At 46.1% G+C, this 144,179-nt stretch overlaps 4 protein-coding genes across 8 annotated transcripts; 2 read left to right on the top strand and 2 right to left on the bottom strand.

The window, feature by feature from the left end:
- Window positions 1–15,608: 15,608 nt before the first annotated feature.
- NLRC3 (NLR family CARD domain containing 3) lies at window positions 15,609–33,600 on the top strand (the record flags this gene model as incomplete). Its single annotated transcript, XM_079720013.1, has 17 exons — window positions 15,609–15,786; window positions 15,877–17,626; window positions 18,679–18,765; window positions 22,077–22,160; window positions 22,611–22,694; window positions 24,083–24,166; window positions 25,508–25,591; window positions 26,183–26,266; window positions 26,892–26,975; window positions 27,505–27,588; window positions 28,216–28,299; window positions 28,791–28,874; window positions 31,399–31,482; window positions 31,904–31,987; window positions 32,630–32,713; window positions 33,109–33,192; window positions 33,510–33,600. The coding sequence occupies 17 exons, from the start codon at window positions 15,609–15,611 to the stop codon at window positions 33,598–33,600; spliced, it is 3,198 nt and encodes a 1,065-aa protein (XP_079576139.1).
- A 6,456-nt stretch (window positions 33,601–40,056) lies between these two features.
- On the bottom strand, window positions 40,057–90,241 carry CLUAP1 (clusterin associated protein 1; the record flags this gene model as incomplete). 4 transcript variants are annotated; one of them, XM_079718446.1, is made up of 13 exons in its annotated part: window positions 40,057–40,203; window positions 43,178–43,234; window positions 43,518–43,573; window positions 46,265–46,372; window positions 58,005–58,077; window positions 60,126–60,267; window positions 74,914–75,047; window positions 78,998–79,081; window positions 81,259–81,354; window positions 83,970–84,149; window positions 86,776–86,860; window positions 87,756–87,867; window positions 90,220–90,241. In XM_079718446.1, 13 exons carry the CDS (start codon window positions 90,239–90,241, stop codon window positions 40,057–40,059), a joined length of 1,296 nt encoding a protein of 431 aa, XP_079574572.1. The 4 variants fall into 4 exon arrangements, with proteins under 4 accessions (XP_079574572.1, XP_079574574.1, XP_079574571.1 ...); XM_079718448.1 differs by lacking the exon at window positions 90,220–90,241 and adding an exon at window positions 89,255–89,306; XM_079718445.1 differs by lacking the exon at window positions 43,178–43,234 and having other exon boundaries at window positions 46,184–46,372.
- Window positions 90,242–90,310: 69 nt separating this feature from the next.
- Window positions 90,311–101,534, top strand: LOC307063023 (uncharacterized protein C16orf90 homolog; the record flags this gene model as incomplete). The annotated part of the gene is given in 7 exon segments (XM_079718989.1): window positions 90,311–90,375; window positions 90,840–90,948; window positions 100,183–100,225; window positions 100,620–100,911; window positions 100,913–100,939; window positions 100,941–100,960; window positions 101,356–101,534. Coding segments are annotated over 7 exon segments (735 nt in total).
- Window positions 101,535–105,809: 4,275 nt separating this feature from the next.
- On the bottom strand, window positions 105,810–111,866 carry NAA60 (N-alpha-acetyltransferase 60, NatF catalytic subunit; the record flags this gene model as incomplete). Of its 2 annotated transcripts, XM_079719691.1 has the most annotated exons (5): window positions 105,810–105,965; window positions 107,079–107,314; window positions 108,560–108,656; window positions 109,728–109,857; window positions 111,757–111,866. In XM_079719691.1, the coding sequence occupies 5 exons, from the start codon at window positions 111,864–111,866 to the stop codon at window positions 105,810–105,812; spliced, it is 729 nt and encodes a 242-aa protein (XP_079575817.1). The 2 variants fall into 2 exon arrangements, with proteins under 2 accessions (XP_079575817.1, XP_079575818.1); XM_079719692.1 differs by lacking the exons at window positions 107,079–107,314; window positions 108,560–108,656 and having other exon boundaries at window positions 105,810–105,974.
- Window positions 111,867–144,179: the final 32,313 nt, after the last annotated feature.

Here is a 144,179-nt window from a genome sequence, read left to right as displayed (position 1 = left end):
TCAACTCTGGCTGCTCATTAGAATCACCTGGGTAGCTTTAAAATGCAACTATGTAGGGGCTCTACCCCAGACCAGTGAAATCTCTGCACAGTTGGGCTAAGCAGTGGCTTTTTAAAAATAGTGCTCCAGGGCTTCCCTGGTGGCACAGTGGTTGAGAGCCTGCCTGCTGATGCAGGGGACACGGGTTCGTGCCCCGGTCCGGGAGGATCCCACATGCCGCGGAGCGGCTGGGCCCATGAGCCATGGCTGCTGGGCCTGCGCGTCCGGAGCCTGTGCTCCACAACGGGAGAGGCCACAAGAGTGAGAGGCCCACGTACTGCAAAAAAAATAAAAATTTAAAAAATTAAAAAATAAAAATAGTGCTCCATAGAATGACCATAAAATCCAGCAGTTCCACTTCTGGGTATATACCCAAAAGAGTTGAAAGCAGGGCCTTGAACTGCTATTTGTACTCCCACGTTCACAGCAGCATTATTCACAAGAGCCAAAAGGTGGAAACAACCTAAGTACAATATCTATTGAAGAATGGATGAATAAACAAAATGTGGTCCATCCATAAACTGGAATATGATTTAGCCTTAAAAAGGAATGAAATTCTAATACCTGTTACAACTTGGATGAGCCTGGAAAACATTATGCTCAAAGAGGCCAGATGCAAAGGGACAAATACTGTGTGATCCCACTTACATGAGGTACCTAGAGTTGTCAGATTCATATAAACAGAAAGTGGTTACCAGGGGCTGGGGAGTCAGTGCTTAATGAGTACAGTTTCCATTTGGGAGGATGAAAAAGTTCTAGAGGTGGATGGTGGTGATGGTTGCACAACACTATAAATGTACTTAATGTCACTGAATTGAATGCTTAAAAATAGTTAAAATAGTAAATTTTATGTTATGTATACTTTACCACAATAAAAATTTTAAATTAAAAAAATATATAGTGCTCCAGACAATGTCCTGCCAGAGCTGAGAGGCACTGAGCCTGGCCCTTCTTCAACATGGTCCTGTGTACTCCTGGCCACCACCCCACCCCCACCAAAGCATAGTCTATTACCTGGTGGGTGTACCTGGACATCCAATGCAGGAGGCTGTGTCCAGCCCTGGGCCACACCCTGACATCGCCCTGAGAGCAGGACAGAGGCCTGAGTGTCCCAGCTCATGCACTAAGAGGCTGCAGTAACAGTGCTTCATTTTGGTTTACATACATTTGAACTTTTAGATAGCTGCTAGCATAACGTTCTCTAAATTGAGGTGTAACTTAGACAGTAAAGTGAGCTCAATGGATTTTTATATATGTGTACGCCTGTGTGTACACCATCCAGATTAGTAGATAGAAGTTTACAGCACCCTAGAAGGCTCCCTCATGCCCCGTCCAGTCAGAACCGCCTCCAAGTGTAACCACTACTTTGCCTTCTATCTTTTCAGATTGGTTTGGCCTGACTTTAAACTCCCTACAAATGGAATCACAAGAGTGTGTCTCTTTTGCGTCAGACTTCTTTCACTCACAATGTCTGCGAGAGTCAGCCATAGTGTTGAGGATATTAGTAGCTTATTCTGTTTCTTTATGATGTAGGATTTGATTGTATGAACATTCCCCAAAAAATCTCAATCTTTTGTTGATGGACACTGGTTGTTTCCACTCTTCTGGAGTTTATGAATAAAGCTGCTATAAATATTCTGATCTGGGCTTTGGTGGACATTAACACTCGTTTCTGTCGGGTATATACCCAGGAGGGAAATTACTGGGTCACAGAAATATGCATATTTAGTCTTATCATTACCAAACATTTTTCCAGAGTGATCTTAATTTTCATTTTCTGATTATTAATGATATTCTCTGCAGTGACATTCTTTCAATTTTTGGCTCAGTTTATCATCAGGTGTCTGTTTCTTACTGATTGATTAATGTGTTGGGGATGTTGTCTCCTAGTCAATGGTTTGCTTTTTCACCTTTTAATGCTGTCTTCTAATGAACAGATATTCCTAATTTTAATGAATCTCAATATATTGTTCTTTTCTTTAATGGTTAGTGCTTTTTGTGTTCTGTTTAATCTTTACCTAGACCAAGTTCAAAAAGATTTTTTTTTTTGTGGTATGCGGGCCTCTCACTGTTGTGGCTTCTCCCGTTGCAGAGCACAGGCTCCAGACGCGCAGGCTCAGCGGTCATGGCTCACGGGCCCAGCCGCTCCGCGGCATGTGGGATCTTCCCAGACTGGGGCACGAACCCATGTCCCCTGTATCGGCAGGCGGACTCTCAACCACTGCGCCACCAGGGAAGCCCTAAAAAGATATTTTGATCCTGTATTTTTTCTAAGGCTTGACTGTGTTAGCATTCACATTTAGATCTATGACCCAGCTTGAATTAATGTTTTGTGTACGGTGTGAGGTAGAAGTCAAGGTTCACTTTTCCCATATGAATATCCCATTAGCCAGAACAATTTAATGCCCATTGAATTGCAGTGGAGGCCTTGTTATAAATCAGGTGCCCATATATGTGTGGGTCTGTTTCTGGACCCTCTATTCTAGTGCACTGGTCTATTTGTCTGCCCTTTGACCAATACCTATAGCTCTATACTAAGTCTTGATATTGTGTAGTGTAAGTCCTCAGGCTTTGTTCTTCTTCTTCAAGATTATTTTGTCTATTTCAGGGTCTTTTGTTTATGTTTTAGAATCAGCTTACCAATTTCCACCCACTCCACCCCCCTCCAAAAAGCCTGCTGGGATTTTGATTGGTATGTCAATCTATAGATCATCTTAATAATACTGAGTCTTTCAATCCATGAATATGGCAAATCCCTACTTTAGGTCTTCTTTAATTTCTCTTAGTATTGTTTTATAGTTTTCAATGTGGAGGTCATGCAAATTTTTTTGCTAGATTTATTCTTTTTTTAATATTTATTTATTTATTTGGCTATGCTGGGTCTTAGGTGCAGCACGCAGGATATTTGTTGCAGCATGTGGGATCTTTATTTGTGGCATGTGAACTCTTAGTTGCAGCATGTGGGATCTAGTTCCCTGACCAGGGATCAAACCCAGGCCCCCTGCATTGGGAGCGTGGAGTCTTAGCCACTGGACCACCAGGGAAGTCCCTAGATTTATTCTTATATATTTGATTTTTAAAATGGTATTTAAAATTTTTACTTTTGACTTGAGTGTTGCTATTAAGTAGAAATATAACTGATCTTTTTGTGTATTGATCTTGTGTCCAGAAACCTTGTTAAGTTCATGTATTAGTTCTAATAGTTCTATTGTAGATTCTTTTGGATTTTCAAAGTATACAGTCATGTCAACTGTGAATAGTGACAGTTTTATTCTTTCCTTTTCCAATATTGATGTCTTTTATTTCTTTCATTTGCCCTATTGCACTAGCACCTACTTAAAAAAAAAAATCATCAACTAGAAGAGGTCACCCCTGGGGAGTGGAAGTGAGGTATATACTTTACTTACTTTTGTATTATTTAAATGATTTTAATGTTTTACTTTTATAATTCTATAAGCAATCTATTTAAATGAGGGGAAGCAACACACATTAGTTAGCAAAATCTAAGCAATCAAAATTCACAAAATAAGAAACAATTCCTTAGTCCCACTGTCAAATATTTCCAGCTAATCTCTAGCCAGACAAAAGCAGTATCCTATTTTCTTTTTAAAACATAAAGGTATCCCATCATAATTCTCCTCTGCACATTGAGTTTTTCCCACATAAAAATACATCGTAGGGCTTCCCTGGTGGTGTAGTGGTTAAGAATCCGCCTGCCAATGCAGGGGACACGGGTTCGAGCCCTGGTCTGGGAAGATCCCACATGCCGCGGAGCAACTAAGCCCGTGCACCACAACTACTGAGCCTGCGCTCTAGAACCCACGAGACACAACTACTGAGCCTGCATGCTGCAACTACTGAGCCCACGTGCCACAACTACTGAAGCCTGCATGCCTAGAGCCCAGGCTCTGCAACAAGAGAAGCCACCACAATAAGAAGCCCGTGCACCGCAATGAAGAGTAGCCCCCGCTCACTGCAACTAGAGAAAGCCAACTCGCAGCAATGAAGACCCAATGCAGCCAAAAATAAATAAAATTAATTAATTTAAAAAAAAATTAAAAAAAAATACATTGTAAACCATACAGGAAGTTCAACAAACTCCAAGTAAGATTAGTTCAAAAAGACCCACACCAAGACACATTATAATCAAACCTTCAAAAAACAAAGACAATCTTGAAATCAGCAAGAGAGAAGAAAATCATCACACACAAGGGATCCTCAATAAGATTATCAACAGACTTCTCATCAGAAACTTTGGAGGCCAGAAAAGAGTAGGCTGACATATTCAAATTGCTCAAAGAAAAAAACCTATCAACCAAGAGTCTTATATCCAGCAAAACTGCCCTTCAAAATTAAGGGAGGGGCTTCCCTGGTAGCGCAGTGGTTGAGAATCTGCCTGCCAGTGCAGGGGACATGGGTTTGATCCCTGGTCCAGGAAGATCCCACATGCCGTGAAGCAGCTAGGCCCGTGAGCCACAACTACTGAGCCTGCACTCTAGAGACCACGAGCCACAACTACTGAGCCCATGGGCCACAACTACTGAAGCCCGTGTGCCTAGAGCCTGTGCTCCTCAACAAGAGAAGCCACCACAATGAGAAGCCTGCGAACCGCAAAGAGTAGGCCCCACTCGCCGCAAAAAGAGAAAAGCCCACGCACAGCAACAAAGACCCAATGCAGCCAGAAACAATAAATAAATAAAATAAAATAATAAAAATAAATAAATGTATTAAAAAAAATTAAGGGAGAAATTAAGACATTCCCAGATAAACAAAAGCTGAGGGAGTTCATGACCATGACCTTCCCTGCAAGAAATGCTCAGGGGAGTCCTGAGCACTAGACAGTAGTAACTCAAAGTCATATGAAGAAATAAAGATCTCAACAAAAGTCAACACATGGGCAATTATAAACGCTAGTAACAATGGTTTATAACTGCACTTTTTGTTTTATACATGATTTAAGATACTAATATATTTAAAGAAAAAACCAATTATTAGTGTACAAGCTAATATTACTATATCTTTGGTTTGTAACTTCAAATTTTGTTTTCTACATAATATAAGAGACTAAAGAATTTTTTTAAATTATTAGTTTATGTTTGGGGGCACACAATGTATAAAGGTGTAATACTGTGACATCAACAAACAAAAGGGGTGGGGACAGAGCTGTAAAGGAGCAAAGTTTTTGTTTGTTATTAAAGTTAAGCTGGTATAAATTTAAATTAGAGTATTATAACTTTAGGATATTAAATGTAACCCATGGTAGCCACAAAGAAAATAACTAAAATATATACACAAAAGGAATTTTAACATTTCAGTACAAAAAATCAACTAAATACAAAAGAAGATGGTAATGCAAGAAATGAGGGGGGCAAGTAATAAGGCAGAATAAAAACAAATAGCACAATGACAGAAGTAAGGCCCTTCTTATCAGCAATTACTTTAAACGTAAATGGGTTAAACTCTCTAATCAAAAGACAGAGATTGGCAGAATGGAGAAAACCATGTGATCCAACTACATGATGTCTATGAGAGACTAACTTTAGATCCAAAGACAAAAATAGGTTGAAAATGAAAGAACAAAAAAAGATATTCCATGGGGAGTTCCCCGGTGGCCTAGTGGTTAGGATTCCGGGCTTTCACTGCTGTGGCTCGGGTTCAATCCCTAGTTGGGGAACTGAGATCCCACAAGCCGTGCAGCATGGCTCCACCCAAAAAAACTAAAAACTACATTTCATGACAATAGTAACGAAAAGAGAGCAGGGGAAGCTATATTGATATCAGACAAAAAAGGCTTTAAATCAAAAAAGGTTACAGGAGACAAAGCAGGACATTTTATATTAATAAAAGATTCGAAACAGCAAGAAGATATAACAATTATAAACATTATATACCTAATGAAAGACCATTAAAACATATGAAGCAAAAACTGACGGGACTGAAGGGAGAAATAGTTCCACAATAATAGTTGGATACTTTAATAACCCACTCACAATAATGCATAGAACAACCAGACAGAAGACAAATAACGAAATAGAAGCCTTAACACAATTAGATCTAACAGAAACATACAGAATACTCTACCCAACAAGAGAATATTCTTTTCAACTGCACATAGGATTTTAACAGAACTGACCATACGTTAGGCTACAAATTAGGTCTTTAGAGATTTTAAAAGATAGACACTATACAAAGTATCTTCTCTAACCACAGTGGGATGAAGTTAGAAATAAATAACAGAAGGAAAACTGGAAAATTCATGAAATTGCAGAAATTAAATAACACACTATTTAAAAACTTTTCTTTTAGTTTTTATTTATTTTTGGCTGTGTTGGGTCCTCACTGCGGAGCACGGGCTCCCTCCAGTTCCAGCAAGTGGGGGCCACTCTTCACTGAAGTGCATGGGCCTCTCACGGCAGTGGCCTCTCCCCTCACAGAGCACAGGCTCCAGGCACTCGGGCTTCGGTAATTGCGGCGTGCGGGCTCAGCAGCCATGGCTCACAGGCCCCAGAGCACAGGCTCAGCAGCTGTGGCGCACAGGTCCAGTCGCTCCACAGCATGTGGGATCCTCCCGGACCAGGGCCCAAACCCATGTCCCCCGCATTGGCAGGTGGACTCCCAACCACTGTGCCACCAGGGAAGCCCAAACAACACACTTTTAAATCACTAATGTATTAAGGAAGAATTCACAAGGAGAATTTAAAAATACTCAGAGATGAATAAAAATGAAAACACAACATGCCAAACTTATGGGACACAGTGAAAGTGGTGCTAAGGGAAGAAACTGATAGCTATAAATATTTATATTAAAAAATGGGAAAGATCTCAAATCAACAACCTAACTTTACAACTTAAGAAACTAGAAAAAAAAAGAACAAACTAAATGCAAACCTAGCATAAGGAAGGAAATAATAAAAATAAAACAGAGAATAGAAAAACGATAGAGAAAAATCAATGACACCAAAAATCTTCAAAAAGATTAATAAAATTGACAAATCTTTTGCTAGATAGACTAAGGAAAAAGAGAGACAACTCAAATTACTAAAATTAGAAAAGAGGGACTTCTCTGGCAGTCCAGTGGTTAAGACTCTGTGCTTCCAATGCAGGGGGCGTGGGTTCAATCCCTGGTCAAGGACCTAAGATTCCACATGCCATGTGGTGCAGCCAAAAAAAAAAATATATATATATATATATATATATATTCACTAGTGAATTCTACCAAACATTTAAAGAAGTAATACCAATCCTCAAAATTTTCTAGAGTTGAAAAGGAGAGAACATTTCCCAACCCATTCTATGAGGCCAGCATTACCCTGATACCAGAGCCAAACAAAGACACTATAAGAAAAGAAAAATATAGATATCCCTTATGAACACTGATGCAAAAATCTTCAACAAAAACTAAATGGAATTTATTCACGGAATACAAGGATGGTTCGACATAGGAAAATCAACCAATGTAATATGCCACATAAACAAAAGGAAGGAAAAAACCCACATGAACATCTCAACTGACACAGAAAAAGCATTTGACAAAATTGAACATCCCTTCATTATAAAAACACTCAGTAAGCTAGGAATAGAAGGAATCTATCTCCACATAATAAAAACCTGCAGCAAACATCATACTCAATGATGAAAGACTGACAGTGATTCCTCTAACATTGGGAACAAGATAAGGATGCCTGCTTTCACCACTTCTATTCAACATAGTGCTGGAAGTTCTAGCCAGAGCAATTAGGTAAGAAAAAGAAACTGAAGGGGAAAAAACAAAATTTCTATCCAAAGAAGATTGGTAAAATTATTATGGCCAAGTTATACAGTGGGAAATTATGTGGCCATAAAAGGCCACACAGAAAAGTCATCCAAATTGGATGGGAGAAGTAAAATCATCTGTTTGTAGATATGATTTTTTATGCAGAAAATCCTAAAGATTCCACAAAACAACTGTTAGAACCAATAAGTGAATTCATCAAAGTAGCAGGATACAAAGTCAACACACAAAATTCACCTTCATTTCTATACATGAACAATGAACAACCTGAAAAGGACATCACAGAAACGATTCCATTCACAATAACATCAAAAAGAATAAAATGCTTAGGAATTAACTTAACCAAGGAGGTAAAAGACCTGTACAATGAAAACTACAAAACACTGCTGAATTAAAGAAGACATAAATTAATGGAAACACATCCCATGTTCATGAACTTGAAGACTTAATATTGTTAAAATGTCAATACTACTGAAAGCTAGCTACAGATTCAGTGCAATCCCTATCAAAATCTCAATGACATTTTTTTTCGCAGAAATATAAAAACCCAACTTAAAATTCACATGGAATTTCAAGGCACCCCAAATAGCCAAAACAATCTTGAAAAATAACAAAACTAAATAAGAACCTGCTGTATTAAAAAAAAAAAGAAAGAAAAGAAAAGAAAGAACAAAACTAGAGGACCCACACTTCTTTTTTTTTTTTTGCGGTACATGGGCCTCTCACTGTTGTGGCCTCTCCCGTTGCGGAGCACAGGCCCCGGACACGCAGGCTCAGCGGCCATGGCTCACGGGCCTAGCCGCTCCGCGGCATGTGGGATCTTCCCGGACCGGGGCACGAACCCGTGTCCCCTGCATCAGCAGGCGGACTCTCAACCACTGCGCCACCAGGGAAGCCCCGAGGACCCACACTTCTTAAGTTCAAAATTTACCACAAAGTGGCAGTAATCAAAAGAGTATGGTATTAGCATAAAGACAGACATGTAGACCAATGGAACAGAATAGAGAGCCCAGAAATAAACCCGCATGTATATGGTCAAATGATTTTTGACAAGAGTGCCATGACCATTCAATGAGAAAAGGACAGTCTTTTCAACAAGTGGTGCTATGAAAACTGGATATCCACATACAAAAGAATAAAGTTGGATCCTTACCTAATACCATACACAAAAATTAACTCACAATGGATAAATGTAAGACCTAAACCAATAAAACTCTTAGAAGAAAACAGAGGACAAAGCTTCACAACATTGGATTTGTCAATTATTTCTTTGATATGACACCAAAAGCACAGGTAACAAAAGAAAAATTAGACAAATTGGACTTCATGAAAATTAAACAATTTTGTACATCACAAGACAGTATCCATAGAGTACAAAAACAACCCACAGGATGGGAGAAAATATTTGCAAATCATGTATCTGATAAGGATTTAATATCCAGAATATATAGAGAACTCCTAAAACTCAACAACAACAAAAAACCCAAACAACCTGATTGAAAAATGGGCAAAGGATTTGAATAGATATTTCTCCGAAGAAGACATATAAATGGCCAATAAGCACACGAAAAGATGCTCAACATTACTAATCATTGGGGAAACACACATCAAAACTACAATGAAATACAACCTCACACCCATTAGGATGGCTGCTATCAAAAAACCAGAAAACAACAAGTACTGGTGAGAATGTGGAGAAATTGGAACCCTGTGCACTGTTGGTGGGAAAGTAAGAAGCTAAAGCTGCTTTGAAAACAGTGTGGCAGCTCCTCAAAAAATTAAAAATAGAGTTACCATATGATCCAGCAATTCCACTTCTGGGTATAAACCTTAAAGAATTGCAAGCAGGGTCTTAAAGGGTTCACCTTTGTACACCCATGTTTGTAGCAGCATTATTTACCGAAGCTAAAACGTAAAAGCAGCCCAAGTATTCACTGACAGGTGAATGGATAAGCAAAATATGGTACCTACATACAATGGAATATTATTCAATCATAAAAGGGAACAACATTCTGATATATGTTGCAATATGGATGAACCTGGAAAACATTATGCTCAGTGAAAGAGGCCAGATGCAAAAAGACCAATATTGTATGATTCTACTTATATGAGGTACTTAGAGTCATCAAAATCATAAAGACAGAAAGTACAGTGGTGGTTGCCTGGGGCTAGGGAGGAGGGGAGCATAGGGAGTTGTTGTTTAATGGGTATAGAGTTTCAGTTTTACAAGATAAAGAGAGTTAAGGGGATGATGGTGGTGATGGTTGCACAACAGTGTGAATACACTTAATACCATTGACCTGTACACTTAAAAATGGTTAAGATAGTAATTATGTTATATGAATTTTACCACAATTTTTAAAAAGTGGAAAAAAAACATTGAAATTCTAGAAAAGGTAAAACTATAGTGAAAAAAGCAGATGGATGGCTCAGGGCCAGAGGGGTGTGGTTGGGGTAGACAGCAAAGGGGCATGAGGGATCACTTTTTGGGAGAAAGAAATGTTCAGTGACTTGATTGTGTTAGACGTTACACAGGTGTATACATTTGTCAGAACTCATATAACTCTATTTGAAATGCGTGCATTTTATTTTATATAAGTTATACTTCAGGACTTCCCTGGTGGCACAGTGGTTAAGACTCCATGCTCCCAATGCAGGGAGCCCAGATTCGATCCCTGGTCAGGGAACTAGATCCCACGTGCATGCCACAACTAAAAGTTCGCATGCCACAACTAAGGAACCTGCTGGCCGTAACTAAGACCTGGGGCAACCAAATAAATGATAAAATAAATAAATAATTTAAAAAATATATATATAGGATTCTCATTTTTTAAAAAATTATACCTCAGAAAAGTGATTAAAACCTTTATAACAGGGCTTCCCTGGTGGCGCAGTGGTTAAGAATCCACCTGCCAATGCAGGAGACACAGGTTCGAGCCCTGGTCCAGGAAGATCCCATATGCTGTGGAGTAACTAAGCCCGTGCGCCACAATTACTGAGCCCGTGCGCCACAACTACTGAAGCCCGCGCGCCTAGAGCCCGTGCTCCACAACACGAGAAGCCACCGCAGTGAGAAGCCCATGCACTGCAATGAAGAGTAGCCCTCGCTCGCCACAACTAGAGAAAGCCCATGTGCAGCAACAAAGACCCAATGCAGCCAAAAATAAATAAATAATAAATAAATGAATAATTAAAAAAAAACCTTTATAACGTTAGACAAAAAAATACACTGTGGACATTTCCAGTTTGACCTTATTATTTTGTATGGCCACATAGTTTTCCACTGTTTAACTGCGCCAAAATAATTTTACCAATCCTCTTTGGATAGAAATTTAGTTTTTTTCCCCTTCAATTTCTTGTTGTTGTAAACAATGTTTCAGGATCATCCTTATAGTCACATCTCTGTGGACTTGCCCAATTATTTCTTTAGCATATATTCCCAGAAGTGGAACTTCTGGATCAAAGATATTTAATGACAATAGATAATGACACATTATGATCCAGAATCATACTAATTTACCCTCTCACCAGCTATGCACTAAGATTCCTACTAATCCCACGTTCTCACCAATGCATCCTGTTATGTCATTATAATTGCTCCTTGTTTTGTTTTTTCTTGATCATTAGTGGGATTGAGCATCTTTTCAATATCATGGTCACTTATACTTCTATGAATTATCTATGTCCTTTTTTCTATTTCTGTCTGGGTCCACAATTACCTGTCTGTGTCCATCATTCTATTTCTATTTCTATTCATTTCTATTTCTTTCTTATTGATTTTAAGAGTTCCTTATACATTAAAGATATTAATGCTCTTTCATATATTTGCAAATGTTGACTCTTGGCTTGAGGTTTTCCTCCAATTTTATTTGTGCCATCTATTATTATTTAGAAATATTCAATTAAGGCAAATCTGTTAGTCTTCCCCGTTATGACTCCTGGATTTTATGTCTTGCTTAAAAAAAAAGCCTCCTTTACCGAAAGAATATTTTAAAATATTCTCTCATATTTTCTTATTGTGCTTTTATGGTTTTGTATTTAATCCAAGCTGAAGTTAAATTTTGCATTCAATGTAAAGTAAAGTTCAAAAAATTTTTTTTCATAGGCTGGCCAATACCACTGACTTGAAATGTTATTTTGGCCATATTACCAAATTCCTTCATATGTAAATAATATAAATATATATTTGTTCCTGGACCCTTTATTATGTTCTATTGACTTATGTTTCTATTTTTGTGCTATCCCACCCTGTTATACATAGCTTAATACTAATGGAAGATTATATTCAAGAATGCAAGTTTGTTTTGATGTTAGAAAATCTATTAGCATAGCTCACAGTTTTGTTTTGTTTTGTTTTTTTGTTTTTGGCTGTGCCACGCAGCATAAAATTCCTTGACCAGGGATCAGGACCATGCTCCTTGCAGTGGAAGCACAGAGTCTTAACCACTGGACTGCGAGGGAAGTGCCAGTGTAGTTCATGGTTTAAAGGAGAGATCTGAGGGACTTCCCTGGTGGTCCAGTGGGTAGGACTCCGCGCTCCCAGTGCAGGGGGCCTGGGTTCGATCTCTGGCTGGGGAACTAGATCCTGCATGCATGCCTCAACTAAGACCTGGCGCAGCCAAAATAAATTAATTAATAAAAACAGAGTAAAATAAAATAAAATAAAGGAGAGATCTGATATACATCAGTCCCATTGCTCCCTCCAGTGGCTTCGCACCACACTCAAACGCATCCAAACTCCTTACAGGAGTGACCAGGTCTCAAGCCCCTCTGAGCTTGCCTCCCAACCCCCTTTGTGAGCCCACGTGCTCATTCACTGCATTCCAGCAACTCTGGCCTTTTCCTGCTGCTCTAACACGCAGGGTATTTACACTTGCTCTTCCCCTGGCTCTTTGCATGACTCTCTCCTTCTCACCTTTCAGATCTCTGCTCGTATGTAGCTTTCTCACAGAGTCCTTCCCTGGACACTGAGACTAAAGCACCCCTCCCCCTGGACCCTGACCCTCTCCATCACTCACATGGTTTATTTTATTCAGGCACTAATCACCATCAGAACTGCCTTGCTTATTCACTTGTTTTCTTCTTTACTATCATTATCCTCCACCCCCACCACACTCACAAGGTAAGGACTTTGTCTAATTGTTCACCTTTACATTACCAGTGCCTGGAACACACAGCAGCCCCCTATAAATATCTGCCAGCTGGATGAATGATTGGAAGTAAATCATGCGATTATATCAATATTGCTAAAAAGTCATTTGCTCATTTAACAGACATGCTTAAAACTTTTATAAAATGTGTCAACATACCTTAAGAGGCAGGTAGATTATACAGCACAAGTGTTGCTGTCAGTGAAGCCTTGGTTTCTATTCCAACACAACTGCTTCCCACTCGTGTATCCTTGAGAAAGTCATTTAAACTCTCTGAGCCTCAGTGTCCTCATCTATAAAATGCAGGAAGTAATGGTAATGAGAGTTGTTACAAGGCGTAAATGAAATGATGTAAGTACAGTGCTTAACAGAATGTCTGAAACACAGTAAGCCTTCAACAAGGATTATATAATGTTACTTGAATGGCAATAAGAAAGGAAGAATTGACGGAATCTTTTCCAAGAGGAGAAGAGAACTAATTAGAAACCGCTCACAAACATCAGGTCTAATGGTTTGGGCTAGAACCACTCCTGGGAGAGTCAGGAGTAAGAAAACGATGCCTGTTACAACCACTGTCCTTCAACATTGCTGGGGGCAGCGATGGGGCTAGACCATGCAGAGAAATTGTTCAAAATAAGAGATGAAATTATTTGCATTGCAGTAATTCAAAAGCCTGAAGAGAGTTAACTGAAAAATGAGAACTACTGTGACTACTTAACATGTTGGTGGGATACAAGATAAAATACACAAAAATTGCCTTCTTTGACACCAACAAAATTCATAATAACAACAAGAACTATTTAAAAATACTTAGACACAAAGAAGAAATTGGCAAGATCTAGATAAGGAAAAATATAGTTTTAGCAAAGGATCTAAAGAAAAACCTCAATAATACCTCCATTAATCTGTGCACATTAACATGACTTAAACCAACACCCCATCCAGTTTTTTTCCCCCTTGGTTTTGACATTTAGAAAAATAAAACAGCCAGAAGGGTCCTGAAAAAGTGTAAGGAGCATGGCCTCACCCTGGCCTATTTCTGAAGTTCCCAGAATAGTTGAGTCAGCTCGGTTGGGCACCACCTACCTCAAATACATTGCACTAACTCTTCAATATCACCGTGAACTGAATGGTTAGAAAATGCTATTTTACTTGTTGCCAAGCTTCTTTTAGCATTTTCCAGGTAGAAAGGTTCATCTCAAGTTAAAATGCCTGGGAAGCCCAATTCAAATCCAAGGTCAGCGAGTGTGTTGGATCCTGGGGGCTGTAGTCAGTGGCCCCCTCGTAAGTGAATCACATTGGGACCCAGAGAGCTATAGGGCTGGAGGGTGCGGGTCGACCTGTTTCAATGAGCTGCTGCCATCTGAAGCAGCAGGTATGACCTCTGCCGAGCCCCACGTCCTGTTTTCTCCTAGACCCGTGGACAAAGGATGGCCGACCCCCGCCCCCTGAGTTCCTGGGGCCCTGCTGGAGGGGCTGCCGAGGGCTGGACATCCTGCCTGCTGCAGGTGAGGAGCGGCTGGGGGTGGGCTCAGGGTCCTCGAGTGTCCACCTTAGCTAACGGAGGGACACACGGGAGCAGCCAGCCTTGGCAACAGGATCCACTCCAGTCCCCGGGGAGGGAAAAGAACGTGAGCAGGTGGGGCTCTGCCTCTCAGCGCCTCGGCATCACTGTTCCCAGCAGAAAACAGTGCTGCCTGCGGGTCAGGAGCCTCTGCGCTTCCCAGAGGCCCCAGGAACACAAAAGAAAAGTAGCTGAGTAGCTGAACCAGCTCTCTCTTCCCTTTTGGCTCCTTTCTTTCTTTTCTTTCTTCTTAAGTTAATAGACGTTAGTTTTTAGAGTTTTAGGTTCACAGAAAAATCAAGTGGGAAATACAGAGATTTCCCTCTACCCCCAGCACACCTACACGCACCCTTCCCCGACCAGAGGGGCACATTGGTTACAATCGGTTGACTTACACTGACACGTCACTATCACCCAGAGTCCAGAGCTGACATTAGTGTCACTCGTGGTGCCATACATTCTATGGGTTTGGACAAATGTACAATGACATGAATCTTCCACTGCAGTATCATACAGAGTAGTTTCAGTGCCCTAAAAATCCTCTGTGCTCTGCCAATTCATCCTCCCTCCTCACCCCAAACCCCTGCCGAACACTGATCCTTTTACTGTCTCCATAGCTTTGCCTTTTCCAGGAGGCCATAGGACTGGAATCATACCACAGGCAGCTTTTCCAGATTGGTCTCTTTCATCCTTCCCCTCTCGTGAGTGGAACTGTTCACAATCTCATCCCCATTTCCAGGTTACAAATGAGGATACCACGGCACAGAGCACTCAGGTGGCCTGTCCAGTGTCGCAGAGCCAGTAAGTGACACAGAGCTCAGATTCGAGCCCAGGGCCCCTGCACCTGAGCAATGCTCCTGGCAGCAGGGACTACTGTCACCATCCAGGAACAAACAGCCCTTCCAACCCTGTCCCGGAGGCCAGATCAAGAGCCACCCGTAGTTCAGGGCAGGAGAAAGGGTGGGTCCCCATCCTGCCCATCCCTTGAGGCTTGCTTAACCTGTCCCCAGGCCACTGATGGGGAGACAGAAGAAAGCAGATTCAGGCCCTCTCTCCACAGCTCCTGGCAGCAATCCCAGACTCCATGAGGAAGCAGGAGGTGCACACGGGCAGGGAGGCTGGCCAGGGCCATGGTGCTGCCTCCCCAGCCGAGCAGGTAAAAGCCCTAGTGGACCTGCTGGCCGGGAAGGGCAGTCAGGGCTCCCAGGCCCCGCAGCCCCCTGACAGGACGCCAGAGTCCCCGCTGAGGCCCCATGGCAATGGTAAGCAGACAGACAGGGATCCCTGGGCCCTCTTCCCCTCCCTCTTCCCCTCCCCCCCCCAATCCCTCGCCTCTGGCTTTTGTCCAGCAGACTTGAGGATACAGAGGCACCGAGAGGCCCTTCTGAACAGGATGGGAGGCAGCCCTGAGCTGGGAAGCCCCTCCCCCAGGTTGACCAGCCTCCTGCTGGTGGAGGGCCTGATGGACCTGCAGCTGAGGGAACACGACTTCACGCAGGTGGAGGCCACGCGTGGGGGCTGGTGCTCCGACAGGACCATCGCCCTGGACAGGCTCTTCCTGCCTCTGTCGCGGGTGTCCATCCCGCCCCGCATCTCCATCACCATTGGGGTGGCTGGCGTGGGCAAGACCACCCTGGTGAGGAACTTTGTCCACCTCTGGGCCCAGGGACAGATGGGCAAGGACTTCTCGCTGGTGCTGCCTTTGACCTTCCGTGATCTCAACACCCATGAGAAGCTGTCTGCAGACAGACTTGTCCGCTCTGTCTTCCCACACGCGGGGGAGACTGGCCTGGCGTCAGCAGCCCTAACCAAAGTCCTCCTCGTCCTGGACGGCCTGGATGAGTGTAAGATGCCCCTCGACTTCTCCAACACCGTGGCCTGCAGAGACCCCAAGAAGGAGATTCAAGTGGACCATCTGATCACCAACATCATCCGGGGCAACCTCTTCCCAGGTGTTTCTGTCTGGGTCACCTCCCGCCCCAGCGCAGCTGGCCAGATCCCGGGGGGCCTGGTAGACCGGATGACCGAGATCCGGGGCTTCAACGAGGAAGAGATCAAGATGTGTCTGGGGCAGATGTTCCCTGAGGACCAGGTCCTCTCGGGCTGGGTCCTGAGCCAGATGCAGGCTGACAGGCCCCTGTATCTGATGTGCGCTGTCCCAGCCTTCTGCCAGCTGGTAGGGTCGGTGCTGGGCCACCTGTACTGCAACAGGCCAGGGCCCCAGGATGCAGAGCTGTGGCCTCCGAGAACCCTGTGTGAACTCTACTCATGGTACTTCAAAATGGCCCTCAGCAGGGAGGGGCAGGAGAAGGGCAAGGCAAGCGCCCGCATTGAGCAGCTGGCCCACGGCTGCCGCAAGATGGTGGGGACACTGGGTCGGCTGGCCTTCCACGGGCTGGTCAGGAAGAAGTACGTGTTCTACGAGCCAGACCTCAAGGTGTTCGGCGTGGACCTTGCTCTGCTGCAGACTGCCCTGTGCAGCTGCTTCCTGCAGCGGGAGGAGACCCTGGCCTCCTCGGCAGCCTACTACTTCACCCACCTGTCCCTGCAGGAGTTTGTGGCAGCTGCCTACTACTACAGCGCGTCCAAGAGGGCCATCTTCGACCTCTTCACCGAGGGTGGCATGTCCTGGCCCCGGCTTGGCTTCCTCACGCACTTCAGGAGTGCGGCCCAGAGGGCCATGCAGGCCGAGGATGGGCGGCTCGACGTCTTCCTGCGCTTCCTCTCAGGCCTCTTGTCTCCGAGGGTCAACGCACTGCTGGCTGGCTCCCTGCTGACCCAGGGCGAGCACCAGGGCTACCGGGCCCAGGTGGCCGAGCTCCTGAAGGGCTGCCTGCGCCCCAACATGGTGGTCTGCGCCCGGGCCATCAATGTCCTGCACTGCCTGTGCGAGCTGCAGCACACAGAGCTGGCCCACAGCGTGGAGGAGGCCATGGCAAGCGGGGGACTGGCTGGGCTGACCAGCCCCCAACACCGCGCTGCCCTGGCCTACCTCCTGCAGGTGTCCGATGTCTGCGCCCAGGAGGCCAACCTGCCCCTGTACCTCAGCCAGGGGGTCCTCCAGAGCCTGCTGCCCCAGCTGCTGTACTGCCGGAGTCTGAGGTGGGCGCCAGGGTGGGGCTGTGTGGGGCATGTGGGCAGAGGAGAGAGCGGGGACCTGGAGGGCTCCTCCCCTCCACCACGCCCCTCTGTGTCCATGTCCTAGGGCTGCTGTTAACAAAGGACCACAGCCTGGGTGGCTTAAAATGACATGTTATTCTCTCCCAGTTCTGGAGGCTAGAGTCTAAGATCAAGGTGTCAGCAGGGCTGTAAGGTGTCAGCAGGGCTGTGCTCCCTCTGAAACCTGTAGGGGAGGATCCTTGGATCATTCCTGGCCTCTTCAGCCTTCAGTGTTTGCTGGCAATACTTGGCTTGTAGATGCATCACCACAGTCTCTGCCCTGCGAGGTCACACAGCCACCTTCTCCATGTCTGTCTTCATGTAGAGCTCTCCTCTCTTGTGAGGACACCAGTCACACTGGGTTACAGGCTACCCCACTCCACCTCATCTTAACTCATTACCCTGCAATGACCCTATTTCCAAATAAGGTCACATTCTTGAGGCACTGGGGGGGTTATGACACCAACATATCTTATAGGGGGACACAATTCAACCACAATTCAACACCCTGTAAACCATCCCAGTGCTGGCAGCCCACACCCATTCACTCCACTCTCAGACCATCACCCTCTGTCCACTCTCTGGACCTTGGTGGGGGGAGGGGAAGGCTTAGGACAAGGGTCATTCAGGACCTCAGAGTAGCTTCTACATCCTCAGAAGGAGAAGAGCTAGCAACTGGTGTCCTGCACACACATACAGACTGCGGGGCTGCTGGGAAGACATCCTTGTGGGTAGGAAGCCCAGGGTTTACACCACTGAGCCTCCCAAGTCACTCTTGTAGGAAAACTCTGAGCATGTGGGTGTGCTGGCACAGATCTCTGAGCCTCACAGTGGGCGCTGCACTGGGATGGAGAGGAGGGGGAGGGAAAGGATCTCAGCCTGGGTGTCTGTGTAGCGCTCCCTCCGCTGCCTTGATGCCAGCCCTCTGCCAGGGGCCTCATCCCACCTGCCCATGGGCGGTGGGACTATTCATTATTGCTGTTCCTCCTGACCAGGCTGGACACCAACCAGTTCCAGGACCCCATGATGGAACTGCTGGGCAGTGTGCTGAGCGGGAAGGACTGTCGCATTCAGAGGATCAGGTAATGCCAACCCAGGAGACCCTGCTCAGGCTGCCCACCTGCCTCGGTGTCCAGGGCTCTTTTCACATCCTCCTCTCTGCTCAAATGGCCAGGGGTGCTTTCAAAGTGAAGTGTCTTTGAGGCGTGTGGCTCAGGATGCAGACTGCTTGTTTCTGCTCATTCCAGAAAGTTCCAGAGGCTCAGGTACCTCATCTGTAGGAAGAGGGAAAGGATACGATATGGGTCAGATACTATCGTGGATACAGAACCACTTCTCCAGATGCTGTCTGTGCGGACATACCGCCAAGCCTGATTTACTCTAAATGCCTCACAAAGTTTGCCCTCAAATGGTATTTTGAGCACAGGATTGCATCTTTAAATAACACACAAATTTTTAAATTAAAAAAATTAATATTAATTAAAACAATTTTAAATTTAAACATTGCACCTTTAATGACATAATTAGATGAGAGTTTATATGCTGATTGCAGAACTGATCTATGTGCTAATGAAATCACTCCTACATCGGGTTGGCCAAAAATTTCGTTTGAGTTTTTCTACATCATCTTATGAAAAACCCGAACAAACTTTTTGGCCAACCCAATAACATCCAAGTGTGAGTTAACACCCTGATTTGTAGTTGAATCGATGTGATGACCTGAGGGTGGCTTTAGGAGAACTAGGGAGGTGAGTTTAGAGAACAGGACCCAGAGAGTAATTTTTCATCGTCACACAAGCCTCCAGCTTTTCAAATAATCTTTATCTGAGGAGACAAGAATATACAATGAGTCCGGAGCAAAAGTAAGTCTTTGAGGATAGTGGTTAGAGTAGTGGTGAGCCCCATGTGACCTTGGACAGACACCTCTGTGCCTAAGAAAGGTAAACGGTATGGGTTCAGGGGTCCCCATGACCACTCTCAGGTTCAGTAAACTCACAGAACTTAGAAAACCAACTATACCCACAATTACGGTTCATTACACTGAACGGATACACATTAAAATCTTCAAAGGGAACGGCCCTTGGGGCAGGGTCCCAGAGACCAGGCCAAGCTTCCAGCCGCCCTCTCCCAGCGGAGCTGAACAGAGAGCGCTTCCTACTCCCAGAGACCATGTGTGACAACACACATGGAGCATTCCAACCAGGGAAGCTCACCCAAGCCTTGGTGTCCAGGGTTGTTACTGGGGGTTGGTCGTGAAGACACACCTGCCCACCGCATGCTGACCTTAGTCTCCAGCCCCTCCAGAGGTCAAGCTGACACTGCATGACCATAAATCCCATTGTGAGATAGACTATCCATCAAGGCCCAAGGCCCCCAGGTAAACAGAGACATTCCTACCAGGCAGGACATTCCAAGGGCTTAGAGGTCACCTCTCAGGAGCAGGGGCCAAGGTTAATCCTTTACTGCACACTGCCTCTTAGGGTTGCCACGAGGCTACATGAGTTAATTCACGGAAAGTGCTCAGGACAGGACAGCCACAGAGGAAGCACCGTGTAAGAGCCAGCTGTTAACTAGCAGGATCCTCTTGTTAGCCAGAAATTTAAATGCAATCTCTTTGAAAGAAACAAAATAATGACAATTTCTCATTATGCATATAGTTTCTTTCATGAGAACCTTCAGCAAAATAGCCAACTTTCAGTGTTTTGCTTAAAGGAATCTAGATGGTACTCAGAGATTTTTCTGAACAAAGCCAAAAACTCCTTCTCTGGCCACACTCTCTCCTTCACCTCTCTATAGTCGGTCCTCAGTGCCACAGCCCTGTTCGAAACCTCCAAGGCATCCTTCATGAAATATTGTTTATAAAATGTTACAAAAGTCCTGGGGGTAGGGGATGGGGACAGAGGCTCTCTAGAAGCTGAGAACAGTTATATAGAAGGTGGTGGTCTGGATGAACAGTCTTCAAACGTTTTTTAAGCGATAGAACGCTTTTTTAAAGTGGCATATGAGGGACTTCCCTGGTGGCACAGTGGTTAAGAATCCACCTGCCAATGCAGGGGACACGGGTTCGAGCCCTGGTCTGGGAAGATCCCACAGGCCGCGGAGCAGCTAAGCCCGGGCACCACAACTACTGGGCCTGTGCTCTAGGGCCCACAAGCCACAACTACTGAGCCCACGTGCCACAACTACTGAAGCCTGCGTGCCTAGAGCCCGTGCTCCGCAATGAGAAGCCACTGCTGTGAGGAGCCCATGCACTGCAACGAAGAGTAGTCCCCACTTGCTTCAACTAGAGAAAGCCCACGCGCAGCAACGAAGACCCAACGCCACCAAATATAAATAAATTAATTAATTTTAAAAAAGTGGCATATGAGGCAGAATCCCAATTAGACAGGCAGACAAAAGCGGGGCTGCTGGGATTGAAAGAAGTGGGAGGCAGAGCCTAGGCACTTGGTTTCCCCTCAGCCTCCTGGAGCTTTTCTGAAGAAACTTAGGGTCCGTTGAAACATAGCTTGAAAAGCACTGGGGAATTCCAATTGTATCCCATGGGGCTGCCTCACATTTAAAAATGTCTAAGAAACTGTAAAGAACCTCAACAGATATCATTTCTGAAACTGGGTGTATGAAGCAACATTAAGTGGATCCCCAGCATGTTCCTGGAATGCCTTTTTTTGGCCACATCACGTGTCTTGTGGGATCTTAGTTCCTTGACCAGGGATCAAACCCATGCCCTCGGCAAGGAAAACACAGAATCTTAACCACTGGACAACCGGGGAATTCCCTGGAATGCCCTTTCAAGGCAGATACAGACGTACATTTTGTTACTTCAAAGTTAATTTTATAATAACTCTACCATTTTCCTTTCTTGGATTAGAGAAAGGGCTGGGGTCAGGGGTGTGCTGGAACCGACTTCAGCCACCAGTTCATGAGAGCTGATTGTTACATTTTCAGAATTTTTACAAGCTGAGAGTGCTTGAAATTGGCCATGATGGGGGTATTTACACCATGGAAATTAGCCAACCCAACAAATCATGATTTTTGTATTTTGTTTTTTCCTGACAGCTGGTTTTCCAGCACACCCCTGGCTGGGAATCCCATGGTAGTCTTCAGTAATTGCCCGTACCCTCTGCTGCGCTGTTGGGGTAGAAGCTGTTGTGCTGGATTCTGGTCATACTTCCCACTGGGACCCTCTGCTGGTGTGAGGGTCTGTCCGCCCACTCTGGCCCTACCTTGCCCATCTCAGAGGTTTCCTGGGCCTGGCTTACCCGACCTCCACCTGAGTCCAGGCCCTGATGATGCTATGGTGGATGACAGGTTTGGATCCCAGGCCTCGTGTTGCAGGATAGGTGGCAAGATTTACAGATCTTCATTAACTACTCCTCTCCCTCTCTTTGGGCAGCTTGGCTGAGAACCAGATCAGTAACAAAGGGGCAAAAGCTCTGGCCAGATCCCTCCTCGTCAACAGAAGTCTGACCACTCTGGAGTAAGTAGGACCCTTCACCCCTGGGACAGGGAGAGAGTGTGAGCCATCTTGTGAAGTCCCCTAGACCACACTCTTCCCAGGATGGGTTGGAAGGACAGCTGAGCAAGCAAAGTCTTGACTCCTGCTCAGCTGCTGGGACTCACCCAGTGAAGTGCCAGAATTTTGGCCTTGAACCTGGTGTTACCATCTCCTCTTCACACTTGGCCCAAGCCCACTAGTCCAACAGATCCTGCTTTCTTCTCCCCATCACATGGGGCCATCTTGGGGAACTCCTTCCTTGATCGCCGAAATAAGGATCTCTGCCCCAGTTCTACCGAACGTGAAATCCTAAACCCTGATGCATTACTTTCAAGGATCATGGATTTAAAGGTCTATGTAACTTCTGTTCCTCCTTCCCTCTCTGGGAATTGGCTAAAAGAGAATGGTTCTTCCTCTCTCTTCCTCTGCCAGCCTCCGCAGTAACTCCATTGGACCTCAAGGTGCCAAGGCACTGGCAGATGCTCTGAAGATCAACCGCACTCTGGCCTCTCTGAGGTACGTGTCACCCGCTCCCTGTCTCTCTGCCCCCAGGAGGTGGCCCAGAGAACCCTCTCATCAGGTGCCACCCATGGAGTGGGAGGTAATTCAAAATGGTGACCATGAGATACTAGCTCCCACCCAGTGGATGCCAGGGGATCTTGTATCCTAAGCAAGTTTCTAAGTTCAGCTCTTCCCTAGTCATTGTGCCTGTGTTTATGGCCTGAACAGGGGATGGAGGAGAAGAGGGGTGGAGGTACATGGAGGTTTGAAGGACAAAGTAATCTATGAGGAAAAGTTCTTGTCCTCCATTGAGTAGGAGATCCCCAAGGCCATGGCATCAGAATGATCCCCTGTGGTGTTTTCCAAGACACTGAAATTCCATCTTCCAGATGGTTCCTATGGTTTGGTGTGGTTTGCTGGGCTCCTTTTAGGGGCCAGTGGTTGTATCCATCCTTAGCGGAGTGTGTCCTGTCATTTTGTTTTGTCTTGTTCATTTATGTATTTATTTTTATTGAGGCGAAATTCACATAAAATTCACCATTTTAAAGTGTACAATTCAATGGCATTTAGTATATTCACAGTTGTGCAACCAACACCTCTATCTAGTTCCAAAATATTTGCATCACCCTAAAGGGAGACACTATACCCATTAGCAATCACTTCCCATTCTCCCCTCTCCTCCCCCCAGCCCCTGGCAACCACCAATCTGCTTTCTGCCTGTATGTTTACCTATTCTGGATATTTCATATAAATGGAATCAAACAATAAGACTTTTTGAGTCTATCTTCTTTCACTTAGAATAATGTTTTCAAGGTTCATCCACGTTGTAGCATGTGCCAGTATTTCATTCCATTTCATGGCTGAATAATATTCCATTACATGGACAGACCACAATTTGTTTAACCATTCATCAGCTGATGGACACTTGGGTTGTTTCCACCTAGTGGCTATTGTGCTGTACACATCTCTGTACAAGTATTTGAGGACTTTTTTTCAATCCTTTTGGGTAGATACAGGTAGGAGTGGAATTTGCTGGGTCACATGGTATCCCTATGTTTAACCTTTTGAATAACTGTCAGACTGCTTTCCTCAAAGACCATACCTTTTGACATTCCCACCAGCAGCAGATGAGGGTTCCAATTTCTCCACATCCTCACAAACACCTGGGTGCTGTGGCTTTTAGCTGTAATTGGGACTATCAATGACCTTGTCATTGTGATCCAGATACCATGGGCACATTGTTCCCAGTCAGCAGGCAAGTGCTTAGAGACCCAGAGGAAAACCTAAGGCCAAAGCAGCAGTGGGAAGGGCCACTTGTTTTCCCACTTCCTGGGTAGTGGAGGTGAAGGCATGCCAGGCACCCTCCTATGCTCCATCAGTGATGCACCTCTTTGCTTCCACAGCCTCCAGAGCAACAGGATCAGGGATGATGGTGCCAGGTCCATGGCTGAGGCCTTGGCTGCCAACCGGACCCTCTCCGTGCTGCAGTGAGTGGCCATGCTGGAGGGCAGAGAACGTTTTCTCTTCTCTCTTCTCCTTCAAGGGCCTGTTTTCTGCATGGAGGGATGGATGGGACAAAGCCCTAAGGCTTTCTGATCCATCTGGATGGCCCCTGGAAAACCTGAAGTCCACTGCTTTTCCAGAGAACAGGTGTGGGGGAAATAATTAAAAATAAAGCCTCCTGCCAACCCAGAAAATCCTCTTCACAAATGTAGAAAAGTACGAAACAGCTTAATTACTGGAATAAGCATTCAGCTAGCCTGCAATGAGCATCAAAGGCAATCCACCAATGGGATGGCAAAGACAGAAAAGAATCTCACCCTTTCCTACAGTCGAGCAGATACAACCCATTACATAAGTGTTTTCAAGAAAAACCACAACTTGCCCTCAAATAAGAGGACTGGACAGAACCATTTGTCACACTTAACCTATACTAAATTTGCCTGTTATTTGGGGATAGCCATCTGTGTTTGCTACCTGCCTTTATCCCAAGGAAAATGAAAACTTCTCACATCTTTATGACCAGCAGGTACTTACAGCTTGGAGCAGGTGCTCTCTTACTTGATGTGCACAGTTCAAAGAGATGGCTCCAAGGCCCTTACAAAAGATATTCCTAGGCTATAAACTTGCCAAGAGGTTTACTTCTAGGTCTTAAAAAGATTTACATACTCTCAAAGGGACAGGGAAAGGATTTACAATCCCAAGTTTTCTCAAGGAAATACTCTAAGGGAGGGGAGGGTAGGGTTTTTTTTCCCTTTGTAACCAGGGAAAATTCCATTTTGTTTAGAGTGTATTTAGCCTCACACAGAAGAGGTCCTGCCCTGCCTGTCCTTCTAGGATGAGCACAGGAGTTCTCCTGTAACATCTCCCTCCTCCACATTTAGTATAAGAGGAAGAAGCTTTTGAAGACAAGGCGCCTAAGCGAGGGTCTGCCCTTGGGAGGACTGTAGGGTTGCAGGGCAGGCTGCTGGCTGGTCTGAATGGAGGCAGACTGCTGAGTGTTGAGAAGGCTGGTCAGGTGAGGGGCCACTGGGACTTCTATGTGGAAATCTCAGTTTGAAGGTTGCTGGATATTAACAGTGTCCGCTGGTCACTGCTTTCTGGCCCCTGAAGGGAAGGCCCAACGGTCCTTGCCTCTTAACTCTTCACATCAGTCTGTTAGCAACACTTTGGCAACAAACCACAGACCTTTCCTGGAGACCCCTCCCCCCATGCTGCGATAAACAGAGATGGCACTTGAGTAGTCTCTGACCTCTCACCTTGAACCAGACTGTCCTTGGCCTGGGAATGGCTGTGACCAGCTTTGCTGAAGGATCCCTCTCCTACAGCCTGCAGAAGAACAGCATCGGGCCAGTGGGAACCCAGCAGATGGCAGATGCCCTGAAGCAGAACAGGAGTCTGAAGGAGCTCATGTGAGAAATGCAGAAGGGCCAAACTGGTATCCTCCATGCCTGGCACAATGCCCAGCCCATCACAAATATTTGTGAACAAGGGGTTGGATGGATGGGTGGATGGATGGATGAGTGGGCAGATGAGTGGGTGGGTGAGTGCATGGATGGATGAATGGATGAGTGAGTGAGTGGGTGAGTGGATGGATGAATGAATGTGTGGGCACAAGATAGCTGGCTTTGGACTCCAAAGCCCTGGAGCAGGAGAATGGAGATCCAGATTCCCAGGAATGAGTGAGCCCCAACTGTCTCAGACTCACATTTACTGCCTTCCCAGCTGGTAGAAGAAAACACCATCCCAGCCACCTTCACATAAAGTATCACAAATACCCCTCACTAAAGAGTTGGCCCTGCCAACCCTGTCAAGGAGTCAAGAAAGACTTTGCTACCTTGATCTCTTACGGAGGCTACCCACCAACCAGCCTCAGGCAGAAGAAACTGTGCCCCAGGCACCCTTGAGACAACAGAGACAGCCCTTCCCTGGAGGGCTTCCTGGACTCTGATCCCCCAGCTTCGCCCTACCAGGCTGCTCCACCCATGTCCCATCTCTTGCAGGTTCTCCAGTAACAGCATTGGCGATGGAGGTGCCAAGGCCCTGGCGGAGGCCCTGAAGGTGAACCAGGGCCTGAAGAGCCTGGAGTGAGTCTCCAGGGGTGGCTGTGGGCAGAGGGTGACTCCCCACCTGGGTTCCCCATCCAGCAGGTGGGTGGGTCCTGGAGGAGGGCTGTCAGTCAGGACCACTTCCCTGTCAGAACCCAACCAACCACCGACCCTGGGCATACTGTGATCTTAGTGTCTCTCCCTCCAGCCCACTCCAGTGGACAGTCAGGGTCGGCGCTGGTTCTGGAATTTTCAGTGACAAGCACTGAGTGCACTTTAGAAGCTGGCACAGGTGGCTGCAGAGGGGGCTGGCTCCAAGGGCCTTGGTGGGGAGTGGGGAGCTCAGTGCTGTCCCCATAATGGGGAAACTCAGCTTCACCACTTTCTCTGGGGGCTGCAGACACATGTCCCCCCCACCCCCACCCAGAAGCCGTGTGGAGCCACTCAAATCAAGGCAGTGTGTAAACTTCGGCACTGGTTGTGCTAGACCCACCTGCCCTGACCTAGCAGGAGCCGGAATGTGGGGAACGGTATGAGAAGGGCCGTGGGGGCAGCACAGGGTTCCCCCAACTCCCTGCTGAACTCAGTGCCTGCAGCCCCAGGCTGGACTCCCTCTGCGTCCTGAGACAGCCACGCCAAAGTGTGCCCTGTCCTCTGTCTGCAGCCTGCAAAGCAATTCCATCAGTGACCTGGGAGTGGCAGCGCTGATGGAAGCCCTCTGCACCAACCAGACGCTCCTCAGCCTCAAGTAAGTCCCTGCCTCCCTCTCCATCTGAGGGCGGCCCTTTGGCCAGGGGGTCTGAAGGGACTTTGGGACGTGGAAGGAAAGGCTGGTGCTGAGAAGCCCACCCCCCCACCCCCAGGGGCCTGTGACGGGGAATATCTATGGTTGGGCAGCTTGGCTCTGGAGCCTGGCATCCTGCGTTCCCCCTGCTCACTGGGGAGGCAGGGGCAGCTCTGGCCCGCAGCTGGCCGTATCTGCAGCTCCCTTCCTACGGGCAAGCCTGTAGGCCCCCAAGCATGCTGGCCTGCCCCTCCCTTCACACCTCTGAGGTCCCGTCATCTTATCCTCTTCCTCCTGGACTGTCTGTCCTACTGCTGACAGTCCTGGAGGTGTGTGGGGACAGCTGGCTGGTGAGCCGTCGGAGGGGGACTTCCTAGAGCAGGCTCTTCCCACCTTGGCCCAGGTCCCACCTGGGGCTCTCAGCTTCTCACAGCCTGAGCGCCTGGCAGGCCTCCCCTGTCAGTCAGCAGTTCAGGGTCCTCTCTTTCCTCAGCCTGCGAGAAAACTCCATCAGCCCGGAGGGAGCCCAGGATCTGGCTCGCGCTCTCCGCACCAACAGCACCCTGAAGAGCCTGGAGTACGTGAGGGGGGCAGGTTGTGCTTCCTAAGGCTCTTTATGCCACCCAGGGCCTCACTCACCCAGAGCTGGGAGTTGACAGCAGACCCTCGGCACCCCCGCCATTGTGTGAGAAGGACCTGGTTGGTGGGGGGACTGGGAGACCTGCTGCCCGGTGGCGACCCTGACACAAGTCCCCCTCTCTATGCCATAAATTACAGGAGGATGAAGTGAGTGGCATCACTCTCCCTGCCCTGACCCCCCGACCCCCACTCCCTGGCAACAATATATGGGCAAGTGGGAGGGGCTCCCAGCACAGGGATCAGGAATGAGTGAGTCCCCGGGTGGCTCCGCCACCTCCTGGCAGGTGACCTGTCATGGAAGCTCACTGAGCAAAGCCTGCCCCCTGCCCCCCACCCCCCGTGGGGTTGCCAGGATGCAGTTCAATGGTCCAGGACACGTGCTGGGCACAGCACCTGGCACATTCAAGTACCCCAAGAGCGTGAGCCAGGCAATCCTAGGAGACGCGATGAAGTCCTAGGGTGGGGGGTCAGGGACAACACGGCAGAGGTCTGGATCCCCCAGTGAGCAAGAATGGGGGCTGCACTGCCAGCTTCCGCTCACTTGCCCCTGTTCGCCTCCTCCCAGCCTGACAGCCAACCTGCTCCACGACCAGGGCGCCCAGGCCATCGCCGCGGCAGTGAGAGAAAACCGCGCCCTCACATCCCTTCAGTGAGTCTTCGACGCACCCTCCCTGCTCTGTCCATTTGTCCGCTCACAGAGCTGCAGGACCACCACTCAAACCAGGGGAGGCAGAAGGTCAAGTCCGGCTTAGGGCCCTGCCCCGCCCCCCTCCTCCCCACGCCGGCCAGCAACATGGCCTCAGGGCCTCTAGGCTGTGCCCTGCCCCCTGCTCTGCTTCCTGGGGCCGATCCACGGAGAGAGGCCAATGGTGGGAGGTGTGTGCCCACGCTGTGCTTGTCACATGCTTCATGCAGGGCCACCTGGAGTCTATTTGAGCCTGTCCCTGTGCCCTCCACTAACCAGAGTGCACGTAGGCCCCTTGGGACTAGCCTGAGGGGGGCTGCAGGCATTCTGCCCACCTTGGTCAGGACCCCATTCCCTGTGGCCACTCTCCCAGGAGAAGCCCCTTCTTTCTGGAGCCCCTAGGACCTCCTGGGCTCTGCCCTGGGCCACGCAGTCATGTGTGTGTGTCTGCCCAGCCTGCAGTGGAACTTTATCCAGGCCGGCGCCGCCAGGGCCCTGGGACAAGCACTACAGCTCAACACGAGCCTGACCAGCCTTGAGTAAGTGGGGCCTCTGCAGGGGGGGAGAGGGGGCAGGGAAATCTGCAACCTCGGTGCCCACCAGGTGCAGGGCTCACACCCTCAGCACACAGCCTCCTCTGCTCTAAGGCCAGCGGGCAGGTTTCGATCTCATCTGCTATTTTAAAAAAAAACAGCTTTGTTAAGGGTTTTCCTGGTGGCGCAGTGGTTGAGAGTCCGCCTGCCCAGGCAGGGGACACGGGTTCGTGCCCGGGTCCAGGAGGATCCCACATGCTGCGGAGCGGCTGGGCCCGTGAACCACGGCCGCTGAGGCTGCGGGTCCGGAGCCTGTGCTCTACAGCGGGAGGGGCCACAACAGTGAGAGGCCCGCATACCGAAAAAAAACAAAACAGCTTTGTTGAGATATAATACACCCATTTAAGGTGTACACGTCGCTGGTTTCTAGTATATTCACAGAGTTGTGCAATATCAATTTTAGGACCTTTCAATCACCCCAAAAGAAACTTCATACTCATTAGCAGTCATTCCCCATTCCCCAGCCCCCAACCAAGTCCCCCAGTTTCCTAATCTACTGTCTCTATGGATTAACCTGTTTCGGACATTTCATGTAAATGAAGTCTTTCGTGACTCACGTCTTTCATCTAGTATAATGTTTTCAAGGTTCATCTGCATTGCAGCATGTATCAGTACTTCATTCCTTTTTATGAGTAAATAATATTCCACTGCATGGATAGACATGTTTATCCACTCACCCACTGACGGACACTTGGGTTGTTTCCACTTTTTGGCTATTATGAATAATGCTGCTGTGAGCATTCATGCAGAAGTTTCCGTGTGGACACATGCTTTTAATTCTCTTGTGTGTACACCTGGGAGCAGAACTGCTGGGTCAGATGGTCACTCGGTGTTTAACCTTTGAGCCTCATCTGCTTTTCATGCCGAATACTTCTCCCTCAACTTCCAAGATATCCCTTGTCTGGCTGGTCCTTCTGTTTGACTCTGAATATGGTACTCCTCAAGGTTCTGTCCTGGGTCATCTTCCCTTGAATGATGTCTCTTTCTAGAAGCTCCTCCTCACCCAGGGCTCCAATTCCCTTCAAAGTCCTGGTGACCCCCACATCTATAGCTCAGACCTCTCTCCTGAGCTCCAGACCCACGTGTCCACTGACCACTCCACTTCCCACTGGGTGGACCTGACTTATCTCCCCCACAAGTCTGCTTCTTGGTTCCTCACCTTGTGAGGGGATCCAGCAACCAACTGTGCAAGCTAGAAACATCACCTTCTCACTTCCCACCTGCACCCCATCTCCAAATCCTGTCAATTCTTCTCCCAGTGTTCCACCCACCCACCCTCTACCCTCACGGCCGCTGTCCAGGCCGCCAGCAGCACTCACCTGCATCACTGCCACAGCCTCCACATCCGTCCATCCTCATACTGCTGGCCAAAGATCTTTCCCAACGTAAATCTGTTCCCATCCTAGATAAGATGTTTAAACGGCTGCCTGGTGCCTGCAGAGTGAAGTCCAACCCTTAGCGTGGCTTCCAATGCCCCTAGATCTGCTTCCTTTGCACCCCCTCAGCCTCATTACACACTCCAGCAACTCAACTCAGTTTCTTTGGGTTCCTTAGATGTGCCAGGCCCTCCCCCCTCTCTCACCTGCAGGTTTGGTTTAGACCTATTTCTGCTGGGCAGCCTCTGTGACCACACTGGGGAAGGAGACTCCACAGGGCCCTCCCAGCACCCTGCAGTTGGTAACTCTCATCTCATAGGTCTCCCCACCTGAGTCCCAAGAAGCTGGAACTGGGCTTGCTGGCACCCAACATACTCAAATGTCTGTTAAAATTATCACTGCAAACTGCCCCCTCAAACATACCAACATCCACTTGAACTAAACTCTTTTTTTTTTTTTTTTTTTTTTTTTTGCTGTACACGGGCCTCTCACTGTTGTGGCCTCTCCCGTTGCGGAGCACAGGCTCCGGACGCGCAGGCCCAGCGGCCATGGCTCACGGGCCCAGCCGCTCCGCGGCATGTGGGATCCTCCCAGACCGGGGCACGAACCCGTGTCCCCTGCATCGGCAGGCGGACTCTCAACCACTGTGCCACCAGGGAAGCCCCTGAACTAAACTCTTAATCATTTATTGCTCCAGGGCCTGCCACTTTCCTCCAACATGGAAGTAAAGGTGGGGGGGAAAGATGTAAAACACTGAACAGCAAGAACAGCCCGAGGATTGAGCGCTTTGATTTTCTGGATGGCTTTGCAAAGCACACCAAGCTCTTATTGACAGTATGTCCACGTGTCCCTTTTCTGGTTTGGCTCTGACGGTCCAGACTCATGCAGATCCCAGACCCCTGAGCACGTGCATTAGGTGGCCACGGGGCTGCAGTGGCCACACAGGAGGCACAGTGATCCCCAGGGTGACCCCGGGAAGATGGTCTGCTATGGTGTATGTGGTTTCATTTAAATCTAGAAGGTCCACGCTCAGCATGTCCTGCCACAGTGTTGGCCCCTGTTCCGTGCACCCAGAGTTCAGGCTCTATGTTCAGTTTACAGGAAAACGCCATCGGGGACGAAGGCGCTTCTGCAGTGGCCAGTGCGCTAAAGGCGAACACAGCCCTCACTGCTCTCTAGTAAGTCCTGACATGCACAGCAGCCCAGGAAGCTGGCCCTTAACCATCCTTTCACATTAACCGTCGTTTTTGTTTCCTAGTCAAGGAAGGTGGGTTTGATTTTCCTAATATTAGCAACTGGGTCACCGGATATCTAGAAAGAACTAGGGGTGCAGGGAGTATTACCCCCCAAACTCTCCAGGAGACCACCTCTACTTCCTATATCCATAGCATCCAGATCTCTGTCTAGCATCAGTGCAGACAGGAGATGCAGCGTTCTTTGGATAGACCAGGGCCAACAACTTCCAGTGCTATTTCACCACTTTCAGCCCTAAGTCAAGGGGTAGTGGAAATGAAGGGTGAGTATGGATGCAGTTGGACCCGCGTGGGTGTGAAGGCCAGAGAGGCTGCCTCTCTGTGTTGACTGCATCTCCTTTTACAGTCTCCAGGTGGCCTCCATTGGTGCCCCTGGGGCCCAGGCACTCGGGGAGGCCCTGGCTGTGAACAGAACCTTGGAGATTCTTGAGTAAGTATTCCAGTCTCTGGCTACAGCCTCTTGCCCAAAGAAACCAAGCTGTTAACTCAAAATGAATAGATATGGAAGGGGGAAACGTACATGGAAAGTCCCAAATCATTTAAATATCTTCACGTACATCGGGCAAGCCCCAGCTTCCCCAACCCCATGTCACCCCTTTTCCTGGGAGCCACTCGTTGGTCCTCTCCTTGGCCTTGCCCAGGCTGAACATGTCCCCAGGCCTGGGGTGGCCAGTGGCCACTGACCCGGTCTGTGAGAAGATCAAACCTGGGGCCCCAATCTCTGTGGGGCTCTCAGGATGTCTGGGTCATCCCTGCTCCTGCAGTTCTGTGGGTCCGAGCACACGGGCACCTCTGGATGCAGGGTTGGCACTCCGGTCTCGGCCCAGCTCTTTCTTTGGAATGAAAATGGAGGATAAGAGTTCCAACAAACCACCAGGTTGGGCCGGCCTCACCCCTCCCTGCATCCTGCTCCCCAGAGCCAATTTCCGTTCTGTGCCCGGGAGTGAGGAAGGAGCAACCTCACTGTACCGCCACCCCCCGTGGTTACTAAGTAACTCATGCTCACCTGAAGAGGTACCGTGTTCACCTCTCAACTGTCACTGTGCCTTAGGGTTCCCGTCTTTCCCAACAGCTTAAGAGGAAATGCCATTGGGGTGGCCGGAGCCAAAGCCCTGGCGAATGCTCTGAAGGTCAACTCAAGTCTCCGAAGACTCAAGTGAGTGGTTGTATAGACCTACCTGCGCCTTAGAACAGCAGACTTCTTCTCTTCTGGAACCTCCCCCATGGCATAAGACGTGCTTGATTTCCTCTGTAGCTGCTTCCTTCCGAGTACGAATAGCTGACACTATCCTGATTACTATAGTCCATATGGTGGATGGGTTTGTTCACTTCTGAATTTTTGGTCTTATGTCCTCCATGGCACCTGGACGAGACAACCTGGCAGCCTGCAGACACAGGTCTCAGGGTTAAATGCCACTTTGCTGTTGCTATGGCGCCTGTGGACAAAGCAGTCTCAGACTATCCCCCCAAGATAGTGCAGTGCTGCTTCCTGGGGAGTGTTCTTCTGTCCTGAATGGCTCACTGTGGTGTCTCCATCTTTTCTCTGCCTAGTCTCCAAGAGAATTCCTTGGGAATGGATGGGGCGATATGTGTTGCCACCGCACTGTCTGGAAACCACGGGCTACAGCACATCAAGTGAGTGGGGCTCGGCAGCATCTGCCCGTTCCTACCATCCTTGCTCACCCTTAGAACTGCTCCCAGGGCAGACCCTGCCTTCCACCTGAGTCTCGGAGTCAGATGACTTCCAGACCCCTTAGCAGCTCTGCAAGGGAACTCAGTATAAGAGGGAGCCATGCTGAGCCTTGTCCACGGGAGGAATCCTGGAAGCACAAAGGTTTCACACCGGGTTCTGCATTTTATGTAGTGACCATCTGTGCTTTACTAATGAGAATCTTCAGGCCTCCAGCCCTTCAGTCAATTTCTCAAGCCCTGTCCTAATCCTTCTCTTCTAGTCTCCAGGGAAATCACATTGGAGAATCTGGTGCCAGGATGATCTCAGAGGCTATCAAGACAAATGCCTCCTCGTGCACTGTTGAAATGTGAGCAAAACAAGTTCCTGGTGGACCAGGCAGAAGAACGGCAGAGACACAGCTGGAAGCTTTCCAACAAAAAGACCACTTTCCAGGGTGCCTTCCTGTGTTCTGGGAATGATGCTGACCTGCAGGAGAGCTGGTCTCCTGCAAGGAGACAGGAGTGGTGCTGCCAAAGGAGGACACAAGCACCTCTCCTGGTCCAGGGTCAGTCCAGGCAGGGGAGCGATGAACACTGTGCTACAGCACAAGGAAAGGAGGGTCTTCCTCCAAGGGGATCAGGGACAGGCCTCAGAACTCAGCAAGTAAGAAGCCAGTCGGAGCCATTTATATCCTGAGGTCTTCATGTGCCCCTACTTTTTCTTATCATTACTGCCCTTTTCCACTGACCTGGCTAAAATCATCCCCCTCACTCTGAAATGAGTTGCCATCTTCAAGCCCATGAAGAGAATCAATTTGGCATCTGTGACAGAGGGGACCTCTCTTTCTTTTCTCAAGACAAAAAAACAGGTTTTAGGAGTATGATCCTTAGAGTCATATGGAAAAATTATGAAAAAATTTTAAAGAGAAATGAAGGCTTTAATTATAGGATTCTGGAGACAGAGACAAAAAAAGTTCCCAAGGTTTTTGCCATCTTTTATCCATTACAAAATCTCTGATTTTGTCTGCTATATGTCATTTGGAATCTGGTATAGTGGTTATCAATAGCACATTAAATGTCAATGCCATAATATATATTAGGCTTCCCAAAGCACTACTGTGGCTACAGCTTCCCTGTAAGGGCAAGAAACCCGAGCTTCCATGTGGCATAAATTCCCTCAGATGTCTGTCCGTGTTGAAAGGAAAAATATTCCAAATGGACATCACAGCTCTCATCAACTAAATAACCAAGGAAAATGCTTATGAAAATTATAAAGTAATTATCACTTTTAAATTTGAATAGGAACTATGTTCCAAATGTTCCTTTAAAAATGAGTATTTGGGCAAGAATCATCATTGGATGATAAAACCATGGATGAAAGCCTATTAAGGAAGAAAATCACACAGTCTCAAAGTATCACCCCACAGAGGGGTATTTACAAAGGTTCCTTAAAAATGGAGACATTTTGGTACTTCCCTGGTGGCACAGTGGTTAAGAATCTGCCTGCAAATGCAAGGGACACAGGTTCCCCTGTGTCCCTTCCCCTGGCCGGGGAAGATCCCACATGCCACGGAGTAACTAAGCCCGTGTGCCACAACTACCGAGCCTGAGCTCTAGAGCCTGCGAGCCACAACTACTGAGCCCACATGCCACAACTACTGAAGCCCACATGCCTAGAGCCTGTGCTCCGCAACAAGAGAAGCCACTGCAATGAGAAGCCCGTGCACCGCAACGAAGAGTAGCCCCTGCTTGCTATAACTAGAGAAAGCCTGCGTGCAGCAATGAAGACACAACACAGCCAAAAATAAATAAATTTATAAAAAAAAAGGAGACATTTTGCAAATGCTGCCTTAGCAAAGTGATTGAACTTAACATCATTGATAATGGGACAAATGGACATCATGTGCCCCCATTGTGATGCGCTGAGAAGGACACATCACTGATGTATTTTATTCTTGCCAAAAATGTCTACTTGAATCTAATCATGAATGAACAGTCAGACAAAATCCAAATGGAGGGGCATTCTGGGGAAAAAAAAAGGAAAAACTAGCCGCACCTCTTAAAAAAACGTCAACATCATGAAAAATATAAAAGGCTGGGGACTATTTTAAATGAAAGGATATTATTAAAGAGTCATAACAACTTAAGATCTTTGACTGGATCCTAGACTAGAGGGAAAAAATCAGCTATAAAGAACATTATTTGGAGGTTGGGGACATTTGAACATAGGTCTAGTTATAGTCTTCACTGGATTACTGGCTTTGAAAGATATTTTTGCTGGGTATAGAATTCCAGGGTGACAGTTTTTTCTTTCAGCACTTTCAAGATGTTGCTATACTGTCTCCTGGTTTGCGCTGTTTCTGGCTAAGTTGAGAATGTGACAGACAGTAGTTGCAGTAGCCAAATGCTAGAGAAAGCTGTGCCTTTGCAGGAACCTAGCACTGGAGAAAACTCAGGGGCCAAAGCAGTGGAGAAAAAAGTGTGCTCTCCAGGAACTTCGAAAGCCAGCCACACTGGGAATTGGAAGTAAAGGCCCCTCTTCTCTCCTTCAAAGTCTCTCTAGCACCCTACTGACGAGGTTTAACATCTTGCTGACTAGCAAAGGAGAGATATTTACAACGAATAGCTCCACTATCACAGAGCAGGCCAAAAGGTGAATTTGGAGCTGAGGCAATAAACTGATAATCAACACAATGGGATTTTGGGGGTCTTTTTTGTATTCCATTTTGGACAAACATGCCCTGTGTCTTCAGGATCAGTAATGTTTTCTTCTGCAGTGTCTAATCTGATCTTAATCTCAGCTTGCACAGTGGTCCTCTCATTTTTTAAAATCTCTAGCAGTACAGTGTGAGACTTTCTTTCCATCTTCCATATCTCACAATCTGCTCATGCTTTTCTCTACCGTCTGAATATATGGAATACAGTTATAACTGTTTGAATGTCCCTTTCTACTAATTCTATCAACTGTCATTTTTGCGTCATTTCTTGGTCTGTTTCTTGACTTTTCTTATTATACCTGGTAATTTTTGATTTGATCCCAGACACTGAAAATTTTATCTTGTTGGGTATTGACTATTTTCATATTCCTTAAAATATTCTTGAGCTTTATTCTGGGACACAATTACCTAGAAACAGTGGATCCTTTCAAAACTTGCTTTGAAGATTTCCTAGTCAGGATCAGCCATCCTTTAGTCTAGGGCTACTTTGACTCAACTTCTAAGGCAATGTCTCAGTATTCTGGGTACTCTACCTGATGCCCAAGTCAAGAGAACTGTTTTGGGCCATATCTACAATAGACACTATAGAAATCCAGGTGTAAAAGACCATGAAATCAGCCTTAGCCTTCTTACCCCAAATAGCAGCACCAACCCAAATGGTTATCTGGTGTATATGTTTTCAATATACAATACATATTTAAGCAGAATGGCTCCTAATGCAAACTTTGCTTCATCATTACACACACAGTCACTCCCTCCCTCTCTCTCTCCCATAGACTCAACCCTTCTCATTCCACAAGCTAGCTCCCTTCAGTTAAAAAGCCATGTTCATTTTCCTCTCTGCCCCTCCAAAATGTTCAAAATGTCTTTGATCCCACTTTTCCCTGGCTCTGCCTTCTCTTTTCACTTATGACCACCCACTTTCTAAATAGTCATCAATACTCACTTCGAATCCCAACCTCTCTTCAACCCTCACCTGCTATCTTGCTTTTCCTTGTTGAGGTCACCAGAGATTTCCTAACTGTCCATTTCAGAAACTTCTCTGACTCAAGCTCACTTACAGCAAGGACCTCACATTGTTCACCTCTCCCTTCTTGGGAAATTCTCCCCTGCCCTGGATTCCATAACATTACCATCTTCCAATCCGTCCACCTTCTCATTACCACTCTTTGAAAAACTAAACATATTTCTCCTGATTATTAAAGGAAAAATACATTCACTTTAGAAAATCTAGAAAATACTTTCCCAGTCTCTCCTGGCTCCTTGTGGACTCTCCCCCTAGACACAGGCGTTTCTCAGGCTTCCACCCTTAGCTCTCTTCTCATCCCACATGTTCTCCCCTGAGGAATCTTATACACAAATGATTCTCAAACCTGAATCTCTAGCCCTCACCCCTTTCCTGCCTGTACATTTATCTTTTTAAAAAATTCATTTTCATCAGGACAAAATGTGTAGTAATACACAGTTTAAAAAGTCGGAGTACTAGGCTTATTATGGGAAAGAACAATCTCCTGTCCTATTCCTCCCCTTCTTGAATACCTCTCCACCCAAAGCTAAATGTCATACATACACTAGTTCTTGTTTTATCATTTTAGAGATTATCTACTAACTTTCTATTATGGGAAATGGCACTTGTACGTATATCACCACACTCTGTTTCTCCATCCTTCCAATACAGTTACAGCATGATTCTTGGGTAAATCATTATTTAGTGTTTATTTTACGATTTCATTAGTACTGATGATCACTGCTGAGCCATTTTCTTCCTATATAATTTATTGTTCTTTCTAGAATTAAAAGTTGCATCATTTTAAACTTTCTATGTCACTACTGCTTAATTTTTCCAAACTATCTAATAGAAAAGTAAAATCTGAATACTGTTTCCTACAGACATATCGGTTATCCTGTCAGTTCCATTTTCCCCTAATGACATTACTTCTTGAGCCCTTTGTCTTCCTGCTCCAGTCGCATCCTTATAGAAAGGACTTCTGTTCTGGGTAGGAGACAGAAGCTTTTAGTTCACTTCCAATTCAGCCAGTCCTGTGTTCTAGCACACATGAGTCCCCTGGGCCAATCTAATAGTTGTGATATTTACGCAGTATGCTGCTAACCTAAAGGGACACACCTTCCTTTCAGACATTTGACACTGATGTTACAGTTTAAAATACTAGTGAAAGAGATCTTGTATTTCTTCTTGCTGCCCCAGATAAAAGGGAAACAGTTCTTCAGAATTCCCAACGGACATCCTTGATGGTTATCACCACCAATAAAAACTGAGGATTTAAAAAGTTCCTTTACATTTTCTGCCAATGCATGTTTTTTAAAGCATTTTAAGAGGTCCTTTGATTACAGAGCAAAACAAAAACAAAAACAAAAACAAAAACAGCTGTCAGAAATGATCTAAAAGCTAGTTTTTCATTGACCTAATCACACAATCTTCTCTGGGGCCTGAGTGTGCTCTGTTGCTTGACCAAAACCAAATGACACCAAATCATAAGGCACCTGCACACATCTGACTCCCGGATCTGTCAGAGCAACAGAAGTACATTAATAATTACGATCCATACTTGAAGCTCCTTTGTTGAAAGACGCTGCTCAAGTAAGGAAACATCAGACCACGCAAGACTCTGCACAAAGTCAGTTAATCAAGGGATGAGGGATGACAAGAAGCAGGTGAGACGACGACTGGCCGCTGCAGCTCTTGCCTCCACCTGTGGACGTGGTTTGGGTTGGGCTCCCATGTTAATGCCCATTAGAAGAAAGCATCACATAAGGGAAACAGAAATACAGTTTTTGTTTTTTAAAATAAAAGTCAGGTCAGACTCAGGTAAACCAAAGCTATGTCATCCAAGGAGATGCAATGACTCTCTTGTGCCTTAAAAGCCACGGCATCTGAGGGGGTAACGTGGCTCCTGATACACCTCTTCCCTGTTAGCTTATAGTTTCAAAGATGGCACATCTCAAATTACTGGTGAATTAACTGAATGCTGAATGCTTTTTTTAAAAAAGGGGGTAATCTCTTATGTAAAATTGAGGGAAAGACAGAGAAAAAAGCAAAGATATAAATAACTGTCACATAGTCTCCTGAAATTCACATGTAATATAATAACCCATTAACTCTTCTTAAATAAGTATTTATATGTTATGGTACAAATACATAATTATACTTTCAAATAAAACAATAATATAAAAATATGGTATTAAATAAGTTTATTGAGAGAACTTCACAAGTCTTCTGACTTTATAATTGAAAATAAATGAAAACTCCTCTGTGCTTTCCATATTAACAAGACAAAACCAAACTCCACCTATCTGTCACTTCTCCTTTCACAGAAGGGAAATTCTTCTAGTGCTATTCTATCAAATTCAATTCTGGTTTATTTTTGTAGGTCAGAAACATGAATCTGTACCAAAACTTTTTCCTTAATTTGCTCCTTCCTAAGGAGGAATGTCAGCCTTCTGAGAGAAAATGGAGTATATATGATCTGGAGCATCTCTCTGTTGCCTGATTTTCAAGGAAAGCTAGTTTTCATCCGAGTTAGCTGATTTTCCTTCAGAAAAGTTTAGTTAGTAAAATACATTTAAAGCTTGGTATTGTGAGCATGCAGAAGAAAGAAAATAAAGGCTAGAATCAAAAGTTGATCTAAAATAAACATTCTGAACTGTATGTGATGAATAGTCAGACACTCCCCCACAACTCCTGAAATGAGTCCTGTGCCCAGTTCTAGCCCCAGGTCTGGACTCGAAGGTCCGGCTGACTTTTAGAGGAAAAGTGTGACAAAAATAACAGGCAAGACTTACACAGCATTGGCTGTTATTTCTCAAGGTTTTGTCCTGTGGATGTGAATCACTAAGAACACATGCATTTCCCAAGTTTTAGGAGATAGATAAGGGGAAAAAAATCATCTTTGGGGTTTGCTCCGGTTCTTGTTTAAGCTTTGGAGTGTGTAGAGTAACACACGGGAGGCTAAAGCGGAAACAGGTTTTGCTTCATTAACAATGAGTCCTGCTGGCTTATCCAACAAAATGCCTATTTCCTTCTGACCCTTTAATTTCCCCTTTACCTACAAATCTGAGGGTTTTAATCTGCCTGGATCCCTTGGCAAGAAGGTCAGAAGTCATTGTCACTCTCATCCAGGGGCTCAGGTTTCCGGACTCTTTGACTGGGCTTAGCTGGTGAGAGAGCAATGCTCTCGTCCTCCAAATCGTCGTCGTCTTCATCATCCTCCATGTCAATCTCACTGTCCTCTGAGTCTTCCTACAGAAAAAGACAGCAAATACAGCTGAGGGTCCCGCCCTGCTACTGACATCATGTCAGCAGAGACCCTACCTTGCTTTTTTACTAGTAGCTCAATAACCAGCAACACCCACATGAAGGAAGAGCTGGCCAGAGCAGCAGTCAGGCTGTGGGGGCATAAGAACGGGGCCAGTGTCTATATATTGCTGGCTGAAATACATATATAAATGTGTCTTCCAACCAGTAACCCTCAAACACCAACGGGCAAGCCAAGGCTGGAGCTGCAAGGTGGCTTTCCCGCCGACGTCTCAGGAGCACCACTGGATGTGCACGGAGGCTCACTGGAGGCCCAGAGACCCACCAGTAGACAGCAAGAAGGGCAGGGGCTTGGTGGGGGTTGCTTATTTGGGCTTTTGGATGGAAAGCCACTCAGGAACTGGGTGTAAGGAGCAAAATAAAAGACATTCTCTCTTTCATCATCTAGATCAGGGTGACCAACTCAACCAGCTTTTTCATACTGCAAGTCCTGTATCCCCAGTAAACCAGGATGGTCAGTCACTCTATATAGACCATTCCCACCGGCACACATACATGCTGCAACCTCCTTCTTCTTAAAAACACAAAATAAAAAACCCTAAAATGTAACCCCACCTTCCTCTGCAGCTACTCTGCCCTGTTCTCCTGTGGCCTCACAGCAACCCCCCTGAACGAGCTTGCACTCACGCTATCCCTGCTGGCTCCCCTCTCGCTGCCCTCTAAGCACCCACTAGCCAGGCTCTCACTCCCCCCCCAAGTCCCCCAAGACTGAAACATTCAATGGATTCAGATCCTATGGGTAATTCTCCGTTCTCCTGTTTGACCCATGGCTGCATCTGACACAGGACTGCTCCTCCTCCCCCGGAACCCCCTTCCTGTGCTCCAGGCCCCCTCCTCTCAGGTGCTCGCCCCACCTCACTTTCTTGTCTTCTCGGTAGAGCTTGCCTGACCTGCTTCCTCGCCCTGACCTCTGCAATACAGGGTCGGCCTTGGGCCTCCTCTCTTCCCTTTCTACTCTCTCTCCCCGAGCAATCACATCTATCCTCGTGGTGGTCTTTGGGTGGCTCCCCCAAATTCAATCTCCAGCTGAGACCTGACCCTTGAAGTCCTCAACACCAGCATGTGGACATCTAGCAGGCAGCTCACGCTGAGAATGTCCAAAACCAGACTCTTGATCTGCTCTCAAGTCCCTTCCTCAGGTCTGCCCCCCTCAGGAAATGAAAACTATGCTTTCAGCCAATTAAGCCACAACCAGGGCATTTCTCTTTCTCTAACATCTCATGTCCAATTAACAAAACCTAATGGTTCTCACCTTAGAAACATCCAGAATCTGACCACATCTCACCAGTCTGCTGCTACCGCCACCCTTGCTTCTGAACTAGACCCCTGCAAATGCCCCCCACCTGGTTCCTCTGAAACTCAGGTCAGCTCTCCTGGGTCTCCAGCACCTCCCCGCTGCACTCAGAGAGCGCAAGCCCTCGTCACATCCTGCAAAGCTGTGCGTGGCCCCTGCTGCCTCTCCTGCTGCTCCTGCCCCAGTTCACTCACTCCCAGTCACGCTGCCGCCTCCGGCCCTTGAATTCAGGAACCACGTTTCCTAGGCCTCACTGCCCCACCGCAGCATCACCTTCCTCCTACCACTCAGCCCCCTGCCCAATGTCACCTCATCAGAGACCTTCCCCGACCAATCAGAAGACATCGACCTCCTCCCTCATCCCTGTTACTCTGTCCCCTGAACCTGCTTTATTTTTCTTATCACCATGACCCCTGATGTATCTGCTTGATGACCGTTGGAATGTAAGCCTCAAGAAGGCAGGGGCTTTGTTCTGTTCACTGCTGTATTCCCCTAACCCCTAACGGTGCCTGGTACGTAACAGGCACTCAACAAGGACCTGGCAAGTGAATGAGTGAACAGGTGAAGGACAAGCCCCTATGCCCAGGGGGATGTGTGGAAACAGCCTCCTTGAGATAAATAAGTAGCAACAGGTACAGAAGAGATTTTAAGCTACAAATAAGGCATTTACTCAGAAAAGTAGAAAGCTATACAAATAATCAAGCAAATCGTAAGAAAAGAGGCCAGTGTCATGAGTTTCCACACCAGACTTTCCCTAATTCTGTCTCAGATGGGTAAGATGGATGGATAGAAGCTATTTAGCCATCCATCCCCTAATTTGTTAAAAAAAATTTTGGAGGTAGTCTCTCTGCTTCTCTACAGACTGTCTTCTATGAATTAAAGGCCCTATCTTCTCTGTGCATCTTGCCCAGAAAATCTGAGTGACCTCTCCCCTCCTGTGAATTTCTCTAAAAGTATTCACCATTGGTACCTAATAAACAGAACTGTTGTACAAGAATATCAGCCCATGCTATGTGCATGCACTAGTGCCGTGCTCCAGACACGCATGGCATTCAGCCTGATGGGAGGTCTGCGATCTCCATCAGTCCAGTCACCTTTGCCTCTTGGGCCTCACAGCCCTTCCAGGGACTCAACAAAGAAGGTACACCCAGAGCGATGGACGGTGTGGCCCCAATAACCGGACCCCAGCAAGGATGCCTTGGTTCCCCATTCCATTGGTTTCCCAGTCAGTTATCCACTCAACAGTGCTCAAGGCATCAGCAACCTGATGTCACACTCTGGGCCCTGGTCTCGAGAGAGCCTGACTTTCAGGTTCCCTCCCCAGAATGGAGCTGAAGAAAAGCCTGGTCTTGACCCCGGCCCTCAGCAGAATCCTTTCTCTTCTAGGTTACAGTTCAGGGGCCTGATAACCTTCCTTGTCTCTTGGCTCAGTGTTCACCCCGCCTCCTCATGAGCACAGGGACCTCTAGGTAACTTCACCACTCACTGTGGAACCCATCTGAGTGGCTTCTTGCCCCAGACACAAGGCATCACTCTTGGGGAAGGCTCTCTGCTGACCGTAAGTGGCTCACACACACACAAATGGAGGTGAAAAAGAAAACCAACCTGTTTCCTGGAGCTGGAAGTCTTGCATTTACCTAAGAGAGCTGGTGCTGCTTCCATCTTTGGAAAGCGAGAATGGAAAGAACAATGAGAAGAAAAAAAAAAAAAGTAGGGCAAGCACGTTCATTTGAAAAGAAAAGAAATGAGCCAACAACTAGCAAAGAAGAGAGTCTAGCTCCTTGGGAGGTTGAACTCCGCCACAAACCCAGCGAAGGGCTGGGCTGAGAAGCAGCACATTGCGCTAAACTGGTCAGATACACTTAGCTTCTCGGCCAAACGAGCCTACGAGGCTGGCCCAAGACAGCCAAGACCAGGATAGCTCAGGGAGCTGGTCGGGACTCACATCGTCGTCCGAGTCTCCACCTTGCATTGTGCCCACGACACGTTTGCTGGGTCGTCCTGAGGAGAACAAAAGCATGAAGAGAGTATGAAAACCTTGTAGGATACAGGACAGGAAATGGCCTTCAAGATTTGCTTTCCTTTAGAAAACTGGGAAAAAGAAGAATCACATTAAAAAACTGACTTAAGGAAAAAAAAAACTAACTTAAGTAGGTACTTTCCTGGTGGGCCAGTGGTTAAGGCTCCACACTCCCAATGCAGGGGGCCTGGGTTCGATCCCTGGTCAGGGAACTAGATCCCACATGCATGCCAAAACTAAAGATCCTGGGCTTCCCTGGTGGCTCAGTGGTTGAGAATCTACCTGCCGAGGCAGGGGACACGGGTTCGTGCCCCGGTCCGGGAAGATCCCGCATGCCGCGGACCGGCTGGGCCCGTGAGCCATGGCCGCTGAGCCTGTGCGTCCGGAGCCTGTGCTCCGCAACGGGAGAGGCCACAACAGTGAGAGGCCCGCGTACCACACACACACACACAAAACTAAAGATCCTGCATGCCACAAATAAAGATCCCACACGAGGCAACGATGATGCCACATGTTACAACTAAGACCCGGCACAGCCAAATACATAAAATAAGTAAATAAATACTTTAAAAAAATAAAAATAAAAAACTGACTTAAGTAGCATCCAGCTAATCAGAACCGTGGTAGTAATAGATTTTCTGCATTTCCACTTTTAAAAAGAGGAAAAGGGCATTAAAATATAAGCACAAATCATAAATCAGAAAAATAAATATGCATCCTGTAAATATTTTAGGGAAAAATCACTGAATCCCATTATTAGTATACATGCAATAGAACAGATGTGCTCTCTGTTGAAAAAAGAAATATATTCTCCTTTTATGGGCCAGTGTCACTTGTACTTGGATCTATGTCTGAGCTCCAAAGAGTAAAAAAATTTAAGTATCACATTAATTTATCCTTCAAAACACCATCATTATCTAAGTGATTCTCCCCTCCTCCTCTGGAAGTCAATGTTGTCTAGATGTGACTTCTGCAAAAACTCAGGAGCCATCCTTGCTGGGTGAAGGCAGAGAGCTGCACATACCCGAAGGCTGAAAAACGGCCACCGGTGATGCCAGGGCCAGGCCTCAGAAGAAAGGCAGTGAAGGCAGCTCAGAGGAGCTCACTCAGGGCAGGCCTGGAGATGGCCATCAAGAGCTGTTTATGGACACACTCCCTTGGTCAGATAAAATGCAACTCTTGTGTTGTTTGAAGAACTTATTTATAGTTTTTGGAAATGAACCCTGTGATTTTACTTCTGCAGGCTGAGTGGTCAGCAGGAGAATTTAGGAAACCAGTGCCCTTACTATGTTTTATTGAGCCAATTCCATACCTTTTTAGAGCCTTGGCCCCCATCTGCAGAATGGGAGTCATAACCTCTAACCTCTATTTATATCATGAAGCTCTTAAAAAATAAAAGGAAGAGAAAGGAATCAGAGCATCTAATTATCCTATAAAAAAATGAAATATAATAAATAAAAATAGCTAAGCCTATAAGAGAAAGCAGTTAATATAGAAGTTAATATAAAACAATAAAGATGATTTACAACTTAGAAGTATTATATACATAAAAATGCAATTTTGTTCCAAAAATTAACAGAAATGCTTTATAGGCAAATATAGGGCAAATATAGATACTAAATGTATCTACCAAAATAACAATTTATATAACCTTTGACCTAAGAATTCCATTTTTAATGATGCAACCTAAAAAAACACTTGCATATATGCGGAAAGATGTACATACAAAGGAAAGAGTGGAAATACTTAAATATCTATCAATATGGAATGCCCAAATAAATTATGGGTACAGCCACAGGATGGAATACTATGCAGCTGTCAGAAAGAATGAAGCAGATTTATATTTTACTGACATGGAAAAGGTTCCAGTATATTTAATAATAATTTTAAAAAGCAAGTACAGAACCACACACAATCTGGTCCCATTTAGGTTAAAAAATGTTTCAGGTGATCTTTATGTCCACATCTGAGTGTGTGTGTGTGCGCTCATGAGTGGACATGTGTAAATGTGTGGAAAGGTAATTTGGAAGGACACACCCCAAGCCACGGGCCATGACCCCTGCAGGTGAGGGAGTGGGACATGAGGAAGACCCCAGGGGAGCACCCACATTTGCTCCACATATGTTATTGCTTGAATCTTTTGCAGTAAGAAGGTAGAAACTAGAACTTTTTTTTTTTTTTTTTTGGCCACACCTCACAGCATGGGGGATCTTAGTTCCTTGGCCAGGGATCAAACCTGTGCCCCCTGCAGTGGGAGCATAGAGTCCTAACTACTGGACCGCCAGGGAATTCCCAGAAGAACTTTTTTTTAACAGCACAGATGCTCACATAAGTCTCTTATTTGTGCATTAATTCTCTGACCATAAGGGATGTAACTGCACTGAGAGCAGTTTGGACCCAAAAAGGGCAGAATTCAGCTGATCAGCAGAGGCAGTGTGTTATGTGGCCTCTGTGAGAAGTACCAAACCATAAATAAGACTAGCTATTCTTGGGGCCAAATGTAAGAGTATTAGCAGCAAAGATGACCACTGACCAGTTTAAGAGCCAAATCCTGATAAACAACAGGGCAGTGTGCTTATGGGCCTTGAAACCAAGCAGCCTTGACCCAATCCCGGCCGTCATTTCCTGTGACAGGGCGTGGGGCGGAAGCCAAGCAAGAGCCACTGTGGTACCTTGCAAGAGCGCCTCCATGGCTGTCCGTGGCTTGGACAGCCGTCTCTCTTCTAGTTCACTGTCGGATTCATCGTCCTCCTGGATGTCAATGTCGGAGTCATCATTACCTGGCAGTGACACAAGTAGGCAAAACAAAAGGGCAGCTCCGTCATTGCCTCTAAAACAGCTTCTGTCCAGTAAGGCTCTTGTCAAAAGCCATCTGTGCTTCTGAGCCTTTCTTTTGATGCATTTGATTTTACAAGGTTCTTGGGAGTTGCCTGTAGATACTTAGTGAAGAGTTAATGCAAACAACCATAGGCTAGTTTTTTTTATAAACAATTTTCCAAAGCAAGAAAAAAGTGGGTCAGTTATATCAGTTAGAAACATTATTCCAGTATGTAAAACTAAAAAACTGAGTAGCCAGCTGTCAAGGTAGCTGGGAGTTCTTCGTTAGTTGGGGGGGAAAAAACATCTCTGTTCAGTCTTAGGCCATGTTACCAGAACTCAAACTCCTTGAGGATAACACGAGGGCAGTGGAGCCCACTGAAATGTTCAACAACTGCACCAGAACAAGCCTGGAGCAAGAGGGAGATGGGCCAGGAAGGGCCTGATTGGGCTGCCTGGGAAAGATGGCTACCTGGTGACTGGCAATGAAAATTGGTGCTCGTGATATTCCTTACTGGAGAAAATTCATTATAAAGGTAAACAAAGGTCATTCTCAATGCAACGGCCTTTTACATTAATTTCTTAAATACTCCTCTGGAGTTTTCTGCAGGTTGAACATTTCCTAATGTAAACCTACAGAAGGAGAGTTTCCACAGTGGGGAGAAAAAACTTTCACTGCCCAGCTCAACTGCTCTGTGCCCAGAAAGTGACAGAGGTTTTAGAAGGATGGAACTGGAAGAATGCAGTTGCTGTTCTGTTCACTGACTCTTAAGACAGTTTGCAAGTAGAGTAACTGTTCATCTACAGAAATGCTTTGCGTAACTCCTGCTGTAAGAGAGTAATGAAATGGAAGCTGCATCTAGCTGGGCACTGAGGGAAAGTGTCCTTTAGCCCTGGAGAGAAGAACTGTACTCTACAGCATGAAGGGGCAAAGCTGGGAGCTGGAGAAAGTGTCAATAACGGCATCCCGTAAGGACTTCAGTACAATCGATCCGACAGCTACCACCTTATAAAAGCTGTTACAGAGAATGTGATTAGATATTAACTAGATATTAACACAAATTAATGACCACAAAGTGAAATCACTCTTCAGATTAGTTCACTTTTTACTTCCTCCAGGAAAATTATGACATTAAATCCTCACCCCATGCAATATAAAGCAAATGATATCATGAATTTTAAACCAACATTAATACAGGTAACTTGGGCTCAGTACGATTTCTTCTGACAAGTCACAGCAATAGATTGAGGACCAAGCACGTAAACTAAAGTTAATACATGCTGACACTGAAATCACCGAGTTGTCAGTGACACGTTAAAATGAGTATGGCCAACTAGGGTGCCGGGATGATTCAACAGGAAAATAATAGACTTTCCAAAAAGTAGTGCTGGGACAAATAGACAGCCACACACAAAAGAATGAGGTTGGCCCCCTACCTCACACCATATACAAGAATTAACTAAAAATGGGTCAGAGACCTAAATGTAAGAGTTAAAACTATAAAACTCTTAGAAGGAAACAGAGGGGTAAACCTTGGTGACCTTGAATTCAGCAGTTTCTTAAATATGACACTAAAAGCACAAGCAACAAAGAAAAAAATTGATAAACTGTACTTCCTTAAAACTTTGTAAAGCAAAGGACAGCATCAAGAAAGTGAAAAGACAGTCCAGAGAATGACAGAAAATATTTGCAAATCAGAAATCACATAAGGGTCTAGTATCTAGAATATATAAGTCAACAATAAAAGGAAAACCCAATTTAAAAATCTGCAAAGGGCTTGAATAGATCTCTCCAAAGAAGATATACAGACAGCCAATAAGCAGGTGAAAAGATGCTCCATTTCATCGGCTATCAGAGAAATTCAAATCAAAACCACAATGAAATATACTTCATACACACTTAAACTGTACGCAGCTCCTTTGTAAGTTTCTCCTTTTAGATCAACACTGTCCAATAGAAATATGCCAGCCCCAGATGCAATCTAAAATTTTCCAGTAACTACATTAAAGCAAAAAGAAACAGGTGAATTAATTTTAATAATGTTTTATTTAACCCAATATATGTAAAATGTCATTTTAATAAGTAACCAATAGGAGACTGCTTCAAGATGGCAGAGTAGAAGGATGTGCTCTCACTCCCTCCTGCAAGAGCACCGGAATCACAACTAAATGCTGAACAATCATTGACAGGAAGACACTGGAACTCACCAAAAAAGATCCCCCCCATCCAAAGACAAAGCAGAAGCCACAGTGAAATGGTAGGAGGGACGCAATCAAAATAAAATCAGGGTGGGCTTCCCTGGTGGCGCAGTTGTTGAGAGTCCACCTGCGGATGCAGGGGACACGGGTTCGTGCCCCGGTCCGGGAGGATCCCACATGCCGCGGAGCGGCTGGGCCCGTGAGCCATGGCCACTGGGCCTGCGCGTCCGGAGCCTGTGCTCTGCAGCGGGAGAGGCCACAGCAGTGAGAGGCCAGTGTACCGCAAAAAAAATAATAATAATAAAATAAAATAAAATAAAATCAGGGGCTTCCCTGGCGGCACAGTGGTTAGGAACCCACCTGCCAAGGCAGGGGACATGGGTTCGAGCCCTGGTCCGGGAAGATCCCACATGCCACAGAGCAACTAAGCCCGTGCGCCACAACTACTGAGCCTGCGCTGTAGAGCCCACGAGCCACAACTGCTGAGCCCATGCACCTAGAGCCCGTGCTCCGCGACAAGAGAGGCCACTGCAATGAGAAGCCTGCGCACCGCAATGAAGAGTAGCCCCCTGCTCATCGCAACTAGAGAAAGCCCGTGCGCAGCAACAAAGACCCAATGGAGCCAAAAATAAAAATAAATAAATTTACAAAATAAAATCAAATCCCATAATTGCTGGGTGGCTGACTCACAAACTGGAGAACACGGATACCACAGAAGTCCACCCACTGGAGTGAAGGTTCTGAGCCCCACGTCAGGCTTCCCAACCTGTGGGTACAGCAATGGGAGGATGAATTCCCAGAGAATCAGACTTTGAAGGCAAGCAGGATTTGATTGCAGGACTTCGACAGGACTGGGGGAAACAAAGACTCCACTCTTGGAGGGCACACACAAAGTAGTGTGCACATCGGGACTCACGGGAAGGAGCAGTGACCCCATAGGAGACTGAACCAGACCTACCTGCTAGTGTTGGAGGGTCTCCTGCAGAGGTGGGGGGTGGCTGTATCTCTCCGTGAGGACAAGGACACTGGCAGCAGAAGTTCTGGGAAGTACTCCTTGGTATGAGCCCTCCCAGAGTCTGACATTAGCCCCACCAAAGAGCCAAGGTAGGCTCCAGGGTCGGGGTGTCTCAGGCCAAACAACCAACAGGGAGGGAACCCAGCCCCACCCATCAGCAGACAAGCGGATTAAAGTTTTACTGAGCTCTGCCCACCAGAGCAACAGCCAGCTCTACCCACCACCAGTCCCTCCCATCAAGCCTCTTACATAGCCTCATCCACCAGAGGGCAGACAGCAGAAGCAAGAAGAACTACAATCCTGCAGCCTCTGGAACAAAAACCACATTCACAGAAGACAGACAAGATGAAAAGACAGAGGGCTATGTACCAGATCAAGGAACAAGACAAAACCCTAGAAAAACAACTAAATGAAGTGGAGATAGGCAACCTTCCAGAAAAAGAATTCAGAATAATGACAGTAGGATCCAGGACCTTGGAAACAGAATGGAGGCAAAGACTGAGAAGATGCAAGAAATGTTTAACAAAGACCTAGAAGAATTAAAGAACAAACAAACAGAGATGAAAAATACAATAACTGAAATGAAAACTACACTAGAAGGAATCAATAGCAGAATAACTGAGGCAGAAGAACGGATAAGTGACCTGAAGACAGAATGGTGGAATTCACTGCTGCGGAACAGAATAAAGAAAAAAGAAGGAAAAGAAATGAAGACAACCTAAGAGACCTCTGTGACAACATTAAACACAACAACATTCGCATTATAGGGGTCCCAGAAGGAGAAGAGAGAGAGAGAGGACCAGAGGAAATATTTAAAAAGATTATAGTCGAAAACTTCCCTAACATGGGAAAGGAAATAGACATGCAAGTCCAGGAAGCACAGCGAGTCCCAAACAGGATAAACCTAAGGAGAAACATGCTGAGACACACAGTAATCAAATTGGCAAAAATTAAAGACACAGAAAAATTACTGAAAGCAGCAAGGGAAAAATGACAAATAACATACAAGGGAACTCCCATAAGGTTAACAGCTGATTTCTCAGCAGAAACTCTACAAGCCAGAAGGGAGTGGCATGATATACTCAAAGTGATGAAAGGGAAGAACCTACAACCAAGATTACTCTACCCAGCGAGGATCTCATTCAGATTCGATGGAGAAATCAAAAGCTTTACAGACAACCAAAAGCTAAGAGAATTCAGCACCACCAAACCAGCTCTACAACAAACGCTAAAGAAACTTCTCTAAGTGGGAAACACAAGAGAAGAAAAGGACCTACAAAAACAAACGCAAAACAATTAAGAAAATGGTCATAGGAACATACATATCGATAATTACCTTAAACGTGAATGGATTAAATGCTCCAACCAAAAGACACAGGCTTGCTGAATGGATACAAAAACAAGACCCATATATATGCTGTCTACAAGAGACCCACTTCAGACCTAGGGACACATACACACTGAAAGTGAGGGGATGGAAAAAGATACTCCATGCAAATGGAAATCAAAAGAAAGCTGGAGGGCTTCCCCGGTGGCGCAGTCATTGAGAGTCCGCCTGCCGATGCAGGCGACACAGGTTAGTGCCCTGGTCCGGGAAGATCCCACATGCCGCGGAGCGGCTAGGCCCGTGAGCCATGGCCGCTGAGCCTGCGCGTCCGGAGCCTGTGCTCCGCAACGGGAGAGACCACAACAGTGAGAGGCCCGTGTACCGCAAAAAAAAAGAAAGCTGGAGTAGCAATACTCATATCAGGTAAAATAAACTTTAAAATAAAGAATGTTACAAGAGACAAGGAAGGACACTACGTAATGATCAAGACATCAATCCAAGAAGAAGATATAACAATTATAAATATATATGCACATGACATAGGAGCACCTCAATATATAAGGAAACTGCTAACAGCTATAAAAGACGAAATCGACAGTAACACAATAATAGTGGGGGACTTTTAACACCTCACTTACACCAATGGACAGATCATCCAAACAGAAAATATTTAAGGAAACACAAGCTTTAAATGACACAACACACCAGATAGATTTAATTGATATTTATAGGACAGTCCATCCAAAAACAGCAGATTATACTTTCTTTTCAAGGGTGCGTGGAACATTCTCCAGGATAGATCACATCTTGGGTCACACACCAAGCCTTAGTAAATTTAAGAAAACTGAAATCATATCAAGCATCTTTTCTGACCACAACTCTATGAGATTAGAAATGAATTACACGGAAAAAAATGTAAAAAACACAACACATGGAGGCTAAACAATATGTTACTAAATAACCAAGAGATCACTGAAGAAATCAAAGAGGAAATCAAAAAATACCTAGAGACAAAGGACAAGGAAAACACAACAATCCAAAACGTATGGTATGCAGCAAAAGCAGTTCTAAGAGGGAAGTTTATAGCAATACAATCCTACCTCAAGAAACAGCAAACATCTCAAATAAACAATCTAACCTTACACCTAAAGGAACTAGAGAAAGAAGAACAAACAAAACCCAAACTTAATAGAAGGAAAGAAATCATAAAGATCAGAGCAGAAATAAATGATATAGAAACAAAGAAAACTATAGTGAAGATCAATAAAACTAAAAGCTGGCTCTTTGAGAAGATAAACAAAATTGATAAACCATTAGCCAGACTCATCCAGAAAAAGAGGGAGAGGACTCAAATCAATAAAATTAGAAATGAAAAAGGAGAAGTTACAACAGACACTGCAGAAATACAAAGCATCCTAAGAGACTACTACAAGCAACTCTACACCAATAAAATGGACAACCTGGAAGAAATGGACAAATCCTTAGAAAGGTATAACTTTCCAAGACTGAACCAGGAAGAAATAGAAAATATGAACAGACCAATCACAAGTAATGAAATTGAAACTGTGATTAAAAATCTTCCAACAAACAAAAGCCCTGGACCAGATGGCTTCATAGGTGAATTCTATCAAACATTTAGAGAAGAGCTAATACCCATCCTTCTCAAACTCTTCCAAAAAATTGCGTAGGAAGGAACACTCCCAAACTCATTCTATGAGGCCACCATCACCCTGATACCAAAACTGGACAAAGATACTACAAAAAAAGAAAATTGCAGACCAATATCACTCATGAATATAGATGCAAAAATCCTCAACAAAATACCAGCAAGCAGAATCCAACAACACATTAAAAGGATCATACACCATGATCAAGTGGGATTTATCCCAGGGATGCAAGGATTCTTCAATATACGCAAATCAATCAATGTGATACACCATATTAACAAACTGAAGAAGAAAAACCATATGATCATCTCAATAGATGCAGAAAAAGCTTTTGATAAAATTCAACACCCATTTATGATAAAAACTCTCAAGAAAGTGGGCATAGAGGGAACCTACCTCAACATAATAAAGGCCATATACAACAAACCCATAGCAAACATCATTCTCAATGGTGAAAAACTGAAAGCATTTACTCTAAGATCAGAAACAAGACAAGGATGTACACTCTCACCACTATTATTCAACATAGTTTTGAAAGTCCTAGCCACAGCAATCAGAGAAGAAAAAGAAATAAAAGGAATACAAATTGGAGAACAAGAAGTAAAACTGTCACTGTTTGCAGATGACATGATACTATACATAGAGAATCCTAAAGATGCCACCAGAAAACTACTAGAGGTAATCAATGAATTTGGTAAAGTTGCAGGATACAAAATTAATGCACAGAAATCTCTTGCATTCCTATACACTAATGATGAAATATCTGAAAGAGAAATTAAGGAAACACTCCCATTACCATTGCAACAAAAAGAATAAAATACCTAGGAATAAACCTACCTAGGGAGACAAAACACCTGTATGCAGAAAACTGTAAGATGCTGATTAAAGGAATTAAAGATGATACCAACAGCTGGAGAGATATACCATGTTCTTGTATTGGAAGAATCAATATTGTGAAAATTACTCTACTACCCAAAGTAATCTACAGATTCAATACAATCCCTATCAAATTACCAATGGCATTTTTTTACAGAACCAGAACAAAATATGTTAAAATTTGTATGGAGACACAAAAGACCCCAAATAGCCAAAGCAGTCTTGAAGGAAAAAAACGGAGCTGGAGGAATCAGACTCCCTGACTTCAGACTATACTACAAAGCTACAGTAATCAAGACAATATGGTACTGGCACAAAAACAGAAATATAGATCAATGGAACAGGACAGAAAGCCCAGAGATAAACCCACACACCTATGGTCAACTAATCTATGACAAAGGAGGCAAGGATATACAATGGAGAAAAGACACTCTCTTCAATAAGTGGTGCTGGGAAAACTGGACAGCTACATGTAAAAGAATGAAATTAGAACACTCCCTAACACCATACATAAAAATAAACTCAAAAAGGATTAGAGACCTAAATGTAAGACCGGAGACTATAAAACTCTTAGAGGAAAACATAGGAAGAACACTCTTTGACATAAAACACGGCAAGATCTTTTTTGATCCACCTCCTAGAGTGATGGAAATAAAAACAAAAATAAACAAATGGGACCTAATGAAACTTAAAAACTTTTGCACAGGAAAGGAAACTACAAACGAGATGAAAAGACAACCCTCAGAATGGGAGAAAATATTTGCAAACGAATCAATGGACAAAGGATTAATCTCCAAAATATATAAACAGTTCATGCAGCTCAGTATTAAAAAAAAACAAACAACCCAATCCAAAAATGGGCAGAAGACCTAAATAGACGTTTCTCCAAAGAAGACATACAGATGGCCAAGAAGCACATGAAAAGCTGCTCAACATCACTAATTATTAGAGATATGCAAATCAAAACTACAATGAGGTATCACCTCACACCAGTTAGATTGGGCATCATCAGAAAATCTACAAACAACAAATGCTGGAGAGGGTGTGGAGAATAGGGAACTCTCTTGCACTGTTGGTGGGAATGTAAATTGATACAGCCACTATGGAGAACAGTATGGAGGTTCTTTAAAAAACTAAAAATAGAATTACCATATAACCCAGCAATCCCACTACTGGGCATATACCCAGAGAAAACCATAATTCAAAAGGACACATGCACCCCAATGTTCACTGCAGCACTATTTACAATAGCCAGGACATGGAAGCAACGTAAATGCCTATCGACAGATGAAGGGATAAAGAAGATGTGGTACATATATACAATGGAATATTACTCAGCCATAAAAAGGAACGAAATTGAGTCATTTGTAGAGACGTGGATGGATCTAGAGACTGTCATACAGAGTGAATATATGTGGAACCTAGAAAAGTGGTGCAGATGAACCAGTTTTCAGGGCAGAGATTGAGACACAGATGTAGAGAACAAATGTATGGACACCAAGGGGGGAACGTGGCGGGTGGGAGGGGTGGTGGTGTGATGAACTGGGATATTGGGATTGACGTATGTACACTAATATGTATAAAATGGATAACTAATAAGAACCTGCTGGGGCTTCCCTGGTGGCACAGTGGTTGAGAGTCTGCCTGCTAGTTCAGGGGACGTGGGTTCGAGCCCTGGTCTGGGAGGATCCCACATGCTGCGGAGCAACTGGGCCCGTGAGCCACAACTGCTGAGCCTGCGCGTCTGGAGCCTGTGCTCCGCAACGGGAGAGGCTGCGATAGTGAGAGGCCCGTATACCGTGATGAGGAGTGGCCCCCACTTGCCACAACTAGAGAAAGCCCTCGCACAGAAACGAAGACCCAACACGGCAAAAATAAATAAATGAATTAATAAACTCCTACCCCAACATCTTAAAAAAAAAAAAAAAGAACCTGCTGTATAAAAATAAAATAAAATTCAAAAAAAAGTAACCAATTTAAAAAAGTATTAATGAGTAATTTTACTATACTTTTATAGTAAATCTTCAAAATCTGGTGTATATTCTCGACAAACAGCACATCTCGATTCGGACTAGCCACGTTTCAAGTGCTCCAAGAACACCAGCTCATGGCCAGGTACCGATGGTGCAATTCTAGACGTGGAGATCCCTGAGCGCCTTTTCCATCACTGTGCACTGGCACAACACCCGTCACACAGTAGGCATGTGGTAAATGTGCATGACATGCATGAACATCTGCTCTCCACTACACCACAAAAATGGAACCACAGCAAGGTTACTCAGTTACTTTCTAGAAATTCCTGGGTCATTTTATAAATTCAGAGGATTCTTTAAGTTCCTAATGCTACAGTGCTTGAATCCTACCGAGGATAGAGTTATAAATTTACCCCCAGCAACAAGGTTTAAAAGGATGGTGGGAAGATGAAGAGTCGCCCTTGAATTTTATTACAGGGCATCCCAGCAGAGCACTTCGCCTTTTTAATCTCTGGGGCCTGTGGCACTCTCCCATCTCTAATTACTCAAACTTTCTCTTCCTCAAACCTCTTACTCCAAATCCCAAAGCCAAATCTGAAATGACTTTACCTCCTGCTTAACAGGGAAGACAGCCTCCATCAAATGTGAGCCCCTCAAGCACACGGCCCACCTTCCAGCTCATCTCATCTGCCTCAGCTCCAGCCCCATGTGTTCATACTTTTCCTCACTCAGCGAAACTCACTGAGTCTCTCACAGAAAGGCTGGGACTTTCCCCATCTGATGGCTCCCTTCTCCCCAGCTCTACTGATTTAGCCTTTGCTTAAACAGCATCTCCTGGTGAGGTCTACCCTGACTCCTCTTTAAAACTGCAATTCTATTACACCTTCCCTATGCCCCTTATCTGCTCCACATTTTCCCCCATGGCATTTTTCACCTTCCACAAACAGCTTGCTTATTGTTTGTCCCCCAGCATGTCATTAGCACATCAAATCGTTTAAGGCAAGGAACCCTGTCTGCTGTCCACTGCTATGTCCTTAGCACCCAGAACAGATACTCAATAATGCTTTGCTGGGTTGAATCAGCTACCTGCAGAGTGGCCTGAACAAGATGCTCTCTTCCAGCTTTTGGATTTTGCTAATTCTTGCCCCAATTCACATCTATGTACTATTAGATTTTTCTGTTCAGAGGAGTCTTTCACAGATGGAGAAAAGTTCAGAAGGTCTTCCTTTATATCCCAATACTCTGGGCAATGTTCCCACATGTGCAGAAAAGCAAAGAAAGACAGGGCATCTTAAGAAGCTTGGGATGAATAGAACTGAGAATGGTCCTTTGTAAATATTTCCCTAACTTCTTTGCTCAAAAATTACTAAATTAAGCACTTTCCTTCATTAAGTTGGTTTAAACTGGAACTTATTTTTCCAAAAAAACTAAATCACACATACTCATGAGAATCTCTGTCCTTCATGAGATCCTAAACCTATGGATCACAAAATTAAAGTCTGAGTTCAGAAGAATAAAGCAAGATCACTGAGAAAGGTCTTAATGTGCTGGTCCAGGGCAGAGCAGGATGCAGCCAACCAACCGGGCTCTTACCTGTGCTGGGCCTCTCGGAAGGGGATAAACTCCATGCAGGCTTATCACTTAGGGCTGCTTCAGGCACTCCTGGCCGACCTGGAACCATAAAGGTGAGGGGCTGCTTTCGCTAGAGAGGCCCTTGGAATTTTCTAAACTTGCCCCTAGAGAATTTCACAGCAGTCCCTACTCTTCTTCCAGAGTTTCCTGACATTCAGGAGAGAGAGGCATAGAACAAGTATGACAGGAAAGAGATACAAAGGGAAAAGGCAGAGAGAGAGCACACCTGCTGGGACAGGTACACTTCCCGCCAGCCTGAGAGAAAAAACCATCACAGGAAGAGAAACAAGCAAGAGAAGTAACTCTGTGAGACAAAGCCATCAATTCCGCGTGAAGATCACGTGCTGCTACTGCTCCCAAGGCTGACTTGACACCTTGGTGAAGTTCATGGATGAAGTGTGCTACTCAGACATGGGGAACATTTCTTCCCAGAATCTAGGTCTCACAAGTTGGTAACCCCCATTTCTCTACAGTTGAGAGTCTAGATGAACGACTTTGGATTACTGGGGGACATATGACAGGTGTGTGTGAAGTGGGGGGACTACCTTCAAGTAAGTACACTTGTACTGCGTCACAATACTTGCTTTCCCTCAGTTTGCCTTAAAATAAGGAACCCTACAAGACCTCTAAGAGCAAATTTTCTTGTATAATTATATGCAACTCAAACTAATTGTATCATTTAAACAGGGGAAAACAGTATTTCAGTTGGCACGAAAACCAAATGTACTTTAAATGCTATGTAATTTAAAACATTCTCTTGAGCTCCTGAGTGAATTAAAATGGTACCTGATATAAAAGTTGTGAGAAAATTGCCTTTTGAAAATAAATAAAATACGCGTGTAAGTTTTCCGAGGCTAAAAACTCTAGTCCAGAGTAAGCACGTCCATTTAAAAAGTGTGGGCTTACTTCTGCTCTTGAGCAATCGCTTTTCTTCCTCCTTTAGCTTGTTCTGCATCAGACGGAGAGTGTTTTCAGCTTCCTATGGAGCAGGAAAAACAAGATCCAGAAGAAATGACACTTTCTGGACTGTTTTATTATTCTTTACCATGTAAGTACTGCTAAATTTGTGATATAGAAGCAAAAAAGACTAAACTACAGGAAGGGGAAGAGAACTAACGCTGCATGGGAAACTCAACACCCCTTCTCCGTCATCACTCTGGCAGCCCGATGAAAAGGGGGGCTCCCAGAAGTGACACCACTGGCCCAAAATGGGCCTCACTGGTCCCCAAAGCCAGGCTCCTCACACTACACCTCACTGCCTCTGAAGAAAACTGACAACACAACAAGATGCCCGTCACGTGTGCCTGTGTGGGATGTGGACACAGGAACAGATGTATCAACTATGGGGCCTCTTGCTCTTAAAATAAAGCACGAATTTTATCATTTTTCTGCCCTGCACAATTCTAACCCTGAAAGGGGCTAAATGGTACGAGTGATCAGATAGGAAAAGAAAGAAAGAAATACTAGTTTTAATTCCTAGGGTATAAAAAAAGCTAATACTTGAGTTAGGTTACAAAATGTGTCCCTGATGATTGTCAAAAAAGAGAATGGGAGGGACTTCCTTGTGGTGGTTCAGTGGTTAAGACTCCGCACTTCCACTGCAGAGGGTGCGGGATCCATCCCTGATTGGGGAACTAAGATCCCGCATGCCGTGCGGTGCGGCCGGAAAAAAAAAAGAAAAAGAGAGAATGGGAGAGGAAATTGGCTTTTAAAAACGTGCTGTTGTTCTAAATGTTAAAAAGGAAGCACTGTTTCATAAATGAGATATTTTGAGGGACCAGGTATTAGAAGCATGGGGAGTAGCTGTGAGCACAGAAGAAAAAGAGGGTAGGTACTTGCTGAAGGGCGGGTGGGCAGGAAGGTGCCCCTCAGAAGTAACCGGGGCCACCCACTCGCATCCTGAGGTGCGTTCTTTGGTATGTTCTCTGAGCCCAGGGGTGGCCCAGACAATAGTACAAAATGATCAGCTTATTTTCACTGTCTCTTTCCCAGACACCCAATGTTTAAAATGTCTAGAACTCCAGGGTCTTTTCATTGCCCTCAAAACATGCCTGTCCTGGACCCTCCATTCCTCCATGGCCTGCCTCTGCCTTACAGGAAGAGTGGCAACGGGTTCCTCATCCAGATAAACATGTCCAGATGAAGGTGTCAGTTAGAGCCAGCCCTCTTGGCAACAAAGTAGCGTCACCTAATTCAAATGTCCAGGTTTGTAATAAGGCTAGGATAACCTTTATACCAAAAGCTGTCAAGGACAGCATGAGAAAGGGAGACTGGAGACCAGTTTCACTGTGAACATAAATTCCAAATGCCTATTTTAGGGTTAAGCAGAAATATCCCTAGGGGATAAGGGCAATTCAAAATGACACCAACTTTGTCCAATTCCTTTGCTCTGATTCCATATTTATCAACTGATGCTGGGATCTGAAATACTCTTTCCTAAATGGCCTTACACATTGGGATGAAAGGAACCTGAAAGACAGCTGGTCAGTTTATAGGTCATACATATTTCCCACCATAATCAATAAGCTACAATTCTTCTTTATAAAGTAGTTTCTGAAAAGCTACTCTGGGTGATTCAATAAACCAGGACTTGAAAATCTTAAAGTGAACTGACCAAGCAAGATCTGTACACAAGACATGTTACATAATTTGTGGGACTCAGTGCAAAATAAAATGCAGTTAAAAATTACTAAGAATTTCAAGACGGTGACAGCAGAGGATTAAAGCAAGCCCAGGCCCTTCTAAGCTTGCAGCTGTATCCAACTGCACAGGTCATGTCCCAGCCCTGTCTGTAGTCCTAACTGACCAAACTCTGGTGACAACCTACTACCAAAGATTTGACAACCTTGGAGCCCAGGCTACACAAGCAGAAAAACAGAAGAATCACATGAGCAATCCTTAGTCTGATCAGGGAGAAAAAACATTCACCTGATATTCTTTTCACAGTGATATTTACAAACTGGCATGTCAACAAGTACAAAGTAACACACCAGAACGAATGGTCATACAGAAGGACTAAGCACTCACCTCAAACCTCTCTTGCTCCATCCTGTGATGATCCTCGAGTTGCTGTTCCAGATAAGCCAGATTTCGAAATTTCTCTAGATAAATGTCATACTGCTTTTGCAATTCATCCTCAGTCTTCTCATATTCATCCATAAAGGCTGGCCTAGAAAAAAAAATGAAATAAAAATTGAAAGATTAATCAATATACAAAAATACAGTAGTTTGAAATTGGTATTCAGAGCTCCAGATTCCGTCCTGGTTTTCTTTGGAAAGCCTTTAATTAGAGAAGGTTCTTCATTCTTGTAACTAAAGCAAATTTCCCCTTTTCTCTTCCCTCCCCACAAAATGAAGATACTTTTAATCAAAAATTAAGACACACTCTTTGTAAAAACTAGAAATAATCCTGAAAGTATTAATAAAATTAAAATTACTCATAATCCCATCACTAGATATTAGCACTTAATATTTGACATACATCCTTTCAGACTTTTCTATGCATAGATACATACAGAAATGCATTTCTTTTTAACAAACATTAAGTATATTATCTTAAATGAAGCTCTGAGGTCTTTTTTCCTCACTCAATATGGCACATATTTCAATACAGAGTTAAAGAATAATCATACATCATACACATCTCTAAAAATCAATAAATTAAATATATGCATTATCTTAGTTGGGCATAATATTCTGTCTGAATGCTCCAAAATTTAATCAGTCTCCTAAAAAGAGAAAATGCAGGTTGCTACAAATTAAATCTAAGTTTTTAAACAATATAAAACTTAAAAATAAAACCACAGCATAAAAACCTGTTTCAATTGGTTTGCTGAATTTTTTTCTCTTATTATTGATCTTAAAGGGAAAACTTTGTTCTTTTAAAAATATAAACAGGGCTTCCCTGGTGGCGCAGTGGTTGAGAGTCCGCCTGCCGGTGCAGGGGACACGGGTTCGAGCTCTGGTCCGGGAGGATCCCACATGCTGCGGAGCGGCTGGGCCCATGAGCCATGGCTGCTGAGCCTGTGTGTCTGGAGCCTGTGCTCCACAACGGGAGAGGCCACAACAGTGGGAGGCCCGCGTACCACAAAAAAAAAAAAAAAAATATATATATATATATATATATATATATATAAACAGATAGGGACTTCCTTGGCAGTCCAGTGGTTAAGACTCCGAGCTCCCAATGCAGGGGGCACAGGTTTGATCCCTGGTTGGGGAACTAAGATCCCGCATGCCGCACGGCACAGCCAAAAAAATTTTTAAAATAAAAACATAAACAGACAAACTAGAAAATAATTTATAATCTTTTGGACTAGAGGAAAACAGAGAAATTTTTCTCTTAAAAGGATCTGAGGCTTGTGGAACAAAAATCACATTCACAGAAATATAGACAAGATGAAAAGGCAGAGGGCTATGTACTAGATGAAGGAATAAGACAAAACCCTAGAAAAACAACTAAATGAAGTGGAGATAGGCAACCTTCCAGAAAAAAAATTCAGAATAATGATAGTGAAGATGATCCAGGACCTCGGAAAAAGAATGGAGGCAAAGACTGAGAAGATGCAAGAAATGTTTAACAAAGACCTAGAAGAATTAAAGAACAAACAAACAGAGATGAAAAATACAATAACTGAAATGAAAACTACACTAGAAGGAAACAATAGCAGAACAACTGAGGCAGAAGAACGGATAAGTGACCTGAAGACAGAATGGTGGAATTCACTGCTGCGGAACAGAATAAAGAAAAAAGAAGGAAAAGAAATGAAGACAACCTAAGAGACCTCTGTGACAACATTAAACACAACAACATTCGCATTATAGGGGTCCCAGAAGGAGAAGAGAGAGAGAGGACCAGACGAAATATTTAAAGAGATTACAGTCGAAAACTTCCCTAACATGGGAAAGGAAATAGACATGCAAGTCCAGGAAGCACAGCGAGTCCCAAACAGGATAAACCTAAGGAGAAACATGCTGAGACACACAGTAATCAAATTGGCAAAAATTAAAGACACAGAAAAATTACTGAAAGCAGCAAGGGAAAAATGACAAATAACATACAAGGGAACTCCCATAAGGTTAACAGCTGATTTCTCAGCAGAAACTCTACAAGCCAGAAGGGAGTGGCATGACATATTTAAAGTGATGAAAGGGAAGAATCTACAACCAAGATTACTCTACCCAGCGAGGATCTCATTCAGATTCGATGGAGAAATCAAAAGCTTTACAGACAACCAAAAGCTAAGAGAATTCAGCACCACCAAACCAGCTCTACAACAAACGCTAAAGAAACTTCTCTAAGTGGGAAACACAAGAGAAGAAAAGGACCTACAAAAACAAACGCAAAACAATTAAGAAAATGGTCATAGGAACATACATATCGATAACTACCTTAAACATGAATGGATTAAATGCTCCAACCAAAAGACACAGACTTGATGAATGGATACAAAAACAAGACCCACATATATGCTGTCTACAAGAGACCCACTTCAGACCTAGGGACACATACACATTGAAAGTGAGGGGATGAAAAATATATTCCATGCAAATGGAAATCAAAAGAAAGCTGGAGCAGCAATACTCATATCAGATAAATAGACTTTAAAATAAAGAATGTTACAAGAGACAAGGAAGGACACTACATAGTGATCAAGGGATCAATCCAAGGAGAAGATATAACAATTGTAAATATATATGCACCTAACATAGGAGCACCTCAATACATAAGGCAACTGCTAACAGCTATAGAAGACGAAATCGAGGGCTTCCCTGGTGGCGCAGTGGTTGAGAGTCCGCCTGCCGATGCAGGGGACACGGGTTTGAGCCCTGGTCTGGGAGGATCCCACATGCCGTGGAGCAACTGGGCCCGTGAGCCACAACTACTGAGCTTGTGCGTCTGGAGTGTGTGCTCCGCAACAAGAGAGGCCACGATAGTGAGAGGCCCACGCACTGCGATGAAGAGTGGCCCCCGCTTGCCGCAACTAGAGAAAGCCCTCACAAAGAAACGAAGACCCAACATAGCCAAAAATAAATAAATTAGTTAATTAAAAAACCCCAAAAAAGGGCTTCCCTGGTGGCGCAGTGGTTGAGAGTCCACCTGCCGATGCAGGGGACACGGGTTCGTGCTCCGGTCCGGGAAGATCCCACATGCCGCAGAGCGGCTGGGCCCGTGAGCCATGGCCGCTGAGCCTGCGCGTCCAGAGCCTGTGCTCCGCAATGGGAGAGGCCAAAACAGTGAGAGGCCCGCGTACCACAAAAAAAAAAAAAAAAAAAAAAAAAAAAAAAAAAAAAAACCCCAAAAAACCTTAGAACAGCTATTAAAAAAAAAAAGAAATGAATTACAGGGAAAAAAAACGTAAAAAACACAAACACATGGAGGCTCAACAATACGTTACTAAATAACCAAGAGACCACTGAAGAAATCAAAGAGGAAAGCAAAAAATACCTAGAGACAAAGGACAATGAAAACATGACAATCCAAAACCTATGGGATGCAACATAAGCAGTTTTAGAGGGAAGTTTATAGCTATACAAGCTTACCTCAAGAAACAGCAAACATCTCAAATAAACAATCTAACCTTACACCTAAAGAAACTAGAGAAAGAAGAACAAACAAAACCCAAAGTTAGCAGAAGGAAAGAAATCATAAAGATCAGAGCAGAAATAAATGAAATAGAAACAAAGAAAACAATAGCAAAGATCAATAAAACTAAAAGCTGGTTCTTTGAGAAGATAAACAAAATTGATAAACCATTAGCCAGACTCATCCAGAAAAAGAGGGAGAGGACTCAAATCAATAAAATTAGATATGAAAAAGGAGAAGTTACAACAGACACTGCAGAAATACAAAACATCCTAAGAGACTACTACAAGCAACTCTACACCAATAAAATGGACAACCTGGAAGAAATGGACAAATCCTTAGAAAGGTATAACTTTCCAAGACTGAACCAGGAAGAAATAGAAAATATGAACAGACCAATCAAAAGTAACGAAATTGAAACTGTGATTAAAAATCTTCCAACAAACAAAAGTCCAGGACTAGATGGCTTCACAGGTGAATTCTATCAAACATTTAGAGAAGAGCTAATACCCATCCTTCTCAAACTCTTCCAAAAAATTGCGTAGGAAGGAACACTCCCAAACTCATTCTACGAGGCCACCATCACCCTGATACCAAAACTGGACAAAGATACTACCAAAAAAGAATATTACAGACCAATATCACTCATGAATATAGATGCAAAAATCCTCAACAAAATACTAGCAAGCAGAATCCAACAACACATTAAAAGGATCATACACCATGATCAAGTGGGATTTATCCCAGGGATGCAAGGATTCTTCAATATACGCAAATCAATCAATGTGATACACCATATTAACAAACTGAAGAAGAAAAACCATATGATCATCTCAATAGATGCAGAAAAAGCTTTTGATAAAATTCAACACCCATTTATGATAAAAACGCTCAAGAAAGTGGGCATAGAGGGAACCTACCTCAACATAATAAAGGCCATATACAACAAACCCACAGCAAACATCATTCTCAATAGTGAAAAACTGAAAGCATTTACTCTAAGATCAGAAACAAGAAGACAAGGATGTCCACTCTCACCACTATTATTCAACATAGTTTTGGAAGTCCTAGCCATGGCAATCAGAGAAGAAAAAGAAATAAAAGGAATACAAATTGGAAAAGAGGAAGTAAAACTGTCACTGTTTGCAGATGACATGATACTATACATAGAGAATCCTAAAGATGCCACCAGAAAACTACTAGAGGTAATCAATGAATTTGGTAAAGTTGCAGGATACAAAATTAATGCACAGAAATCTCTTGCATTCCTATACACTAATGATGAAAAATCTGAAAGAGAAATTAAGGAAACACTCCCATTTACCATTGCAACAAAAAGAATAAAATACCTAGGAATAAACCTACCTAGGGAGACAAAACACCTGTATGCAGAAAACTGTAAGATGCTGATGAAAGAAATTAAAGATGATACCAACAGCTGGAGAGATACACCATGTTCTTGTATTGGAAGAATCAATATTGTGAAAATGATTATACTACCCAAAGCAATCTACAGATTCAATGCAACCCCTATCAAATTACCAATGGCACTTTTTACAGAACTAGAACAAAATATGTTAAAATTTGTATGGAGACACAAAAGACCCCGAATAGCCAAAGCAGTCTTGAGGGAAAAAAACGGAGCTGGAGGAATCAGACTCCCTGACTTCAGACTATACTACAAGGCTACAGTAATCAAGACAATATGGTACTGGCCAAAAAACAGAAATATAGATCAGTGGAACAGGACAGAAAGCCCAGAGATAAACCCACACACCTATGGTCAACTAATCTATGACAAAGGAGACAAGGAAATACAATGGAGAAAAGACAGTCTCTTCAATATGTGGTGCTGGGAAAACCAGACAGCTACATGTAAAAGAATGAAATTAAAACACTCCCTAACACCATACATAAAAATAAACTCAAAAAGGATTAGAGACCTAAATGTAAGACTGGAGACTATAAAACTCTTAGAGGAAAACACAGGAAGAACAGTCTTTGACATAAAACACGGCAAGATCTTTTTTGATCCACCTCCTAGAGTGATGGAAATAAAAACAAAAATAAACAAATAGGACCTAATGAAACTTAAAAGCTTTTCCACAGCAAAAGAAACCACAAACAAGATCAAAAGACAACCCTCAGAATGGGAGAAAATATTTGCAAACCAATCAACGGACAAATGATTAATCTCCAAAATATATAAACAGTTCATACAGCTCAATATTAAAGAAACAAATAACCCAATCCAAAAATGGGCAGAAGACCTAAATAGAAATTTCTCCAAAGAAGACATACAGATGGCCAAGAAGCACATGAAAAGCTGCTCAACATCACTAATTATTAGAGAAATGCAAATCAAAACTACAATGAGGTATCACCTCCCACCAGTTAGAATGGGCATCAACAAAAAATCTAAAAACAAATGCTGGAGAATACGGAACCCACTTGCACTGTTGATGGGAACGTAAATTGATACAGCCACTATGGAGAACAGTATGGAGGTTCTCTAAAAAACTAAAAATAGAATTACCATATGATCCAGCACTCCCACTACTGGGCATATACCCAGAGAAACCATAATTCAAAAAGACACATGCACCCCAATGTTCACTGCAGCACTATTTACAATAGCCAGGTCATGGAAGCAACCTAAATGCCCAAAGACAGACGAATGGATAAAGAAGTTGTGGTACATATATACAATGGAATATTACTCAGCCATAAAAAGGAACGAAATTCAGTCATTTGTTGAGACGTGGATGGATCTAGAGACTGTCATAGAGAGTGAAGTAAGTCAGAAAGAGAAAAACAAATATCGTATATTAATGCATGCATGTGGAATCTAGAAAATTGGTACAGATGAACCGGTTTGCAGGGCAGAAGTTGAGACACAGATGTAGAGGACAAACGTATGGACACCAAGGGGGGAAAGCCGCAGGCGGGGTGGGGATGGTGGTGTGATGAATTGGGCGATTGGGATTGACATGTATACACTGATGTGTATAAAACTGATGACTAATAAGAAATCTGGAGAGCCGGAGGAAGATGGCGGAAGAGTAAGACGCGGAGATCACCTTCCTCCCCACAGATACATCAGAAATTCATCTACACGGGGAACAACTCCAACAGAACACCTACTGAACGCTGACAGAAGACCTCAGACCCCCCAAAAGGCAAGAAACTCCCCACATACCTGGGTAGGTCAAAAGAAAAAAAGAATAAACAGAGACAATAGGATATGGACGGGACCTGCACCAGTGGGAGGGAGCCGTGAAGGAGGGAAGGTTTCTACACACTACAAGCCCCTTCGAGGGCGGAGACTGCAGGTGGCGGAGGGGGAAAGCTTCGGAGTAGCGGAGGAGAGCACAGCAACAGGGGTGTGGAGGGCAAAGCAGAGAGATTTTGGCACAGAGGATCGGTGCCCTCAGGCACACACCAGCCCGAGAGACTTGTCTGCTCAGCCGCCAGGGCGGGCGGGGCTGGGAGCTGAGGCTCGGGTATCGGCTTTCAGTCGGAGCGCAGGGAGAGGTCTGGGGCTGGCGGCAGGAAGAGACCCTGAAGGGGTTAGTGCTAGCCCGGAGGGAGTCCGGGGAAAGGGTCTGGAGCTACCGGAGAGGCAAGAGACTTTTTTCCCTTTTGTTGCCTGGTGCGCGAGGAGAGGGCATTCCCCTCCCTCCCCTCTGCCTGAGTGAGCCAGAGCCCCCGAATCAGCGGCTCCTTTAAACCCGTCCTGTCTGAGCGAAGAACGGACGCCCTCCAGCGACCTACGCGCAGAGGCGGGGCCAGGTCCAAGGCTGAGACCCGGGAGCTGTGAGAGCAGAGACAGGGAAATCTCTCTGTGCAGCCTCCGAGGCAGCGGATTAAAGCTCCACGGTCCATTTGATGTGCCCTGCGTCTGTGGAGTGCATGAATGGACAGCGAATCATCCCAAATTGAGGAAGTGGACCTTGAGGACAAGATTTAAGACTTTCCCCCCCTTTTTTTTCCTCTTTTTACAACGAATTATCTCAAATTAAGGAGGTGGACTTAGCAAGATTTCAGACTTTTCGCCCTTTTCCTCTTTTTACAACGAATTATCCCAAATCGAGGAGGTGGACTTGGAGAGCAAGATTTTTGATTTTTCCCCCTGCTCTCTTTTTGTGAATGTGTATGTGTAATCTTCTGTGTAAGATTCTCTCTGTATAGCTTTGCTTCCACCATATGTCCCAGGGTTCTTTCGGTCCGTGTTTTTTTTCAATAATTACTTTTTAATTTTAATAACGCTACTATATTTCATACTTTATTCTATTTTACTTTACCTGCTCTTTCTTTTTTTCCTCCCTTCCCTTCCTCCCTCCCTACCTCCGCTCCTCCTTTCCTTCTTTCTTTTTCTTTCCTCCATCCCTCCCTCCCTCCCACCCTTCTTCTTTCCACTTTCTTTTTCTTTCCTTCCTCCCTCCCTCCCTCCCTCCTGTCTTTCTTTCTTTCTTTCCTTCCTCCCTCCCTCTCTTCTTCCATTCACTCTTCCTTTTGCTTTCATTCCTCCCTCCCTCCCTCCTTTCTTTCCTTTCTTTCCATCCTTCCTCCCTCCCTCCTTTCTTTCTTTCTTCCTTCCTTCCTTCCTTACTTCCCTTCTTCCTTTCTTTCAATCTCTCTTTCTTTCTTCTACTAATTATTTCTTTCTACTTTTTCTCACTGTTATTCTGAGCCGGGTGGATGAAAGGCTCTTGGTGCTGCAGCCAGGAGTTAGTGCTGTGCCTCTGAAGTGGGAGAGCCAACTTCAGGACACGGGTCCACAAGGGACCTCCCAGCTCCACATAATATCAAGCAGCGAAAATCTCCCAGGGATCTCCATCTCAACACCAGCACCCAGCTTCAGTCAACGACCAGCAAGCTACAGTGCTGGTCACCCTATGCCAAGCAACTAGCAAGGCAGGAACACAACCCCACCCATTAGCAGAGAGGATACCTAAAAACATAATAAGGCCACAGGCACCCCAAAACACACCACCAGACGTGGACCTGTCCACCAGAAAGACAAGATCGAGCTTCAACCACCAGAACACAGGCATTAGTCCCCCCCACCAGGAAGCCTACACAACCTACTGAAACAACCTTAGCCACGGGGGACAGATACCAAAAACAACGGGAACTACGAATCTGCAGCCTGCAAAAAGGAGACCCCAAACACAGTAACATAAGCAAAATGAGAAAGCAGAAAAACACACAGCAGGTGAAGGAGCAAGATAAAAACCTACCAGACCTAACAAATGAAGAGGTAATAGGCAGTCTACCTGAAAAAGAATTCAGAATAATGATAGTAAAGCTGATCCAAGATTCTATTTCCCAGATCCAAAATCTTGGAAATAGAATAGACAATATGCAAGAAACAGTTAACAAGGACCTAGAAGAACTAAAGATGAATCAAGCATCGATTAAAAACACAATAAATGAAATGAAAAATACTCTAGATGGGATCAATAGCAGAATAACTGAGGCAGAAGAACGGATAAGTGAGGTGGAAGATAAAATAGTGGAAATAACTGATGCAGAGAAAAATAAAGAAAAAAGAATGAAAAGAACAGAGGACAGTCTCAGAGACCTCTGGGACAACATTAAACGCACCAACGTTCGAATTATAGGGGTTCCAGAAGAAGAAGAGAAAAAGAAAGGGACTGAGAAAATATTTGAAGAGATTATAGTTGAAAACTTCCCTAATATGGGAAAGGAAATAGTTAATCAAGTCCAGGAGGCACAGAGAGTCCCATACAGAATAAATCCAAGAAGAAATACGCCAAGACACATATTAATCAAACTGTCAAAAATTAAACACAAAGAAATCATATTAAAAGCAGCAAGGGAAAAACAACAAATAACACACAAGGGAATCCCCATCAGGTTAACAGCTGATCTCTCAGCAGAAACTCTACAAGCCAGAAGGGAGTGGCAGGACATAATTAAAGTGATGAAGGAGAGAAACCTGCAACCAAGATTACTCTACCCAGCAAGGATCTCATTCAGATTTGATGGAGAAATTAAAACGTTTACAGACAAGCAAAAGCTGAGAGAGTTCAGCACCACCAAACCAGCTTTACAACAAATGCTAAAGGAACTTCTCTAGGCAAGAAACACAACAGAAGGACTATACCTACAATAACGAACCCAAAGCCATTAAGGAAATGGGAATAGGAACATACATATCAATAATTACCTTAAATGTAAATGGACTAAATGCTCCCACCAAAAGACACAGAGTGGCTGAATGGATACAAAAACAAGACCCATATATATGCTGTCTACAAGAGACCCACTTCAGACCTAGAGACACATACAGATTGAAAGTAAGGGGATGGAAAAAGATATTCCATGCAAATGGAAATCAAAAGAAAGCTGGAGTAGCAATTCTTATATCAGACAAAATAGACTTTAAAATAAAGACTATTAGAAGAGACAAAGAAGGACACTACATAATGATAAAGGGATCGATCCAAGAAGAAGATATAACAATTGTAAATATTTATGCACCCAACATAGGAGCACCTCAATACATAAGGCAAATACTAACAGCCATAAAAGGGGAAATCGACAGTAACACAATCATAGTAGGGGACTTTAACACCCCACTTTCACCAATGGACAGATCATCCAAAATGAAAATAAATAAGGAAACACAAGCTTTAAATGATACATTAAACAAGATGGACTTAATTGATATTTATAGGACATTCCATCCAAAAACAACAGAATACACATTTTTCTCAAGTGCTCATGGAACATTCTCCAGGATAGATCATATCTTGGGTCACAAATCAAGCCTTGGTAAATTTAAGAAAATTGAAATTGTATCAAGTATCTTTTCCGACCACAATGCTATGAGACTAGACATCAATTACAGGAAAAGATCTGTAAAAAATACAAACACATGGAGGCTAAACAATACACTACTCAATAATGAAGTGATCACTGAAGAAATCAAAGAGGAAATCAAGAAATACTTAGAAACAAATGACAATGGAGACACGACGACCCAAAACCTATGGGACGCAGCAAAAGCAGTTCTAAGGGGGAAGTTTATAGCAATACAATCCCACCTTAAGAAACAGGAAACATTTCGAGTAAACAACCTGACCCTGCACCTAAAGCAATTAGAGAAAGAAGAACAAAAAATGCCCAAAGTTAGCAGAAGGAAAGAAATCATAAAGATCAGATCAGAAATAAATGAAAAAGAAATGAAGGAAACGATAGCAAAGATCAACCAAACTAAAAGCTGGTTCTTTGAGAAGATAAACAAAATTGACAAACCATTAGCCAGACTCATCAAGAAAAGAAGGGAGAAGACTCAAATCAGTAGAATTAGAAATGAAAAAGGAGAAGTAACAACTGACACTGCAGAAATACAAAAGATCATGAGAGATTACTATAAGCAACTCTATGCCAATAAAATGGACAACCTGGAAGAAATGGACAAATTCTTAGAAATGCACAACCTACCAAGACTGACTCAGGAAGAAATAGAAAATATGAATAGACCAATCACAAGCACTGAAATTGAAACTGTGATTAAAAATCTTCCATCAAACAAAAGCCCAGGACCAGATGGCTTCACAGGCGAATTCTATCAAACATTTAGAGAAGAGCTAACACCCATCCTTCTCAAACTCTTCCAAACAATATCAGAGGAAGGAACACTCCCAAACTCATTCTACGAGGCCACCATCACCTTGATACCAAAACCAGGCAAGGATGTCACAAAGAAAGAAAACTACAGGCCAATATCACTGATGAACATAGATGCAAAAATCCTCAACAAAATACTAGCAAACAGAATCCAACAGCACATTAAAAGGATCATACACCATGACCAAGTGGGGTTTATTCCAGGAATGCAAGGATTCTTCAATATACGCAAATCAATCAATGTGATACACCATATTAACAAGTTGAAGGAGAAAAACCATATGATCATCTCAATAGATGCAGAGAAAGCTTTCGACAAAATTCAACACCCATTTATGATAAAAACCCTGCAGAAAGTAGGCATAGAGGGAACTCTCCTCAACATAATAAAGGCCATATATGACAAACCCACAGCCAACATTGTCCTCAATGGTGAAAAACTGAAACCATTTCCACTAAGATCAGGAACAAGACAAGGCTGCCCACTCTCACCACTCTTATTCAACCTAGTTTTGGAAGTTTTAGCCACAGCAATCAGAGAAGAAAAGGAAATAAAAGGAATCCAAATTGGAAAAGAAGAAGTAAAGCTGTCACTGTTTGCAGATGACATGATACTATACATAGAGAATCCTAAAGATGCTACCGAAAAACTACTAGAGCTAATCAATGAATTTGGTAAAGTAGCAGGATACAAAATTAATGCACAGAAATCTCTGGCATTCCTGTACACTAATGATGAAAAATCTGAAAATGAAATCAAGAAAACACTCCCATTTACCATTGCAACAAAAAGAATAAAATATCTAGGAATAAACCTACCTAAGGAGACAAAAGACCTGTATGCAGAAAATTATAAGACACTGATGAAAGAAATTAAAGATGATATAAATAGATGGAGAGATATACCATGCTCCTGGATTGGAAGAATCAATATTGTGAAAATGACTCTACTACCCAAAGCAATCTACAGATTCAATGCAATCCCTATCAAACTACCACTGGCATTTTTCACAGAAGTAGAACAAAAAATTTCAAAATTTGTTTGGAAAAACAAAAGACCCCGAATAGCCAAAGCAATCTTGAGAACGAAAAACGGAGCTGGAGGAATCAGGCTGCCTGACTTCAGACTATACTACAAAGCTACAGTAATTAAGACAGTGTGGTACTGGCATAAAAACAGAAAGATAGATCAGTGGATCAGGATAGAAAGCCCAGAGATAAACCCACGCACATATGGCCAACTTATCTTTGATAAAGGAGGCAGGAATGTACAGTGGAGAAAGGACAGTCTCTTCAATAAGTGGTGCTGGGAAAACTGGACAGGGACATGTAAAAGTATGAGATTAGATCATTCCCTAACACCATACACAAAAATAAGCTCAAAATGGATTAAAGACCTAAATGTAAGGCCAGAAACTATCAAACTCTTAGAGGAAAACATAGGTAGAACACTCTATGACATAAATCACAGCAAGATCCTTTTGGACCCACCTCCTAGAGAAATGGAAATAAAAACAAAGATAAACAAATGGGACCTAATGAAACTTCAAAGCTTTTGCACAGCAAAGGAAACCATAAACAAGACCAAAAGACAACCCTCAGAATGGGAGAAAATATTTGCAAATGAAGCAACTGACAAAGGATTAATCTCCAAAATTTATAAACAGCTCATGCAGCTCAATAGCAAAAAAACAAACAACCCAATCCAAAAATGGGCAGAAGACTTAAATAGGCATTTCTCCAAAGAAGATATACAGACTGCCAACAAACACATGAAAGAATGCTCAACATCATTAATCATTAGAGAAATGCAAATCAAAACTACAATGAGATATCATCTCACACCAGTCAGAATGGCCATCATCAAGAAATCTAGAAACAATAAATGCTGGAGAGGGTGTGGAGAAAAGGGAACACTCTTGCACTGCTGGTGGGAATGTGAATTGGTACAGCCACTATGGAGAACAGTATGGAGGTTCCTTAAAAAACTAAAAATAGAACTACCATATGACCCAGCAATCCCACTACTAGGCATATACCCTGAGAAAACCATAATTCCAAAAGAGTCATGTACCAAAATGTTCATTGCAGCTCTATTCACAATAGCCCGGAGCTGGAAACAACCTAAGTGTCCATCATCGGATGAATGGATAAAGAAGATGTGGCACATATATACAATGGAATATTACTCAGCCATAAAAAGAAACGAAACTGAGCTATTTGTAATGAGGTGGATAGACCTAGAGTCTGTCATACAGAGTGAAGTAAGTCAGAAAGAGAAAGACAAATACCGTATGCTAACACATATATATGGAATTAAAAAAAAAAAAATGTCATGAAGAACCTAGGGGTAAAACGGGAATAAAGACACAGACCTACTTGAGAATGGACTTGAGGATATGGGGAAGGGGAAGGGTAAGCTGTGACAAAGGGAAAGAGAGGCATGGACATATATACACTACCAAACGTAAGGTAGATAGATAGTGGGAAGCAGCCGCAGAGCACAGGGAGATCAGCTCGGTGCTTTGTGACCGCCTGGAGGGGTGGGATAGGGAGGGTGGGAGGGAGGGAGATGCATGAGGGAGGGGATGTGGGAACAGATGTATATGTATGACTGATTCACTTTGTTGTAAAGCAGAAACTAATAAAAAAAAAAAAAAAGAAATCTGCTGTTTAAAAAAAATAAAATTAAAAAAAAACAAAAGATCTGAGGCTTAACAAAAATGAATTTATGCTTGAAAGGCAGAAGTTTTTAATGAGATAAATCTATCTGGTGGCCCTGATCCAGAGGCAGAAGGGGCGTGGGCTTGCCCTTGGCAAGGAGGGAGCCTTGATGCTCCCTCGGTTAGTCTGCTGCCCCCAGGTGCTGCCTTCCCGGAGATCTCAGGACAGGAGCCAGAGTGTGGGCCAGGCACGTGTCCCCAGAAAGCAAGACACATTCAGAGAGAATACAGCAGCTGGAGAAAGGAATGAGTAAAGAGAGAAAAATAAAGGGAGAATGAAAAGGGAGGAAGGGCAACACAGAAACAAAGCAAAGGAAGGAGGGTACAAAGAAAGTGAGAGAAAAAGGGAGGGCACAAGAAAGAGGTGCGGTGGGGGGAAGTGTGGGCTCCAAGAAAATGTGAGGCACACACTTGAAAGGGAAAGTCAGAGGAAGGATGAATTACCAGTGAGGAATTATAGACTGTAAAATCTACTCAAACCAAGAAATGGGAGTATGTTTCTGTTTCCACCTAATTTATGGCAAGACACAGATCTGAGGAGCCAGGCCTTGTATAACTTTCACCATCTGGATTTACTTACTTTGCCTTGCGTTCCAAGAAGCTATAAAAGCTAGAAGGGAGGTTCAAGAACTAAGCAGTTTTCCAGACATACTGAAAGCAGTAAAGAGAATGAGTTTAGCAGTGTGCCTGTTAAAAACACACGTACATTCTGCAGCAGAGACATCTTTATGCCGGGCTTTTCCCACTGCTTGAAAGGTTAATACCACTGACAATATATATTCCCTCAGTCTGCTTTAACCTGCAGAGACAGTGTTCTACTCACTCTTCAGGTGTTCATATCTACCTGACACTCTGCAGAGTCTGGAGTCGCTTCCGATTTCTCTCCAGCTCTAATTTCCTCTTGTCAATTTTGGCTTCTAGGTTAGCTTCATCAGAGGCCACATTATTGAGCAGGTCTTTCGTCTTCTGAACCTGCACCTACATTTAACAGGAAATGAAGGAGACAAATGTGCCAATAAGGACCACGACCTGACTCTTGGAAGAGCAGGACTTCTCAACCCCTCAAGCCCAGCAACACCTCACTAAACAGAATCAAGGGGAAGCAAACAGAGCAAACCCTCCCCCAAGCCATCACTCGTTTAACCAACTATTTCCAGGAGGAACATTACATAGGCCCAGAAAGAATCATCTACTTTTTTTTCCATGAGAAAGTGTTTCCAAAGAGGGACCCAAAACCTCCTGCCACCTCACTTGTTTAGATGGTTACACCTCACTCTGAGGGGTTGGTTTGCCTTCATTTACATAGTTCAGGCTACTCCCCAGCTACAAATAACTGACTTATAGAATACATGCACGCACAAGCTTTATCTTAGCTTTACTTAGAAGGGAACAAAAAGAAACGCCGCCTGGTCCCAGCTCTAATGTGCTGCTTGCTGGGACTGAGAGAAGGTTCCTTCCTCTCCCCCTCCCAGGCAGCTGAACCGCAGACTGAACTAAACAGAGAAACCACTCTGTTAGGAGAAAGTGGCTCCCTGGGTGGCTCCGTTGTGACCCAGCCTTGGGGAGAGAGCCTGGGCAGCAGTGTGACACAGGCCCCTGGGCAAGGGGGCAGCGTGAAGGGGAAGAGAGATCACTGGTGAAAACCACAGGCCTCCCCATCCTCCCATAAGAGCAAGTTCATCTGAGGCAGGGCTAGTCTGAGTAAATGCACTGTCTTCACACTCGTGTTGTCTGGGAAGCGGGCCAGGTCAAGGCCTGTGGCTCAGAGCTGCAATCTGCTGCCCTAGGAATGACATCTGCAACGCAACCAGCCAAGTGTAGAACTGCTCCCTGCGCCCCCAGGCTGGGACTATCCAACTCTGCTGTTAAGTTCCAGATGGCCAAGGTGGAGTCCTCCCCTCCAGGACTTTACACATGTGTAGCCCCATGAAGGTTTACTGACTGTTTACCTGCAGGCCTCTGAAACACTATGCGGTCCACAAAGAAATCAGCTAAGGAGCCCAGACACGCTCCACGACTCTCAGAGACAGTGCATATTTGGAAGCAGTCACTTTTATCAACACTTTATGGCTTAATTTTTTTTGCCTAAGTACACTAACCATTTCGAAGATGCTTTCATGAAGATTAATCATATCACTAACCACTGATTTGCTGCAAGTACTTTAAAAACCCCAGCAGAGATGTGAGTTCACTCTCAGAGGAAGACAAGGTGGGTCGCCTTTCTGAACAGACAACTCAGGTTGATGGCAACTATTTCTCTGAATCAAAGTCAGATTAAAACCTAGTGAATCTATCTGACCTCAAAAATAAAGATTTTTTTTTTGCAGTACGTGGGCCTCTCACTGTTGTGGCCCCTCCCGTTGTGGAGCACAGGCTCCAGATGCACAGGCTCAGCGGCCATGGCTCACGGGCCCAGCCGCTCCACGGCATGTGGGATCCTCCCGGCCCGGGGCACGAACCCGTGTCCCCTGCATTGGCAGGCGGACTCTCAACCACTGCACCACCAGGGAAGCCCCCCAAATAAAGATTTTTAAAAAGGTTCTGTTCCTCAAAAAAGACAAATGTGATAAACACAAAAAATTTTCTCTAGCTTTCTGAAATAAATGGCCTATATTTCATAATCCCTTTTAAGTATCCATGTTGTTGTTTCGCTTTTGTTTTTAGAATTATCAAATATCATGTATATTTTCCAGCAACGAAAAGATATCTTAAGAGGTGTTCACCAAGAAATGAACTGTGCCCTCATTTGGTTGTTCCATTTTTAATACTGAGTTAGTGCTAAAGGCACATTCATGCCATGCTAACTTGATTCAGCCAGAACACTGACAAGCACAGAAGTATTATCATTAGTTTTTTTTAAATTTAGAAACAATCAGGGACTTATAAACAGCTGAAGTATAATACAAAACATTTTTTCCTAACCTAGGTGAGAATGAACTGCTGACCTGAGGCTCCATCACTGCTAAATACTTTAATGTGTGTTTCCTGAGAATAAGGCCTTTCTTCTAAATAACTACAACACAATCATCAAGACAGGAAATGAACTCTTGACGCGCCACCCCCATCCAACCCTCAGACTCACTGTCCCCATGAAGTCCTTAACAGCAGATGGGAGTGACCCCTGGCATTCAGTCATCAGGTCTCCTTAGCCTTCTTCAGTATGGAATGGCTCCTCAACCTCTCCTGGATGTTCATGACAGGAACATGAACTTTTCACTGTTGAAGAGTAGGGGCCAGGGAATTTACAGAATGCCCCTCAATTTGCCTTTGTCTGATTAGCTTCAGATTACACACCCCTAGCAGGAATAGCACAGATATCACTGAACCCTGCATCCCATCAGGCAGGCATAATTCTGGTTTGCTCCATCACTGGTGATACTCCTTTGGTCACTGGATTAAGAGGGTGTCTTTCAGGCTTCTCCTATGACGTTACTCTTTTCCTCTCTGTAATTAATAAGTATTTTGTAGGGAGCTACTTTGAAACTATGTGAAAAACCTGCTCTTCATCAGTTTTCAATGTATTCATTTATCAGTGAGAACTCAAGATCTCCCATTTCATTCAATGGTCTACAATCCATTACTATAATTCATTCACTTTGATGCTTATCCTGTCCCTGGTGTGGCCAGGGGAAGCTGGCTTCTGTGTCCTTCTGACACTCTTTGAGCACTTCCTTGCTTTCTGGCACAAGAAGATCTTGTACTTTCTTGTCCCAGCTTTGGAAACAGCCATCTCTCCTGAAGAGCCCTGCTTCATTTTAGTGGAGAATGGCATTTAGAAACCAAGATCTGGGTGCTAGGTATGCTCAGAGCTAAGGAGTGTATGAATGTGTATGTGGGTGTGCATGTGTATGTACATAAATATACTACATACATATGCTACACGTACATACACACAACAAAATTTATTCCTATATCTATCTACATATTGAAATGCATGCATTTAACCAACACCTCCTATTTCAGGGTTCAATCTAATTTTCTCCCTTTTCATATCTGTAACTCCATTCTCCAACAGTGAGAACCTTGGCTTCCATTATCTTTAATATATTTACTTATTTGATCAACCTGCCTGTATGTAACCATCTCCCATCTTGGCTACCCTGCATGTCTCACCCTGCTGAGGCTCTGACTGTCTGTGCTGGGCTGTGCAGGGAGTATTACTGTTTTATGATAAGACTACTATAAAAACTGATCTTAGAGTTTTGTACAACTCACAGCAAATTCTTGTTTTATAACTATTCTTAATTTACGTAAGGCCCCCGCCAGTGTCTACTGAATAAAATGAATCTCTAATAATGGCTGAATACCTACTATGTGCCACGCACTGTCATAATGAATGCTCACAAGGACCCTAGGTGGTGGGCACTGCCATTCCTCCCATTTTATAGATGCGGAAAGTGAGGCACAGAGAAGTTAAGTAACTTGCCTAAAACCACACAGAGGGATTCAAACCCAAGTAGTCTGAGTCCCCCTCACTTTCTGCTTTCCAAATGAATGATTTAGGTGAGATAAGCAAATAACAACTGATCATGGGTAAGTAGTAAAGGATGATGATCATTCTATTTATACAGTGCTATTTAAAGTTGAGAAAACCTGGAAATCATTTAAATGCCCAGCAGTGAGGAACTGGTTAAATCAAGTAGGAAGAGTCCATAAAGTATTTACTAAAATTACTGCAGAATTTAAGAGAATTATTAAATTAATAAAACTGGCAAAATTTTAGCAACAGGAGAAATTGTTCATATTTGTAATGAGGGGAAAAATAACAGTAAGTCACCAACTATTCTAGAATGTGCTCTAAATTTTTCACCTCCCCACTAACCTGTCCCTTCTTTGTTATGAGGCCTGGCTTGTTCTGTCCTGTAGAGCCAGGAACTATTTTCCAGTCCCAGGCACAAAAACATTAAGTAAAAGTGAAGTAATCTTACCAAAATATCTTTTATTGCAATTCTCATCACTTTTTCAGTCTCAATTATTTCCAGAGGTCTGGCAATTGCTTCTGTTCTCTGTTCCTATGGGAAACAATGAAGCGAAATTATTTTTTCAGAAGACGAATTCTCAAGACCAATTCCCCTGTCTAGATATGGCTTATGGACTGGTTCTCAAAAGCTTCATTACTGTGTGGGTCTCTGACGCAAAAGCACTCCTGTCATCACCTCCTCCAAGTGTCTTCTGTAATCCTCCGGCCAGCCTGGCCTCTCTCCAGTGCTCAAGGTTCCCCTCTCCAGCCATAGGCCCCCTGTATCCTAACACCATGGGAACCTGAACTCACCATCTAGAATCTTTTCTCCCAAATTTGCTTCTTTTACTTGCATTCCATTCAGGTGACCCCAAGCCAAGTGCAGCTCAACTTGCTGTCTGAACCCCCTGCCAGCCTGTACAATCTTCTTTGTGATCATGTCCCTCTAAGTTGCCTATCACTGACAACTGTAACTAATGAGAAGAATCAGCTCGGCCCTGCCCCTAGCACTAACCACTAACCATCAAGGGAGGCATCTGTGCCTATCATATCAGTATTGGAAATTTCCGAGACATGGGACTTCATTGCGGATGCAGTTATGGGGTTCCTGGAGCACTTTATCAAATCCTGTCTCGTGCTTCCTTTATTCCACAGTATACATTACCTCCCCCACAGTGGAAAAGTATTGAGGGCAGGGACCGTGACTTACTCAAGGACACAGAGCACAGTGCCCTCCTTGCCTGTGGTTGGTGTTGGTTCTCAATGAATATTTTGTTGAGTGTATGAAAAACATATATTGGATAGGGGATCTTCCTCAGATCATGACTGTACACAGAATTTGAGAAGTCCTACATTCAGGGTCTCTTGGCTTCCATGGCAACAGTTCGGCCTCTGATTGCTCCATCAATTCATTACAGGACAGTGCTAAAAGAGCCCCCAGGGGAATCCTGGTGAGCCTCACAATGAAGCCAGGGCTCTGCTGGCAAATAGCAAGTGACCAGCTCCTGTCTCTGGGACTGTGAGGAACACGTGTAGACATGTGCACTACTTGCACTATAAACAGAAAACATGGAAAGCTGGGAGCTGCCTCACTGCTTATCTAAATTAGCTGTCAGACATTATGTCAGGTTTGTTCTGCCAACTACACTTCACCAGGTGGCAATATATCAAGAGCAGGGATGGTGAGCTAGCACCAAGTCCCCAGCTTCCAGTCTGTTCCTAGGGCAGAAATGAAAAATGCCATTACACTGTAGCAGCAATGCCAGAACACAGGCAAGGCAGTGAGAGAGCAGTCATGGATGATACACCTGATGGGAATGGAATGAACTAAGTGCATTTAATTCAAAAACATTAGATGTGAGCATGTATGCTTCAAATGCCATAAATCCTCACAGGTAAGAATTAAACAGCACTCCATTTCTTCTCCAACCAGTAGGTCCCAAACTCTGCTGCTCGCTGGAATCACCTGGAGATCTTTAAGAATCTGGCTCTCACCCCCAAACATTTTGATCCACTGGTATGGGGAATGACCTGGATGTCGGGTGATTTAAAAAGCTCTATAGGAGCTCCAAGGGTGTTTTACGAACCCACTCTTCAACAGCTCGTTAAACACAGTGGACAGAGCATCCTCCTTGACTGGCATGGGCTAGAATAAGGACTGCAAATAAGTTTCAACTGTAACATCAACTTCAAATGATTGGTAGTGACTGCCTAGATTAATGACTGGTTCCCAAACTCTGCTGTACGTTAGAACCACCCAGGAGACTTAAAACTCCCAGTGCCCAAGTCACATTTCATACCAATGACATGAGCATGGAAGCCAGACATCAGTAGTTTGTAAAGATCCCCAGGTGATTCCACTGGGCAACAAGATTTGGGAACCACAGGCTCAGAAGAGCATTTTGTTGGGAAGAATGCCAAGGCTGAGTGTACCGGGGGAAAGCATCATGATCAATAAAGTCGGCCACGGGCACAAGGAGGAAAGTTTCAGCAACAGGCACATACTTGCTATTCCTGAACTAGATGTCAAAGGTGTTAGAAACAGACCAGAGCCCACCAGAAGCACGAACAGCAGCAAATACCATATGTATATTACTTTCCCACACAGTAGCTCATTTAATCAGGTACCGTTTAATAAAATCAAAAGAACAGGAAAAAACAGAATTGGAAAAGAAACCTTGGAAATCTGCTTAGCTAAGGAGGTAACTGAGTTATCTGAACACTGCTTACCCTCAACTCCACCTCCTTGCCCAGCAAGTCATACAGAGATGCTCCCTTGGAAGTGATTTCAGAAGCAAGCTGCCTGGCTGCTTTCAAATCTGCAATCTGGAAGGAAAATATCAAAAACAGAAACTTCAGTGACAGGTTTTTATTAGGCATTCAGAAAGAATCAATCTGTTCATATCGGTTCCCACCTCCAGTCAGGATACTTGACTTACTTGACTATAGAACACATTTTCCACAAGACACATATTTACATCCTGGAGAAGAGAGTTCCCAAAATGTCAGTTTAGGAAACACTGATCTAAGTACAAATTAGACCAATTCCAGGCCACCTGAAAAACCCAAATGTCATGTCAAATGTACTCTGCAACAAGGAGGTGTGGGGGCTGTGAACGTTGACACGCTTCCTATAATAAGGGACCCTGGCGGTGGTGGGGTGAGCAAAGGAGGGGCAAACTGAGGGACACATGCCTACCGCAGAACCCTGATGCCCTATGTTTAACCCTCCCTGTCCCCTCATTCTCTGCCTTCAGGCTGCACTTCACTGGGCTGCTGTGAGCTCAAATGAGCTCACAGGCATGAAGGCCTTACAAGCTCCCACAAGGCACTGCTGTGAAGATGATGATGATCTGGCCCTGGGCACAGCTTCTTTCTTAGGATCTACACGTCACACCCTCTTCCATGAATACACTAAATTTCCAAAGAGCCCAAACATTTCCCAGCTCAGCTCCCTCTCCCTCTCCCTCTCCCCAAAACAAGGAATTCCCACTCTCTTTCATTTTCAAACCACTGACAACTCCTGCTCTTCATTCACAGCTGGTGACTTCCTTCCCATTTCCTCAGTCCTCAGGACTCCTCTCGCATAGCTGCTTCCTCACCAGCAGCGAGTTCCCAGCTTCCTCTCTGGGAGTCCTCTCATCCGCCCCACTTCTCAGCACTGGAGTTCAGCAGAGTCCAGCCGCACACTGCCCCCCACCCCAGACCTCCCTTCCACGCACACTCCCCACAAGCTCTCAGCTCTGATACCAAGATTAAAGCCATGAGCTGAGGCTTAACATCTCCACTTGGACACCTCGTGGACATCGCAAACATAACATGTCCCAAACCAAACTCCTCATCTTTCCTGCCAGACCTGCTCCTTCCAAACTCTTCTCCAGTAGATGGCAACTTTGTCCTTGCAGGAACTCACACCCAAAACTTTAGAGCCATGATATCTAATATCGTGCCCACTAGTCACGTGTGGCCATTTTCAGTGTTAAACCATACAAAATTTAATAAAACTTAAAATTCAGTTCCTTGGTTATGCTGGCAACACGTGGCTAGCGACTACCGTATCGCGTGGCAGAGACACAGAACACATCCACCAGCACGGAAAGCGCTACCAGGCAGGGCTGCTTCAGGACCTTCCTTGTGCTGCCTGCTTTCTTCCAACCTACACCCAATCCATAAGACCTACCTTCAAAATATGCTCTAACCTCTGACCACTTCCTCCCAGTGAGGATCTGGCTCCTGTGTATGGTTTTTCAGGCCTGACCACAGGCAATCCCGGAGGCTTTACCTGGCAGGCCTCCTGGGGAAAGCTGCACTCGAACACCAGTGCACTGCAGTCTCTGAAGAGAGTTGCAGTCAAGGAACCAGGCCCTCTGGCCAGTCATGTTCTCATAAAGACCTGCATTCCTAGGTCTCTTTATCTGAGGCCTTGGGTCCAGGTCCTCTTCAGTGCCTCTGCTGAGGCCTCCTTATTGGGGAAGGCGGGGCAAACACCTTCTCCCACACCTCAGGGGGCATTAAAACTGCCAAAGCAGTCTTATGAAACAGGGAGTTGACACTTCCTCTGGCTTTAGCCCCTTGCTTATACCACTGCAGTTAGTGATTAAAGACACAGCTTTCATGTTTGGCTTGTTGCTTTAATCGAGTCCTCCGACGCCTGGCAGTTCACTCTCTCCCCAAGCTCAGCTGAGCACCTGACGGCCACTCTGCTCAAAGGCGCTGTCACCTCCTGCTTTCTAACAGGTCTCTGGGCTTCCACTTTTTTTCCCCCTTCAGTCCGACTCAATCCAGCAACCAGAGTGATCCTTTTAATATGAAGTTTCAAGTTATGTACTTCTTTGTTCAAAACTCAACGATTTTCCACCTCAGAGTCAAAGTCTTGACAGGAGCTTTCCAGGGACCACAGGCCTGAGGCTGCCTCCCATCCCAGCTCTCATCACATGGCCCCCTTGTGTTTCCTCAAACACACACAGCACACCTTTCCACTGAATGGTTTGCTCCTTCCCTCCAGATCTCTGCTGAAACCGTCACCCAGTCCCTGAGGCTGTCCTAGCCCTCTATTTAAGACACCTGCCCCGGCACCCCAGCCCCTTCCCTGCTTTACTATCCTCCACACATGCAGCCCATCTGACCTGTCACTCCTTCTGCTTTGCGGTTTACAGTCTGGCTCCCCCAACTGAGCCGCGGGAACAGAGGATTCCTGTCCTTGTTGTTCACGCCTGTATCCCCAGTGCTTGAAGAGTGCCTGGCAGATAGCAGCAGGCTTTCAATAAAAAGTTGCATTTATTGTCCCTTCTGCTTTGATCCAAATGCTGACGAGCACAAAACTGACAAATGGCCCTCAGTCAAGGAGTAAGGAAAGAAGTGATGCTGTATTGATACAGCCCATTTCAGAGTTTGAGAAATAAACATTCCATCCCTCACTACAAGCCTTGCATTGTCCTTACCTTTGAGCTAAGGTCAAACTTGAATTTGCTGATATCTTCCTCTCCTATTTTAGAGTCCTCCATACCTTTGGTCTTCATAGCATTATAAAGGACAGAGGTGATCTTCAATAGTTCTTTCACTGCATACCCGTCTGCTTGATAAAGCTTCTTAGTATTGAGTTTTATATGTGCCTTAGTGGCCTATTTTCAGATTAAAAAAAAAAATGTTTAAGACCCATTCCACGTAAAATCTAAACCAAATTCCATGTAGGTCATTTGAAAATGTCACTGCCAACAATAGGGATATAACCAAATCATTTTAAGAATCAAACTCTCAGGACTTCCCTGGTGGTGCAGTGGTTAAGAATCTGCCTGCCAATGCAGGGGACACAGGTTCGAGCCCTGGTCCGGGAAGATCCCACATGCCACGGAGCAACTAAGCCCGTGTGCCACAACTACTGAGCCTGCGCTCTAGAGCCGTGAGCCACAACTAATGAGCCCGTGCGCCACAACTACTGAGCCTGCGCTCTAGAGCCCGTGAGCCACAACTACTGAAGCCCACGCGCCTAGAGCTGGTGCTCTGCAACAAGAGAAGCCACCGGAGTGAGAAGCCTGTGCACCACAACAAAAGAGTGGCCCCTGCTCGCCGCAACTAGAGAAGGTCCATGCGCAGCTACAAAGACCCAACACAGCCAAAAATAAATAAATAAATAAATAAATAAAAGAAAAAAGCTGTAATGTCTTAAAAAAAAAAAGAATCAAACTTTCAAGTTACTCATATATTGCAAGTGGGTATATTGACTGATACAATCTTGATGGAGAGCAATTTGGTAAATGACAACAAAATTAATTACAAATGCATATGTCCTTTGGCCCAGCAATTCCAATCCTAAGAACTTATGCTAGGGATATACATATTCACAAACAAAATGATATGTATAGGTTATTTGTTACAGCATTGCTTCTAAGAACAAAAGTTACCAACAACCTAAATGCCTACCTGTATAAATTACATAAGTTATGGTATAAAGATGCAAGCAATACTACTCAGGTGTAAGAGAGGATAAAGAAATTCTATGTGTATTTGAAAAGTTCTCCAAAATGTACTGTTACATGAAGACAAGATTCTAAACGGTGGTGTGCAGTATGCCACCATTTGTGTAAGAGGAAGGAAAAGGCATATACAATCTATTTGCTTAATTATGTCTAAAGAAACTCTGAAAGATATTAAGAATAGTGATCACTGGGAATGGAACTGGGCTGATGGCAAACAGAATAGAAAGTCATTTTACTCTATATTGTTTCATGATTTAAAAAAATTTTTGAACCATAAAATATATTACCTATTCAAAAATAAGTAAATAAAATTCTTTTTTAAAATCTGCATGTTATTTTATTTCCATTAGAAAAATATTATCTATATAAAATTTTGGTCCAGTTTCTTCTCCTTTAGCTCTACTAGGTTTGAATACTTAAATACTTTAATTTTACTCAAGTAAAAGCAGGATCATATATCTGACATGAAAAATAAATATTTCACATCATTAAATTAATTGGGTTTAATTAGGTGTGCTCTTTATTATTTCTCAGGAATAGTAACTCATCTTTCTTGTATGTTACTTCCCTTTACTTTCATTTATCTGAGTAACTATGTAATGCATGTCTCTTTTCCCACATCCAGTAGTACGAGCGTTATGTAAGCGTAATTTGTAATGTCAATAACTAGATTCATCATTAATCTTCAATTTATGTTCAATTCCCCTTATTATATGGTATTTCCATAATAACTTCAGATATTTCAGTCAACCTTACACTTTGCAACAAAGATTGTAAAAATTAAGATGTTAATTTTAAAACATTATTAAAATTCCAGACTAAATAACCCTGGGCCCACTTAAAGTGATGCTGTCACAAGATGTCCTGGAACAGCTACTGCTTCAATTTCAACACGGCCTCCTTTGGGCAAAGCAGCAACCTGGTAAGCAGCTCTCACAGGAAAACTACTCTGGAAATATTGTCTGTAGATGTCATTGACAGTATGTCAGCCAGCAAAACAGTTGTTTTTATCACATTCGTGAACTCACAGCCTACTGCTTTCAGAATTTCACCCATGTTTGTAAGAGCCTGTTTAGACTCTTCTGCCACCCCTCCTGGCACAAGCTGTCCACTTGCAGGGTCCATGCCTAGCTATCCTGAAACGTAAATGGTCCTGCCAACTAACACAGCCTGACTGTAGGGACCAATGGCCGCTGGGGCATGGGACTCTAAATTTCTTAACAAATAATGAATTAAAAACAAAAAACCCAGAAAACTTTGTTGGTAAAATGGCTCCACAGAAATCTGGTAATGGAGTGTGTTTAGAAATCTGGGACTTGCCTGGTGGCCCAGTGGTTAAGAATCCGCCTGCCAATGCAGGGGACATGGGTTTGATCCCTGGTCCGGGAAGATCCCACATGCCATGGAGCAACTAAGCCCATGCACCACAACTACTGAGCCTGCGCCCTAGAGCCCGCAAGCCACAACTACTGAGCCCGCATGCCACAACTACTGAAGCCCGCGCGCCTAGAACCTGTGCTCCGCAACAAGAGAAGCTACAGCAATGAGAAGCCTGCGCACTGCAACAAACAGTAGCCCCCACTCGCCACAACTAGAGAAAGCCTGTGCAGCAACAAAGACCCAACGCAGCCAAAAATAAAAATTAATTAATTTTTTTAAAAAGAGAAGGAAAAAATACTTTTAAAAAGAAATCTGAAAGCAGCTCTAACTAGGCTTCATCTCCTTCTAATGTATTTAATTTTACAACTCCATCAAAAAACTGTGAACCAACCATGAACTGGGCAATTGCCTTAATGAAGAAAACTCGGTCTTGTTCAGTCTCAACATCAGAAGGGATGTCAGTCTGAGGTTCATACCTATGGCAGAGAGAGAGAGAGACAGAGAAGACACAAGGTAATTAAGTATAAAGTTCACAAAAGAGAACGTAAAGCAACTGAGAGGACAGTGGATCTGTAACAGGAAGCTCTCTGAGTCCCCAGCTAAGGCAGTAAGAGCTAAGAAAGGCTTCAGAAGCAACACAAAATACCAAACATTCAAGAGAACAAATCTTCACCTAAAAATAGGTTTTACAAATTTCAAAAATCAAATTCGGGGCTCAGCTTACAAAATTAAATCTATTTCAGACTGCAAAGTTTCATTAAAATAATCAGAACTATTACTCTGGCTGCCTGCCCTTGACCCAGTGGAGTTCCTTTCTTCGAGTAACTGATGACACACCGGGGTCGGCAGACGGCAGCCCTTGGCCTCTTCCTGTACAGCCCGCAAACTAAAAAGGGTTTTTACATTTTTCAAAGGTTATAAAAAACACAAGGAAGAATACATGACAGAGATCTTATGTAGCTTGCAATGCCTAAAATATTGACTATCTCCTTAGCAAAAAAGTTTGCCAACCTGAATCATATTAGATTTTTCACACAAAATGAAATCTAAATTGTTTCCAAGCCAGGTACTCAGCAGAATGTGTGAGGAGGTCCTGTCACTCCCTGATGAAGGTGAGGGGATGAAGAGGAATGCAGACCAGCACCCCTGTGTCGGCTTCCTACTGAGAAACATTCTCCTTTTACCGCTGCCTGGTACACTCCCTTCTCCCACAGCGTTCTTTAAACTCAACTGATTTTTAACAGGTTACAACCAAGTTTGTCAAATTTTATTGAACTTTTCCTTTTGCTTCACAAAAGCATCCTGTTTCTAGGTAGCTAATGAATAACATCTCATATTCTTTCTTAGACCTCAGTAAAGTGCAGTTCTAACCTTTTCACAAGCCAGAGAAGCACTTCAGATACAAGTCCAAAATTTGGTGTGCGGAAATTTTCCATAGAAATATGTCGAGGGTATCCCAAGGCTCTCATCATCTCTGTAAAGTCTGTCCAAGGTAAAACACAATGTAGTCAGTTCCTCGCCAAACAGCAACGACTTATGAATGCAGACACTTTCTTTGTTTTCTCTTCTTACTCCCAACCTACTGACACTTTTATGGACTATTTATCAACTCTCTAAGAGGGAAAGAAAAAAAGAGATAAAAGTTAAAATACCTAATCTGCTTATTTAAATTCAATGGGAGAAGAGGAAACTGTACATTGAAATGGGGTTTAGGGATTGGCTGTGAATTTAATTTCTCTCTTGGATACCTCATTTATCTCTTGGATATCTTTCTCTTTACCACTCAAAATGAGGACTACCTGGTCACGGTTTAAATGTTAACCGTGGGGTCTTTTTTTTTGGGGGGGGTGATGGTGGTAGGGTGAAGTTTTGTGTGTTATTTCTGTATTTTTTGTGTTATTTCTGAGTTGACTTTTTTTTCCCCACTGAGCATATAGGACCTTAATAACACAAAATTTAAACATTAGTTGCATTGTATTTAGAGAAATCTTCAAGAAAATGATTGAACTATTGAGCAATATTTAGATGTATTATGAAACAGACTAAGAAACAGTAATACTAATACGTGTTGATACCAGATGCTGCAGTCACTAAGCTTTAAGCAAGACTTGGAAATAAAACATCTTTTTAGTTCCCACGATGTGCTAAGACCTGTATTCAGTGTGCTTCTGGCTAAGTAATGTCTGTCTTCACTCTTCTTGAAGGTGGATATTCAAGATGTCCCAATGACATTCACAAATAAGCTACTTGGGCCTTGGAGATTAGTCTGGATTTCACAAGACAACAGAAGAGAAGGCATAAGCAGAGGAAAGAGAAGCAGAGGGCCTCTGTTGCTGTTTTGGGGGATATTTAAATACAGCAATGGAAAATAAAGCAGCAGCCTTCCCATCACACAGTAAGCCCTAAACACTTCTTGCCGCTAAGTAGCAGTGCTGTTCTGTTAATTCTACAGTATTATTGTCAAAATGGAGACAATCTGAATAAGAATCTTACCATGAATTGCATAATGCACAGCATTCATTTAAGGTCAAAATGCTCAGAAATCCCCTTCTTGTACACTTTTCCCAACACAACTACATTCAACGTCCCCTAGCAGAAGGCTGGCCTCCCTCAACTATGAGGAAGGAGAAACTTGTCTCTACAACATAAGGTCACCAAGAACCTCCAAATCCCAGAGGGCACAGATTCACACAATAGTGCTAATAGGCATCAATAACATGTGATGCCTCTTCCTATATATTTCCATTATAGAAAAAAGAGCAATTCACAACTGAAAGGAGTAATCTTTAATGGGGAAATTTCAGGCACCAGCAATTGTTAGAAAATTGGCCTTAAAGAGGCCCCTCAGATCACACCAAATTGGCAATCACCTGCTACACCTATGCAGGTGGAACCAGTTGGCTGAACTGCTTCAGATTCAGAAAATGAAAGCGGATAAAAGGCAAGAGATTCATTCACACAGTCCTACCTTTTGATCCTCGCTTCCACCCAGTTCTAGCTGTGTGACCTAAAGCAAACTACTTTACCTCTCTGCCTCAAAGTATTTCATCCAGAAACTTATACGAACCACCTTACTGTTACAGTGAGGACTAAAATAAGATATTGAATGTAAAATGTCTGGTGTGTAACAGGTGTCCCCCAAAGTAGTAGTAACTAATTCTCTTTTCCCCATTCTTCCACTTCCCCACCCTCCTAGCAAAGCCTTGGGTTCCCTTCTCCCCACCAGCCCCTTTAGAAAAGATGCAAGCTTTGGAGGTTAGACAACCTGATTTCACACTTCAGCGCCAGCTCTTACCACCTGGGTCCCCTGACCTGACCTCTCTCTGCCCAGTTCCTCATCTCTAAACACAGGAGCACAGTTGTTCAGAGGAGTGAATGAAACGATGAACACACATAAGACAGTAACTAACTACCTGGCAGATCATAAAAACTCGAAAAAACAGAAGCCTCAATTATTATTCACCAGCCCCCTCCTCGGTTGTTATTCGTTTCCCGGAGCTCTAAGCTAACCCAACTCAAAAACGGTCTCTGCGTTTTCCAATACAGTAGCGAACAGACCCATAAGTCAATTAAAATTAGATAAAATTAAAACTTCGGTTCCTCAGCCGCACTAGCCGCATACACATACACAACCTCCCATCATCGCAGAAAGGGCTATGAGACAGGGCTGGGGCGCTCAGCCTGGGGGGCGGCGGGCCAGGGGCGCCCCCGAGCCGCAGAGGCCCGGGAGGGGGCTCCAGCGCGGGAGCCTCAGCAGGGTTCAGACAGGGGACCCGGCGGGCCGGAGCCCCAAGTCTCGGGAGGACCGCAGGTCACAGGGGTCAGGGTTGCTTACTGCGGAGGTCGCGGAAAGACATGGCGCCCTGGTCCCCAGGACCCGGGAGTCTCCTCCGCTCGCCCCTCAGCGCTCACGGGTTTCTATGGCAATGAACGGAGCCGTCTACGGCGCGCAGCCGGGGCCAAACAGGACTGGAGGCGAAATGGCCGTTCTGTGTGCGCATGCTCCATGCGCACCAGAGAAAGGGCAGCCGGCAGGGGGCGTCCCGCGACGCTGAGGGAGGGGGCGTGGGGTCCTGCCCTGCCTGGTGGCCGGGCCCACTTTACAGTTTGCAGACATTTGGCACTGGCTGACACGTTCTAAGGACCTACTAAGTGCCGGACGCTGTGCGAGGCACCCTACGTACCACTTCTCATTTCCTCCTAAACTCCTCTAGAAAGAATGTACATAGTATCACGAAGCCGGGTCTCCAGCCTGGGTCCTGTGCCCAGCACACTTCTCTCTGGCATGTGTAAAATGGCTGTCCGCGCCCGCGTCCGAAACCCGCAAGAAGCGCCTGCAGCGTGAAGCAGTTGAGACCACAGACTGCGAGTCGCAGGCAGGGGCTGACCGCGGGACGGCGAGAGCAGGCCCGACAGCCATCTGCGCGTGCGCAGCCGTCTAGCTCTTCACAACAGGCCGGAAACTGGCCCGGGTCTTCGCGCGCCGGCGGTTGTCCTGGCAACCGTGAACTCTGGCAGCTGGAGCTGTTGTTGTTCCCGGTGGAACAACGGGGGCGGCTCCGGGGTGAGGACCGCGCCCAACATGTGGCCAGATAAGCTGTGATCTAACTTGGGAGTCCTCTCTACTGGGCTGCCACGGTTGGGGATAGGCGACAGCAAGGGCTGGGGAGGTGAAGTGAGCTGAGCCCAGAAGGGTAGGCGAAGACGAGGGACTACCAACCCGTGGGACGCCCTCCGCCCCTGCATTGGTTTTGCCGAAGTAACAGACACATAAAGGCACGGGACCTCAAAGAGAGTCCTGAAATAGATCCACATATACATGGTCATTAGAACAAAGATGGTAAAGCCCTTTAGTGGAGAAAGAATAATCTTTCAGCAAATGGTTTTGGAACAGTTGGAAATGCAAGTAAATGAACCTCCACCCTTGCCTAAGAGTAAAACCTAAAAAAAGATTGGGTTTGGGCTTCCCTGGTGGCGCAGTGGTTGCGAGTCCGTCTGCAGATGTAGGGGCGCGGGTTCGTGCCCCGGTTCGGGAAGATCCCACATGCCGCGCAGCGGCTGGGCCCGTGAGCCATGGCCGCTGAGCCTGCGCGTCCGGAGCCTGCGCGTCCGGAGCCTGTGCTCCGCAGCGGGAGAGGCCACAACGGGGAGAGGCCACAACGGGGAGAGGCCCGCGTACCGCAGGAAAAAAAACCCAAAAAACTATTGGGTTGGCCAAAAAGTTCGTTAATATCGCACATAAAAACCGGAATGAACTTTTTTTCCAACCGAATATAACTTTTCCAGAAGAAAACTTATGGGGAAAACTTTGTGACTGGGTTAAACAAGAGTTCTTAGATATACCAAAAGTGTCATCCTCTAAAAAAATGTTTTTTGATAAATTGCACCTCATCAAAATTTAAAACTGCTCTTCAAGACAGTAAGAACATGAAAAGATAATCCAGAGTCTAGAAAAATAAATTCACAAAACACAACTGATAAAAAGCCTTCTATCCAAAGTACATAACAAACTCTCAAAACTCAGTAAAGAAAACCATGCAATTAGAAAGTAGAGAAAGGAACTTCCCTGGTGGTGCGGTGGTTAAGACTCCAAGCTTCCACTGCAGGTGGTATGGGTTCCATCCCTGGTCCAGGAACTAAGATCCTGCATGCCACATGGCCCAGTCAAAAATTGTTTTAAAAAAATTAAAGACAAGAAAGTAGACAAAAAACTTAAAACAGGTACTTCACAAGGGAAGATATGGCAAATGTCAACAAAAAAATTAATCAATAGTCAATCTAAGAAATGCATAGTTTATGTGGGCCAGCCTGAGGATTATAATCAGGGAGACAGTCTTTCAGAAAGCTCTGAGGATGTTCCAAAGAGGAAAGGGGGAGGCTAGTATGTAGTGATTTTGACTAAGGGGTAGGTGCAGTCAAGCATACATCTTGGTAGAAGGTTACTGCTATTCACGAGGAGCAGATATCTTACTTAATGGTTGTAGTGCTTTTCTAAGTATGGGAAGATGCAAGAAACTGAGTTCATAAAATTTTCTCCTGAAAATATCTGAGAGCTAGTTCTGCCAGTTTTCCCAGAGCACAATGTGCCTCATCCTGATATTGGCCCTGAATTTCTTTCAGGGTGTGTTGTAAATCAGTGACTGTAGTGACTAATGACTCAATTCTTGTAGAATTGGATGGTGAGCAACATTCTTTGTTTTACAATCTCCTCCTTTTCCGTCTTAATTTCTACCAAGGTTTGGGAAGCATTTCATGACCAGTTTGTCCCACGGCTCTAGGAATGCTCATACCCAGGTCAAGCAAGGATTTCATTGATAGGCCACGCGATGTGCTATCACTGGACTGTTAACCGTAGCCAAAAGCCTCTGGACCACCTTGCCTGTCTTTCTAGTCTCTTATGGTCCAGAAAATGGTTCTCTCTTACTGCTTCTTCCCGTATCTAGAGTTACACTATTAATATCATCAATCTTGGAACTTCCCTAGTGGTCCAGTGGTTGGGACTCTGTGCTTTCACCGCCAAGGGCCTGGATTCAGTCCCTGGTCAGGGAACTAAGATCCTGCAAGCCACGCGGTGTGGCCCAAAAATGAAAAAATCTTCAATGTTATAGAACTATATATTTGATCAATTGTTTCAAGTAGCCTAGTCATTTTTATCAGAGGCTCAGTCACACATTCAGTAATACAAGAAACTATAATCTTGCAAAATAGACAGAATACAAGTAACATTAATAAGGTCCTAAGTAGGTATTTAAGCTAAGAACTTCCATTAGGTGTGGCCCAGTATCTCCCCAGATCATCTGACCCAGTGTGTTCTGCACCAATCGCTATCTTTAAGGGAAATGTTATATTGGCATTGCACACAAAGTTCACCAAAGATATCTGCATCATGACCCCTTACAAGATTGAGAAAGGAATGTTATCTTCTAAGGAGTTATATAACTGGCATCAGAAGAAGAAAAATTGAGCTTTATGGTTGAGCATATATTTCTGCTGTTGGGGAGGTCTGGTTAATGCATAATGCAGATACACACTGCACACTACAAGGGAGAGAGGAGGCCCAAATGGGCAGAAAAAAATTTATGTTTAAATCTTCTTGTCTTGCCTTAAAATATGAATTTTATTTCATTACATATAGTAAGCAAAGGAAAAGATGCTCAAGATTATTAGTCATTAGAGAAATGCATATTAAACCACAAGATATCACTACACAATTATTAGAATAGCTAAAACAACAAAAACCCACAAAAACCCTGACAGTGCCAAGGACTTGAAAAGATGTGGAGCAACTTGGGCTTTCATACACTATTGGTGAAAATATGAAACTGTACATCCACTTTGGAAAAACAGTTGGTAGTTTCTTAATAAAGTTAAACATACACAACGTACAGCTCAGCAGTCTCTCTCCCAGGTATTTGCCCAAGAGAAATAAAAACTTATGTTCACACAAAACTTACACATAAATGTTGAGAGCAGCTTTATAATTGCCCCAAACTGGAAACCACTCAAGTGCCCCTCAAGTTAGGAATGGATAAACACATTGTGGTACATTCACACAATGGATTACCACTCAGCAATTTTAAAAAAGCAAAGAGCTAAAATACACACGGACAATGATGAATCTCCAATGTCTTATGCTAACTGGAAGAAGCCAGACTCAAAAGGCTTCGTACAAGGACTTGAGGACACAGTGGGAGAAGGGGAAGCTAGGGCAAAGTGAGAGAGTAGCACTGACATATATACACTACCAGATGTAAAACGGATGGCTAGTGGGAAGCTGCTGCATGCCACAGCGAGATGAGCTCGATGCTTTGTGATGACCTAGAGGAGTGGGACAGGGAGGGTGGGAGGGAGGCTCAAGAGGGAGGGGATATGGGGATATATATATACATTCACTTTGTTGTACAGCAGAAACCAACACAACATTGTAAAGCAATTATACTCCAATAAAGATATTTAAAAAGGGCTTGCCTGGTGGTGCACTGGTTAAGAATCCGCCTGCCAATGCAGAGGACATGGGTTCTAGCCCTGGTCCGGAAAGATCCCATATGCCGCGGAGCACTCAAGCCCGTGCGCCACAGCTACTGAGCCTGCGCTCTAGAGCCCATGCTCCGCAAGAAGAGAAGCCACCGCAATGAGAAGCCCGCGCACCGCAACGAAGAGTAGCCCCCAACGAAGAGTAGCCCCAGCTCGCCGCAACTAGAGAAAGCCCGCACGCAGCAACGAAGACCCAACGCAGCCAAAAATAATAAAATAAATTTATTTTTAAAAAAGGCTTCGTACTGTACGATTCCATTTATGTGACAATCTGAATGAGATGGAAATATAGAGACATAAATCAGTGATTGCCAGGAAGAGTTGGGTGCAAAATAATTTTGGGGGTGATGAAACGGTTCTATATCTTGATTGTGGTGGTAATTACATGACAGTAGCTGTTTGTCAAAACTCATAGATCTGTGCACTAAAAAGGGTGAATTTTACCACATCTAAAATTGTACCTCCTGGGGGTCCAGTGGTTAGGACTGGGCGCTTTCACTGCCCTGTCGAACCTGGGGCCCGGGTTCGATCCCTAGTCGGGGAACTAAGATCTCACAAGACGCGTGGCATGGCAAATAGAATAGAATAAAATAAAATAGTATATCACTAAGCATGACTAAAAACACAAAAGCTTAAAAAAAACTATCCAATGGCTTCCAATCGCTGTTCAAAGAAAACTCAGCCCTCTGAGCTGCGCCTGCTCTGTGCCTCCTCTCCTCCCTTCCCTCCATCTCCCCTCCCTGGCTTCCTGTTGAACACGCCCACCTTCTTCCTGCTTTCTGGTCTTTGCACAAGTAGTTCTCTCTGTCTGGAGTTCTTCAGATCTTTGAGAAGAGGCTTCTCGGACCATCTACACCAAAGCAGACCCTTCCCAGCCCCTCCCTGTCACATCACCTTCTTTTATTTTCTTCGTAGTATGACCTGGAAACATCTCCCTTGCTTCTCTTCTGTGTCTCTGATCTGGACATGTATGCGCCATGGAAACAGATACCTTCTCTGTCCTACTCAACTCTCTCCCCAAGTCTACAATAGTATCTGGCACTACACAGGCTCTCAGAACATACATGCTGAGACTGAATGAGTGAGTCGGAGTACAATGCCTCACCCCAGTGAAGGGAAAGGTCTTTGAGGAAAGGCCACGTCCCCTGCCCTCCTCCCATGCTCTGTGCTGGCTGTGATGCCCAGTTCAGAGCTGACACAACAGGCTGCCTGACGTCCACCAGATCTGGTGTAAGTTAGGGCAAACTGGTGTGCACAGGGCACCCAGTGCCGTCTCTAAAGCAGTCAGCTTTGTGACCCTGGGAAGTTACTCAACCTCTGGGGGACTTAGATTCTTCAATGTCACAGTGGAGGTTGTGATGCCTGACACACACAGTGGAGGCTGTGATGGGCAGACAGCACTTGACATCCACTGTAGCTGGCAGGACATGGAGGGAGCACCGAGCCTCCTCCCTCGGTTTTTACATTTTTTAACAGCTTTTTAACATAAGATAAAATGCACATATTTAAAGTGTGCAATAAGCTTTGACAAGTGTATACACACAAGAAACCATCCCCACAATCAAGATAGAGAAGACATCTGCCACCTGTTTTCCTGTGTCCCACCCCTTTGTAATGTCTACCTCCTGCCACTCCCTCTACCCCAGGCAACCATTCCTCTGCTTTCTGTACACAGGTGTATTTCTCAGGTTTTATATAAATGGGATCACACAACATATTCTCCTTTTTGTCTGGCATCTTTTCCTTGGCATAATTATTTTGAGACTCATCCATGTTGTAGCCTGTATCAGTAATTCATCCCTTTTTACTGCTGAGTTGTATATCCATTGTATAGATATACCACAGTTTATTTACACATCACCCGTTCCTGGGCATTTCCAGTTTGGGGCTAGTACAAATAAAGCTGGTATGAACATTCATGTAGAAATCCTTATAAAGACACATATGCTTTCTTTTCTCTTGAATAAATACCTATGAATGACATAGAGTCATAAGGCAAGTGAATGTTTAACTTTTTTCTTTTTCAATAATTTTTTTAAAAAATTAATTTATTTTATTTATTTTTGGCTGTGTTGGGTCTTCGTTGTGGCATGTGGGTTTTCTCTAGTTGCGGCGAGTAGGGGCTACTCTTCGTTGCGGTGGGCGGGCTTCTCATTGCGGTGGCTTCTCTTATTGCGGAGCACAGGCCGTAGGCGCGTCGGCTTCAGTAGTTGTGGCTTGCAGGCTCTAGGGCGCAGGCTCAGAAGTTGTGGCACACAGGCTTAGCTGCTCCGCAGCATGTGGGATCTTCCCGGACCAGGGCTCGAACCCGTGTCCCCTGCATTGGCAGGCAGATTCTTAACCACTGTGCCACCAGGGAAGCCCTTCAATGGACTTTTGATTTTAGAACATCTTTAGATTTTCAAAGGAGTTTCAAAGATAGTACAGAGTTTCTGTATATTCCATCTCTCCCTCACCCCCACCATTGTTAACATCTTACATTAGTATGGTGCATTTGTCTGATGAACCAATACTGATACATTATTATTAACTAAAGTCCAGATTTCCTCATTTCTAACCTACTGTCCTTTCCCTGTTCTATGATTTGATTCAGGACACAGCATTACATTTAGTAGTCATGTCTTCTTAGGTTTCTCTAGACTGACAGTTTCTCAAACTTTCCTTGTTTTTGATGACCTTGATAGTTTTAAGTGGTGCTGGTTATTTACTTATTTTTATTGTGATAAAATATACATAACAAAATTTGCCCTTATAAGTGTACAATTCAGTAGCATTAAATACATTTGAAATGTTCAACCACCATCTCTATTTAGTTCCAAAATATTTTAATCACCCCAAAAAGAAATGTCACACCAACTAAGCAGTCTCTCCCCATTTCTCCTTCCCCACAACCCCTGGTAATCACTAACCTGTTTTTTGTCACTTTGGATTTATTCATTCTGCATATTTCGTATAAACAGAATCACAAAATATGTGGCATTTTGCATCTGGCTTCTACCACTGAGCATTGTTTCTGAGGTTCATCCATGTTGCCCTGTGTATCAGTACTTCATTCTTTTTACAGCTGAATAATATTTCCCTGTATGGACAGACTACAATTTGTTTATCCATCCATTAGCTGATGGCCTTCTGGGTTGTTTCTACTCTTTGGTTACTATAAATAATGCTGTTATAAATATTTGTGTACAAGTATTTATTTAAGTACCTGTTTTCAACTTTTTTTTTTTTTTTGCAGTACGCGGGCCTCTCACTGTTGTGGCCTCTCCCGTTTCGGGGCACAGGCTCTGGACACGCAGGCTCAGCGGCCATGGCTCATGGGCCTAGCTGCTCCACGGCATCTTCCCAGACCGGGGCACAAACCCGTGTCCCCTGCATTGGCAGGCGGACTCTCAACCACTGCGCCACCAGGGAAGCCCTGTTTTCAACTCTTTTGGGTATATACCTAGGAGTGAAATTGCTAGGTCATATGGTAATTCTATGTTTAACTTGAGGAACTGCCAAGCTGTTCTCCATAGTGGCTGCACCGTTTTCCATTCCCACCAGCAGTGTAGGCAGGTTTCAATTTCTCTACATCCTCATTAACACTTATCTTCTAGGGGGTTGTTTGTTTGTTTGTTTTTTAAAATTATAGCCAGCCTCATGTGTGAGAAGTAGCGTCTCACCGTGGTTTATTTTTTATAATTTTAAAAAATATTTATTTATTTATTTTTGGCTGCATTGGGTCTTTGTTGCTACACGCGGGCTTTCTCTAGTTGTGGCGAGTGGGAGCTGCTCTTCGTTGTAGTGCACGGGTCCCTCATTACGGTGGCTTGTCTTTGTCGCGCAGCACAGGCTCTAGGCAGGTGGGCCTCAGTAGTTGTGGCACTTGGGCTCAGCAGTTGTGGTTCGCGGGCTCGAGAGTGCAGGCTCAGTAGTTGTGGCACATGGGCCTAGTTGCTCCGTGGCATGTGGGATCCTCCTGGACGAGGGCTCGAACCTGTGTCCCCTGCCTTGGCAGGCAGATTCTTAACCACTGCGCCATGAGGGAAGTGCCTCACTGTGGTTTAAATGTGCATTTCTCTAATGACTAAATACGTTGAACGTGTTTTCATTTGCTTGTTGACTCTTTGTATATCTTCTCTGGGGAAATACCTATTCAAGTTCTTCACCCATTTTTAAATTGGGTTGTTTGTCTTTTTGTTGTTGACTTGTAAGAGCTCTTTATGTGTTCTAGATACTACACTCTAAGCAGGTATATGATTTGCAAATGTTTTCTCTCATTCTGTAGGCTGTCTTTTCACTTCTTGACACTGTCTTTTGCAACACAAAAAGTTTTCAACTTTTATGAAGTCAAATTTACCTATTTTTTCTTTTGTTGCTTGTGCTTTTGTTGTCATATCTAAGAATCCATTACCAAATCCATGGTGATGAAGATTTCTTCAAAGAGTTTTCTTTTGAGTTAATTTTTGTATATGGTGTGAGGTAGAGGTCCAGCTTCATTCTTCATTCGTATCTTTTGAACATCTAGTTGTCCCAGCACCATTTGTTGAAGAGACTATTATTTTCCCTATGGAATAGTCTTGGCAATCTGTTGAAAATAAATTGTCCAGAAATGTATGAAATTATTCTGGGCTCTCTATTCTATTCCATTAGTCTGGATGCCTAGCCTTATACCAGTTCCACAGTTACGGTTACTGTAGTATTGTATGCAATAAGTTTTGAAATCGGAAATCTTGAGTCTTCAAACTTTTTAAGATTGTTTTTGGCTTTTAGGCTCCCTTGTAATTCCACATGAATTTTAGGATCAGTTTTCTTGTTTCTGCCTACAAGGCCATTGAGATTTTGATAAGAATTGTGTTGAATCTACAGATCACTTTGGGAAGGATTGTTGTCTTAACAATATTAAGTCTTCAAACCATGAACAGGATCTTTTTCCATTTATTATTTTTTTTTCCCAGCAATGTTTTCTAGTTTTCAGTGTTGGCTTGTACCTCCATGGTTAATTTTATTCCTGTCTTATTCTTTTTGTTCTTTGCTACTGTATAGAAATACAGTTAATTTTGCGTGTTGATCTTGTATTCTGAGACTTTGCTGAATCTTATTAGCTCCGATAGTTTTATTAGCTCAGTTTTTTTTAGTGTGAATTAATTTTTTTCTCTGTATAAGATCATGTCATCTGTGAATAGAGAGAATTGAAGGTTTAACTTTTTAAGAAACTGTTCCCCAAATTGGTGGTACCATTTTACATTCCCCCAGCAATATATGAGAGTTCCGGTTCCTCCAAATCCTTCCTTACACTTGGTGTGATCCCACAGTACCCTATCATCTACTTATGGGAAAATGGACAGAAAAATTAAGGGACCTATCCAATACCACCTTCTCAGTATGCTCAAAGCACTGACCCAGATCTCACCAAGTCTGCATCCCTAAACCTTCATTTTCCATCCATGGATGAGGAAACTGATACCCCAAGCGGTCACCCCTGGGAGTGACTCCTCAGCCTGCAAGAGCTGAATCTGTTTGGCATGCCTGTCCCAAGCCAGAGGGACCAGGGACCTCCCCTAAGGTTCTGCCCCCTTCCCTTGTCCTCCTCCCACCCTGCCCCTGCCCTTGAGCATCATCCTCTCCCAAACTCAGGGATCTGGGAAACCTGGGAGTCTTCCCTGAGACATCACAGAGCTGGTTGCCAAGGGAGACCTGCAGATCCATCCCCTAGGCAGGGGAGAGCACAGCCCTGCTGCGTAGGAGGCCCAGCTGCTCCTCCCCCACCTGGCTGGCCCTCCAGGAAGCCTTGGTCTGTGCGTTCTCTCAGCTGAGCATAAGAGAAGGTGCCAGGCTGAGGGGAGGAGTGGCAGGAGGAGAGATGCCCTCCTGTCCTGACCTGGGCCCAAAGCCACCAGTCCAGGCCATGTGACCCTGGGCACCAGAATGCTCTCTCTAGGGTAGGGGGCAAAAAGTGGTGGCAGAAAGAGCCTGCAGTCCTGAAAGAGATCTTGGTGCCAAGACTCAGGCTTCTCAGCCCTCCCTGTTGGTGGGGAGGGAGAAGGAGTGTTTTGTTGGGTGAGGGAGGTGGGAGACGGGGGGCAGAGCCCATTTGACAGACAGGTAAGCTGAGGCTCCGCAGGCCAGGGGAGGAGCCCATCACATAAGCATGTGACTACACTGTCCCCTCACAGCCTCTGTGGCCCAACAGCCACCAATCTCCTGCTCTCCCCTCCACAGATGCAGTGAGCTGGGCCGGAGGACACACCAGTCACCCTGACATGCCACCCAATATCTACGAGGGGGGGCTGGGGGTCCAGCAGCAGCAGTGTCCCAGTGCCCAGGGAAGCAAGCCCAAGAACTTCTGGTTGCACCACCTCCAGGGCCTGGCTCTCTACCTGCCAGGCCACATGCAGCCTGCCGGCCAGTGTGAGAGCCATTGGCTGGGCCAGCTCATGGCCGGGGGCTGCCTCCCACAACCCGAGGGCACAGTCTGGCCCCTGGACTTACCACAGCGGGCTCTGGGCCCAGGTAAGTCACTACTCAGCCCTTCTGGAAGCTCGACAGCCTGGGAAATACAGGTGAGCACCTGTCCAGGTGATGCAGGGCTGGGGACAGGAGGGGAAGACCCTTGGCAGGGTTGGGCTGGGCACTCAGATGGACCCAGGTGGCCCCTCTCCACTCCCAATCCGCCTGGGTACCTGTCCCAGCTCTACATTTGATGAGGGACCTTGGACTGCTCTCCCCCGCTGGCCAGGCCTCAGTTTCCCCATTTGTAAAATGAGGGGTTCGCGTTAGAGAAGGGTCCTTTCAGTTTGAAACGTGTTTCCCTCTTCCTCTTCCCCTCCCAGGTTTTAAGGAGAACTGCCCCCTCCCCTCCGGTTTTGAAGGATGCCAGGTTCACGGGGGTCATAGGATGGGCTGGCAGCCTCCCCCAGGTCCCTCCAAGTGACTCCTCTCCCCCCGCTTTCCTCAGCTTCCAGTTCCAGCATGGACCCAGCCAAGGGTGCCCCCTCCCAGCCCGGTCCCCCTGAAGGCTTGGGGCTCAGGCCTAAGAGATCCTGGGGGGCCTCAGAGGAATCCACATGTCCCTTGAGCAAGAGAACTCGCTCTGGGGCTCTGGAGAGGCCACAGGGATACAAGTGCCAGGGCTGATTCTCCCAGCTCAGGACAGGAGGGGAAAGGATGACCCAGGAGGAGGAGGAGGACACAGGTCCAGGGGGAAGGGCTCAGCCCCCACCAGTAGCATCCCCACACTGAGATGCCTGGGCAGCTGCCTAGCACCAGAGCCTAGGCCAGTCTCTGGAAAACTCAAGGGTGGAAGGAGGAGGAGGTCCTGCGGGAGGGACAGAAAGAAGCCTGGGCGTACCCTTGCAGCCCGCTCCAACTCAAGTTGGCCACTTGTACCTGGGAGGCTGGGCGGAATGGAGAGTTGGGCTCCCGAGAGATTGGGGAGCCTACAGGTCTAATCTCAATAAAAGCCAAGGCCTGCACCTTCCGTCCCTGGGTCTGTCTGTCATCAGGCCAATTCAGCCAGAGAAATGGCCCCTCGGCACCTGTGTTCTGAGAGCAGAGTTCCATGTCGATCCTGGGGGAATCCGAGGTGCTCCCACCCTTAGTTGAGGAGGGAGCCGTCCTCCTCTGGGCGGGACTCTGGACAGGCTTCCTGGGTGGGCAGGGTCTCAGCAGGCCTAAGAGCAGGGCTTGGTGTTCTGGGTGGAGAGGGCAGAGGACAGAGAAAGTTAGGCCAAGTTTAGGGAGGGTGTCGGGAGGAGAGCAAGTTCCCAACCTGGGCAGAGACGTTGGCCCTGACTCCACGCCGCCCCTCATTGAGGCCTTGGTTGAGTTCACCCTCTCTGGAGAACCCTGGCTGCCCTGACCCTCCGGGCAGAATGGGCATAGCCCTTCTCCCAGCTGGGCTAGACTCCAGGCACCCAGGCATGGGCTCCTCTGTATCAGGAGGTCTTAACCCCAGCCCTGTTGACATTTGCGGCTATGCCATTCTTTGTTTCAGGGGCTGTTCTGTGAGTTGCAGGATGTTTAGCAGCGACCCTGGCCTCCACTCACTAGATTCTAGTAGTGCCCTCTGCCCAGTGTGGCAACAAAAAACATCTCCGGAGAATCTGATGTCCCCTGGGGGGCAGAATCTCTTGGGCTGAGACCCCCTGCTCTACATCACTGGGCCTCAGCCTGTGGGGACAGATGGGAGAACCTGGGTTTGCCTCAGTGACCCTCACCATTTGGCTGATTTCCTGTTGTGGCAGGCAAGGGCTGACCTACCCTCTCACAGGCTTCTGTCAGATCACACATGATGCTGTCAAGGACATTCTGGACACCAGGACAGCTGGGCTCCTTCCAGACGTGGGGAAAAGCTCCCTCAGGCCCCTGCCCTGCTCCTGTACCCTGGTACAGCAGATTCTAGAGACTTTGGTCCCTGGGTGTTTTTCAGGTTGTTGTAAGTGTGCATGCGGCCCTGGGTGGTAGCAGCTCCTAGTCCGGGCCACCAGCCTCAAGCCCTGTCCCATAGGGAGGGCCATCGTGGGGAGGCCCAGCCCTCAGGGAGCAGCGCACCCACGCTTTGGAGGGGTCCACACCTGGGCTGGGGTCTCAGGCCCACAGTTCACAGCTGTGTGGCTCTTGAGCAACTCCCAGCCCCTCAACCAGTCATTTGTCTAAGAGGGTGACAGGCACGACCTCCTGCCCCCAGGGTGGCCAGAGGCTCCAAGAAGTTGGTGGAAGGACCTGGTCCCAGGCTTGGCCCAGCCAGGGGCTGGGACCTGCTGCCCCCTCTGCCCCCCACCTAAGGCTCCTGTGGTGGGGTGCCCTGGGCAGGGCCCCTGCCTGACCACTGCACTGTCACCAGCTCTAGAACCTCTTCCAGGGCTGCATTCCTTGGCAGGGCAAGGTACAGTTATGATCGTAAAAGACAATCGCCCTTTGAGCTGTAAGCCGTCCTTGGGACTTGCCAGGGGACAGGCAGCTCCTGGGCGGCCCTCAGCCACGGGGCAGGTCCACAGGCACAGGGCCTGCAAAGACAGGATGTGACCAATTAAAGTCTATTTATTTGTTTGTAATAAGACAAAACATTATAATCCGTTCAACACTGGGCTGGACACTGCAGTGATAAGGAGGCGGGGAGGGAGGGGCAGGGCAAAGCCTCTGAGCTCAATTACGAATGTACAAGGTAGAACCTTCTGGAAGACTCTTCCCTTACCCTGAGGGGCAGAAATAAAAATCACATGATCATCATTGATTCAGATTAGAGAGGACACTCAGCTGGGCCTCAGCATGAAACCAGTGTCAGCGTGGAGGTGGGGAGTGGGGGGAGATGGAGTGCCCTTCCTGCCCAGGATCCACCGGTGAGGCTGCAGGAGCCCCGGGCCGGGAAGTTCTGAGGGAGGGAAGGACACGGTCACGGAGCCCCCACCTGGGGTGTTCCTGTCTCTTGCTCTCGTCCGGCGTGAGACTCTGTGCCATCCCCTCTGCTCCGGAGGGGCAGGCCAGGCAGCGAGCAGCTCTAGGGGCCCTGGCAGAAGGGGCGCCAGGAGCACGTGCCGTCCACGCGCACACTTCCAGGCGCTGTCTCTGCCCCAGAGGTGGAGGGACCACAAGGCAAGTGACTGTCCCCAGCCCCAAAGGCCGGGTCTCACTTGGTCATTGCGGTGCTCAGCTTCGTCCTGTCTGCATCTGGCCAGGCCTCGGAGCTGCTGCTTGTGGGGCTGGGGGGTTGGGGGAGAGGACCCCCAGGCCCTCAGCGGCGCCTGTCCTCAGCCCGGCTCCCTGCGGCAGCTCAGCTGAATGGCACATCCACCATCTGACAGGCGGTTCCAATCGCTCGGGACAGAATGAAGCAGCCCGTGGGAAGAGGCTGCGGGAGGACTCAGCCTCCTAGTGGGGATGTCGGCACCTGTCTCGTTATCCGCCCGCACATGTGGGGAGCGAAGCCCCAGAGCTCAGTGTGTGGGTGAGAAGCCTCCCCAGCTATGCCCAGCAAGTATCAGCCCCGGGTGGAGACACCGGGGCTGCTCCCCACCCCCCGGGCTTCTGGGTGCTGGTTCTGGACCAGGGGCTGGCCTTCCCGTTATTTCGACCCCTCATTGTTCAGAGGCTCCTGTGTCTTTAGGGTCAAGTCTGTCCGTAACACTTGGGTTCCTCCCTCCCAGAAGTTTATTCCAACTTTGGAGGAAGGAGCTGGAAGGATCGGGCAGCGGAGGGGAAGAGGCCGGTGAGGGGCATGGGGAAGGAAGCCCTTTCCCATGCCCTTGCTCCCAGGGCAGCAGAAGAAACAGACCACAGTGAACGCTGCCACCCCCAGGTGCCCGTGGGGCTGGAGCACGTGTGTGGGCCCGGCCAGGGCTCAGCAGAAGTGAAGGTTTCCAGATTGGGAAGGAGGGCTGGAGGAGCCTGTGGGATAGACAAGAGGGGAGCAGGGGTGAAGGCTTCAGCAGAAACACTCTGCTTCCCTCCCCTCCCCAGGGGCCCAGCCTAGGAGCCCAAAGCTGGGCCCCTGGCGCTCCTGAAGTGTGAGCCCTCCTCCAGGTCCAGAGTCCCTTCCAGTGACCACTGGCTCTCCTCGGTCCCAGCACAAACCACAGTACTGACGGGGGTGCCAGCCCAGGAGGCCATGGAGCCCTGCCGCCTGGGCTTGGCCCACGTCACAATCCGCTCTAGGCCGTGTCCATGCACAAGGGGTAGACCTTGGAGTCCCCATGGCGCCTTCTAGCTCTGCCATTCCCTGAGGTCTGGGAGACCAGCTCCCCATGGTGCTCAGAAGCGGCCGCGTCTAAGCAGAGCTCTCATCTAGGTGCCCACCACAGGGCAAGGCTGCTGCTGTTAAAGCCGCCATCTACAGTGAAGCACCACCAGGGACACAGCAGCACTGATAACCCCTGGGAAGGGGAAGCTGAGTGTCTGAGGACAGGAGTAGAAGGGGCTTGATCTTTTGGTAACTTTTCAATTTTTGAACCATGTGAATGCATTATTTTTTAAAAAGTAGTTCAGGTAGTGAAAAGATAAAGCTCTGGCCAGGGCTCAAGAGCTCTGCTTTCCCTCCTGAAGTTTCTGAGAGACGTTCGGGAACTATCTCGGCCCCAGGCTATGCTTCCCAACACCCTGAGCAGCAGATGCCCATCCAGGGCCTCCTGTTTTCATTGCTGAAAGCACCGCCTCCATTTCCCCAACCATGAGCCCACTGGGCTCTGTTCCCCTTTCTGCACCCCCTGCTCTGGTGTACCTGGGGGAGACCGGGCACGCCCCTGGACTCTCTTCTCCCGAGCCCACGTAGCACCGGGCCTGCAGGTGGGGCAGGCCGACAGGCCCGGCAGGTGCCCACCGGCTCCTCTGCAGAGGACAGCAGAAGTCAGATGGCCGGGAAGGTGGTTTCTACAGGGTGCCGAGGGGTGGGGCCTGGCAGAGACTGCCCGGCTGGCGTCACATGGTCCGGCTGTACTCGATGCCGCCCTTGGTGGAGATGCTTGACCACGGCAGGAAGCTGCAGAGCAGGCTGTGGGCCTGGCGGTAGATCCTGTGCGGGATGGAACAGGGGCTCAGGTTTGCTAGCGCAGAGCCCAGGTGCTGGATGTAGTCCGTGCCGCTCTGTTAAGGAAGATTCCGACTCGCCTGCCCAACTGCCCCGGGGTGGCACTGTCAGCACAGTGACCATGGGGGCTGCATGCAGACAGCACGCCACTCTTGCAGGAGGCCAAGAGCCTGCTCAGTCTCTGCAAGGCTGGAAAGCCTCATCAGATGGAGGGGACTCTGCTGCAGAAAATAATGCAGGGCAGAGCCTGGGTACAAGGGACCGTCTGGGTGAGGCCCCAGGCACCTGGACACCCAGACAAGGGCTGGACAGGACTGGGTGCTGGGGGAAGGGTCTGGAAGAGCAAGTGTTCCTAGTTCGCCCCTACGCTCAGTCCTCAGACTGGCAGGGCCCTGTCCCTGTGACGAGGAGGGGTCAGCAGTCCTGACCCCGTGGACACCCACAGAGACCCATCTTCACAGGAGCTAGGCCTGCAGGCTTTTGGGCCACCCTTGTCTTTCTTGTTTATTTCCCTGTGAAATGGATAAATCCTGGACTCATTCATTTAACTTCTCTCTCTCACATACACACAGTATTTTGGGGGTCACACCCTATGACTATCAGGAAGTCTCCTGGCCTCCACCGAACCTGTCAAGGGGCAGAGAGAGTTAAAGAGGAGGAAGCAGGGCACGGACACACCTCTGGGTCACGCACCCAGCAAAGAAGGTTTGAACCCAAGTGTTCAAAAACAGCAAACAGTTCGTTTCACCTCACTTGCTTGTCTTCTCCCCCACCAGCACACAGCCCCATGAGAGCAGGGGCTTCTGGCTGTTTCGTTCACTGTTGTGTCCCCCACGCACCTGGAACAGGAGGCTCTCATTCGATACTTGATGGATGGATGGATCTTGGGCCAGGAGGCTGAACACCCTCCCCTCACACCAGTCTAACGTCCAGCGAGCGCCGAGTGCCAGAGCTGGCCTGCTTTCCCAATGTCCACACCCAGACCGTCATTTCCCAAGATGTGCCGGCCAGACCCGCCCACAACAACATCTGGTCCTGTGAGCTTGGCCTTGTGATCCACAAGGCAAACTTGTGATCCACGTGAAGGGAAACACAGCTCCAGCTGGCGCACGGGCCCTGCTAGGAAACCACAATACCTCACCCCCGAAAGAGAAAGGATATAGGATGGTCCAGGGAGGGTGGCCACCGTTGATGTAGAGGACATAGGTGAAGCCATCTTTGAGGACCCCTCGGATGGAATAGTAATAGGGGAGATAGTGATGCTGCTTGAAGTCTCTGTTTTCGTAGAAGTTTATAGCCGTATTGTTGGTAGTGAGGACGTGCAGGTAGATGGCTTTGCAGTGGTCCTGGGCGGTGGTTGATATGTGATCCTTTAAACTCTCAAGTAATAGGGAACCTGCGGAGGAAGAGGCGCAGGGCAAGTGGGAAGGAAGCGTGAGGCACACAAGGAAGTCATCTTTGCAGAGGTCTCTACAGATCTCTCTGCTTTTGGACCGAAGACCGACCTCCCATAACCAACCACTATAGAAGTCCCTAACATGGCCCGATGGGGCTTGTCACCTGAGGCCCTCAGGCATCCAGGACTGCGGATGCCAGCCTGCTAGTTCCCTCCCAGGGGCTGAACCCACAACAGAGACTCACTGATCTTTTTAGACAATGAAGTGTAAACCTGAGCCCAGGAAAATGTGGAACGGACACAAATGAAGACTCTGCTACTCACTGGCTGTGTGGCTGAGTGGGATGGGAATTTGGAGTCATGTGGGCAGCCCAGCACCCCAGGTGTGGCGGGCACCCGATAAATGGTGGCTGGCACTATTTTTCAATTATGTTTTCTACTCTTAATCAAGAATACCTTGGGTCTCTGTCATACAGAGTGAAGTAAGTCAGAAAGAGAAAAACGAATACCATATGCTAAAGCACATATATGGAATCTAGAAAAACGGTACTGATGAACCTAGTGGCAGGGCAGGAATAAAGACACAGACGTAGAGAACGGACTTGAGGACACAGCGGGGAAGGGGAAGCTGGGACGAAGTGAGAGAGTAGCGTTGACATATATACACTACCAAATGTAAAATGGATGCCTAGTGGGAAGCTGCTGCATAGCACAGGGAGATCAGCTCGATGCTTTGCGACGACCTAGAGGGGTGGGATAGGGAGGGTGGGAGGGAGGCTCAAGAGGGAGGGGATATGGGGATATATGTATACTTAGAGCTGATTCACTTTGTTGTACGATAGAAATTAACACAACATTGTAAAGCAATCATACTCCAATAAAGATACTAAAAAATATATATATCTTGGGATCAGACATAAGCTGTGTGTGTGGCGAGAGGCACGATAAGAGGTGCCCATTCCCAAATGAGGACATTCGGGAGCAGTTATTAATCTGATCTTGTCAGATTTGGGAAGGAGGCCATGGCAGAAAGACCTGGTGTTGTATGGAAAGAAGACAAGCTGAAGGCCAAGGGAGTGGGTGGGTCCATGGGTCTTGTTGGAAGGGGAGGAAGGATGAAGGTCTGGCCCCAAACAGAGGGACAGGGATGGAGGAAGAGACTGAGGGGTACTTATGAGAGACAATCGTCAGAACGGGGCGGGGGGGGGCGAGTTGGCGATGGTGGTTTAGCTCTGCCACTCTTACCTATGCCGTGCTTTCTGAATTCCTTCACTACTCCCAGGCTTAGGATGTACGCAACCTGTGTGTCAACAGAGAAACTGGAGGCTAGAATATCTCCATCCTAAAGAGAAAGTCAGAAACAGTCAGGTCAGCAGTGGAGGCCCCGGTCCCACTGCAGGACACAGCTCACTTGCCAACTTCCCAGCCATGACACCTGGGGGGACACTGGGGCAGAGGGAACAGAAGACAATAGAGGGTCACCTCCACCCCCATGGAAACGAGAGGGTGTGGGCCCTTCTGCGAGAAACTGCAGATATAAGAGCACACAAAAAAATCACTTCTCTTGGGGTAGGTGGTAGACCAGACAAGGAGGGTCAGGGATGCCAGACGAGTGAAGTCATGGCGGGAAGAAGGAACCGCTCAGCGGGCCCTCAGCATGTGACAGTCCACCTGCCAAGAGACAAGACAGCCCAAGAGAGTGTGAATGTTTTAACTAGGGATCCTACACAGCCCCAGGTGGTCTCGCAGTAAAGGGGGAGGCGGGGGGTAGGGTGGGCAGTGGTGCCCTCCACCACCCTCCGCTGCCAAGGCCAGGCCAAGTGACACACTGCCCCATGTGGGTCTCTTGGTTCCGGAGATGCAATTCTGGACCAGGAGTGTCATGAATCCGACCAGCACAAGGTTCTTTTGTTCTTCTACCTCACAAAGAACTAGAAGGATCTGCCATGTGTATGGTTTTCTCTCCCCCACTGAAAAGGACACTTGGTGACTTGGCCTTTGTGTCCCGTCCACTGCTGAGTGGCTCCCACATGCTGGGAGTGGGCCGGCTCCCCACTCCCCACCCCATCCTCCACACCACAGTTAGCCTGGACACAGGTGGGCTTGCCATCCGTCTCAGGGAGGTAAGCATCCTTCCTGCTCTTGTGACTCGAAGCCCGCAGAAAGGCCAGTGTACCGTTTACCCGCCTCCCTACTTCAGAACGGCTGTCATTGTGAAGCCTGTGGTCGTGTTACTTAATGCATATACGACTGTGTCACGACCACACAGAAAAAAACCAACCAGGTACGAATCTCACATGCTGTCTGGGCTCCCAAGAGAAAGGGCCACGGAGCAGGCAGCGTGACTGTGTCACAAGGCCCCACAGTCCTGTCCAGAGGCACTGACTGCCAAGTCATTGCCGCATACACCCACCTCCTTGTGTATCTTGGTCCTACTTTTTATTTCAGCTACGATCATTCCCACAATGGCGCCCCTGTAGGTTGCGGCAAGGGAAAAGAACTTCTTGTTGGAGGTGATATCACGATACCATGAGTCTGGGTACCTGAAGAGGAGACAAACTCAGATGAACCGGCCAGGTCAAGTCCAACCCCCGTCGTGCTTCAGAGAGTTGAACCACAGGGGACCCTAGGCTGCTCTGTCCACCACTCAGGGTTGACAAGGGGTCTGCCCATCGCTCAGTCTCCACCGAAGTGTATCACTCTCAGAGTATCATCTTCTGAAAGCGGTTATCTGTCTGGACAGGACTGGAAATTTGATAGGAAAATGATCTTACAAGACACAGAGACAAGAGGGGAAAAACCTCTGATGATGCTGTCCCCTCGAGAGCAGTGCCTCGGGGGGCAGGTGGATGAGTTAAGATTGATGACCCCCTCAGCCCGTGGACACCTGGGTGATTTCCAAGAACTCTGTGAGACTTTTTCAAGACTGGGGGAAGTGGTGTGGGGAGAACCAGGTTCGCTGCAGAGTGGCATTTGAGTTTCAGGGACAGGGCCTCAAGGGCAAGGTGTATCCAGTGTCACTGAGGCTGCTCACCAAGTGCCGTCCGAGGGGAGCAGGGAACAGAACCGTGATGCAGTGATGAAAAGGCAGACTCAGCCACAGCCAAGGAGGCTCAGTCGGGAGGGTGTATGGGTTTGTTTCCTAACGGACACAGCAGGTTAGCCCAGGATGCCTTTCATGAGACCAAGAGCTGGAGGAGGGTCTCAGACCCTCCTGGCGACACAGAGAGGTGCTCTACTAGGGTCTGCACTGTAGAGGCCACCGCCCGCCCACTGGAAGGTTCCACAGAACCTGAGCATCACCCAGGCTCCTCTCCTGGTCCTCATCACACTCCCGCCTTCTGACCCCAGCAGTGCCGGGTGGCGCGGCAGCCAGGAGGGGAGCTGCCACCACATGGTCTGATGGGACTGAAGTTCTCTCCCTCATCTTTGGAACCTGAGGCCTCAGGCCCAGGAAGCTGCAAGGAGAGGCAAGCAGGTCGGGCTCCTCAGAGGCACAGACGCTCTGGCCGGTGAGGCTCTACCTGCCCCAGGTGACCCTCAGCAGGGTCTAACCTCGGACTTACTGGATTACTTTCCAGTGGTGGGACTGCTGGGATGACATTTATTTTCTAACCTATGAAGCCGCCGCTAACCCGTGGCCCCAGAAGGTGACAATTCACATTCCCATCGGGGACGTAAGGGAAACCCTCCCTTCCTGCCGGCAGTAGGTTAAACATGTCTGAGGCTAAAGCTCACGGAAATGCGATGACTGGTAGGATCTTGTTTATTTTTAATTTTTAAAAGTTTGCACTATTTTTCTCACTACAAGCTCTATGTGCATATTACAGAAAAATGTAGGAAATACAGACAAGTAAAACCAGAAAAACTTGTAGATGTTAATCATCCACCCACCCGAACTACCGAACACACTTGCTACAAGGTACATATCCTCCTAAGCTTTTATCTTGTATGTGTTTTTAAATAAAATGGGGATTGTAGTACATACTGCTTTCTAGTCTGCTTTTTCCACTTAATATCTCGTAAAAAAAACCTCTCCTTGTCAACATATATACCTCTAGGACAGGTTTTCTTTTCGCCCGGCAGAATAACATTATACTTTTGCATACACATACCCCGATGTAGGTAACCAATTCCTTTCTGTTAAGATACTTAAGTAGCTTCTCAATTTTCTGAATATTATAAGTAGCACTGCATGGAACATCTTTGTAACTAAAGATTCTCAGCCAAGCCCTTTCAGGGATCTCTAGGAACACAATGAGGTGCAAAGAGCCTGGTGGTAGTCAGGCAGCAGGGCCCGGGGCCCCGACAGGCGAGGTCACTCTGGGCCACCATGGCGCCTTCACAGCAAGCCTTTCAGCTTTGGCACCCGCAGCTCTGCGCACATCCCCCCCGCCACTCCCCATCCCCCAAGCCACAGCTGGGGACACTGCTCAACTTACTCGATGGGGAACCAGTCGCCGCACAGGTGCTTCACGGTGTCTATGTCATCGTGGCAGAGGAGACGCAGGCTGACCTCGCTGAGGGAGCTGGATGGCACCACCTCTGTCATTCACACCTGCAGGGAGGGAGGTGTCAGGAGGGCGGCCGCACCCACGCTGCTGCCTCCTCCTCCTCCTCCTCATATAACCTGTGAGGCAAGCAAGGTGGGAAAGCTCGCACTGTCCCCCTGATGGAGTGTTCCTCCCCTCACAACACTCCCTGCACTAGGCATCACAGGCACACCCCCACCTCCGCCGTCCCTGCAGGGCAGGAAACCAAGGATCGGGAAGGCCTGGGAGGATGGGGACCCAGGGTCCCCTCGCTGCTCACATGGGATACTCCTGAGCCCCACAGAGGGCAGCCCACCTCTGGTCTGTGTTCTCTCTTCTCTTGGCCCCTCTGAGCTGCCCGCTGAGCGCCCACACCAGCCCTAGTTCTGCCCAGAGGTTCTCACGTCTCTCTCACACCTGCTGTTTTTCCACTGGGGAGACACACGGCCCTGCCAGCCCCGCCTCCTCCCAGCCTGGGCCAGTGGCTGCCAACAAACGACCCAGGGCTCAGCAGCCCCAGAGACCTGCTGGATTTAGAGTGGCACTTGCTGGGTGGGCCATTTCTCCTTCCCTATGTGCGCACAGAAGGACTTCAAGACATGCCAAAAGTTCAAGACAGGCCATGAGTAGCAACGATTAAATCAGGAAGCTACATTCAGTCCAGGCAGGAAGGCCACGGGTGGACTCTGACAAAGCACCTGCACCCCCAGGACTCAGCGATCGCCAAGGAAAAGCCTAACCTCGCACTCTTGAGATCCTGCAGTCCCACGTCCCCCAAGGATGGAGGCCAGCCTCCCAGTGCCTCCTGTGAAATACACAAAGCACTCAAGGTTCCCACCTACAATGCTGGGCCTGAAGCCAATCAAGCCTCCAGGCCTAACTTCACGACTGCAGGTAACACTTGGCACCCGGGCACCATGACATCTGACACACACGGAACGGGTAGAATTCTACAAGACAACTGGCCTGGTCTCTTCAAAAAGTCAATGTCATTTAGGGACCTCCCTGGTGGCGCACTGGTTAAGAAATCTGCCTGACAATACAGGGTACACAGATTCGATCCCTGGTCCGGGAAGATCCCACACGCCATGGAGCAACTAAGCCCGTGCGCCACAACTACCGAGCCTGCACTCTAGGGCCTGCGCTCTAGAGCCCACGCACCACAACTAATGAGCCCACGAGCCACAACTACTGAAACCCATGTACCTAGAGCCTGTGCTCTGCAACAAGAGAAGCCACCACAATGAGAAGCCCGCGCACCGCAACGAATAGTAGCCCCCCGCTCACTGCAACTAGAGAAAGCCCGCACCCAGCAATGAAGACCCAACGCAGCCAAAAAATAAATAAATACATTTATTAATTTAAAAAAGTCAATGTCATTAAAAAAAATAGACTAAAAAAGACAAGGAGACCTACAACCAAATATGATGTGTAAACTCTTCCTGGGAAAAATAAAAAATTAAACAACATTTTGGAGAAACTTAAATACTGGCTGGACAGTAGATGATGAATTTATGATGAAATTATCATGAAACTGTAATTAACTGACTTAGATGTGGAGGGTACAGTGCTTATGCAGAAAGTCTTAGGAGATGCATTGCTGAAATACTTTGGAGTGAGGTATCATGAGGTCTAAAACTAAACAGTTCAAACATTTTTCAACTGCTTAGAATGCAAATGTGACAAAACGCTATTAGCGGTTGGACCTAAGTGGCAGGTTGATATAAAATAGGAACTTACTGTTCACACATTCAATTTTTCTACATATTTGAAAATTTTCATAATAAACATCGGGGTTGGGGCAGGGGGTAGCCTGAAGTTACCTAAACTGATTCTAGAAACCACAGTTCTATGAATGGGCACCGTGAGAGTCCAGGCAATGCCCAAAGGTCAAAGGGAGCCCAAGTGCAGTGCCCTCCTGCTGTCCTGACCCTGCTCCTGATTGGTTCCCATGAAACACAGGCGTTTCCATGAGGGTCCCCGGGAAGGCCGTGTCCTAACCTGCCACCTGCCAGGGGCCGAATCCACCCTGAGGCTTGACCATAGGGCCAGTGGGGCAGCTGCTCAGTCTCTGAGACTTGGACATGACCCCAGTAGGCTCTGTCCAGCAAGAAGGGCTCCTTTGAGGGGCGGCCAAGGGTAGGCTGGGCAATGACAGGTCTGCCACCGTCCCCCTTCCCCTTCATGGCACCAGCCAGTCTGACACGGACTAGCTGGGGTGGGGGCTTTAAAGGTCAGGTCCACGGGGCTGGAAACATGGTGACCTTGGTGACCTTGAAGCAGACATGGGGTGAGCGAGGAGGCAGAGAGGAGGTACTACAGGATCTCCATGGCTCTGTGTCCACATCAGGTTCTGTCTTTCCAGCTCTCACCAGACCCTGCAGGGTAAGGACCATGCCACCTTGACAGGTCCCTCTGCACAGCACGGCTTGAGAGCCGAGATGAGAGGGGACCTGCTCTCTCTTCTTCCTCCGTGTTTTCAGCCAGCACCTGAGCGCTGCACACTCTGCCCACATGGGGTCTGCCAGGTGGGGCCCCTCCTGTGACCCCCTGGCAGCGTGGAGGGAAGCTCATCGGGACAAGAAGCCGGTGAGCTCCTGCCTGAGGCCTGGTGGATCCCAACAGGCACCCTTCTTGAGAAGACTTGTCACTCACAGGGGACCTCTGAGAGCCCACTCAGGCAGGGCAGAGACAGCTGCCCATGTCCTTGTTTTCAGATGATAAGACCAGGGACCAGGCCATCACAGACATTAACGTGAGAGGCCTCTGGAGAAAGGGCAGCCACAGCTGCTGGGCTGAGTTCTCGGCTCCAAACACAAAACAAAACCAAAACACCAACCAAACAACAAAAAAATCCTCCCAGACTTGGCAAATCTGACCTTCCCACATCGCCTGTGTTTTTCTTGTTGTTGGGACACACTTTCAGAAACCAAGATGCTGTCCGGCTCCATCTCTCGTGAACAGCTTGGCTGGTCCACTGCTCAGCAGCATCCCCCCACCACCAATGGTGCCCAGGACGTTCTGGTGAATGTGACCTCAGGGACCTCAGGCCGGCCACCTCTTGGGAAATGGACTGTCGACCAAAAATGGCAACTCCTGAGTTTTATGAGTCATCTCTGTCCAGAATACATCCTGGCAGTCACAGCCAGGCCGTGGCTTCACGGTCATCCCAGACTGTACAGTTCCAGGAGCAGAACAAGGCCCAACACATCACACCTGCCACAACAAAGCACTGCTTCCTGCGAGGTTTCTAAACAACCCGCTGCACACGTGACCCTCTTTCCCCCACAAAGGGAGAGAGTCCACAAAAAACCTCTGAAAGCACCCACGGAGGTGCTGCTAATCTTGTTGGCATGAAAACAGCAGTGTGGTTGTGTAGGAAATGTCCATATTCCTGAAGAGATGCACGCTGGACATATAGGGGTGAAATGCAGAATGTTCTGGAGCTGAATTTAGCTGGAGCGAAGGTGGCAAAATGTTCACAACCATTGAACTGGATGACAGGTACACCAGGTGGATGTGTGAAAATGTTCCTAATTAAAATTAACCACCAACCTGCCAGACTTCTCCACAGGCTGAGTTTCCGGCATGGACGGCTGCTTCCCCAGGTGACTGATGGAGGTACCTCTGCCATCCTGCACGAGGCCACCTTGCAGTGGTCACCCCGCCTCTGCACACCCCTCGCTGGGAACAGCACAGCGCACTCCCTGCTGGCTGCGGCTGCCCACCGGCCACATGCGGGAGCCCTGGAGGGTTGGGTGCCTGGTTCGGAGCTTTCCAGGGGCAGGAATACCATCCGGGACCCAAGTTAAACAACCCCCAAACTCCACCACGGTTTTAAAGAGGAGGGTGTAGACACCCGAGGACAAGGGCGCCGCTTTAGAAGCTGCCCGAGGGGCTAAGTCTTAACCACGGGGCCAGTTGGCGACCCTTCTCCTTCCCTCGCGGCCAAGAGCGGGGAAACGCAGGAAACCCCTGTCAAAACCTCGAGCCTTTGGGACGGTCGACAACCCCGCACCATCTGAGGCCGAGGCCTGGCCCTCAGTGCAGTCTTTCCAGAGAAGGCTCCTGAGACAGGCATCCCCCTCTCCCTGTGGCAACTGCCTTTAGGGAAAATCCTGGGGGACAAGCCCCAATACATCACCACCTGCCTAATCTGAGTGGCCAAACAGGATGCCCTATACACGTTCTGCTCAACACTCCAGTGAGGGCACAACCCCTGCTCTAAATTGAGCAAAGGAGTGTAAGCTAGAGCCCACTGTGAGCTCACCAAATAACAGCCCCAACGTGGAAGCAACCCAAATGTCCATCAATGGATGCCTGAACCAATACAATGTGTGCATCCATGCGGTGAATATTTAGTACTGACACATGCTACAATGTGAATGAACACGGCAAACATGATGCTGAGTGAGAGAGACCGGACATAACGGGCCGCATACTGCACCTTACGATTCCATTTCCATGAAGTGTCCAGAACAGGCAAATCCATAGGGACAGAAGGCAGATTAGTGGTTGCCTACGGTGGGGAGTGGGGTTGGGAGGCTTGGAGGGTGATGGCTAAGGGTGTAGGTTTCTTCCAGGAGTGGTGAAAATGTTCTGACACTGAACATGGTGATGGCTGCACAGCTCTGTGAATTCACTGAAAACACTGAATGGTACACTTTGGGTGAATTCATGGTAGGTGGACTGTATCTCAATAAAGCTGTTAAAAAGAAAACAAGGGCTTCCCTGGTGGCGCAGTGGTTGAGAGTCCGCCTGCCCAGGCAGGGGACACGGGTTCGTGCCCCAGTCCGGGAAGCTCCCACATGCTGCGGAGCGGCTGGGCCCGTGAGCCATGGCCACTGAGCCTGCGCGTCCAGAGCCTGTGCTCCGAAACGGGAGAGGCCACAATAGTGAGAGGTCCGCGTACCACAAAAAAAAAAAAAAAAAAAAAAAAGAAAAAGAAAAAGAAAACAAAAACCAGCCCCAATCTTGAGAGTAAACGTTTCTTTGGTGAAATGGATAAAAACTATTCTTTCTGAAGGAAGTCACAGTAGATTCCAGAAAGAATCAGAAACTTTCCAGCCTGCAAGTCAAACTGCAGGGGCTCAAGCTGGTACCGGAGAGGGGCTCCTGCAGTGGGGCTGGTCCACACCCCACCTCCCCCAGCCCCCGCCTCTGAGCCAGGCCCACCAGGGTGGGGGATGGGGGCGCTCTGAGGAAGATGAGGCTGAAGATCAGGGAGGCTGGAGGGAGGCACAGACTCACAGAGATGAGGAAGAGCCGCCAGCCCACCAGGGCCGATCTGGTAGCTTACTCCAGATTTGGGCCAATTTTAATATTTCATATTCAAAGAAAAAAAATCTGTCTTTGGTTTGGAGTGTGTAAGAAGTGACCAAAGAAAGTTATCGAGGCTCAACCAAGTACATCTGTGTTGTCTATGGGTTTTCACGGGGTAAGCTGCTTAGGTGATTTTAAGAAAGGAAAGATCAGGCTCAGATTTGCCCCTGTCTGGGAAGTCAACACAAAGCACAAATCACCGGATGAATTTCAAATCAACTTTTGGCTCCAATACCTGACCTGCACCAGGAAACTCCACATCGTCCTCTTCCTGGAAAACCGGCTCCAGGTGGTTTGTCTGGGGTTTGATGGGCTGAAGCCAGCCTGAGAAACAGGGTGACATGCCTGCCCACCCTCACCACCCTTGGCAGAGCTCCAGGTGTCTCACTGGCTGTGCCCCACTCTTCTGTCAACCAACAGCAAATGTGCTCTGAGCTCCCGCAGAAAGGAGCTGCAGGATGGGATACGTCAGCTCACTCTCATCAGTCTCTCATCCGGAGCTGGTAGGACAAGTGCAGGCAACCAACAAAACCAGCTGCAGAGCCTGGATCTGGGTGATCACAGGCAGACACAGGACACCCGGAGCCACAGGAAGCAAGGCCTTGACCTCTGGTACCTGTGGCAGGGGGCTGATTGCAAGGAGGCTGAGTGGGCACTTCCTGAGGGGACGGAAATGTTTTGTATCTTGATGGTGGTGGTTACACACACAAACACATATGTATACACACACATATATACACACATGTTAAACTCATTGGGTACATTTTGTCATATGTCTATTAAACTTCAATAAAGTTGATTTTAAAACATTAAAAAAATTGAGGCTTGATAGCAAAGAGAGAGACTCATAATAAACGACCATCTCTTATGTCCTGGGATTTATACATTTTCCCCCTAGTACCCTTGGGATAATGCTCTTGACCAAAGAGGCAGGATTTGTTCCCTGTTCAACTTTCAAGAAGAACACTGGGCTCTAAGACACACAGCTATTTGTGGATTCTTGCATCCCTATTAAAAGTACTTCCGTGTTTTCAAAGGCCAGTTCTTTAGATGCCTTGGTTTAAAAATAGAAACACGTCACATTTAACTAAGGGAAAATGCAGCATGTCATAGTGTTAATCTGTCCCAGCCCAACCAACAGGAGTGGAGAAGGGGGCAGGAAGGCTTGGGGAATGGAGAATCTGGCGCCCGTGTGCCAGAGAGAAAGGAATGGTGCCAGGGAGGGCGAGGTCAAGGCGGCGGTGGTGGTGCAGGTGGGAGGCTGGTGTGGCTGGTCCACCGCTACGGGAGAGGCCGGGGACTGACATCTGACACCTGTGGGGACCCCACCTGTCTGCCCGGAACTGATCTCCTATCACTATGGGCCACACTAAGGGCTTAAGAGACAAGGATTCTGAAGACTCACTAGAGAACAGAGGCCGGTGGGTAAAGCCAGAGCACAGCCCCCGAGTCAGCCCTCTGTCTTAAGGCCTGGGGTGCTGGTGGACGGGCACCGAAGCCGCACAGACCACCTTTCGGTACGTTTCTCTACAAAGACACAGACACGCCGATACTATGAAAGCAGGGACATGCTGTATGGGAGAAGGCATAGTTCAGGCCTGCAGTGAGAGTTCTCCCCAGGTTTCCTGGGTCTTCATCCTGTCCTTGGCCTTTAGGGGTCAGTGGGTGGAACAATTCCAGGAGGGACAGAAACCGGATTCTCCAAGACAATGAAGGACCCACCAGCTCACTTCTCGGTCCATCCTTTCTCCTTCCCCAAACCTTGTCCTTGTGGGCTGTCTGCAAGCCTCAGCTTCCTTCTGAGGTGAAATGACCTCTCGGGTCCCTGTACTGAAGTCCACGTGGTGGCTGGGGGTGGGTGGTGCCTGATCACCTAGGCATCCCCTCCCCGACCACACTTCCCGAGCGCCTCTGAGTGCTCAGCCAGAGGGATGGGGTGAAAGCCAACATCCCGGGAGCATCTTCCATCCCCCTCCCATTGCCAAGTGCTGGGATTCAGAACCTGGGAGCTTGGAATGGGATTGTTCCAGTTTTGGGAGGGGTTTCCTGGCACCAGCAAGATCCCCACGGCGCACTCCACTCCCAACCAGTGAAGAAAGCCATACACAACCCTGTTTCCTGGAGACCACTCCCCTCTACAGACTGTGTCCTGATGCCCCAGGTCCACAGGGCCTCTCCCTCCTTCAAAGGCACTGCTTCTCAGTCCCAAACAAGCCATACTTAACTTTTAAAGACTGCTCCCATCATCTTAATGGCTTGAGAAGTGCTCTGGACTCCACCTTGACCTCAGCAGACTGCCAGTGGTCAGGCCAGCCATGACCACATTGCCCCTAGAACCTTCCCTTCCTTCTTTTCTTTTCTTTTTTAAAATTTATTTTATTTAATTTTATTTATTCATTTTTGGCTGCGTTGGGTCTTCGGTGCGGTGCGCAGGCTTCTCACTGCGGTGGCCTCCCCCGCTGCAGAGCACGGGCTCCAGGCGCGCGGGCTTCAGTAACTGTGGCACAGGGGCCCAGTCGCTCCGCAGCATATGGGATCCTCCCAGACCAGGGCTTGAAACCGTGTCCCCTGCATTGGCAGGCAGACCCCCAACCACTGCGCCACCAGGGAAGCCCCCTTCCTTCTTTTCTTTTACTCCTGTTGGTTCAAAATGGTCCTTTCTCCTTGCTGAGGCTAGGCCACCCTCCACTTGTGCTCTGGACTCTGTGCCCTCCACGTGCTCCCAGACCCTGCAGGGATGCTGGAGTCACCATGCCCAGGTCAATCCCAGCTCTGCTGTCCACTGGGACATCTCTGTCCTGCTGCATGCTTCAGCTCTCCTATCCATCGCTGGGAAGATAAATGAGGTGGCCACTAATGGGTACCCCAGTCCCTGGCCCAGCTCCACATCTCCTCCCTGCCTGGCCCAAGCACCACCTTCTCCAACATTTTTGATCTGCTCTTTTGCACAAATACCCTCCAGTGCACACCGCCCCCTCTCTCCTGGACAAGCCTCCCACCACCTTCTCTCCCTTCAATGGAACTGCCCACACTGCCACATTTGCTGCCACTTTCTTGCTTTACTCCCGCCCCAGCTCCCCTCTGGCCTGGCCTCTGCTCCAGCACATGGTGACAACACACTGACAGTCTCCCCCGCTGCAACCCAGCAGCCTCCCTCAGGAGTCACCTCCCTAAACTCACTACAGCTCACATCTCCGTCAATCCCCTTCCTGAGCCCTCAGCTCCCTGCACCCTGTGACAAAGCACCGCCCTGGTCTGTCCCCAGCACTCCAGGTGTCTTCTCAAGCGAAGCACAGGGAAGATTAGCACACACTCGTCCATGGCACAAGAATGAAAGACCGCTGGGCCCTCGGGAGTGTGAAATTCTGCAGGCGCCAGGCCTATCGGCTTGAAAAACCCAACAGCCATGGACTCCAAGCTCTTGCCTTCAGGATGGATGACGCAGAAAAGGAACTATAAGCCAGTGATGGACACAGGGCACCGCCCTGCACATCAGTAAAATGGGCTGAAGGGCTCAGAATGGCAAGTGAGGGAAACTGAGCACTCAGCACAGCTTGTCTGTTCAAATGAGCAGCCGCCCGTGGTGGGGCAAGCCGTCTCCAAAGCAGTCTGGGCTCCTTCCAAAGCCTCAGAGTAGGAGGAACATGAATAATTTACAGGCGACAAGAAACAAACACCCAGCACTCCAGTTCCAAAGAGCCTCCCTCGTACAACCCACTTCATCGTGCCCAGAGGGGAGCCCACGTATTCCTCACACACAATTTAAGACACATCCCTTCAAACATGAACTGATAACAGTGGAGGATTCCATTTGTGTGAAATTCTAAAACTGGCTGAAGGAACCGATGGCGACAGAAATGAGAATGTGGCTGGTGGGGGTCAGAAGACACTGAGAGGGGGCAAAAGGCGACCCACTGGGTTGGCAGTGACGTTCCACGTGTCCTTTGGGGTTACCAACCGTGTGCATCTGCACACTTCCCGATTTAAAAATAAGACAACGGGTGGTCCAGGAGCAGTCCCGGGGACAGCCCATTTTGGCTTTCTTTTGGGCCAAAGCTTCTATCACCTCCCGCCCATTCCACACTGAGAATCCATTCAGTCATTTGTTTACCAAAATTGTACTAAAAACCCAGGGACTGCTCTAGGCACTGGGGTCACAGCAAAGAGCATCGTTGGACATCTCTGATTATTGGGGGAGCTACTGAGCAGAGAAGGAAGGTGTGTGTTTTCCTGCACTATTACCTAAATACTCTCAGAAACCCCTTCTTTTGCTTGAGGAATTCTGAGGCAAACAGCACATCAATGAACAGGAAAAGTGCTGTCCACCAGGCTGGGCTGGGAGGGGTTAACACAACTGTGGGAAGGGATGCTCTCCTCCCTCAGCCACAGGAAAGGTGAGGAATCCATCCCCTTGCCTCAGTCAAGATGTTTTTCTTGGGCTTCCCTGGTGGTGCAGTGGTTAAGAATCCGCCTGCCAATGCAGGGGACATGGGTTCGAGCCCTGGTCTGGGAAGACCCCACATGCCGTGGAACAACTAAGCCTGTGCACCACAACTACTACTGAGCCTGCACTCTAGAGACCGCGAGCCACAACTACTGAGCCCACGTGCCACAACTACTGGAGCCCGCATGTCTAGAGCCCATGCTCTGTGACAAGAGAAGCCACTGCAATGAGAAGCCTGCGCACCTCAATGAAGAGTAGTCCCGGCTCGCCGCAACTAGAGAAAGCCCACGCAGCAACGAAGGCCTAACACAGCCAAAAAAGAAAAGATCATGTTTTTCTTATTTGTTCTGCCTCCTCGAATCAAAGAGTTCTGGGAGGCAAAATATTGAGGCCCGAAACGTCCCATGTGCGTGGGACACAAACAAACAAGAGGATCATTGATTCACAACATTTCTCAGAGGGCCTGTGAAGCAGGAGGCAGCAGAGTCCAGGGCTAAGCAAAGCTTCGAGGCCACCAGATATGGGTTCAAACTCACTGTCCAGCCGCCTGCCATGTGCGGGTTATGAGACGCAGGGAGGGCTATAAAGTGGGGATGGAAGTCCTCATAGGAAGCATGCAAAACACCTGCCAGGCAGTGAGATGTAAGCCCTCTGCAAAAGGTGGTCGTGACTGCCAGGTGCCAAGTTCTCTGCCAGGGGCCGGCGAACTTGGGGACCCGCAGTTGGAACTTGGGCCATCACCAGATTCTCGAGGATGAGAAGGCAGAGATAAGGGCACTATACAGCTCAGGGCATCCTGTGTTTCAGAGCTCTGCCCTTTAACTTTACGCTATATCCCAAGATGAGACATCTTATTTTGTTTTAAATTTTATTTCATCATTTTGCTTTTTACCTCATGTCCATGGTAAAATGACCAGACGCGGAGGGCATGTCCTCGGACCACTGTGCACGTATGCCACCTGCGACCCCCCACACTCCTTCCAGAGGCAGAATCCTGTGGTTGTTCTAAGGACCAGCATCCCAGCAGTTGATGGGCGGCCAAAGGACTGTTCGTCTTTTGTGGCCCCACTTGGTCAGAAATGGGGAACTACAACAGCCCAGGTTTGGGGACAGACAAGGACAAAGAGGGAAAACAGAGATAAGAATGTGACCTGGGAGAAAAAGGGCCACTGAACTGGGGGCCAGAGATGTGGAGCCAAGAGCAAACCCTGAGGTCCCCTCTCCTGAAAGCTTCGGGCACATCTCCTCTTCCTGGAACGGAAACGAAGTGCAGGCGCGCCTCCACTGCCCACCACACGTTCACACCCATGGACTCGGTCAGAGCGCGAAGCGGAGACAGCCGGGCTTGGGCTGGACGGGTCACCAGGATGGCTGGGCAAGAGGCGCCACTGCCCCATGGCTTTTCAATTGGGGATCTTGGTCAAGCTGGGACAGGGCTGCCAAGAATGCTGATTCCCAGTTCAGATCGAGGGAGTGGGTCAACCAGTTGGGTTTAAAAACAAAACAAACAACAACAAAAAAAAACACCTGTAAATACTAGGTTGGGGCTGATGGTGGTAAGTGTATGCATTTAACGGTAGTAAAATGTATGTATTAAATACACATCCTTGGACTTCCCTGGCGGTCCAGGGGTTAAAACTCTGCACTTCCACTGCAGGGGGCACGGGTTCGATCACTGGTCGCAAAAGTTCCACATGCCTCAGGGTGCAGCCAAAAATTAAACACATGTCCTTGACTGACACCCAAGACTGAACCCTACTGAGAGCTCTAACCCAACTGAGAGCGAGTGAGTTCTTCCACAGAAAACTCGGGCGGCTGCAGGTGCCCTTAGCACTGGGGCAGTGGGTGAAATGGGCCGCTGGCTGCTCAGTTTGAAGGGGAAAAGCACAGCAAAGGGGGCATTGGGCTTCAGAAACCCTGCCTGCCCCTCACTGCTGCCCCTTCAGCAAACCAGCCCCACCACTGGCCTTTCTGCACTTTTCCCATCTCACCCTGCTGGGGTTTTGTTTTTTTTTTTTTTCTTTTTTGCGGTACGCGAGCCTCTCACTGTTGTGGCCTCTCCCGTTGCGGAGCACAGGCTCCGGACGCGCAGGTTCAGTGGCCATGGCTCACGGGCCCAGCCGCTCCGTGGCATGTGGGATATTCCCGGATCCAGGCACGAACCCGTGTCCCCTGCATCGGCAGGTGGACTCTCAACCACTGTGCCACCAGGGAAGCCCTGCTGGGGTTTTTTGTTTTATGTTTGATTTTAATCTCTACTTCTCTGGGTTTGCATTTAAGATCCTTCAGAAACCAATAGATATTAAATGTGAAAGTGGGTCAAATTTGGTATAAATTAACAGTTGATCACGAGGTTAACTTTTTTTTTTTTTTTTTTTTGCAGTACACGGGCCTCTCACTGTTGTGGCCTCTCCCGTTGCGGAGCACAGGCTCCGGACGCGCAGGCTCAGCGGCCATGGCTCACGGGCCCAGCCGCTCCGCGGCATGTGGGATCTTCCCGGACCGGGGCACGAACCCGTGTCCCCTGCATCGGCAGGCGGACTCTCAACCACTGCGCCACCAGGGAAGCCCGAGGTTAACTTTTATAACAAAAATTATTTTTAAAAGTAATTCAACCTCCTGTCAGCAATTGCCTCTGGAATTAAGGCAGACGTTGGTGTCCTACATCACTCGCTTCTGTATCATTTGAGCTTTTTTTTTTTAAAACAATGAGCTTGGGTTGTTTTTATTAACAGAAAAAAACAAGACTTCCAGGTGGTATGTGAAAATTATGAGCACATCTTTTATATTAAAATAATCTGTTTTAATTAGTAACAACTTGGGAATTTTACAATGTCTCTTCAAAGTATAAGTAGAATGGTTACCCATTTTGCCCCCAAATAGACCCTCTTAGTGCCAACGTTTAAGCCACATACCCTTGGAACAGAATGGCATTTATGCACTGATGCTAGAAATAAACATTCTAAACACAGACCCACATTTGTAATGAAGCAAAGAGGAGGTAGTTGTGGATAAGGATGCCGAATAGACTTGTGAAAATATTTTAAAGAGTTCCTGTGCAACTATTAAAAAGAAAATTTAGTGGCCATATAAAAATCAATTTTTAAAACTATTCATAGGTTTCAGGACAGCCATTTAAAAAAAACGTTTAAAAAGAACATTCCCCTTTTGTTAAATGCTGTTTAAAACTATGTTTGTGAAGCAAAAACTTGAAATCCCCTCCTCACCCCAGTCCCAATAAAATGACATTCATAGTTTCTTGCATTTCCTACAAGAAAATAAACTTTTTTAATAGGAGAGGGCTTGCCTGGTAAGAGGCCCAAGGGGTCTTCTGAGGTGGTGGTTGCACTGGTACGCTCATGCCATGACCGCTGGTCAAGCAGTGTGTATATTTCAACAAAAAAGTTAAAAATGGGAGGCCAGAGGAGAAGCAATACTGTAATTTGACAGTAAGAGTAGAAAGAGCAGCAAATATCTGACCAGCAAGACCTTCTGAATAGTTTACAACTAGTCAGGAGTCATCTTCTAAAAATAAAAAAAATTTTTTTAAAGTAGCAAACAGCTACTGAATGCTACAGAAACCATGGAAATATTGTTGTATTAACATTTTCCAGATAAAAATCATTTTCAGTAGCTAAGGGACAATTACCCAAAGACTATTTTATAAAATGAAATTGCTTTCTTCTCAGTTATTTTTAAGATGGGCTCAAATTTCACTACTTTGCTGCCCCAATACTTTGCTGCCCTATTTCAGGAATGCAGGAAACAAAAAAGAGGAACACAATTTGCTTTCTAATAACAACAAGAAATAGAACTGGGAAGAATTTCTTTTTTTAATGTGGTCTGTTAAAGATGACAAAATACTTTTCTTTGGTCTTCCTGTGGAAGCAAAGGGAACAAACATTTGTTCTGTGTCCCTTTCCACAATCAGCTCCTCTTTGCTTCTTTACAATTGTGCATCTCATTAGAACGTTTAGAATGTTTACTTCTGGTACCAGTGAACAAATGCCGTGCTATTCCAAGGGTATGGGGCTTAAACGTTGGCACTAAGAGTCTATGAATTGGAAGAGACATTTTAAAGGCTCTACGTTGTCACACTCACAGGTGGTTCTCGCCATCAATATTCAGAGTGTTGGACCCCTCCCTGCCATGTAGGCCCTGCCTGAGCAGGAAGTGGGCCTCAGGTGAGGAGATGGGGAGTCTGAGATGCCCACAGGACGGGACTAGGGACTGGCCCTCATGCATGGTTACTCCCCCTCCACCTGACCATCCAGGCTCAGTGCTGTGGGCACCTCGGGGTGACTGTCACGTGTCTGCCAGCCTCTGCAGTGGGGCACTCAATGGAGCACTGGTTCCACTGTTGATGTAGACCCCAAACTACTTCCTGCAGAAAGCCCTGGCTCCCTGCTCAGATCCCCTTCCCATCACTCCACAAGCACTGAGCAAACACCTTCAGGTTCAGAGTGGAACGTCAACCCTACTATGTATGTGCTCACTGGGTTTTCAAACACATAGGCCTCTCTTTAATCAGCAGTGTAAGATATCTGGGCTTCAGATAACCCTGACCTAGCCTGTCAGCCAGCCTCTATCAGAGGTCACCGTAAAAAGAATGATATTTAGGGAAGGAGGCCTGATCCTGGAGTTATCAAAGACACTTAGAAATATTCATTGAATGAAATTCAACATTTGGCCTTAGCCAGAATGAGACCCAGGAGTTCCAGCATCATTTCACAAATCAGCATTTTACTTGAAAGCACTGCACATGGACAGAAGCAAGACCAGCTTCGACACAGAGTCTATATCCCAATCTAGCTTTCTGCAAACGAAGAACTGAGGTGGAAAAGCCATGAGGACTTTGTGGATTGCTTCCAGAAAGAGATGTCAGGGGAGGAGGTGTTGGCGGTAAGATGTAGAGATGCAGGAGCCACCATTTAAGAGAAGACATGGCCTGACAAGCAGCCAGCCTTCTACTCAGGTAGGAGAGCTGTCACCAACAAGGAGAGACCTCTGGGTCATTTTAGCAGAGCAGAGATATGCACTGCCCCGCACTCAGCGCTCTGAGGATTCTTCTCTACACTGTGTTCCTTGTGGCTGCTGCCAGGTAAGGATGCTGTGTCCACCTGGTCTAAACACACCTCGGGCTGCCTGAAGACAAACTGCTGCTAGCAGGTCCAGTGAGGCTGGGACAGTCTGTGAGGCAGAGCACCTGGTGAGCAGTGACAGCACCAACCTTCTTAGTTCTACTGGGTGTCTTTTATCTCTCCAATCTCCTAACATCCAGGAATTTTCTTCCATCCCAGGCACAGGCCAAGTTGCCAAGCAACCTCAACAAGTCACATCAGAAGTCTGAGAGTGGGTGCGGTTAAAATAAACATGGTGATAAAGTCACTGTAAGTTACAACGGGAGAGGCTAAAGATAAGACACACACAGACCTTTTAAAAAAGTGTCTGTATTTTTTATTCTGGCTTGTGAACACCACACCATGCCTTGACTTTGTTACTTACAGGTTTTAACCATCTTTATAGAAACCCAGCATGTCTGCAAGCTCAGTGAGATGGAACTCCAGCAAACTGTGGCCCAAAGGAGAAGGAGCTCACACACACTGCTTTCTCAAAGGGCCAGTTTGCACTTTAATTGTGACGTACAAAATCCTGGAACAGGGGAGATGAAGACCTATGTGCACAGCCATGACTGACTTTGTCCACTTGTTAAATGACTGACGTTTATATTTCAGCCACCCTTGAGTTTCTTCTGGTCTGGAATCCCTTCTTCTCTAACTGAGCTTAACTCAATTCAGGGATTCTTGTGAGAGAGTATTTGTTTTGCTCCAGCCCCTTTTAATTCAATGTTGTTCAAGACTCCCCTTCTCCCCACCTCGCAATCCAGTACTACTGGCCAAAGAACTTCTAAGACTTATCTGTACATCACAAAGTACTACACGGAATGTGGTATTTCTATAGATGACCTGGAGTCACAGTGACTTTCCCGGTTCAGTCAGTTAAGCATTAACTAGAAGTTTTCTGCCTTCCATGCCCCGGTAAAATATCTGCAACCAGCAATGCTCTCTCCAGTTCTGACTCTCTGATTAACAACCACTCCAGGTACCACAGGGAGCTATCCTGTGGGGCTGTTATCCTTTTCCTTCAGGACAAATTAGTAAGAAAATGGCATGGCTCAAGGATTTGGCAGAATGAAAACAGACCAATGAAGCAGGCAGTGTCCATGTTTATTGCAGAGTAACTCCTTTCCTCATCTACAGGCCCTGGGCTCCGTCACCCGCTGGGCACACAGACCTTTGCTGTCAGTGGTCTAGGGAAGGCACTCAGCCTCCCTGAAAATCTTCCTGGGGCACAAACCACAGAAGCTATAGATTCCCTCTATTCCTTGGGAAGTGCCCGATAGGGCAGAGGAGGTCAGAGGTGGTGTAGGGGTCTGCATGGCTAGTCTGTAAACTACCAAAAACGTAAGGAATAAGTTATCTTAACCAAAATGTACAGCTGAAGGAGTAAGATGTGGAGACGACCAAGAAAGATTCCCAGGCTTTCAGGAGTTCACGGGAGGGCAAACAAGTCGGCAAATAACTACAATCCGTGCAACAAGTACTAAAGCAGAGGTAGGGCCGGGCGAGGCAGCGGTGAATCACTGAACTGTGAAGAGGACAGGCCCTGCACCTCTCGTGAGACCTAGGGTGTAGTAAGGGGCAGGCTGACCTGAGGATCCAAATTTCCCCACCAACTCGTCCTGGGGCCTCGCACGGAGGCGTCCCAGGCAAAAGGGTCGGAATCGCGCCTCTCGGCACCCCTGGAGTCTGGGGTCGCGGCTCCCTCCTCCCCCCGGGAAGCGTGAGCTCTGAGGCCGTCCCGAAACACCGCGGAAAGATCTGGGCTCCGACTGGCGTGGGCCGCGCCCCCGGCCTCCCTTGAACGGACGGGCAGTTCCGCGCCCCGCCAGGGCCGCCTAGGTCCCCCTGCACCCCGGCCGTCCCCCCAGCTGCGGTCCCTGCCTCTCACGACCCACGTCCCCGGCCGGGTCCGGCGCCCCACTGCAGGCCCGAGCCCGGGATGCCTCACCTCGGGAGGGAGCCGGCGGCAGCGGACGGCGTTGTGAGGCTCAGTGCATCCTCGGTTCTCAGGGAGCCAGGAAGTGGGACCGCGCGCAGCCCGCAACGAGTTATGTAACCAGCAGGGGCCGCAGCCTGGACGGAGGCGGCTGCCCGAGGCACTTCCGCCTCCCGCTTCAGGCCGGCGGCGCAGGCCCAAAGCCCATTGGCCACCGACGCCCACGTGGGGCGCCACCTCTCGACGCCGACGCCGCCATCTTAGGAGCTGGCAGGCCTGGCGCGAAGCCGAACACAGAAGAGGCTGGGATGCTGGCGGTGGGGCTGGGGGCGCGCCTCCAGGGGGCGCGTCTGCTAGCGGCTGGCGAGGCTCTGAGAGCCAGCGGAGGGTCCGAGATCCCTCCGGACCCGGCCGAACTTTGAACTGCCCGAGCCTGGCGGGTATGGACGCCGGGGGCGCGGTCCGGTTGGTAGCCGGCCGGCTCGGGTTTTTCGGGCACAGCTGAGCGTCCCCGCGCAGACCCGGAGGCTCACAGCCCTCCAGTTCCTGGCCAACACTCTCCTTGTTTGGGTTTAGGGCTTGAGCTTTTCCATCCCCAGCGGCTGGAGGGTTGTCAAGCCAGGGAAGCGAGATCGGAAAACCGACAGCGGCTGGAGGGCAGCGCCACCGCGCCCAGCGCCGGACGTCGGCCGGCAGCCAGAGTCCAGCTTCCGCAGACAGGCAGTTAAGGCTGTCGCCGTGTAAATGGGCGGGGGTCAGTTGCCCTCAAGTTAGAGGAGGTTCTACATCATAAAACCTAACTCAAATTTTGTTGCTAAGGGACTCGTGTTGAGCAAACTCTGATGTTAACTTTAAAGGAGAGATTTATTCTTTGCCTTCAAATAACTTACAGTGGTAACAGGGGCAAAGGATGGAATCGGAAGGCTAAAATGATCAACCCTAAAAGGATTTAATTCACATCTAAATGAATAAACGTTATCACAGATTAAAACAGTCTAAAATCACACTATCAGGACTTCCCTGGTGGTCCAGTGGTTAAGACTCAGGGCTCCCAATGCAGGGGGCCTGGGTTTCATCTCTGGTCGGAAAACTAGATCCCCCATGCATGCGGCAAGTAAGAAGTCCGCCAACGAAGATCCGGCGCAGTCAAAACAAATAAATAAAAAAATAATAAATATTTTTAAAATAATAAAATCACACTATCTCTTAAATGTTGAATGCATATTCTTTAACATTTTGACAAAGAAAATATACCTAAAGAGATTATAAGTTTTAAAGGCAATTGGTGTAAATAGATCAAGAGTAGTGGAACAAGGGGATGTAAAACAACCAGGATATTCTATTGTCTACACAATATGATGTTAGTGACTGATGGAATCTTGATTTGTGTAAAGCAACTTGTATTTCCTTTCTGTAACAGTTTCTGCAAGTTCCTATTTTTTTAAAAGCTGAAAAATCTCGGGCAAATGAAAACAATATCATTTACAACTCGGTACAGTTAACAGTTTTAAGTACTGCAAACATGCTATTGTAAGCAAAGATGCTGTGGTAAACGTGTTTGGGTCCACTTAGAGCATTTCAAGCGCTCTATACAATTATATTTAGTGTGTCACTATTATAATCAAACTTGAAAAAAAAAGCTTTAATATAAATGAAGATAGAACAATCAACAGTGAGGCGGGTATAAAATGCATACTTTGAAGTCCTACATACTTTGTAGAGATGGGCTGCAAATTTAGCTTCAGTCTTTCCAGAATCCACTTTGAAGAGAACTGGTTGGGAGATCCAGCGAGTCAGTGTGTCAGAGGTGGCTAATTGTCCCCTAGTATCGACTGTCTTCCTCCTCCTCCTCTCCCTTCTTTTTATTTATTTTTGGTTGTGTCGCGTCTCAGTTGCGGCATGTGGGATCTTTCATTGCGGACACGCAGGCTCTTCGCTGTGGCAGGCGGGCTTCTCTAGAGTTATGGCATGCGGGTTTTTTTTTTCTTCTCTCTCCCTCTCTCTAGTTGTGGCGCGTGGGCTCCAGAGCACGTGGGCTCTGTAGTTTTCGGCACATGGGCTCTCTCGTTGAGGCCCACAAACTCAGTAGTTGTGGCGCAGGCTTAGTTGCCCTGCGGCATGTGGGATCTTAGTTCCCCGATCAGGGATTGAACCTGCGCTCCCTGCGTTGGAAGACAGATCCTTTACCACTGGACCACCAGGGAAGTCCCATCTTCGTTCTTTTTAAAAAGCAACTGCTTTCTCATATCCTCTTGTAGTAATAGAACAGCACCCCCTATAGCAGGTAATAGCTGTCAAGCTGAGCTTATACTTCTTACCCTCCCTTGCAGCAATGTGAGGCTATATGCCAAAGTTTTTACCGATCGACAAGAGTGGAAGTGATGTGGACAACAAGTTCTTAAGCATGTCCTTAAGAGGAAATTGCTTAAATACTAATAATTGGTGAAGCTAGGTGAAAGGTACATAGGTGTTTACTGCATTATTCTTTCAAATACTCAGAAGTTTTGAAATTTTTAAATTAAAAGGATGAGGTTTTACAAAAAGGAAATTGCTTGTTTTCCTCATCCTTTCTCTTGCCTTCCATCATGTTCCCATCCAAGGAACATGGGGGCCGTGGTAAGCCCCTTCAATCACACAGGAAAGGCAAAACCCTTCCCAGGTCCTTGTTACTCAAAGTGTGGTCTTGTGGTCCAGCAGCATGAGCATCACCTGGGAGCTTGTTTAAAATGCAGAACCTCAAGCCTCACGAGACTGAATCAGAATTTGTATGAAGCACTCTGTAAGTGTAGCAGAGTTAACAACATTCTGTTGTTTCCAGGGTTCTACACAGAGCACTAATAAGATGAATTGTCAAAACTGAGAAGGGCATCTACATCCATTCAAACTTTAAAAGCACTTTCTAAAAAAAATGAGAAAATAATGATAACTATTCCCCCAGGGTTTACTATGTGCTGGGCACTGTGTAAGCAACTTACACAGGATCTCATTTATCCTCAGGACAATGGTTTCAGTCAGGTACCATGTGTTACTACAAGAGATATTCCAGGTAGTTGTCCTCTTTAAAAAAATTCCACTCTATCCCATTGTGTGGGTGGTATTGACTCCACCCCAAAATGGTCCCTACTTTGGTCTAACCCGTTAAGTTCAACCCATTCTCCCTTGGCTCAGCGACTGGCTCAGATAACCCAGCAAGTGGGAAGAGGCCTCTCCTGACCACAGGAATTGGTTCAGGAAAGGTCTAATCAGCACTGAGCTCAATATTGATTGGTCCTCCAAGTCTTTGCTTTCCTGGTTTTTCTCTATTTTTGGTGTGTTTTGAGATATTTCTTCCACTTGATCTAAGAGACCACTGACTTTATGATGACCATCCTCTCCTTCAATTTACCTACTGAATGTTAATTAATTAATTAGACCGCAACACACCATGCAGCATGCGGGATCTTAGTTCCCCAACCAGGGTTCAAACCCGTGCCCTCTGCAGTGGAAGCGTGGATTCTTAACCACTGGACTGCCAGGGAAGTCCCTACTGAATGTAAATTCAAAAACAAAACAAAACATGCTTTTCAGTTCCAGAAAGTTTTGCTATAATCGAACCTCCTCCAGTCATCGTATTTGGGTAGAGCTGCCATCTGTCTCTTTCATAAGTTTTATTTCCTCAAGAGCTGCCTATTCTGAGAGTTCTGCCAGCTCCTTCTCCCTCTGGCTGCCAAGTCTCTTCAAGTGTACTGTTATTTTTCTCTTGCCTACTCATGACTGTTTTCACCCTCTGGCCATGGGTCAAGCACAGAGATATCTACAGGCACTACCAGTGGGGGCGTCATCAGTCTCTACTTCTGCATTCGAGCCACGTTCCAAGCTGCCAAGAAGAGTGGTTCTCTGTGGAGCTCTTGAAGGGAAACCCTCAATTCCTGCCTCCTCAGCTGCAGAGCCCTTTCCCAGCTTCGGTGATGGGGAGGTAATCAGGCTCTGCTGGGTCAGGGAGAGCCGCAAGCTACCATCTCCATGGGCAGGCTCTGCCGTTCCAGAGCCCCGGATGAACTACTCTAATTATGGAAGTATTACATGCTCACTGTAACAAATAGGAATTAACTTTCTCTGCTGTTCCACAAACTTCCAAGGCCAAGATCTCTCCAGAAATTAAGGCGAGATTAAGCATATTAATTTTCATCTCTCTCTCTCTCTGTTGCATAGAGGAATAAGGTCGGGTACCGCTGTCTTTTGCCAACCCTAGGTGATCCCAGCCACCCAGGGCCTTACTCACTGCTCTATCATAGATGGACTGCGGTTGGGGAGGTGGGGAGAGCAGGGGCTGGGGATAAGGTTTCCCTCCCAACACCCGGACATTCAGGTTGTACGCAGTATTGCCACTAAAAACTTTGGACAGAAACCTGCACATATTTCAGATTATTTCCTTAGCGAAAATTCCTAGAATGTTGATTTTTAAAATATATATATATATATAATATATTCTTTTTAAAAATATTTATTTATTTGGTTGCACGGGGTCTTAGTTGAGGCAGGCGGGCTCCTTAGTTGCAGCTCCAGGGCTCCTTAGTTGTGGCTTGCCAGCTCCTTAGTTGTAGCACGTGGACTCCTTAGTTGAGGCAGGCAGGCTCCTTAGTTGTGGCTCCACAGCTCCTTAGTTGTGGCTTGCCAGCTCCTTAATTGCAGCATGTGAACTCTTAGTTGTGGCATGCATGTGGGATCTAGTTCCTTGACTAGGGATCGAACCCAGGCCTGCACTGGGAGGGCAGAGTCTTATCCACTGCACCACGAGGGAAGTCCCGAATGTTGGTTATTTTTAATTGATTTCATTTTCAATTTGAAAACATTTCATTTTCATTTGAAAACAAATGCCACATTGCCTCCTGTCTCATACATCCTAACCAACATGGGATATTATCATTCCTTACCTCTCTGCACTCTATAAGGGGAAAGAAAATCTCATTATTTTAATGTGTACTTCTTAGTAAGTTTGATCACTTTTTTCTATTTTTATTAACCATTTACATTTAACCTTTATATGATTTTTACAGATGTATCCAACATATTTTGGTTTTGGTTTAACTTGGGGGGATTTTATGACATAAACATTTTTTTTAAAGTATGCATGCCCTGGACTTCCCTGGTGGCACAGTGGTTGGGAATCCGCCTGCCAACACAGGGGACACAGGTTCAAGTCCTGGGCCAGGAAGATCCCACATGCCACAGAGCAACTGAGCCCGTGTGCCACAACTACTGACCTGCGTGCCACAACTACTGAAGGCTGTGCACCTAGAGCCTGTGCTCCACAACAAGAGAAGCCACCACAATGAGAAGCCCGCACACCACAAAGAAGAGTAGCCCCTGCTCACCACAACTAGAGAAAGCCTGTGCATAGCAATGAAGAACCAATGCAGCCAAAAAATAAATAAGTAAATAAATAAATAAATAAGTTTTTTAAAAGCAAAGAAGTATGTATGCCCATGGTAAAATTTTAAAAGCAGAACAAAAGGATATACGGTGAAAAGTAAGTTTCCTTCCCTCTGACTCTGAGTAACAGAGTTCTCCACTGTTACCAGCGTCTCTGCATGCTCTCAGAGATCTTATTTACACGGACAATATATTTTCATAAATAAAAAGCAAGTGTGAGTGAGATGAGGGCCGAGCTTGGGTACTGGATGCTTGTCCTCCCTTCTTCCTTCACTTAAGGATAGCTGTGCACTACTCTGGGAGCTGTGGGTACCAGTAGTGACTGAGATGTGTTCTCTGCCTTTGAGAAGATGTGTGATTACAAGACGGTTTGATGAGGGTTTCAACAGAAGCACTTACACAGAATAATGGAACTTTCTGAACGTAATCTGAGTGAACATGTAGTTTCTAAGTGTCTGCTATGTGCTACACACTTCCTCAATGTCCTCATTTACTCTCCCAATCACCCTGAAAAGTCAGTATTGTTGTCCCATTTTACAATGAAACACCCACCCAAGGCCTTTATAGCATGCAGAATGAAACTTCTCTCTCCAGGGGCACCATGAAGGATGAAAGTCAAGAAACAAACAAATTGGTTCTTCATTTAAAGACGTGATGTGTTCTCTTGGATCACAACCTTCCTGACACCCAGGAGGACAGCTGACTTACCAAAACCAGCCTTTCCAGGAAGACACCAAAAACATTTTTCCAGGATCCCAGAAACAGATCATGAACAAGCCACTTCATGGCATGGCAAGCCCTGTAGACAGTCAGCTTGTTGACTAGCATCTTCTTTGCCTGAGAGGACTCTGGACCTCCCTGGGAGCACTCCCAGGAGAGGAGAAAGGTTCCAGGAGACTGGCTGGAGGTGCAGTGGATTGTTCTGACTCATGGTTCTGATGGGTTCATTAATATTTACATGGATCATAAGAAATCTGTTGCAGTTCTTTACACTAACAATGAAATATCAAAAAGGGAAAGTAAAAAAAAAACACAAACAACAACAACCCCTTTTGAAATTGCATAAAAAAATAAAATACTTAGGAACAAACCTGACCAAGGAGGTGAAAGAGTTATATGCTGAGAAGTATAAAACACTGATAAAGGAAATTGAAGATTATTCAAAGAAGTGGAAAGACATCCCATGCTCTTGGATTAGAAGAATTAATATTGTTAAAATGGCCACATTACCCAAAGCAATCTACAGATTTAATGCAATCCCTATCAAATTACCCATGACATCTTTCACAGAACTAGAAAAAATAATCTTAAAATTTATATGGAACCATAAAAGACCCAGAATTGCCAAAGCAATCCTGAGGGAAAAGAACAAAGCTGGAGGCATAACCCTCCCAGACCTCAGACAATACAAAGCTACAGTAATCAAAACAGCGTGGTATTGGCACAAAAACAGACATATGGATCAATGGAACAGAATAGAGAGCCCAGAAATAAACCCACACAGCTACAGTCAATTAATCTTCAACAAAGGAGGCAAGAATATACAATGGAGAAAAGACAGTCTCTTAAGCAAGTGGTGTTGGGAAAGCTGGACAGTCGCATGTAAATCAATGAAGTCAGAACACTCCCTCACACCATACATGAATATAAATTCAAAATGGTGTAAAGACTTAAATATAGACATGACACCATAAAACTCCTAGAAGAGAACATAGGCAAAACACTCTCTGATATAAATCATAGCAATGTTTTCTTAGGTCAGTCTACCAAAGCAGTAGAAATAAAAGCAAAAATAAACAAATGGGATCTAATCAAACTTACAAGCTTTTGCGAAGCAATGGAATCCACAAACAAAATGAGAAGACAACCTACGAACTGGGAGAAAATATTTGCAAACGATGTGACTGACAAGGACTTAATTTAAAAAATATACAAACAGCTCATACAACTCAATAACAACAACAAAAAAACCCAATCAAAAAATGGGCAGAAGACCTAAATAGACATTTCTCCAATGAAGACATACAGATGGCCAATAGGCACATGAAAAGATGCTTAACATCACTAATTACTAGAGAAATGCAAGGGAATTCCCTGGCAGTCCAGTAGTTAGGACTTGGTGCTTTCACTGCCGAGGCCCAGGTTCAATCCCTGGTCAGGGAACTAAGATCCCGCAAGGGCAGCACGGCCGAAAAAAAGAAAGAGAGGGAGAGAGAGAGAGAGAGAGAGAGAGAGAGAGAGAGAGAGAGAGAGAGGGAGAAATGCAGGTCAAAACTACAATGAGGTACACCTCACACCAATCAGAATGGCCATCACTAAAAAATCTACAAATAACAAATGCTGGAGAGTGTGTGGAGAAAAGGGAACCCTCCTACACTGTTGGTGGGAAGGTAAATTGGTGCAGCCACTATGAAAAACAGTACAGAGGTTCCTTAAAAAACTAAAAATAGAGTTGCCATATGATCCAGCAATCCCACTACTGGGCATATATTACCCAAGGGGAAAGGGGTCGGGGAGGGATAAATTAGGAGTTTGGGATTAGCAGATATAAACTACTATATATAAAATAAACAACAAGGTCCTATACTGTATACCAGAGGAAAATATACTCAATAGTCTGTAATAAACCATAATGGAAAAGAAAAAAAATACACAAAGTAGATCTACATGGGCAAATATAAAAAAAAAATCTCTCTAGATATACTTAAGTGTAAAGAAGCAAAGGCTATAACACATTTGTATTGTAAAATAAACAATGGAAAAAATTTGCATGAATCAAAGCCAGTACAACTAGGAACCAAATATTTTGCTTCCGGGGGGAGGGATAAATTGGGAGATTGGGATTGACATATACACACTACTATATATAAAATAGATAACTAATAAGAACCTACTGTATAGCACAGGGAAGTCTACTCAGTACTCTGTAATGACCTATATAGGAACAGAATCTAAAAAAGACCAGATATATGTATAACTGATTCACTTTGCTGTACAGCAGAAACTAACACAACATTGTAAACCAACTATACCCCAATATAAATTAATTTCAAAAAATAAAAATAGAATAGTTTTGCAAGGCCAAAAAAAATTTGCTTCCAAAAAAATTCCCTTTGGGTGTAAAATGATGCAAGTGTATAAGCTGGATCACCAAGAATGATACTGATTGCTGCAATTAAAACCAAGACAGAGGTGGCCACTTAGCCTGGACTAAGAGGGTCAGGCCAGTATATTGGGAAGGTCTGATTCTCCATTTTTATTGTCAGTGTACCCTGAGACTGGGCTTACCAGTCAGGCTCACAAAAGACTGAGGCTTAAACCAAATTCTGGTTTACTTGTTTATAGTCAAGAGTCACTGGAATGCTCTTAACCCTGCTCCAGACACCTCCTCCTCTCTTAGTGTTCCTGGGAAACTAGACTGCTAACCAGAAAGTTCTTGGTGAGCAGCGTATAAAGGGGAAAGAAAAGAGAGCCTTAAGGGAGATCTTTTACTCAGGCCTTTCTCAAAGGTCAGGAATGCTTGCCCCACAAGTCCATGTTCCTTGTGTCTGAGCAGTGCCAGGAGGGCTGCCAGACTCTTGCTGACTCTTCCTTCTCTTGGCTCCATTCAGACTAGGCCGCTCTGTAAACACATTACTTTGCAGATCCATAAATCACGCCTTAACTTCCCAGGCTTTCCTTAAGGTCACTTAAAATTTTTTTTATTATTTATTTATTTATTTTGGCTGCACAGGCTCTTCGATGAGCGTACAGGCTTCTCTAGTTGCAGCAGACGGGTTTCTGTAGATGAGGCACGCGGGCTTAGTTGCAGGATGTGGTATCTTAGTTCTCTGACCAGGGATCGAACTGGGGCCCCCATGCATTGGGATCGCAGAGTCTTAACCACTGGACCACCAGGGACGTCCCGAGGTTACTTCTTATTTCTGCAGAAACATGATTTTATCTTCATTTTCCCCGTTTAATTCTCAAAATTCAGCCTTATTCCCCTCTTTTCAAGTTCTTGGGAAACGCCTCATTACAGGAAGCTATCTGTGGATTACACTGATGTATCTGATTGCTAAAGTGCCAATACACAACAGTTTTATTTAGAAACCTTTTCAATTATAAAGCTTATACTTTTTGAGCAGTTCTTTTATGGCAAGTGTTACGCAATATATTTTCATTTAATCTTTCCAATAATCACCTGAGACAGTTACAATCATTACTCCTATTTTGCAGATATGGAAACTAAGGCTTAGAGAGGTTAAATAATTAACCCAAGATGTTATAGCTGTTAAACTGTTAGGAGCAATTTCAACCCAGGCAATCTGACTCCAGAGCCCTGGCTTAAATAATCTGCTAATTATGGAAGAAATACATACTCACTGTAACAAATAAGAAAAATATAGAAAAAAGTATAAAGAAGAAAAAATTACCCTTTGCTCATCATCCAAAGATAATCACTCAACATTATTGTTTCCTTATTGCTCTTTTCAGTATATTTTCAATAATTATGATGGCATTTTATGTACAATTTGGTATCCCATTAAAAAACTTATATTGGGGTCTTCCCTGGTAGTGCAGTGGTTAAGAATCTGCCTGCCAATGCAGGGGACACGGGTTCAAGCCCTGGTCTGGGAAGATCCCACATGCCATGGAGCAACTAAGCCTGTGCGCCACAGCTACTGAGCCTGTGCTCTAGAGCCCACGAGCCACAACTACTGAAGCCCGCGCACCTAGAGCCCATGCTCTGCAACAAGAGAAGCCACTGCAATGAGAAGCCCACGCACCACAACGAAGAGTAGCCCCCACTCGCCACAACTAGAGAAAGCCGTGCTCAGCACCGAAGAACAAAAGCAGCCAAAGATAAATAAATAAATAAATTTATAAAGAAAAAAAAAACATATTGGAAGCATTTCCCCATGTTATCAAAAACTCCTTTTATATATAATTTTAATTGGCTGCAATCTTTCCTCCTGAGAGGAAAAATACTTAGAAATTAGGTCATTTTTCTCCAATTTTTCTCTACTGTAAATAATTCTGCAATGACCTTCATGTTTTCCCATCCATTTCCATTCATCTTTTTCCATATTCAACATATTTCCTTAGGATAACATGGCAATTATTGCCAGCTGTGCCCAGTGTCTACCTCCTCCTTCTTTCTCATTGTAATAGAACTTGTGCTTTTTAGCTGGGTGTGGGCTACCAGAGTGATACTATGCTTCCTAGCCTCCCTTGAGCTAGGTGTGGTTATGTGACCTCGTGACTAAGATCTAGCTAATGGAATGTGAACAGAAGTGATAGTTGCAACCTCCCAAGTTCCACCCTGAAAAGGAAGGGACATGCCCTCCCTTTCTCCTTCCTGTTGGCTGCAATGCAGGTGTGGTACTGAGCCATACTAGGTGAGAGTCATGCTTAGGATACGAAGCACTCTAAGATAGTGGAGCACAAAGCAGAAGGAGCCTGGGTCCCCAGCAACTTTCCAGAGCATAGCTATCAGACCAGCTTGGACTGTATGTGGGAGAAAAATATATTTCTGTTTGTTTAAGCCAATGTTATTTTGAATTTCTTAGTAGAGTTAATGAAATCAGATGCCCAGTTAAAACATAGATTTTTAGAATTAAATTTACAGAGTCAAATGCTATGAATAGCTTTCAACCGCACAATGCATACAATAGGGGCAAATTACTTTACAAGAGTATACTGAGTATACTTGCTTACCAACTGACCAGCAAAGTAAAAGCTTTTGTCTCACTAAACCCTCTCTATTATTCAGTATTAATAATTTTTTAAATGTTGACCAGCAAGATGGGTTTCATTTGAGTAGGTTCCCTCTGACTATGAGCGCATCATCCACAGCAAGGCAGAGCAGGCTTTTACATCTAGTTTATCCTTTTGCTGTTAATTGTGGTTATAATCACTTTTACAAAACTTTGATTGTTTTTTAAATCTATGTACTGGATTGTTTAAGTGATCTTCAGTCCTTTTATACATTTGCCTTTCCTATTGTGATTTTCCCATTCCTATAGATCCTTGCCTCTTTTCTATTTAAGGAAGACTTTTCAATTATTTCTTTTAGGGCAGGTTTAGTGTTGCTGTATTCTTTTAGTTTTTGCTTAGGACACAGCAGGCTTTGACTCACTCCCTGGAACTCTTCTCTGCACTCCGGCTGGCTCAGTCCCCCGTCCCTCCAGGTACAGCCATTCTTATGCTGCAGGGGAGAAAGAGGCAGGCCATCACTTTGCTCCTGGCCACGCCATCTCTGTAACTCCCAGGCCAAGTGTCTCAGACAAGCCTGATCTCAGAATTCTCAATCTGATGGGCCTTTTTGGGGAAAATGAATTATCTGAGCACATAGTCCTCTAACCTACTATCCAACCCATCATTTCTTCTCCGTCCTCACTGTGTTTAACCTGCATTCTCTGTAGATCTCATTACCCTCCAGGAATCTCTGGTTGCAGCTTCTATTTGCAAGAATTAATCAGTATCAGTAGATCTAGAACCTTTCTTTGGAAGTGTCTCTGGCCTCAGTGACTGAAAAAGAATCCTGCTAGAGTTGATATGGAGCAAAGCCACTTTCTGGTAATGGGATTAATGTACTGGGGGTACATTTTAGAGCCCTGAGCTTCTTTCTGATGAAGGAACTCCTGCCCAGCTAGAGGTGATCCTAGCTTCAAATCATGAGAGCCTCTTATTCTTGGTGAAAGTAAAACCTGTAGGCATGAGCTACAGCCATCATTCCCCAATTAGAGACAAACCAGTGAACCCAGCTTTCTAACTGCTCAGTCAGGCATTTTGGATACTTATGAGAAAAGCCTCTTGCTGAAGTCAGGAAAAAAGATTATTCTTGCTTGTCTAGACTCCTTTGGTGCACTGTAAGAAGAACTTGTCAACTTCCCATTGGTAGTAAAATCTCATGAAGGATACACTAAAGGCTCTAAGCAGTGGTCCCCAACCTTTCTGGGCTCAGACACCAGTTTCATGGAAGACAATTTTTCCACGAACAGCGGTGGCGGGGGTGTGTTGGGGAATGGTTCAGGCGATAACACCAGTGATGGGGAGCGATGGGGAGCGGCAGATAAAGCTTTGCTGGCTCGCCCCCTGCTCACCTCCTGCTGTGAGGCCCAGTTCCTAACAGGCCATGGACCGGTACCGGTCCACGGCCTGGGGGTTGGGGACCCCTGCTATAAGAACAACAGACATACTTATTTTTAAGTAATAAACCCTAAAAAGCAGTACCATCTGGGAATGTTAAAAACACCAAACCTGGGAATTCCCTGGCTGCCCAGTGGTTAGGGCTCAGCACTTTCACTGCTGGGGACCAGGTCTGACCCCTGGTCTGGGAACCAAGATCCCGCAAGCTGCGCAGCATGGCCAAAATAACACCAAACCTAGTGAGTAATTCATTCTGGAAGTCATGTTTAAAATTAACAAGGAAAAATATATACTTAACAATAAATAGTGATAACGTCTGGGTGATAAGAATGTGGTGCATTTATCTTCTATTTTTTTATCTGTATTTTCTAACTTTCTAAAATGTACATATACTGTTTTGTAATAATAAAAAGTTACTTTTAATTTTAAAAAAGATGACGTGATCTTCAGAGAGAAAGCAGATATTTGGCTATGGAAAGAATTTTAATACATACAGATTATTATTATTATTGGTATGTTAGGGGCTGAAATGAAGAAACTTGTCAAAGGGTTGTGGCAGACGAATTTTTAAATTTGGATGATTAAAATCTGTCATTTGAACTTCTAATGGATATATGGTCAAGCACCTCTGATTTTAAAAAAATCAAGTTAGAAAAATAAATAAATAAATAAAAAATCAAGTTAGGTATATAATTCAGTCTTATTCTTTCAATCTTGGTCTATCATAGACTTTGTATCTCATCTCTTTCCTTTAAGCAAGATCAAGCTTTCAAGCTTCTTCTTTCTTGATCTACGTGTTCAGTTTTGGTAGTCAGAAGGCCTAGGGAAGATTTTGTTTCCTCTCCTGTTTCAAAGATAACTCTCCGGTTACCCAGTGAGTTAATACCACAGGCTTAACTTCTAGTCATTGGAAACTGGGTTTATCTCTTTGTAATAAGGAGAACAGGATTCAAAGTAAAGGGCCATTAGAGCCACTTGTTCTTGGTTAAAGGGCCACAGGTCAAAATCAGGAGGATCTGAGCCCCAAATGAGATATCCCTGACATAAGAATACCATAAAATTAAGTACAAAGGAAGAGGGGAAAGAGGACTACTTGAACAGCACTGTGATTACATGGTGAACATGTACCAGGCCATTAGCTCTTCTTCAACATTTACACTTTGGGTTGGTCTAACCTGTAGGAAAGTTTGTCCTTATCATTCTTCCACCTGTCCTTTCAGCACCTTTTTCCTTCCTCCTGGGACCCCCAGATACCTCTTTTGTGACCCATCCCCACAAGGCCTAGCTCTACCTGTCAAGATGTCACTTGTGGCAGATACGGTTAGTTAACCTGTCTATTCTTCGTCCTTCTTTTTATTTTCCAACAGAGCCCTGATTTTGTGCAGGCAGATGGTCAAGAGAGACTGGGTCCCCTGGAAGTGAACCATGATGGGTGAAAACCAATACAGTAGCTAGTCTTTTTACTCTTGATAATGATTGGTTTAGGATTGGTACATGACACAATGCTTGTCTGCATGTATTACATGGATTCCATTGCCATCTTCCCCAACATGCTAAGGATGGCCGAGGACAAATATGGAAGTATTGGGACCGTGATGGTGTCATTACGCCATTGAATTAATCAACCTATAACTGCCCTACCTTTGAACATTTTGTTGGGTTTTCTGTTACTTGCAGCTGAAACTATCCTATCTGATACTCCACCAAATCCCATTACTTATTTTGTCAACTCTGATAATATTGTTTCAATTAATATGCAACCACTCCTTGAGTGACCTTTTAGGTATAGGAACATGCCTGGCACAAGAATAAGAAAATATATTGAGACGTATTCAGAATTTTCTATTAAGGTAAATATCACACTTGTTTTTTCAGACACCTTTGTAAACTGACAATTTCTTTGAAACTACCCTCTGAGGAGAGGCTTCTGAGTTCTTTGCAGCTGAGGAAAGTAAAGTTGTATATAGGCCAAAATGACACAAGCAATTAGTGGCAGAGCTGCGGAAGCAGCTCAATTTTCTAATTCCAAAGCCCTACACCACGGCACCCAATGCCAGTAAAGTAGAAAATATGTGGCAATGGGGCAGGTCGAATGGGAGGTATTAAGAGGCCTACAACGTCCCGCGAAGCAATCCGATGGCTCTACTACCGCTTGAAGTCCGCTGTGGCTCCAAGCCTGATATGGCTCGGTTGGGCTGCAGTCGCCGGGCACAATGCCCCTAGAATACACTGCGTTGGAGACGAGCAACCGGCCTGCGCCGACCTGAACTCTGTCCACTCAGAAGACGCCCCTTTACATTCCATGGCCCCGCAGTCCGCCCAAGACACAGCGGACTACTCAGGCTAAGACTAGGACCCGCATTCCTGGCCACTCAGGCATCTCACCTCGGCCGGACCAAAGATTCGGACCCACAGGGTACTGCCGGCCGAACCCACATTTCAGTACCGATACTCTTCAGGTTCCGGATTCTCTCCGTCTACTTGCTTTCCTTCTTCCCTGAAACATTACGTCCCTCCGTGGTCACCCTATCGCTCCACCTCACCAGGTCTGTGGGCACTGAGCTCACGGGGGAGACCCAGACAGCGGAACCGGAAATGCTTGGGAAAACGGAGGGAAAACTACATCTCCCAGAATGCCGGGTGAGCCGGGGGAGGGAGGCTCTCCGTTAAGGCCTATTAAGGCCCTATTGGTCAACACTTAAAAGGGACTGCCCCCTCTTAGGTCACGCTAGCCAATCAGAGGCAGAGCTGCGTAAAAGCACGGGGGCCCGCCGCATCCAGCGGTTTTCCCGGCAGGTCCAGCGTAGGGGAGCATGGGAGCGTGGGAGCCTAACGGCGTCTCTCGGTCTCGAGTCTCGGCTGGGCGTCGCTTTCTGTTGCTTTTGCCTGGTTAGCGGGAGGCTTCCTGAGATCTTTAGTCTCGGAGCCGTAAGTGGGGCCCGGCCGGCCCGGGAGTCGGCCT

This window comes from Hyperoodon ampullatus (genome assembly GCF_949752795.1).
Source record: "Hyperoodon ampullatus genome assembly, chromosome: 14".
Lineage (NCBI taxonomy): Eukaryota > Metazoa > Chordata > Mammalia > Artiodactyla > Ziphiidae > Hyperoodon > Hyperoodon ampullatus.
The sequence above is the reverse complement of the archived record's forward strand: the minus strand, read 5'-3'. Positions and strand labels throughout refer to the sequence as shown.